The sequence below is a fragment of the Liolophura sinensis genome, chromosome 6, assembly GCF_032854445.1.
Source record: "Liolophura sinensis isolate JHLJ2023 chromosome 6, CUHK_Ljap_v2, whole genome shotgun sequence".
NCBI classification, from domain to species: Eukaryota; Metazoa; Mollusca; class Polyplacophora; order Chitonida; family Chitonidae; genus Liolophura; species Liolophura sinensis.
The window spans coordinates 74806193-74924236 of record NC_088300.1 but is presented as its reverse complement, the minus strand read 5'-3'; the positions used below and the strand labels follow the sequence as shown (position 1 = coordinate 74924236).

Here is a 118044-nt window from a genome sequence, read left to right as displayed (position 1 = left end):
TGTAGTCAAAGTGGATACTATTTTCATTTTTGGTGGAATAATAGTTTATGCTGAAAAAAACAAAAACGCGGTACTTGCCAAGGGCTTACCGGTTGACGTGGGATTGCACTGTCGTGTCCTCGAGTCCTACAATAACGAGAGCCGTTCCTCTTTTTAAATGAAATATACTCATGTTCTACTTTTAACAAAAATTCAGGATGTTTTCCCTACGATTTGTTCAAATTCATGCGATTATCTTCAAGACCGTTCCATTTGGCACGATATATTTATTATATCCAGTCCACATCTGAGCTGCTTAAATAGAACTTGACCAGGTATGTGGGTAATAGCTATTTATTTCAAAGATATGTCGAAGTTCATGTCGTAAAAGAGGCTTTGAACTGTGTCATCGGGGATGGTCGTATTGAGTCTGTACTACCATCGTAGTGCTTCTTTGTCCATCCTTGGCGGACTGGAAGTATTTTTGCAAGCTGGTGACAAAACGGTTGTATGTATCCATCGAAATGGTACCACCCAAGCGCGACTGGGTCGTCCCTAGAGACACCGAAGTGGAATCGGGATAACACTCGCTCACCGTGGTACGTGATCGCCACCGAGACGACCGTCGTCTACCGAACACAAAACCGCCGGGTGGGCGACTGTTGCAAACTGTGGTATGTGATCGTCACGGGGCGACTGTTGGGTTCTGGCCATTTACTGATCATGGCCGTGCGGACTGTGCTGTCCGTACGTACCTGTGTACAGGCTCCCTCCTGATCCAGCCCGTACGGGTGGCAGGCCATACAGCCAGATCTTGTGGTGCCCGTGCAATACTCCCATCAAATAAATGAACAAGTCTCGTGTCCATGATCTGCAGGTCACCGTTGGCGATCAGGCTGGCCAGAGCTCTTTACCCTGCCTACCTGAGGGTTGGGGGAATATCAAGGGACTCATCTTCTCTACATGAAATAAACTCCAGGACACAAACTTTCCCTAACTACACACTTCTCAGTAAGTCATCGTGGCAGTTACTCTATATGTATTGTATTTTAGTTGACAATAAGCGGTGGACCACCCTCCTGTGGGGGGTTGGGGGCGGGGAGCTTCTACCAATATGACTTACATAGCTGTACATCACATGTGGAAGGATGGTCATTAACTTGCCAAAGTGTCAGTGGTTTACGCCGGGTAGAAGAAACTACTGCTAGACAAAGGTTTGGTATGTAATTGGCGAACTTCCTCACGTATGACGAAAAGATTTGCACCAGTAGAACGAAGGTTTACGACCCCAAATCCTCAAAACCAGTCAACCCATCGGTACAACTAGTACAATAAAAGTTGTATTTGCTCATTATAGGTCTGCCCTTTTGTTTAAATTTGGATTTATCCACTACTGGTCTCCAGTCTAATGCCATATCATGAACAACGACTTCATTCTGCTGATGTTTTTTACATTTACATTTCTCTGTTGGTTTAGTTTACAGCCACAACGTTGGATGAACTAAACCCAGTTTGCCACACAGGCCAACGTAAGCCTGATATGTGGTCTAAAACAGCCTGTATCGTTCTGGAACAGCTTGGGATCCAGCAAATGCAATTGAACTAATGAAATACTCAGCTGACAAGGGCTACGTTCTGGACTTGGAGTTTATTTATTTTATTTGATTGGTGTTTTACGTCGTACTCAAGAATATTTCACTTAAACGACGGCGGCCAGCATTATGGTGGTGGAAACCGGGCAGAGCCCGGGGGAAACCACGACCATCCGCAGGTTGCTGACAGACCTTCCCACTTACGGCCGGAGAGGAAGCCAGCATGAGCTGGACTTGAACTCACAGCGACCGCATTGGTGAGAGGCTCCTGGGTCATTATGCTGCGCTAGCGCGCTAACCGACTGAGCCACGGAGGCCCCGACTTGGAGTTAGGCAATGGTAGGAAGGGATACACTATCGATTTTTCTTGTACCAACATAAGGCCATTGCTAGTTGGGCAGCCGAGTAGTTTTCTTTAGAGGGTTGGGTAATGTTTGATCATTGGTAGAAGTCGCTGGTTCAGCTTCAGCATATAATCCTGGTGTGGATGGTATCTGCTAAGTGCTGTACACCTGTTAAAATTATAATGTTGCATTAACGCTGAAAGAGTTAGAGCAATGGAAACACCTTGACAATGTGCTATGTAAAAAGTCTTACCAGAGCCACGTCTATCGACGAAGAGATCTTTGGATCGTAGAGTCAGTTACGGCCCATTTACCCCGACTGAAACCCAATAAATTGTTTGCAGTCATACCTAACCTGTTTTTGAACTCTTGCAGGACTCTTATTTATCTACTCTAATGACGTGATTGCATGAAACGAAAAGCACTGTGTGGCAAATATTTCCCTAGGATTCATGAAGATAACTTGATCTGTGATCAGGGAATGTCTCAGTGATTAGAATTTGATAAAAATGGATTCTCCGTCAAAGCCTGCGCTTAAATTTGTCATAAGCTTTGACACTGGCTGAGAGAACCACACCCGTAGGATTGGTGGAGTAGAATAGACCAAATGGTGATTTACATACAATCTCTGCTTTTAATTAGAGTAAATTAAATACATTTGAAGTAAACCCCACTTATTTCTTTAGTTTGAACTAGCTGTCTGAGATAAGGATATTTTAAGTTCTCTTCCAGTTATTGTATGAATGGACACGAAGCCAAAGCCGCGGACTTTATAGACGCGTCTAGACTGGACAGTTTCATCCCAGATATGACAGAAGCGCAGGAAATTCTTCGTAACCTGTCTCACGGTACACAGAATTCTGGGTGGGAGAAACTAGTTCAGCCTACGGGGGTTGTGTTCCAGGAGTGTCCGACACATTCATCGCAGGATTCATGTAAGGAATTTCAGTTGATATGACCACAGAATGCTTTGACATTAACCGAGCAAGCTTTCAGTATTTATAGTTTTATGTGTATGAAAGGTGTTTTGTGTTAGACTAAAGTATTTCTGCCGATGGTCAGGTGTATTGATTGAGGAAACAGGGACAGAAGCTTGATAAAAGATAGATAACTTAGGTAAGTGTACGGTACATGAAATTGTTATATAAACCATGCATCTATATGCACTTGCACAAACCTATGCAGAAAGTCTTATTTTAATCATTAAAAGATAAAGATATTAGGCTAGTCATTATCTGGTTCTGTTATAACACTGTCATGTGGATGGACAAGTCAGGGCTAGTCATTATCTGGTTCTGTTATAACACTGTTATGTGGCTGGACAAGTTAGGGCTAGTCATTATCTGGCTCTGTTATAACACTGCTATGTGGCTAGACAAGCCAGGGCTAGTAGTTATTGTTTGTTTTTGTTATAACACTGCTATATGGATAGACAAGCCAGGGCTAGTCATTATCTGGTTCTGTTATAACACTACTACGTGGATGGGCAAGCTAAGCCTAGTCATTATCTGGTTCTGTTATAACACTGTCATGTGGCTGAACAAGTCAGGGCTAGTCATTATCTGGCTCTGTTATAACACTGCTATGTGGCTAGACAAGCCAGGGCTAGTAGTTATTGTCTGATTTTTTTATAACACTGCTATGTGGATGGACAAGCCAAGGCTAGTCATTATCTGGTTCTGTTATAACACTGCTATGTGGATGGGCAAGCCAGGACTAGTAGTTATTGTCTGATTTTGTTATAACACTACTATGTGGATGGACAAGCCAAGGCTAGTCATTATCTGGTTCTGTTATAACACTGTCATGTGGATGGGCAAGCTAAGTCTAGTCATTATCTGGTTCTGTTATAACACTGTCATGTGGCTGGACAAGTCAGGGCTAGTCATTATCTGGTTCTGTTATAACACTGTCATGTGGCTGGACAAGTCAGGGCTAATCATTATCTGGTTCTGTTATAACACTGCTATGTGGATGGACAAGCCAGGGCTAGTCATTGTCTGGTTCTGTTATAACACTGCTATGTGGCTAGACAAGTCAGGGCTAGTCATTATCTGGTTCTGTTATAACACTGTCATGTGGCTTGACAAGTCAGGGTAAGTCATTATCTGGCTCTGTTATAACACTGCTATGTGGCTAGACAAGTCAGGGCTAGTCATTATCTGGCTCTGTTATAACACTGCTATGTGGCTAGACAAGTCAGGGCTAGAAGTTATTGTCTGATTCTGTTATAACACTGCTATGTGGATGGACAAGCCAAGGCTATTCATTATCTGGCTCTGTTATAACACTGTTAGGTGGATGGACCAGCTAAGTCTAGTCATTACCTGGCTCTGTTATAACACAGTTATGTGGCTGGATAAGCTAAGGCTAGTCATTATCTGGCTCTGTTGTAACGCTGTTAGATGGGTGGACAAGCTAACCAGTTGTAGGTGAGTTGTTCTGGGTTGAGGGCAAAAGTATAGGAAAAACACATGAGTAAAACACAGGACGAGTCACCGCACCAGCACTAGGTGAGTTGTAGTGAGCACAGGACATGGACAAGCAGACCTATACCTGTTTTCATATGAATACGACTATATGCAGAAATTACTTAAAAGTAATATCTTTAAAGCTCGATCCTTTTCATTTACCAAGCGGTATATTGATGATCTACTGGCGTTAAATAATCCCCATATTGCTGAAGCGGTGAAGGAAATCTATACGCCTTCATTGGATTTAAAGGAGACAACAGATAGTCCTGATGGTACATCTTATTTGGATCTATATCTGTACAAAGACGGACAAGGTCTCATTTCACGCCGCCTTTACGACAAAAGGGATAATTTCAATTCTGATATTGTAAATTATCCTTATTTAGATAGCAATATACCAAAGGGTCCTGCATATGGCGTATACATATCTCGCCTTGTAGCATTTGTCAGATCTTGCGTTAATTGTGATGACTTTAATCTGCGTCACAAGTTGCTAGTTCAAAAACTAGTTTGTCAAGGATACTCCATCAAACGCCTTCATTCTAAGTTTCTCAAATTTTACAATGAATATAACACTCTCGTTGGCAGGTATGGACAGAGCGTTCAGAATCTCTGACGATCTGCATTGTGATCAACCACACAGACGGCGCTGTTATCCCTATGTACATATCTATCACGCACATGGTATTTAACAACATAGATGGCGCTGGTTGCCCAGTGTAACCGTCTATCTTGTATGTCATGTGTAACATCATAGATGGCGCCTCTTGTAGCATGAGATCTTTAGGCCTACATATAAACGGGAAAGACGTAATCGTCCGTTACTTTCGAATCATAATCTGATCGGTTAGGGTCTGTAACGCTCGTCATTTTCAAACTGTATCTAATACCGCTTAACCTGGGGCTAGGGGCCGTAAAGGTAGCCATGCTAATTACATCAGCATGGTGCCTTTATGAACAGTTTGCAATGAAAGCGCGACTGAGATACTTGTTTAGCTGTTATTTGACATGGAACTCATTCACGGACTACGAATTTGAACTTTGATATGGAATTCATCCCTGGAATATTCATTGTCTGCCGGCATCATTGAAAACTGATGACCGCTTCTCTCTTGTGTGTTACCGCTTTATTTCTTATTTGTATAATTTCTTACATACCTTTGTTTTCGGGAGTTAGTGTTAAACGTTGTTGTGGAAATGGATCTTGCGATTATCGGCTTGGAACGCCCTTTACGGACTACGAATGGTATAGGAATGTCGGACTTGACGCTTATATCACAGGCAGAAACTCAGGGTTTACAGTCACTGTATCACTTCTAAGTGAGTTGTACTTAGTATAGGACAAAAACATAAGAAAGCCATAGTCTACAGTCACTGTGCGAGTAGTTGAAGGGTTGTTCTGAATGCAAAACAAACACAGGAGAAACTCAGGGTTTATAGTCACTGCATCAGCAGTAGGTGAGTTGTTGTGGCACAGGACATCACAGGAGAAACTCAGGGTCTACAGTCACTGTACTAGCAGGAGGTGAGTTTTTCTTAGTACATTAGAAACTCGCAGTCTAACCGTCACTGTAACAGCAGTAGATGAGTTTTTCTGACCACAGGACATCACAGAAAAACAGGGATTTACAGTCACCGTATTAGCAGTAGGTGAGTTGATGTGAGTACAGGGCGAACACCTGAGAAAATCAGGATAGTCACCGCATCAGCAGCAGGTGTTTGTAGGTACAGGGCAAAGGATTGACAATCACTCTAATAGCAGCAAGTAAGTTGTTCTGATCACAGGACATCACAGAAGAAACTAAGGGTCTACAGTCACTGTATTACCAGTAGGTGAGTTTTTATTAGCAAAGGACATCACAGGAGAAACTCAGGGTCTACAGTTACTGAGCCAATAATGGATACATTGTTCTGAGTACAGAACAAACACAGGAGAAGCTCAGGGCAGCAATCACCGTAACAGCAGTAAGAGAGTTGTTCTGATCACAGGGCATCACAGGAGAAATTCAGGGTGTATATTCACTGTACTAGCAGTAGGTGAGTTTTTGTTAGTACAGGACATCACAGGAGAAACTCAGGGTCTACCATCACTGTACCAGCAGCAGGTGAGTTGTTCTGAGTTGAGGGCAAACTCAGCAGATTCCCAAGGTCTACAGTCAGTGAACCAGTAGTAGGTGAGTTTTTTCTTAGTACATTCGGAACTCACGGTCTACGGTCTTTGTAACAGCAGCTGACCAGTTGTTCTGAGCGCAGGACATCACAGGAGAAACTTAGGGTTTACACTCACTGTACAAGGAGGAGGTGAATTGATCTGAGTACAAGGCAAAAACAGGAGAAACTTAGGGTTTAAACTCACTGTGCCAGCAGTAGGTGAGTTGTTCTAAGCACAGGATATCACAGGAGAAATTCAGGGTTTAGAGTCACTGTACCAGCAGTGGGTGAGTTGTTCTGAGGACAGGACATCACAGGAGAAATGCGGATTTTTTTTACAGTCACCGTATCAGCAGTGGGTGAGTTGTTGTGAGTACAGGGCACACACAGGAGAAACCCAGGGTCTACAGTCACTATGCCAGCAGTTAGGTGAGATATTCTGACATCATAAAACTCAGGGTTTTACGGTCACCGTATCAGCAGTAGGTGAGTTGATCTGAGTACGGGCAAACACCTGAGAAAATCGGATTAATAATCACCCTATGCCAGCAGTAGGTGAGTTGTTCTGAGCACAGAACATCACAGGAGAAACTCAGGGTCTACAGTTACTGTACCAGTAGTTGGTGAGTTGTTCTGAGTACAGAACAGACACAGGGGAAACTCAGGGTCTACAGTTACTGTACCAGTAGTTGGTGAGTTGTTCTGATACAGGATATCACAGGAGAAACTCAGGGTTTACAGTCACTCAACACGCAGTAGGTGAATTGATGTGAATGCAGGGGAAACTCAGGGTTTATAGTCACTGTACCAGCAGTACAGTGAGTTGTTCTGAGTACAGGACATCACAGGAGAAACTCGGGTTTTACAGTCACCGTATCAGCTGGAGGTGAGTTCTTGTGAATACAGGGCAGACACAGGAGAAACTCAGGGTCTACAGCCACTGTACCAGAAAATAGGTGAGTTGTGAGCACAGGACATCACAGAAGAAACTCAGGATGTACAGTCACTTTACCAGCAGTATATGAGTTGTTCTGAGCATGGGAAACCACAGGAGAAACTCAGGGTTTATATTCTCTGTACTAGGAGTAGGTGCGTTGTTCTGTGTACAGTGCAAACACAGGAGAAACATAGGGTTTACATTCACTGTGCTAGTTTGACAACTTCCTAAGGTTGCAAAAGGACACATGAAACGTTCTGTTTTATGTTTAATTAAAATGTAATTTAGAATGTGTTCTAACTAATGAAAGTTCAAGAGGATTCTAAGTGTTCTTCTTCGTAGTTACTCTGTAAAACATGTAGTTTGTAACCTTGGCGTCAGTGGTAATAGCTGTCAAAACAGCTCCGCGGGTTTAGTCCAGCTGAGAGCCGAGAAGGTTAAATTTTCACCATGGGAACAGGGTATTGGTGTCGTATATGTATACAAACATTTTTGATGTTGGGAAAAGTATGCGATGAAAGAATAACATTGGTGAACTTTGTCACAGAGACACAAATGGTGAGAGAAGCAGCGTCACATTGAGAAAAGATATGCAGATGATACAAACGAGCAATGTAGCGAATACATTAGCTGACCACAAAACTGCTTCTCAGTGAATGGTGATGGCTTAATACCAATACTGATGTATGTTCATTTTATAGATACTTTCAAACTGGAACACTGCGATATTTTCTGAGGAAAACAGGGTAGACGGTTTCATATGCTTGGCTGGTTTTCTATATAGTTTGAAATATTTTGGAATGATGTAAGGTATGTAGTACATGTATTAAAAAACAGTGTGATAGTTGGCAAAGTCACACATAACGTAAAACCCTTGTTAGTAGACCTCAGTTACGGTTTTATTCCAACTGTCCCTGTAAATGCTGGGACAGTAGTAACATCCCTACCACCAATGCTTAAGCAGAGGACGTATTTTTACATGTGTATGTTGTGTATTTCACCAACGAATACTTTGTACAATACTGTAAGTGTTTCATTTGTCTCTAGGTCTGGTTATGGCCCCGGGGCAATCACATTCTACGCGATGAATCTATACAACACATCCATGAGTATGTCCTTCCCCCAGTTTAGGGGTATTGACTTGCATGTTTTCGAGCTGACGTCTGGTGACGATACATCCTTGGTGACAAGGTAAGGCTTGTTGACAACCAAAATGAAAGGGTTATATGTTTAACATTAAATAAACAGTGTGTCTAAAATATATTATTAAGTGATTGTAAATGTATTATGTATAATAATATCAGTTCAACATTGTTACCTAGTCTTATGCAACAAAATAAACAATTCAACATTAAAACTTCGGCTGACCTGATAAAAGCAAGATCAATTCCTTGAAAGTCTTTTCGACTTGTCGACTTGTACTGTGTTTCAGGGAGCTGAATCTGAGTGGTAAACTGCTGGTGCTGATATCTGGACCTTCCTTGCCGCCGAAAATTCTCCCATCTCAAGCCCCTCTTCTGCTATTCTCGTTTGCATTTATTGTTGTCCCTAATTCTGAGGCAGCCGCGTGTATGGGTACCTGATGCTAAGTGCACTTCATCATCCAGTTATACCATATTTTTGATGCGAAATAAAAATATCCACACACCCTTAAAGCCCATTTTGTGTTGTTCGTTCTTTTGGAATAATAAACACCATCTCTATTTTATGCATGAATATTTTCGATTCAGGCTTATATGTATGATATCGGTTAACCTTCTTTACTTTAAAGCCCTGGCTCGCTGCAACTAGCAGATTCTTGACCAATGCGGCTGTGTGTTCGAATCCAGCTCTGGAAATTTTGCTGTGGCACACCTGGCGAAGGTCGGCGGTTTACTCCTTTATTGCCGGTTTCCCTCAGCTATGAATCTGATAACTGTAATAAAAGTGTACAATTCTTCAGTACGGCTGTAAAATACCAGAACCAGTTGCTCCAGTTTAATGTTCATAAAAGTTACCTTTATAGGCACCCCCAAAGACATTACACTTTGGGCAGGTACTTTTTTCTTTTTTAGTTCGTTTGCAATATTGTGAGTTGTACATACAACTTGTTTTATAGACATTATCGTGAAATTGTGCCAAGCCATGTGCAAGTTACTATCATCCATAATGATGTCAACTTATAGGTCTTAACCCTGAGTGAAGACAACTGTACATATATGAAACTGAAACAATGTACTGCAGATAAGCCGTACAGCATTCACACCTCGTGATATCTCACAAACAAATAGATCAAACTTGACATGAATATAAAGGCATACCGAGGATCTAGGGCTGTGTCAGTGTTGAGTCCTGTTAGGTAAGCCATGGTGTCACCAGCTATGTGGTTGTTGGTTCTCTCATTTCTGCTGACTCAACAGTCCGTGTGGCCGGCCGTTTTGGAAGTGACGGCCCAGCCAGACCGTGTCGTGTCTGTGACCAGTGACAAGTTTATAAGCGTTGCCATGGATCCTGCAATTATCATAGACAAATGGGAGGCGTTCAACCCCAGGTAATACCAACAGTGCGTGTACTGAAATTAGGGAAGATTAAAATCAACGCTGAACTTTACACGTGCGCATGTGGACATTCATTAACAGAAAATTAATTGATAGAAATTTTAACTTTGGCCAATCCAACTTTGAAAGATGAAATGTGTATGAAAGGAATCGTGGATCTATTTCACTACAGCTTGCAATCCATATGTTTGCATTAAAGGGTCTGTTCCACAAAGTTCTCCGGTCATGTATGATGTAGACAACATATCACATTCAGTTTCTTATAAGCTAGCATGTATAAAAATGTGGCACGGAATATCAGTATACAAGTAACATCGATATGGCTGCAGTAGTGCCAAATTAGCGTTAATCCATAATCATTCAGTCATTCAGTCAGCACATGCAATGAGGCTAGCACCAATGTTTTATTAACGCGTATTATATATGGCTCCTGGTCTTATCCCCAGGTCCCCTGTAGCTGTCACCTTGGCTAAGGCTCTGTACCCAGCCTACCTGAGGGTGGGAGGCACTACGGCCGACTCCCTCATATATCAGGTGGGGAATTCTACGACAGCCATTGCAAATTCTACAATAACATGTGAGTTTTAGCCTACATTTTACTCATGTGACCGAGATTGTCGATCTTACTCGCTGTATTTTAAACTTTGTCCTTGGCTGGAGTAATTATAAAGTGGGTTTTTCAGTGGTCACGTATACATATACATCAGCCTGAGCCTATTTGTCATTCATCGTACAACTCTGTGTAACGGCTACCTCTGCATACATGACACATCACAGTGTGTCATGAAATATACTATTTGTGATATACCATAATGTACTGCGGATGGTCGTGAGTTCCCCCTCTGCCGGTTTCCTCCCACCATAATGCTGGCCGCCGTCGTTTAAGTGAAGTATTATTGAGTACGGCATAAAATACCAATCAAATAAATAAATAAATAGCACAATGTCATAAAATATAGTTTATATATGCATGATACACATCACATCGTGCTATAAAATACACTGTATATACACACGGTACATAACAGCACTGTGCTATAAAATATACTGTATAAATGCGTGATATATATATTGATATACTGAATAACATTGATACTTGCACACATTATGTTCATGCCCTATTCTCTATGATGTTGTTATTGAGGCAGTAGACCATTATCATATTTGGAATCATCTGCTGGCAGTGTAACGTGGGGAAATACATGTATGATAGGGAAATGACATATGCGGCTCCTTTTGTGGTTATAGCTGCAGATTGGGATGAGCTGAATCTATTTGTCAAAGAGGCCAACCTGAGCTTTATATTTGGTCTGAACAGCCTATATCGTCCTGGCACAGCCTGGGATCCGGCAAATGCTATTGAACTGATGAAATACTCAGCTGACAGAGGGTACGGTATGGATCTTGAGTTAGGCAATGGTAACTTTTCGCTACATCTCACCTCACACCTATTCCATAGAATTCAGTACTCTCTTTTGCTCATTGTACATGCCATCTGTTTGGTTTTCTGTCTCACCAACCTTCTTGGGCGAGTAACCTCATTACAGAATACACTTATTCTATTTGCTACTCATCCTCCCTTTCAAACTACACTAATTCTCCCCGGCCCTCGACCTTCTAACTGTACATTTACTCCCCTAGCTACTTACAGTACTTATCCAGCTACGCCAGTTCCCCCCACTTTTCGCCCATCTACTCTAACCACACCAATTCTCCCTACTCATCGACCTTTTTTACCAGTAAACTAATTCTTTTTCCTCTACCTTCTTCTCACAGCTGTACTAATTCTCCTGACTTATTAACCCTCTCCTTGGAGTACACTAATTCTCCCTACTTCTCGACGCTACACTAATTCTCCTTACTCTCTCCTCCGAGAACACTAGCTCTCCTTGCTCTTCATCTTACCTCTCACCATACACTCATTTTCCACAATTTTCTGCTCTTACTATTACATTACTCTAAATCTCTTCCTTATCCGACTTCTAGTAATAACCTTGTTATTATCGTAAGATGATTCTTTCTACTTCTTGGTATTCTTGTCAGAGTACACTATCATGATGTTTTATTTTTTGGAGATGTAACACAGTCCGGTAATTACAGTTCAGTTAATGATTCGCATGTCATTCAGAATAACCTATATGTTGCCAATGTCTGCAACAGAGCCCGATATATACTGGAAGGAGTACAGTCGGAAAGTGGATCCCCAACAGCTGGGTCGGGATTTCGGCACTCTCCGCCAGCTGATGGACTCCATGCCGGCCTTCAGATCACGACGTCTGGTCGGACCTGACACTACCGGCGACAGCAACTCCTTCACTCAGTCATACCTGCAGAAGTAAGGCCGATTAAAGTCATATATGTTGTATTTCATAACCATTCAGGTTTGGAATGAAAACATTTTTTTGAAAAATAAAAAAAAACAGTTTTGAAATAAATTTCTTAAATAAATTGGAAATAAGTTGAATAATTTGCTTTATCCATGCCCTAAAGCATAGGACTAAGGCAAGACCCTCCTGCAACACTGCTACATAAAATGTACTGGACACATATATGTCAGCTGATATCATGCATCTTTCGTTAAAGACTACACAGGATGCCAACACCTTATCTATCGGCCAACTGGCCACAGGGAGCATATTTCCGCCTATGTTGTGAGGCTACCCAGTGGAGAGCATTAATATATCACCTGACCGATAAAACTGAACTATCACAATACTGTACAGCTTGGACCAGAATTCCTGGAATGTAGGAAAGGGAAAATGGTGACAAGTAATAAGTTTCCAGTTTTCAAACGTCACTTCTTCAGTGGTATTAATATTTTATGCTCTATTTTTGTTTTCAGCTTCATGAAAACTGGAGCAGAGCATATCAATGCCATGACTTTCCACCAGTAAGTAACCAAGGTTCTGTGGCGGTTATTATTTGTACCTCCCTTGTCTGTGTTACAACGTGTTGAGTACAATCAGAATCAGTCAGTTCAGACGGCCAAGAATCTATAGAAAGCTTCCCGATAATTATACATGTACATCTACATTTTGCATTCGTTATATGAAGCTATATATAAATCAATGAAAAATCTAGTACGCTTGATTAATTGTACCTAGAGGTTTGTTTATTTCTTTATTTATTTCATTTCTGTTTATGGCTATACATAAGAGTTTTTCATTCATAAGACGGCTGTCAGTTTTTATGGTCTGCTGAGAGTAAGTCACTGGTGACTAAAAGTATTTGGGCAATTTTATTTGCTAAGTATACATACTTTCAAGTGTGGGCTTTGTTCAGCTCTATTGGAAATGCTAGTAGCTCTCCTAGAAACATATGAACCACATTCTTGCTTTGACGTCATACATGTCACAAGCTTGACACACTAAATGATTCTGCATGCGCCAGAAATCTCAACAATCGGTCCACTGTGTCAGCTTTATTCTAATTCGAGGATCTTTTGACTGAAAAGGACACAAACGGACAAACAGGCGGTCAAACGATATATTCAAGAAGGTGGAAGTTACTTACAGGTAACAAGAAGGCTTCGTGCAAATGGCCATTTCCCAAAATATTGGATTTGGCAAAGATTTAGATTTATTCAGTTGCTTCTCTATCTGTAGTATTCCATTCCAGCTATTACATGAACGGTCACACTGCCCAACCGCAGGACTTTGTGGATCCTGCCAAGTTGGACAGTTTTATCTACGATATGGTGTCAGCTCAGAAAATCCTACGCAATGCCTCTTACGGCACTCAAAGCTTATGGGTGGGGGAGACCAGCACGGCTTACAACGGGGGTGCACCTGGAATCTCAAACACGTTCGTCGCTGGATTCATGTAAGGATTAAATTTTTTTAAAAGATCTGGTATCATAATGTAACCATTGCTGCTCCCCATCCCCTTTTCTTCCTAGGATCTGATATAATGTAGCCATGGCTGCTCGCCCGATTACTTTTCTTCTTTGGAACTGAGACCAGAATGTAGCCATTTCTGCTCGCCCGATTACTTTTCTTCCTGGGAACTGATATCATAATGTAGACATCGCTTATACTATATAACTTTTCTTCTTATGAACTAATATCGTAATGCAGCCATCGTCCCCCACCCTACATTACTTTTTCCCCCCTAAAAACTGATATCCTAATGTAGCTATCGCTGCTCCCTTTCCATTACTTTTCTTGCTACAAGGTGGAGTCATAATGTGTCCATCGCTGCCCCCCCCCCCCCCTTTACTTTTCTTTCTAGGAACCGATATCAGAATGTAGTCATTACTTTTCTCGATATTAAATGATATCATAATGTAGCAGTGGCTACCCCCAGTGCTTTTCTTCCTAGGACCTAATATCATAATGTAGCCATCGCTTATACCACATAACTTTTCTTCTTATGAACTAATATCATGATGCAGTTATCGTTACTCTCCCCATTACTCTTCTTCCTAGGACCTGATATCAAAATGAAACCATCGTTACTCTCACCATTACTTATCCGTCAAGGATCTAATATCAAAATGAAACCATCGTTACTCTCACCATTACTTTTCCTCCAAGGACCTAATATCAAAATGAAACCATCGTTACTCTCACCATTACTTTTGCGTCAACTACCTAATATCATAAGGAATCGATCGTTACTCTCCTCATTACTTTTCTTCCTAGGACCTAATATCAAAAATGAATCGATCGTTACTCTCACCATTACTTTTCTTCTAAGGACCTAATATCAAAATGAATCCAACGTTACTCTACCCATTACCTTTCTTCTTAGGACATGTTATCAAAATGAATCCATCGTTACTCTTCCCATAACTTTTCTTCCTATGACGTGATATCATAATGAATCCTTCGTTACTCTCCCCGTTAGTTTTCTTCCTAGGACCTGATATCAAAATAAATCCATCGTTACTCTCATTGCTTTTCTTCCTAGGAACTGATATCAAAATGAATCCATCGTTACTCTCCTCATTATTTTTTACCCTATGACCTGATATCATAACGAATCCATTGTTACTCTACCCATTACTTTCTTCCTAGCGACTGATATCATAATGAATCCATCGCTGTTAGTGCTGACATCTTATATGTCTACTGATTTTCGCTAACGGCATAGCTACATAGTTTTCCTCTTTAAAGGCCACATTTTCGTAGTTGTTTATTTTGTTATAAATACCTTAAATGTTTCTGAAGAATTATTCGGCATGGTAAAACATGAAGTTTGAATCAAGTATGCTACATTCTAACATACCATATTGGTGGATTATCTGTATGTAAATGGTTTTAACTGATAGGTGGTTGGACAAACTCGGATTGGCGGCGTATTACGGGGCTGAGGTAGTGATACGGCAGGAGTTTGTGGGTGGAAATTACGGCCTGGTGGATTACTCTGATGGCGTCTACAGTCCTAACCCAGTACGTTGGGGGTATTCTCGATGTACATGTAGATGTGGAAACAGGTCATTGTCGCATTGGAAGTGTCAATATTCATCTTCATCGGGATTATTTATATGCTGCAGCGTCAGTAAAAAAAAGCTGAAATTTCTGAAATGTGTCACAAAGTACTTAAATCAAAGTACAAACCTCAACGGAAATTTACTGGTCCTTGATGAATACAAGACAAATATTACAGCACTAAATGTACCCAAAGCCCATGCATCATTTATATTTATTTATTTATTTGATTGGTGTTTATCCCGTACTAAAGAATATTTCAATTATACGATGGCGGCAAGCATTATGGTTAGAGCTGGAGATAACCCACGACCATCCATCATTTATAGTGAATGAGTGAGTGAGTGATTGGTGTATAACGTCGCTTAACAATTTTTCAGTCATATGACGACGAAGCAGTTCCTAGAGTATGTAATGCGCCTTCTTGTTGCAGGACTGATTCCCACCGCTCTTCATCTCGTGCTGTTTCACTGAGACGCCTTACTAAAGGGAAGTACGGCTCCCCGTCCTAGCCATTATACTGATACGGCTCAACCAGTCGTTGTACTATCCCCTTCATGCTGAACATCAAGCGAGGAAGTTACAACTTCCTCTTTTAAGGCCTTAGGTGTGACTCGACCCAGGATTGACCCTGCACTAACCGCTCCAGAAGCGGACGCTCTACCAACTGTGCTATCATCATTTATAGCAAGAGGAGGTTATTTGTAGGCTCTCATTATAATTCCATATTGCCAAAGTGTCCATTTCCTATCTCACTTGCTATCTATCAACTTGCAGTCAATGTTTGTTTTTCAATATATATTGTAATTTGCTATTTTTATGCGATCTTTCTTTTTTCATTTTTGTTTTCAGTTACTCCACAGACAAGGTCGCTACCGAAAAACCGAAATGTGATATTGTAGGCAGCAAAGATTTATCTAACAAATACTTGCACCACATTTGTCAGAAATAGCTAATCTCTACATTTACCCTGCAGGATTACTGGTTGACAGTTCTGTACAAGAAACTGGTGGGGGAGACTGTTTTGAGTACAGGACAAACACAGGAGAAACTCAGGGTCTACAGTCACTGCACCAGTAGTAGGTGAGTTGTTATGAGTACAGGAGAAACTCAGGGTCTACAGTCACTGTGCTAGTAGTAGGTGAGTTGTTCTGAGTACAGGGCGAACAAAAGAGAAACTCTGGGTCTACAGTCACTGTGCTAGTAGTAGGTGAGTTGTTCTGAGTACAGGGCGAACAAAAGAGAAACTCAGGGTCTACAGTCACTGTGCTAGTAGTAGGTGAGTTGTTCTGAGTACAGGGCGAACAAAAGACAAACTCTGGGTCTACAGTCACTGTACTAGTAGTAGGTGAGTTGTTCTGAGTACAGGAGAAACTCTGGGTCTACAGTCACTGTACTAGTGGCATGTGACTGTTCTGAGCACAGGACAAACTAATGAGTAAGAATGTATGTAAGTCAGTTAATGAGTAAGTGGGTAACAAAACATTAGATGACTCTTAATAGCGGTGGGTATTGAGCAAAGCATTTATTGAGTGAGGGAAAGTATGAATAGATCTGTGAAAGATAGAGTTTTCAATTGAGTGCAGCCATAAGAAAAAAAAGGAATGAAATCGGTAAAACATAAAAAGTGGACAAGTCCATGAAACAGTGGATGACGAAGAGAATGAGTGGACAGTTTTCCACTGAAGAGAATGAATGGACAATTTTTCACTGATAATGAGAAAGAATGGAATAATCCGTAACTAAAATGTGCGACAAGAGAAAAGCTGGGAAAATTGGTTAAAAGATGGAGTAAGAGAAACAATGAACAGATCAGAGAAACATTGAGCGAGTCAGAAAAAGAGTAAAACAAAGATTCAGTGAGTAACAGTGGACAAATCAGTAAAATATTGTGCCCGAGAAAGATTGGGAATATTTGTGCAACAGAAGGACAAAAATTAGCAAAGATACAAAGGGTGAGCAAGTCAGTGAAACATTTGAATCTGGGAATCATTAGGGTGTGGGCGAAACAGAGTGGATGGATGCATAAAGCATTGATGAAGAGTGGTGAAATTAGTAAAACGTTAAGTTAGAGCAAGTGTGAATGACTTTGTGAAACATTGGGTAAAAGTAAAGTGTGGAAAACATCTGGAAAGTCACAAATAGTGAACTAAACAGAGAAATACTGAATAAGACAAAGGGTGGATAAATTGGTGAAACATGGATTGAGTGAGGCAGAGAATGAAAAAATCAGTGGAACATCGGGTAGGAGAAAGATTGGGAAACTCAGTAAAACATTAGGTAGGAGAAAGATTGGATAAATAAGTGGAATATTGGGAAGGAAAAAGATTGGGAAACTCAGTAAAACATTAGGTAGGAGAAAGATTGGATAAATAAGTGGAATATTGGGAAAGAAAAAGATTGGGAAACTCAGTAAAACATTAGGTAGGAGAAAGATTGGATAAATAAGTAGAATATTGGGAAGGAAAAAGATTGGGAAACTCAGTAAAACATTAGGTAGGAGAAACATTGGATAAATAAGTGGAACATTGGGAAAGAAAAAGATTGGGAAACTCAGTAAAACATTAGGTAGGAGAAACATTGGATAAATAAGTGGAATATTGGGAAAGAAAAAGATTGGGAAACTCAGTAAAACATTAGGTAGGAGAAAGATTGGATAAATAAGTAGAATATTGGGAAGGAAAAAGATTGGGAAACTCAGTAAAACATTAGGTAGGAGAAACATTGGATAAATAAGTGGAATATTGGGAAGGAAAAAGATTGGGAAACTCAGTAAAACATTAGGTAGGAGAAAGATTGGATAAATAAGTGGAATATTGGGAAGGAAAAAGATTGGGAAACTCAGTAAAACATTAGGTAGGAGAAAGATTGGATAAATAAGTGGAATATTGGGAAGGAAAAAGATTGGGAAACTCAGTAAAACATTAAGTAGGAGAAAGATTGGATAAATAAGTGGAATATTGGGAAAGAAAAAGATTGGGAGACTCAGTAAAACATTAAGCAGGAGAAAGATTGGATAAATAAGTGGAATATTTGGAAAGAAAAAGATTGGGAAACTCAGTAAAACTTTAGGTAGGAGAAAGATTGGATAAATAAGTGGAACATTGGGAAGGAAAAAGATTGGGAAACTCAGTAAAACATTAGGTAGGAGAAACATTGGATAAACAAGTGGAATATTTGGAAAAAAAAAGATTGGGAAACTCAGTAAAACATTAGGTAGGAGAAAGATTGGATAAATAAGTGGAATATTTGGAAAGAAAAAGATTGGGAAACTCAGTAAAACATTAGGTAGGAGAAACATTGGATAAATAAGTGGAATAGTGGGAAGGAAAAAGATTGGGAAACTCAGTAAAACATTAGGTATGAGAAACATTGGACAAGTAGGTGAAACATCGGACAAGAAAAAGATTGCAAAAATTAGTGAAACATTGGGTAAGAGAAAGATTGGGGAAGTCAGTGAAACATTGGATAATAGAAAGAGTGGGCAAATGAATGAAACATTGAATAAGAGAAAGATTGGGGAAGTCAGCGAAACATTGGATAATAGAAAGAGTGGACAAATGAATGAAACATTGAATAAGAGAAAGATTGGGGAAGTCAGCGAAACATTGGATAATAGAAAGAGTGGACAAATGAATGAAACATTGAATAAGAGAAAGATTGGGAGAAGTCAGTGAAACATTGAATAATAGAAAGAGTGGACAAATCAATGACACGTGGATTGAGTAATAGAAAGAGTGGACAAATTAATTAGAGTGGACATTGGATTAGACTGGATTAGATTGCGGAAATACAGTAGCTGATTACAAAATATTCTCAATGAATGATAATGGTTTAACACCACTTCGGCAATATTGCAGCCATTTCATGGCGTAAAATAGGTATGAGGCACTGTTTAGATTATGTACTTGAAAAGAGAAACACTGTTAGGTTTTATGAACAAAACATATGATGTACTGAATGTAGGTTAAGGATAGGCGAACATATGTGGGTTGAAAATGACAAATATCGCCAACAATTGCGTTGTTTGTTTTCATTTCATTGTTATACAAAATATATATGAATACATACATTTGAAATGCCATGCAAAATTGAATTGGTGTCGAATGTAGTGCAGTGGACTTTTTCTATCCCACAAAAGAAAAGCTATATTAATATTAATATATTTATATAAATATATTTACTTTCTGGGTTTGCAGGTCTAGTTATGGTCCTGGGGCAATAACGTTCTATGCGATGAATCTATACAACACATCCATGAATGTGTCCTTCCCCCAGTTTAGAGGTATTGACCTGCATGTTTACGAGCTGACGTCTGGTGACGATACAACCTTGGTGACCAGGTAAGATGGGTCGACATTGAAGAGAGCCATACCCTACCTAATATCAGAATTGATTGAATTGACTGTTTATCTGATTTATCTGATTCTCCATCTACGTAGTTCAGGGGCCAGTTGTTCAAAAGTGTATTAAAGTTAAGCTAGGCTGAAATCTTAGTACCAGTCTAAACCTAATACAAAGTAAATGACACTTTAGTCTGGACTAGAGCTAATACCGGGCTTAATTCTTAATACATTTTTAACACAACTGGGCCCAGTGCACTTTGATTGATGCATACTATCACAGTGACAGCGGTAACAGGCCATCTTCTGTAAATCTATTGTTATAGATGGTTTGCAATGGCAGCCATCTTTGAGGTAAGTTTGTGTATTGCCCACTGGGTGTCTATTGTTAGAGGTGTCATAAGCTGGACAGAGGCCCGTGCCTGGTAAGGACACACAATGGGCAATATATACAAACTTACCTCAAATATAGCTGCCATTTAAACCATCTATACTGAGGCAAAGTTATGCATCCTGGTAAAATTGACGGTGCCGGTAATATTCGCGACCTATAGATGACAAGTTACTCCTCAATATTCCTCATTATGACATTGCCTACTTGTAGTACTCTAAATGTACGGTTAGATCTGAAAACATCGCCCCAGTGGCCTGTCAGGCCTGGGATTAAGACAGACGTCTACCCTAATTCCAGGTTAGACTGGGCATGCTGAGTACAGACCTGTGAACCATCATATAATTCTTTGGCATACACTTAGTTCCAGACTGTCATATGTACTTCACTGAACCTATGTAGGCATCAAATTCAATCTGTTTTCTAAACGGATATAACTTATATTTTGCTGTTTCAGGAAGGTGAATCTGAATGGTAAACCCTTGGAGCTGATATCTGGACAGTTACCTCCCTTGCCACCGAAAATTTTCTCATCCCAAGTCCCTCTTCCGCCATTCTCGTTTGCATTTATCGTTGTACCCAATTCTGGGGCAGCTGCGTGTATGGGAACCTGAGTTTATGTGCTCTTCATCACTCAGTTTTGACATATTTTGTGTATGAAAAAAATCAGTTTTTGAAAAATCATTCTTGTACGAGTATTTGCACCTGTATACATCATTTCGAGTTAATTTTTTTCATGATGATATATTTCCTTGCATGAGATACGCACAGTTGTACATTAGTATATGTGTTGTTGATTATTATAAAATTGATGTAATGGGACATTTAACCTTTATTATTTATTAATATATATGTAATTAATCTTAATATTAGTTGTTTTGATGGTCTCTAAAATTGTTTGAGATTTACACAAGTAAATACATTTCTTTCATAAATTATAGAGGTGTAAATATGCTATCAGCTGTTACCTTCTTAAAAAGCCCTGCTAATGTTGTTACCTATGTCACTGTTATAACGGAACGGTGGATTTGTGCGTTAGTCTCAACTCATGCATGACGGCTTCATCCGTGGCTGTACGTGGAAAGGTCTGTCAGTAACTTTCGGATGGCGGTGGACTTCCTTCATCCTTCCGCGATAATGGAGGCTAATGCCCTGTAAATGAAATATTCTTTGGTATGGCATAAACACCAATTATCAGATAAATAAATAAATAAATAAAAAAATTAAAAGTGCTAGTATTAACTTATTGGTAATGTACGAGTGTTTCAGTTCTAAGTATCATTCTTCACTGATGTCTGGCATCAATCTGTGGAAATGCCTGCTAGCATTGAGGATCATTGGGTTTCTCACACAATGGCGTTAAATGGATGGTTTACAGTGATTCAGCATTATCACGCTTTTCAGACCACCATGTGCAAACCGATACTTAAGTTATCAAAACCAAAAGTTAATGGCGTCTAAAGATGCGCTCTCCATGGATATGTTTCAATAGATTGACGAAAGCATCGATTGGCGATAGGCATGGAGTAGAGGTTGGGATTATCTGATTTCAAAGTACATGTTCTCTTTCTGTCTTTGGCTGTTGGAACATCGTACTAAATCATTCACACAATTCAAACAGTTTTCAGTGTAAAGATGTTAACAAAATATAAACCAAAATTCAGTTTACTCATATATATATAATTTCCAAAAAACTCATTGAGTAAACTATTAACTCCCTTTTGGTTAGAGTTACACCCCATGCAGATGGCTATACAGTCAAACCTGTTGTATGCGGCCAGTGAAGGGACACGTAAAAAGTGGCCGCATATGACAGTTGGCCACACAAGACAGGTTGTGAAGACCAAGCCAAATCACAACTGAATTAAGTTTCAGGAAATCTACACATGTTGGCCTACATAATAATGTTATACATAATTGTTACAGCACTAATCTGTTCTGGTACATAAATTTCATAGAAATATAACAATTGTAGTAAAATAATAACTTAATAATTTCAAGTTGTGTCGGGTAAACCTATGGACTTCACGCATTTAACAGGCGATTACAGAAAGAGTTTCAGGTGAGGGCACGCATGACAGGAGAACTTTCTTCCCATCATTGTCAAGACCTAGACAGCCATATCCTAGTTTGGCCTACGTAGGTATAAATGACTATTCTAACAAAGTTTTGGACTGTAAATGGCAGACTGCTGAGATGTTCAATCATATTTGCTATTATCGGTGAAACAACAACAACAACATGTACGAGGAAAATCAGTTTCTCCATGTGTCCGGTACCGGTACATGCAATATTTTGGCCACGCGAAATGAAAACACAACATCATTTGCCTGCAAAGATAATGGCCAAGCAAGCCAGATAATTTGTCAAAGACACCATTCATGGGAGGAACCACAGGAGGTCAGATTATATCCGATTATATCGGAGTTTTTCTGGCATTCGTAGCGGGGACCTCAGCAGGGAGCTAATCCACTGCCACAGTGCAGGACATCCCGACAATATCCAGCTAGGCCTGATTAAAGAACAATAGACTTCAGTCCTATTGACCAATAATGTTCCCACTCCACTTGTCTTCACAAGGTGGCAGGTTGTAACTTTTAATCACTACAAAACCTATTGAAGTCAGGTGGTCGCCATTTTGAAATTCTTGAATGTCCGATGCGGCAGTCACCATTACTGTTGAAAGTCTCGGCCGCTCAGGACAGGCTGATATAGAATTTGGTGGCAAAATATATTGGCCGCTGGACGCATTGGACAGGTGCTCGCATATTACAGGTCGTTTAACATGGAAAATTGTTTGGTCGCGGCAGAGAGTGGCCGCTTATGGCAAATGGACGCTGATTACAGGTGGCCGTAGGTACATTTTTGACTGTAATTGCTTACCAATCTTCGTCCTATAGGGAATTGGCTAGCTTCGTCCGGCTTGCTGGCCGACTGCATTGAGATCACAATGGAGATTCCTGACATGCAGCCATTCCTGGATTTGGTTTCCAAGTCGCCTTACATATCTATTTAGGGGACTTTTATACACTGTTTTGTGGTCGTACACGGTCGTCGCACACTGTGGTATGTGATCGCCACCGGGGCGACTGTCGCTCACCGTGGTAAGTGACCGCCACCAAGGCGATCATTGTACGTGACCACCACCGTGACAAGCGCAGCTCACCTTGGTACGTGACCGCCACCAGGACGACCGTCGCCTACCGTAACACAAAACCACCACGTGTGCGACTGTTGCCGACAGTCTAGAAGATTTAGAAAATTTATTTTATATCCGTTCCACTTGCATGAACTATTAAACCTGGTTCATATGCACCCGATGAACGACCACCGGTGGCCAGCGTTTGAATCGGTCGGGACCGGCGACTCAACTCAATGACTGTTCTCAACGAAAAATCCAACCGAGAAAGCTGAACTTGTGTCCGTGTTCTCATACCACCGATGCACGTGTTCTTACATTGAGCGTGGAGTAGAGAGAGTGTGTAGATTAGGAGCGGGAGAGGGTGTCGATTTCTCACCGGCTATATGGGAACCAGATTTGAATACATAACACTACAGATTCATGAACGGTACATATTATTAAAATAACTGAATGTGCAATGGATTCGCACAGAAACTATGTCAATTCCATGTTATCTTGTGATACATACAAACGTCATTTCTGTGGGTCTCAAACTAGCACAGGCTGACCTTAATCAGATGCGGAGTTACTCATGTATAGTATGTTTTAGAGACAGTGAGTTCGGGCCATTGACTGATCATGGCCGTGCGGGATGTTTATACGTGCCTGTGTCTAGGCTCTCTGCTGATCCAGTCCGTACAAGTGGCGGGCTTGGAAGTGACCGTGCAGACGGACCGTGTGGTGTCCGTAACCAGTGAGAGGTTTGTCAGTATCACGCTGGATGCAGGCAATCTTGTGAACCATTGGAAGGGTTTCGACCCTAGGTAAACAAATGTTATGCATTGCACGCCCGATAGTTGAACGACTTGCCCTCATATAAGGGATATGGTCACTCCATGATACCTATATTGATATGATCTGTCATTCATGCTAGTTTATGGAAAGTATCCCAAATACCAAAAAAAGTTCTTGTAAATTATATACGTGCAACTCTTAAGGTAATATAAGGGTGCTAGCACAGCGCAATGGCCCAAGAACCTTTCGCCATGAAATGTGAATCAAGTTCAACTCATGCTGGGGATTCCTCTTCGGAACCTATGGATGGTCGTGAACTTCTCCGTTTCCTCCCACCATCACATAAATGAATTATTCTTGAGGATGGCGCAATACTCCCATCAAATAAATAAATAAGTCTCGTGTCCATGATTTGCAGATCATCGTTGGCGATCAGGCTGGCCAGAGCTCTTTACCCTGCCTACCTGAGGGTTGGGGGAACACCAGGGGATTCCCTCATCTTCTCTACAGGAAATAAACACCAGGACACAAACTTTCCTAACTGCACACTTTCCAGTAAGTCATCGTGGAAGTTACTCTATATGTATTGTACTTTAGTTGAGAAAAAGAGGCGGACCACTCTCCAGTGTGGGTTTGCACCGTCAGATTCGTAGAAGACTACTTGCCTTCTACCAAAATGACTTGCACAGATGTACATCACATGTGGGAAGCTTTCTCAGAAACTTGCAAAAGGTCAGTGGTTTACGCCGGGCAATCCGATTTCCTCTATCCATAAAACCAACCACCGTCGTATAAAAGGAAAATTGTTGAGCATGGTGTTAAGCAACACTCAAAAAGACTGTAAAACCTATTTTTGACAGACATTTGTACTTGTTCAACTAATGACCACCTGTTGATCTTAAATGAGCTGAAGGTTAACGGTCAAGGTCACCACTGGAAAATGACTCGCATGAACCAGATTTCACCCCCTGCTTTGTCAAGCATAGCTGTATGAAAAGGTCGTTTAATAGCAAGACAAACATAAGAAACTGTTCCTATTCTTGTATTGTGCAATAGACTGTAGTTCTTCATGAATTTACTCTAAAAGGAGAAAGTTATTCATTGATTCCACAGGTATTTACCATCCTTAACGTTTCATGTAGGCTGTATATACATGACAGAGTACAGGTTCATGGGTAGAAGAAGCTGCTGCTAGAATAATACCGGTGAGCTTTGGTATGTAATTGGCGAACTTCCTTACGTATGACGTACAGATTTGCACCTAGAAAGCGAAGGTTTACGACCCCAAATCCTCAAAACCAGTCAACCCATCGGTACAACTAGTACCAATAAAAGTTGTATTTGCTCATTATAGGTCTGCTCTTTGTTTAAATTTGGATTTATCCACTACTGGTCTCCAGTCTAATGCCATATCATGAACAACGACTTTATTCTGTTGATGTTTTTTACATTTACATTTCTCTGTTGGTTTTGTTTACAGCCACAACGTGGGATGAACTGAACCAGTTTGCCACACAGGCCAACCTAAGCCTGATTTTTGGTCTAAACAGCCTGTATCGTTCTGGAACAGCTTGGGATCCAGCAAATGCAATTGAACTAATGAAATACTCAGCTGACAAGGGCTACGTTCTGGATTTGGAGTTAGGCAATGGTAGGAAGGGATACACTATCGATTCTTCTTGTACCAACATAAGGCCATTGCTAGTTGGGCAGCCGAGTAGTTTTCTTTAGAGGGTTGGGTAATGTTTGATCATTGGTAGAAGTCGCTGGTTCAGCTTCCGCATATATCCCGGTGTGGATGGTATCTGCTAAGTGCCGTACACTATTAAAATTATAGTGTTGTATTAACGCTGAAAGAGTTAGAGCAATGGAAACACCTTGACAATGTGCTATGTAAAAAAAAAGTGCTATACGTTGTAATGTTGTAATGGTTTTGGTCACCCAACGCACTGGTTATATGTTGGAGCAATTTACGTTTAAGAATGTAACAATAATTTAGTCAAATCTGTCAATCTACTAGCTGTGATAAATATCACAAAATCTAAGGAGTACTGATGACCATAAAGCCACAGGCTGAAAGTAATGGGTATTGCAGGATGTGGACAACTATAGTCACCATGAAACCACAGGCTGAAAGTAATGGGTATTGCAGGATGTGGACAACTATAGTCACCATGAAACCACAGGCTGAAAGTAATGGGTATTGCAGGATGTGGACAACTATAGTCACCATGAAACCACAGGCTGAAAGTAATGGGTATTGCAGGATGTGGACAACTATAGTCACCATGAAACCACAGGCTGAAAGTAATGGGTATCGCAGGATGTGAACAGCTATAGTCACCATGAAACCACAGACTGAAAGTAATGGGTATTGCAGGATGTGGACAACTATAGTCACCATGAAACCACAGGCTGAATGTAATGGATTTTGCAGGATGTGGAAACTATAGTCATCATAAAGCCACAAGCTGAAAGTCATGGGTATTGCAGGATGTGGACAACTATAGTCACCATGAAACCACAGGCTGAAAGTAATGGATATCATAGAATCAAGAGGGTAATGGTAATAATGAAACCACAGTCTAAGAGTAATGATTATTATAGAATCTACAGAGAGTAATGATCAGCCTGAAACCACAATCGGAGTGTAATTGATATTATGGAATTTAGAGATTATCTATCACCGTTTAACCACAGGCTGAGAGTAATGGATATCATGGAATCAGGAGGGTAATGATTATCATAAAACGACAGGCTGAGAGTAAAGGTTAATATAGAATCTATAAACACTAATGATCACCATGAAAACCAAAATCTGAGAGTAATTGATACCGCAGCATCTACAGAGAATCGATCACTGTGAAACGACAGGCTGAGAGTAATTAATATCGTAGGATCTAGAGAGTATCGATCACCGTGAAACGACAGGCTGAGAGTAATTGATACCGCAGCATCTACAGAGAATCGATCACTGTGAAACGACGGGCTGAGAGTAATTGATACCGCAGCATCTACAGAGAATCGATCACCGTGAAACGACAGGCTGAGAGTAATTGATACCGCAGCATCTACAGAGAATCGATCACTGTGAAACGACAGGCTGAGAGTAATTGATACCGCAGCATCTACAGAGAATCGATCACTGTGAAACGACAGGCTGAGAGTAATTGATACCGCAGCATCTACAGAGAATCGATCACTGTGAAACGACAGGCTGAGAGTAATTGATATCGTAGGATCTAGAGAGTATCGATCACCGTGAAACGACGGGCTGAGAGTAATTGATATTATGGAATCTAGAGAGTAATGACAACCATGAAACCACACATTGAGGATACTGAAAGCCTGTAACCAAGAATTATTTTTTGTCAAGGAGCAGCCAATAATGATGGTAAAGTATGATACCAAGAAGTAACATAAATTTAACTTCAACAAAAAGAGATCCTTTCCGTAAAGCTTATCATGTATTGCCATTAATGTTATGTTACTCTGTTATATACTTTTTTAAATTGGTAGAGCCTGATATTTACCCACACCAATATAACAGATCGGTGGATCCGCGGCAGTTAGGGCATGACTTTGGTAGACTGCGTGCGATCATGGACTCCATGCCCACCTTCTCCTCACGCCTTCTGTTAGGCCCAGACGAGACACGGGATGTAGGCTCCAGCGGCCCATACCTAAAGGAGTAAGCCATCCACGATAAACCCTGTCTTTAACAAAATGAGTTCATTGTAAAAGCTTTCAGAAGTATTTTAGATTGCACAGTCACATTAGACTGACACCTTACATCATGTATTACCTTGTCACAGTATGCTGACACCAGCTATGATGCTCCACACAATCAGAGTGTATAGACACGGGACATGACATCCAACCAGTCACAATATACTCACACCAGATTTTACAGCCAAGCACACTGAATACTGATATCTCACTCAATCACAAGATACTTACACACGACATGACATCCAACCCATGCAGTCACGGTATGATGACACCAAATATGACACTCCAACAAGCCACAATATACTGACACCAGTCATGATACCGGTTGCCCCACCCAGCTACAGGCTCATACCGCCAGATATATCCATTTAGAGTATTACTGACAAAAGACATGATATCCCACCCAGTCACAGTGTAATGACACCAGACATGACACCCTACCCAGTCACAGTGTAATGACACCAGATAACCCAGTCACAGTATAATGACACCAGATATGACACCCTACCCAGACACAGTGCTCTGACATCAGACATTACCCCCTACTCTGACTCAGTTTCCCGAAGCCACACATTGCCCCCTACCAAGACACAGTGTTCTGACATCAGACATTACCCTCTACCCAGACAATGTTCTGACACCAGACCAGATTTCCTACCCAGTCACAGGATACTGCTTATGTGGATGAAAATTTACAATGTACCTTTATTACATATTGTTTGTCGAGACGTCGCTCTGTTCACCGCAGAGTTGCTAGTAATCATTTGGTTTGAGTTTATAGAGCTATTGAAGAGATGTTAACTCCAGAACAAATGAACTTTGAACATAACGATTTGTCTGATTATCTGTGTATTAAATATCACAGCTTGTTATCTTCCCTAACAACTGTATCCAGGTTATGACACTTATATCTTCTCTCCCATGGGGTTAAATCTTGTGTTTTAATTGTTTCAGCTTCATGAAAACTGGGTCAGAGTATATCTCTGCCATGACCTTCCACCAGTAAGTGATAGCCCCATCAAAGTCCTGACATTTTCTTGTAGCAAGTTTATCAACCATTGACAGACCGATCTCATCCTGAATAATTCTATAATGTGCTTATTTTAATTATTTCCGTATATTGTTTGATAACAGCCAGTACATTTAGGATTGATGACATCTGCATAACTTTCGTGTATAACTTTATATCGGCAACGAATCAATTTTAGTCCATCAATCACTATAAATGCAGTCAATGGGTAACTTGTAAATTTCGCTCCTGCCTTTAAGAAAGTGATCCAAAGGTATTTTATTCCTTCGTGTATAGGACGTCAAAGTTCTGGTGTATTTGTAGTCCACAAACGCTGCAGCGTTACAACAGTATAAACTATGACCTGTACTTTCAGTTTTAGGGACAAATAAATGTCAAAAAATATAACTTTTGACGCTGAAATTTACATGTTTCTAGTAGTAACAGGCAAATACAAAAATGTACAGCTGAGTCATGGGCGAAATTTTAGGTCATTGACTTTAATTTGAATCGCTTTCTGTATCCTGTCAAAACTCCCACAGCAAAATTATCTAGATAGGATGACTATGTTGAATTTGTTCAGATTATTGTATTTTTATTAATTCGGAAATGCATATGAATTTTGACCACAACGCTATATAATAATCACTCATCAAAATTCAGTTCAGCTGAAAGAAAAGACAAAAAATAATACATGTAAGATGAGGGTTGTGACCGACCAAAACGGCCACCGACATTCCTTGGTAACTATGAATCAACTTATAACCAGGCATTCTTACCTAAGAGCAACATGAAACATGATGTCACGTCTGTCGTACCACATGTTTACCCCGACTCAAACCCAATAAATTGTTTGCAGTTATACCTAACCTGTTTTTTGGACTCTTGCAGGACTCTTATTTATCTACTCTAATCACGTGATTGCATGAAATGAAAAGCCCTGTGTGGCAAATATTTCCCTAGGATTCATGAAGATAATTTGATCTGTGATCAGGGAATGTCTCAGTCATTAGAATTTGATAAAAACGGATTCTCCGTCAAAGCCTGCGCTTAAATTTGTCATAAGCTTTGATACTGGCTGAGAGAACCACACCCGTAGGATTGGTGGAGAATAGACCAAATGGTGATTTACATACAATCTCTACTTTTAATTAGAGTAAATTAAATACATTTGAAGTAAACCCCACTTATTTCTTCAGTTTGAACTAGCTATCTGAGATAAGGATATTTTAATTTCTCTTCCAGTTATTATATGAATGGACACGAAGCCAAAGCCGCGGACTTTATAGACGCGTCTAGACTGGACAGTTTCATCCCAGATATGACAGAAGCGCAGGAAATTCTTCGTAACCTGTCTCACGGTACACAGAAATTCTGGGTGGGAGAAACTAGTTCAGCCTACGGGGGTGGTGTTTCAGGAGTGTCCGACACATTCATCGCAGGATTCATGTAAGGAATTTCAGTTGATCTGACCACAGAATGCTTTGACATTAACCGAGCAAGCTTTCAGTATTTATAGTTTTATGTGTATGAAAGGTGTTTTGTGTTAGACTAAAGTATTTCTGCCGATGGTCAGGTGTATTGATTGAGGAAACAGGGACAGAAGCTTGATAAAAGATAGATAACTTAGGTAAGTGTACGGTACATGAAATTGTTATATTAACCATGCATCTATATGCACTTGCACAAACCTATGCATAAAAGTCTTTTTTTAATCATTAGAAGATAAAGATATTAGGCTAGTCATTATCAGGTTCCTTTATAACACTTTTATGTGGCTGGAAAAGTCAGGGCTAGTCATTGTCTGGTTCTGTTATAACATTGTCATGTGGCTGGACAAGCCAGGGCTAGTCATTATCTGGTTCTGTTATAACATTGTCATGTGGCTGGACAAACCAAGGCTAGTCATTATCTGGTTCTTTTATAACACTGCTATGTGGCTGGACAAGCTAAGGCTAGTCATTATCTGGTTCTGTTATAGCACTGTTATGTGGTTGGACAAGCTAAGGCAAGCCATTGTCTGGTTCTGTTATAACACTGTTATGTGACTGGACAAGCGAAGACTAGACATTGTCTAACACTGTCTGGACAAACCAAGGTCAGTCTTTATCTGGCTCTGTTATGACACTGTTATGTGGCTGGACAAGCCAGGGCTAGTCATTATCTGGCTCTGTTATAACACTGTTATGTGGCTGGACAAGCCAGGGCTAGTCATTATCTGGTTCTGTTATAACACTGTTATGTGGATGGACAGGCTAACGCTAGTCATTATCTGGTTCTGTTATAACACTGTTATGTGGCTGGACAAGCCAGGTCTAGTCATTATCTGGTTCTGTTATAACACTGTTATGTGGCTGGACACGCTAGCGCTAGTCATTGTCTGGTTCTGTTATAACACTGTCATGTGGCTAGACAAGCCAGGGCTAGTCATTATCTGGTTGTGTTATAACATTGTTATGTGGCTGGACAAGCTAAGGCTAGTCATTATCTGGTTCTGTTACAACACTGTCATTTGGCTGGACAAGCTAAGGCAAGCCATTGTCTGGTTCTGTTATAACACTGTTATGTGACTGGACAAGCGAAGACTAGACATTGTCTAACACTGTCTGGACAAACCAAGGTCAGTCTTTATCTGGCTCTGTTATGACACTGTTATGTGGCTGGACAAGCCAGGGCTAGTCATTATCTGGCTCTGTTATAACACTGTTATGTGGCTGGACAAGCCAGGGCTAGTCATTATCTGGTTCTGTTATAACACTGTTATGTGGATGGACAGGCTAACGCTAGTCATTATCTGGTTCTGTTATAACACTGTTATGTGGCTGGACAAGCCAGGTCTAGTCATTATCTGGTTCTGTTATAACACTGTTATGTGGCTGGACACGCTAGCGCTAGTCATTATCTGGTTCTGTTATAACACTGTCATGTGGCTAGACAAGCCAGGGCTAGTCATTATCTGGTTGTGTTATAACATTGTTATGTGGCTGGACAAGCTAAGGCTAGTCATTATCTGGTTCTGTTACAACACTGTCATTTGGCTGGACAAGCTAAGGCTAGTCATTACCTGGTTCTGTTATAACACTGTTATGTGGCTGGACAAGCCAAGGCTAGTCATTATCTGGTTGTGTTATAACACTGTGATGTGGCTGGACAAGCCAGGGCTAGTCATTATCTGGTTGTGTTATAACATTGTTATGTGGCTGGACAAGCTAAGGCTAGTCATTATCTGGTTCTGTTACAACACTGTCATTTGGCTGGACAAGCTAAGTCTAGTCATTATCTGGTTCTGTTATAACACTGTCATTTGGCTGGACAAGCTAAGTCTAGTCATTATCTGGTTCTGTTACAACACTGTCATGTGGCTGGACAAGCAAAAGCTAGTGATTGCCTAACACTGTCTGGACAAGCTAAGGCTAGTCATTATCTGGTTCTGTTACAACACTGTCAGGTGGCTGGATAAACTTGGCCTGGCCGCGTATTACGGAACAGAAGTGGTGTTAAGACAAGCCTTTGTAGGAGGACACTATGGACTGCTAGATTATTCTAATGGGGTTTTTAGTGTGAATCCGGTAAGTTCCTTTATTCAGACAGACTTTACATGTGTTAAATATTTTAAATCCTGTGTCTCTAATTGAGATTGAACAAATATACACCGGTACATTTCATGCTTAATTAATGTAATGATGATTTATTGCTCTTACTAGGACAACATTGTACATTTACATGTAGCTGAACGACTGTCGGGTTCGAATAAAAAAAAACATTTTGCTTTGCAGGATTACTGGCTGACTGTATTATACAAAAACCTAGTTGGACAGATAGTTTTGAGCACAGGGATAAAAGATGAGAAACTCAGGATCTACAGTCACTGTACCAGTAGTAGGTGAGTTTTTCTCAGGACAGGAGAAACGCAGGGACTACAGTCACTGTACCAGTAGTAGGTGAGTTGTTCTGAATGCATGGCATCACAGGAGAAACTCGGGGTTTTTTACGGTCACTGTGTCAGCAGTGGGTGAGTTGTTGTGAGTACACGACATCACAGGAGATACTTGGGTTTTTGAGCACAGGGATAAAAGATGAGAAAGTCAGGTTCTACAGTCACTATGCCAGCAGTAGGTGAGTTTTTCGGAGCAGAGGACATTGCAGGAGAAATTCAGGTTTTACACTCAGTGTACCATCAGTAGGTGAGTGGTTCTGAGCACAGGACATCACAGGAGAAACTCAGGGTTTTAGAGTCACCGTATCAGCAGTAGGTGAGTTGATGTGAGTACAAGCAAACATCTAAGAAAATCACGGAAAATCATCCTATGCCAAAAGTAGGTAAGTTGTTCTTAGTACATGACATCACAGGAGATGTTGTGAGTACAGGGCACACACAGGAGAAACCCAGAGTCTACAGTCACTATGCCAGCTGTAGGTGAGTTTTTCGGAGCACAGGGCATCACAGGAGAAACTCAGGGTCTAGTGGTTGAGTGGGTCTATGGACAGGGCAGACACAGGAGAAACTCAGGGTCAACAGTCACTGTACCAGTAGTTGCTGAGTTGTTCTTAATACAGAATATCACAGGAGAAATTCAGGGTTTACAGTCATTCTACACGCAGTAGGTGAATTGATGTGAATACAGGGAAACTCAGGTTTTACAGTCGCCGTATCAGCAGCAGGTGAGTTTTTGTGAATATAGGGCAAACACATATAGGAGAAACTTAGGGTCTACAGCCACTGTACCAGGACATCACAGGAGAAATTTAGGATGTACAGTCTCCGTACCAGAAGTAGGGTGAGTTGTTCTGAGTAAAGGACATCACAGGAGAAACTAAGGGTCTGTAGTCACTGTACCAGCAGTACTGTATGTGAATTGTTCTGAACACAGGACATCACAGGAGAAACTCAGGTTTTACAGTCACCGTAGGTGAGTTGATGTGAGTACAGGCAAACACCTGAGAAAATCGGGGTTAATAATCACCCTATGCCATCAGTAGGTGAGTTGTTCTGAACACAGAACATCACAGGAGAAACTTGGTGTTTACAGTCCCTATACCAGTAGTAGGTGAGTTGTTCTGAGTACAGAACAGACACAGGAGAAACTCAGGGTCTACAGTCACTGTACCAGTAGTTGGTGAGTTGTTCTGAATACAGGATATCACAGGAGAAACTCAGGGTCTACTGTCACTCTACTCGCAGTAGGTGAGTTGATGTGAATACAGGGGAAATTCAGGGTTTATAGTCACTGTGCCAGCAGTACAGTGAGTTGTTCTGAGTACAGGACATCCCTGGAGAAGCTCGGGTTTTACAGTCCCTATACCAGCAGTAGGTGAGTTGTTCTGAGTACAGAACAGGCACAGGAGAAACTCAGGGTCTACAGCCACTGTACCAGCAGTAGGTGAGTTCCTGTGAGCACAGGACATCACAGGAGAAACTCAGGATGTACAGTCACTGTACCAGCAGTATATGAGTTGTTCTGTGCATGGGACACCATAGGAGAAACTCGGGGATTAAATTCACTGTACCAGTAGTAGGTGAGTTGTTCTGAGCACAGGACATCACAGGAAAAATTCAGGATGTACAGTCACTGTACCAGCAGTATATGAGTTGTTCTGTGCATGGGACACCATAGGAGAAACTCGGGGATTAAAGTCACTGTACCAGTAGTAGGTGAGTTGTTCTGAGCACAGGGCATCACAGGAGAAACTCAGGATGTACAGTCACTGTACCAGCAGTATATGAGTTGTTCTGAGCATGGGAAACCATAAGAGAAACTCAGGGTTTATATTCTCTCTACTAGGAGTAGGTGAGTTGTTCTGAGCACAGGACATCACAGGAGAAACTCAGGATGTACAGTAACTGTACCAGCAGTATATGAGTTGTTCTGAGCATGGGAAATCATAAGAGAAACTCAGGGTTTATATTCTCTGTACTAGGAGTAGGTGCGTTGTTCTGTGTACAGTGCAAACACAGGAGAAACATAGGGTTTACATTCACTGTGCTAGTTTGACAACCTCCTAAGGTAGCAAAAGGACACATGAAACGTTCTGTTTTATGTTTAATTAAAATGTAATTTAGAATGTGTTCTAACTAATGAAAGTTCAAGAGGATTCTAAGTGTTCTTCTTCGTAGTTACTCTGTAAAATATATAGTTTGTAACCTTTGCGTCAGTGGTAATAGCTGTCAAAACAGCTCCGCGGGTTTAATCCAGCTGAGAGCCGAGAAGGTGAAATTTTCACCATGGGAACAGGGTATTGGTGTCGTATATGTATAGAAACATTTTTGATGTTGGGAAAAGTATGTGATGAAAGAATAACATTGGTGAACTTTGTCACAAAGACACAAATGGTGAGAGAACCAGCGTCACATTGAGAAAAGATATGCAAATGATACAAACGAGCAATGTAGCGAATACATCAGCTGACCACAAAACTGCTTCTCAGTGAATGGTGATGGCTTAATACCAGTACTGATGTATGTTCATTTTATAGATACTTTCAAACTGGAACACTGCGATATTTTCTGAGGAAAACAGGGTAGACGGTTTCATATGCTTGACTGGTTTTCTATATAGTTTGAAATATTTTTTAATGATGTACGGTATGTAGTACATGTATTAAAAACAGTGTGATAGCTGGCAAAGTCACACATAACGTAAAACCCTTGTTAGTAGACCTCAGTTACGGTTTTATTCCAACTGTTCCTGTAAATGATTGGATAGTAGTAACACCCCTACCACCAATGCTTAAGCAGAGGATGTATTTTTACATATGTATGTTGTATATTTCACCACGGAATATTTTGTTCAATACTGTAAGTGTTTCATTTATTCCCAGGTCTGGTTATGGCCTCGGGGCAATCACATTCTACGCGATGAATCTATACAACACATCCATGAATATGTCCTTCCCCCAGTTTAGAGGTATTGACCTGCATGTTTACGAGCTGACGTCTGGTGACGATACAACCTTGGTGAGCAGGTAAGACCTGTGGACAGCCAAGATGAAGGTCTTCATGTTTAACACTAAGTAAACAGTGTGTCTCAAAGGTATAATTAAATTATTGTAAATGTATAATGTTATATTATCGCTCCAACTTTCTTGTCTAGCCTTATGCAACATCATAAACACTTCAACACTAAAACTTCGGCTGACCTGATAAAAGCAAGATCAATTCCGTGGATGTTTTTTCGACTTGTCGACTTGTGCTGTGTTTCAGGAAGGTGAATCTGAATGGTAAACCGCTGGAGCTGATATCTGGACAGTTACCTCCCTTGCCACCGAAAATTGTCTCATCTGAAGTCCCTCTCCCGCCATTCTCGTTTGCATTTATCGTTGTCCCTAATTCTGGGGCCGCCGCGTGTATGGGAACCTAATGTTATGTGCGCTTCAGCATTCAGTTATGCCATATTTTAGATACGAAATAAAAATATCTTCACACCCTTAAAACCCGTTTTGTGATGTTCGTTCTTTTGGAGTAACAAACACTATCCCTATTTCATGCATGAATATTTTCGATCCAGACTTATATGTATACTATTGGTTAACCTTTTTTACTTTAAAGCCCTGACTCGCTACAACTAACAGATTCTTGACCAATGCGGTTGTGTGTTCGAATCCAGCTCTGGAAATTTTGCTGTGGCTTTAAGTCGAGATTTCCTTCAGCTATAAATCTGACGATTGTAATAAAAGTGAAACATTCTACAGTACCGGTACGGCTTTAAATAACCAGAACCAGTTGCTCCAGTTTAATCTTCATAAAATGTTACCTTTGTAGGAACCCTCAAAAACATTACACTTTGAGCGGAGTAGTTTTTTTTTGTTTGTTTCTTTGCAATATTATGATTTATACATAAAACTTGTTTTATGGACATTATCGTGCAACTGGGCCAAGCCATGTGTAAGTTACTATCATCCATAGCCATGCAAACTTATAGGTCTCAACCCTGAGTGAAGACAACTGTACATATATGTATATAGAACTGAGACAATGTACTGCAGATAAGCCGTACAGTAGGCCTATTCACACCTCGTGATATCTCACAAACAAATAGATCGAACTTGACATGAATATAAAGGCATACCGAGGATCTAGGGCTGTGTCAGTGTTGAGTCCTGTTAGGTAAGCCATGGTGTCACCAGCTATGTGGTTGTTGGTTCTTCTCTCATTTCTGCTGACTCAGCAGTCCGTGTGGCCGGCCGTTTTGGAAGTGACCGTCCAGCCAGACCGTGTCGTGTCTGTGACCAGTGATAAGTTTGTAAGCGTTACCTTGGATACTGGGATCATCATAGGCAAATGGGAGGCGTTCAACCCCAGGTAATACCAACAGTGCGTGTACTGAAATTAGGGAAGAGTAAAAGCAACGCTTAACTTTACACGTGCACATGTGGACATTCATTAACAGAAAATTAATTGATAGAAATTTTAACTTTGGCAAATCCAACATGAAAGATGAAATTTGTAGGGAAGAAATCGTGGAGCTATTTTACTTGAGCTTGCAATCCATATGTTTGCATTAAATGCTCTGTTCCACAAAGTAATCGTTGGCTAAGTTGATTGTAACTACTAGGGTATTCACATCTTAAGGCTTGTGGTAGTTACAATCCTGAACGTAACTTAGCTTTATAATTTAAACCATTTATGCTTCTCCGGTCAAATGTAGACAATATACCGGTTTCACATTCAGTTTCCCCTTAGCTAGTATGTTTACAAATTTGGCATGGAATCTCAGTATACATCGATATGGCTGCAGTAGTGCCAAAGTAGCGTTAATCCATAACCATTCAGTCATTCAGTCAGCACGTGCAATGAGGCTAGCACATGTGTTTGATTAACGCAAATTATATATGGCTCCTGGTCTTATTCCCAGGTCTCCTGTGGCTGTCACCCTGGCTAAGGCTCTGTACCCAGCCTACCTGAGGGTGGGAGGTACTACGGCCGACTCCCTCATATATCAGGTGGGGAATTCCACGACAGCCATTGCAAATTCTACAATAACATGTGAGTTTTAGCCTACATTTTACTCATGTGACCGAGATTGTCGATCTTACTCGCTGTATTTTAAACTTTGTCCTTAGCTGGAGTAATTATATCGTGGTTTTTTCAGTGGTCACGTATACATATACATCAGCCTGAGCCTATTTGTCATTCATCGTACAACTCTGTGTAACGGCTACCTCTGCATACATAATACATCACAGTGTGTCATGAAATATACTGTATATATATTCGTGATATACATCGTTTTGTCATAAAATATGCTGTCTATATATTCGTGATATACCACAATGTCATAAAATATAGCTTATATATGCATAATAGGGTGATATACAAGTACATTATACTGTGTCATAAGTTTACTGTATCTAGGGCCTACGTCATACATCAAACTGTGTCATAAATATACTGTTTGCGCTTCCTATGTCTAAAATATGCATGTATTTGTACGCGTGAAACAGAATGTTTCAGAAATCATACTGTGTGATGACTGATTTCTTTAAATTTAAAATCCACATACGTATTTCAGTATTAAAAAGTGCCTAAGCTGAATAACATTGATACTTGCCCACATTATGTTCATGTCCTATTCTCTATGATGTTGTTATTGAGGCAGTAGACCATTATCATATTTGGAATCATCTGCTGGCAGTGTAACGTGGGGAAATACATGTATGATAGGGAAATGACATATGCGGCTCCTTTTGTGGTTATAGCTGCAGATTGGGATGAGCTGAATCTATTTGTCAAAGAGGCCAACCTGAGCTTTATATTTGGTCTGAACAGCCTATATCGTCCTGGCACAGCCTGGGATCCGGCAAATGCTATTGAACTGATGAAATACTCAGCTGACAGAGGGTACCGTATGGATCTCGAGTTAGGCAATGGTAACTTTTCGCTACATCTCACCTCACACCTATTCCATAGAATTCAGTACTCTCTTTTGCTCATTGTACATGCCATCTGTTTGGTTTTCTGTCTTGACCTTCTCCGACTGGGTTAGTTCTGCTTACTCACCAGCCTTCTTGGATGAGTACGTTAATTTTCCCTACTCATCAACCTTCTTCCCTGAATATGCTAATTCTCCTTATTCATCACATTCTTCTCTGAGTATGCTAATTCTCCTTATTCATCACATTCTTCTCTGAGTATGCTAATTCTCCTTATTCATCACATTCTTCTCTGAGTATGCTAATTCTCCTTATTCATCACAATCTTCCCTGAATATGCTAATTCTCCTTATTCATCACATTCTTCTCTGAATATGCTAATTCTCCTTATTCATCACATTCTTCTCTGAGTATGCTAATTCTCCTTATTCATCACATTCTTCTCTGAATATGCTAATTCTCCTTATTCATCACATTCTTCTCTGAGTACGCTAATTCTCGTTATTCATCACTTTCTTTCCTGAATATGCTAATTCTCCTTATTCATCACATTCTTCTCTGAGTACGCTAATTCTCCTTATTCATCACATTCTTCCCTGAATATGCTAATTCTCCTTATTCATCACATTCTTCTCTGAGTATGCTAATTCTCCTTATTCATCACATTCTTCTCTGAGTATGCTAATTCTCCTTATTCATCACATTCTTCCCTGAATATGCTAATTCTCCTTATTCATCACATTCTTCTCTGAATATGCTAATTCTCCTTATTCATCACATTCTTCTCTGAGTATGCTAATTCTCCTTATTCATCACATTCTTCTCTGAATATGCTAATTCTCCTTATTCATCACATTCTTCTCTGAGTACGCTAATTCTCGTTATTCATCACTTTCTTTCCTGAATATGCTAATTCTCCTTATTCATCACATTCTTCCCTGAATATGCTAATTCTCCTTATTCATCACATTCTTCTCTGAGTACGCTAATTCTCGTTTTTCATCACTTTCTTTCCTGAATATGCTAATTCTCCTTATTCATCACATTCTTCTCTGAGTACGCTAATTCTCGTTATTCATCACTTTCTTTCCTGAATATGCTAATTCTCCTTATTCATCACATTCTTCTCTGAGTACGCTAATTCTCCTTATTCATCACATTCTTCTCTGAGTACGCTAATTCTCCTTATTCATCACATTCTTCTCTGAGTACGCTAATTCTCCTTACTCCTAAACCTCATAACAGAATACATTAATTCTGTTTGCTCCTTATCCTCCTTCTCAAACTACACTAATTCTCCCTTCTACCTCTACACTAATTCTGCTAGCTCCTTACAGTACTTATCAAACCACGCCAATTCTCCCCACCTTTCGCCCATCTGCTCTACACTAATTCTCCCACTCCTCGATCTTCTTTTTAACAGTAAATTCAGAAGCAGTAACTAATTCTTTTTCCTCTACCTTCTTCACGCAGCTGTACTAATTTTCCTGACTTATTAACCCTCTCCTTGGAGTACACCAATTCTCCCTACTTCTCGACGCTACACTAATTCTCCTTACTCTCTCCTCCGAGAACACTAGCTCTCCTTGCTCTTCATCTTACCTCTCACCATACACTAATTTTCCATAATTTTCTGCTCTTACTATTACATCACTCTAAATCTCTTCCTTATCCGACTTCTAGTAATAACCTTGTTATTGTCGTAAGATGATTCTTTCTACTTCTTGGTATTCTTGTCAGAGTACACTATCATGATGTTTTATTTTTTGGAGATGTAACACAGTCCGGTAATTACAGTTCAGTTAATGATTCGCATGTCATTCAGAATAACTTATATGTTGCCAATGTCTGCAACAGAGCCCGATATATACTCGAGTCAGTACAATCGGAAAGTGGATCCCCAACAGCTGGGTCGGGATTTCGGCACTCTCCGCCAACTGATGGACTCCATGCCGGCCTTCAGATCACGACGTCTGGTCGGACCTGACACTACCGGCGACAGCAACTCCTTCACTCAGTCATACCTGCAGAAGTAAGGCCGATTAAAGTCATATATGTTGTATTTAAGAACCATTCAGCTTTGGAATGAAAACCTCTTTTGAAAAAGAAAAAAAAACAGTTTTGAAATAAATTCCTCAGTTGAATAACTTGCCTTTTTTCATGCACTGAAGTATAGGACTAAGGTAAGACCCACCTGCAGCATTGCTACGTAAAATCTACTGGACACATGTGTGACAGTTGATATCATGCATCTTTGGATAAAGGCTACACAGATTACATATACCTTTATCCATCGGCCAACTGACCACAGGGAGCATATTTCCGTCTATGTTGTGGGGCTACCCAGTGGAGAACATTTATTTAATATTTCACCTGACCTACAAAGCTGAACTATCACAATACTGTACAGCTTGGACCAGAATTCCTGGGATGTAGGAAAGGGAAAATGGTGACAAGTAATAAGTTTCCAGTTTTCAAACGTCACTTCTTCAGTGGTATTAATATTTTATGCTCTATTTTTGTTTTCAGCTTCATGAAAACTGGAGCGGAGCATATCAATGCCATGACTTTCCACCAGTAAGTAACCAAGGTTCTGTGGCAGTTATTATTTGTACCTCCTTTGTCTGTGTTACAACGTTGAGTACAATCAGAATCAGTCAGTTCAGACGTTCAGGTGGCCAAGAATCTATAGAAAGCTTCAAGATAATTATACATGTACATGTATATTTTGCATTCGTTATACAAAGTTAATGGTATATATTATATACCACATTAATCACGAATAAAAAATCTAGTACGCTTCATTGAATGTACGTAGAGGTTTTATTAATATTATTTTTATTTATTTAATTGCTGTTTAATGGTATACATAAGAGTTTTTCACTTTTACGATGGCTGTCCGTTTTAGTGGGGTGCTGACAGTAAGTCACAGACGTTTGGAGAGTTACTAGTGACTAAAGGTATTTAGAAAGTTTTTTTGCTTAGGTATACATACTTTCAAATATGGCACACTAAATGATTCTGCATGCGCCAGAAATCTTAATAATTGGTCCACTATGTTAAATTTATTCAAATTCGAGGATCTTTTGACTGAAAAGGACACAAACGTACAAACAGGCGGTCGAACGATATATTCAAGAAGGTGGAAGTTACTTACAGGTAACAAGAAGGCTTCGTACAAATGGCCATTTCCCAATATATTGGGTTTGGCAAAGATTTAGCTTCATTCAGTTGCCTCTCTATCTGTAGTATTCCATTCCAGCTATTACATGAACGGTCACACTGCCCAACCGCAGGACTTTGTGGATCCTGCCAAGTTGGACAGTTTTATCTACGATATGGTGTCAGCTCAGAAAATCCTACGCAATGTCTCTCACGGCACTCAAAGTTTCTGGGTAGGGGAGACCAGCACGGCTTACGGCGGGGGTGCACCTGGAATCTCAAACACGTTCGTCGCAGGATTCATGTAAGGGATTAAATTTTCTTTGCAGAATCTGACATGATGTAGCCATTGTTGCTCCCCATCCCATTACTTTTCCTCCTAGGAACTGATATCAGAATGTAGCCATGGCTGCTCCTCCATTACTTTTCTTCCTAGGAATTGATATCATCATACAGCCATCGCTTATACCACATAACTTTTCTTCTTATGAACTAATATCATAATGCAGCCATCGTTCCTCTCCCCATTACTTTTTTCCCAGGAGCTGATATCATAATGTAATTATCGCCCTTCCACCTTCATTAATTTTCTTCCTAGAATCTGATATCATAATGTACCCATCGCTACCCCCTATCCCCCCCCCCCGCCCAATGCACACAGACCTCCCCGCCTATTCCTTTTCTTCTTAAGACCTGATATCATAACGAATCCATCGTTACTGTACCCGTTACTTTTCTTCCTAGGCACTGATATCATAATGAATCCGTCGCTGTTAGTGCTGACACCTTATATGTCCTCTGAATTTATCTAACGGCGTAGCTACATAGTTTTCCCCTTTAAAGGCCACATTTTTGCCGTTGTTCATTTTGTTATAAATACTTTAAATGTTTCTGAAGAATTATTCGGTATGGTAAAACACGAAGTTTGAATCAAGTATGCTACATTCTAACATCCCATATTTGTGGTTTACCTGTAAAAAAATTGCTTTAACATGATAGGTGGTTGGACAAACTCGGATTGGCGGCGTATTACGGGGCTGAGGTAGTGATGCGGCAGGAGTTTGTGGGTGGAAATTACGGCCTGGTGGATTACTCTGATGGCGTCTACAGTCCTAACCCAGTACGTTACCTTTGGAGGTATTCTCGATGTACATGTAGATGTGGAAACAGGTCATTGTCGCATTAAAAGTGTCAATATTCAACTTCATCGGGATTATTTATATGCTGCAGTGTCAGTCAAATGAAAGCTGAAACTTTCTGAAATGTGTCACAAAGTACTTAAATCAAAGTACAAACCTCAACGGAAATTTACTGTGCCTTGATGAATACACGACAAATGTTACAGCATTAAATGTACCCAAAGCCAGTGCATCATTTATATTTATTTAAGTTTTCAGAGTTTACCCCGTACTCAGAAATACTTCAGTTATACGATAGCGGCGAGCATTATGTTGAGAGGAAGCCAGGCAGAGCCGGAGAAAACCCACGACCATCCATCATTTATAGCAAGAGGAGGTTATTTGTAGGCTCTCAATATAATGCCATATAGCTAAAGTGTCCATTTCCTATCTCACTTGTTATCTATCAACTTAAAGTCAGCGTTTGTGTTTCAACATATTTTTAGTTCGTTATTTTTTGCGATCTTTCTTTTTTTATTTTTGCTTTTAGTAACTCCACAGAAAAGGCCGCCACAGAAAAAACCGCCTTGCGTTCCTCGCAACACTGGGATATTGAAGGCAGGAAAGATTTATCCAATAAATACTAGCATCACATTTGTCAGAAGTGGCTAATCTCTACATTTACCCCGCAGGATTACTGGTTGACAGTTCTGTACAAGAACCTGGTGGGGGAGACTGTTTTGAGTACTGGACAAACACAGGAGAAGCTCAGGGTCTACTGTCACTGCACCAGTATTAGGTAAGTTGTTCTGAGTACAGAACGAACACAGGAGAAACTCAGGGTCTACAGTCACTGTACCATTAGTAGGTGAGTTGTTCTGAGTACAGGGCAAACGGAGGAGAAACTCACGGTCTACAGTCACTGTACCAGTAGTAGGTGAGTTGTTCTGAGTACAGGGCAAACGGAGGAGAAACTCACGGTCTACAGTCACTGTACCAGTAGTAGGTGAGTTGTTCTGAGTACAGAGCAAACGGAGGAGAAACTCAGGGTCTACAGTCACTGTACCAGTAGTAGGTGAGTTGTTCTGAGTACAGGGCAAATGGAGGAGAAACCCAGGGTCTACAGTCACTGTACCAGTAGTAGGTGAGTTGTTCTGAGTACAGGGCAAACGGAGGAGAAACTCACGGTCTACAGTCACTGTACCAGTAGTAGGTGAGTTGTTCTAAGTACAGGGCAAACGGAGGAGAAACCCAGGGTCTACACTCACTGTACCAGTAGTAGGTGAGTTGTTCTGAATACAGGGCAAACGGAAGAGAAACTCAAGGTCTACACTCACTGTACCAGTAGTAGGTGAGTTGCTCCGACAATGACACCCCCTTAGATAGTCGTAGACAACCACGACCTGATACTTGGAGACATGGATGACGACCTAATGTCAGATAGACGTAGACAATGATATCTGAATAGATAGCCGTTAAGAACGACATTCCGATAGACAGGTTTAGTAAACGACGTTCCCATACCCTGGAGAAGACATCCTTACGGCTTGTGTTACATGGCCTTGAACGAGGACCGTGGACAAATCAGTCTGAAAAGATGACAGTGGATAAGGAAACCCATAAGGATGAATGTGGACAACGAAGTCCGAAGAGATGACCGTAGATAAGGAAGTCCGAAGAGATGATGGGAGGAAACTCACGATCATCTGGAGGTCGCTTGCAGACCTTCCATGTTCGACCGGAGAGGAAGCCAGCTCGACTTGAACTCACAGCGACCGCATTAGTGAGAGGCTCCTGAGTCATTGCGCCTCGCTGGCGCGCTAACCACCGTGGACACCGTGGCCCCTTGATGACCGTGGATAACGAAGTCCGAATAGATGGCCGTGAACAAAGACCTTCGAATAGATGGCCGTGGTTAACGACCTCCGAATAGATGACCGTGAACAAAGACCTTCGAATAGATGGCCGTGGTTAACGACCTCCGAATAGATGACCGTGGACAACGACCTCCGAATAGGCCTACATGACCGTGGACAACAAAACTGGAATAGACGACTGTGGATAACGAAGTCCGAATAGGTGACCGTGGATAGATCACTCTGGCGGGCTAATCACCTCGGTCACGGAGGCCTCTTGATGACCGTGGAAAACGAAGTCGGAATACATGACCGATTAGATGACCGTAGACAACGAAGTCCGATCTGTATATATTGGTAACATACGAATTGTCCACCATACACAAACCTGGTATTTTTTTTCTGGTTATTGCAGGTCTGGATACGGTCCGGGATCAATCACCTTCTACATGATGAACCTGTACAACAACTCAGTGGGATTATCCTTCTCTCAGTTCACGGGTATTGACTTTCATGTGTATGTACTCACCTCCGGTGATAATTCGACACTAGTGACAAGGTTAGTAGTTCAATTTAAAGACGTTAACTGTCTTTGTTAGTTCATCTGAATTGATTCTTTCAGGTTGTGGCTTAGCTCTTAAATCATTGAAGCGAAATATCTCGTTCAATAGCAGCGCCAGTTTGAAACCACGGATAAGACACTGTGGTCAGATGGACAAATACTGGTCCATCACTTCGGGAAAGTACGAAAGTGTAGGCCTATTTGGCCAAATGGCTCTGACATTGGTTTTGTTATGTTCCAGAATGGTAAATCTGAACGGTAAACTGCTGGAGCTGATCTCGGGAGAGTTACCTCCCATGCCGCCGGCTATTCTTACCTCCACACTTGTCACTCTTCCACCATTCTCCTTAGCGTTTTTGATCGTCCCAGATGCTGGAGCAGCTGCATGTATGGAGAAGTGATGTAACATTCACGTGTATGTCATTCATGATTGCTTTGTTTTGAGGTATAAAAAAAAAGAGATACAACAATGCATTTAAAATAAAGCACATTATGTTCTGGATAACGTATACATTTTTTTTTATTTCTTCACACGCTCCCATCAAACTAGAGTGTTACTGAGCAATTACTCGCAAGTAGAAAATTTGCGGTATCTTGTAGGGTGAATTAACATATGGGCGGTAGGCATATGAAAGTGTTAGAGCGTATTTTACAGTCTTGGAATACAAACAGGACACGTGAAGTGCCGGAAGATGGCCCGGCCTCACACAGGGAATTGATATATCTCGCAGCTTCTTGACCACCCGTGGGACTTTGGTGACAACAAGCGGTCGGCGACATTCGTGGGTTCGTTTGCGAATGAAGACAGTTGGCGTATATCTAAGTTACACGTGGGAAATTACCTTACGAAAGGTCGGCCATCGTCGTATAGGTCGTCTTGAGAACGGTGTAAAACTCCAATGAAATAAATAACAAAGTGGGTGGTTTACCCCGGGCATGTAGGCTATGTAGGCATGAGATTTCGTCCACCCATAAAAACTGATTACCATCGTTTAGATGGAAAATTCTTGAGCCTGGCTTTATTTATCTATTTATGTATTTGGTTGATGTTTTACACCGTACTCGAGAATATTTCACTTATACGACGGCGCCCGCATTATGGTGGGAGGAAACCGGGCAGAGCCCGGGGGAAACCCACGACCATCCGTGGGTTGTTGACAGACCTAATTCCCACTTACGGAACCGGCCCGGATAGCACAGTTTGTAGAGCATCCGCTTCGGGAGCGGTAGATCCAGGATCAATCCTGGGTCGAGTCACACCTAAGATTCAAAAGAGGAAGTTGTAACTTCCTCGCTTGGTGTTCAGCATGAATGGGATAGTGCAACGCTGTAATGGCTCGGGCGGGGCAGCTTACTTGCCTTCGTAAGTCGTCTTAGTGAAGCAGCACTAGATAAAAAAGCGGTGGGAATCCGCCCAACAACAAGGAGGTACATTACGTACACCGTAAAGATTCCTTGGCCGTCATGTGACTGAAAAATTGTTTAGCACGACGTTAAAACCCCAAGGCCGGATAGGAAGCCAGCATGAACTGGAATTATACTCACAGCGACAGCATTGATGAGAGGCTTCTTGGCCTCCGAGGACCCCCGAGTATGGCTTTAAATAGATGAAGAGTGAGTGAGTGCTTGGGGTTTAACGTCGTTCTCAACAATTTTTCAGTCATATGACGACGAAGGAATCATTAGGGTGCATGTACGTGTAATGTGCCTCCTTGTTGCAGGACGGATTTCCACCGCTCTTTTATTTAGTGCTGCCTCACTGAGACGACTTACCGAAGTCAAGCAAGCCGCCCCAGCCATTATACTGATACGGGTCAACCAGTCGTTGCACTATCCCCTTCATGCTGAACGCCAAGCGAGGAAGTTACAACTTCCTCTTTTAAAGTCTTAGGTGTGACTCGATCAAGGATTGATCCTGGATCTACCGGTCCCGAAGCGGACGCTCTACCAACTGTGCTAACCGGGCCGGTAATAGATGAAGAAGTAAATTACAGTAAAGAGCAGGATCCAATGTTGCAGACTTGAGGCAAATCTGTTCCTTATCATACTGACTAAGTCTGGGTATCAACCGGGTGATAAAGACAAAAATTAAATACGTACAGGTGTGAAATTTCAAATGACAGGGTATTGTATGTTACCTTTAACATTTTTTTTCTACTTTTTTATGAAAAAAAAAACAGATTTGTCTCTTAAACCATATAATGGTCTGTTATTTTGAGTTTATTAGCAAAATTCCATTCACCATGCAGGACATATAACACTTAAGCCTTTGGCAAAGCTGACGTCTTCACCAAAAACATACGTTGAACGCCGTAGACCGCCACATTGGATATATGAACGCTTGCAACCAAAACGCAAATGAGATAAATATATTATTATTGACAGCCTATATACTAGCATGGTAAACGGTTTGAATACTGATTTTACTTATGTGGCCCTGTTGTTGCAGTTGATGTGACTGCACCAGGTGTGGCCAGAACTGTAAAAGGTATCAGTCATGTATGCACCTGTGTATCCACACGTGTTTTAACCTTTAAGCTGAAGAAATAAAGTGGCTTACTTTGCAGTTATTGTAGGGCAAACACAGGAGAAACTCAGCGTTTGAAGTCACAGTACCAATAGCAGGTGAGTTGTTCTGGGTGCAGGACAAACATAGGACAAACTTAGGGTCTACAGTCACTGTACCAGCAGTAGGCGAGTTGTTCTGAGTACATGACATCACAAGAGAAATTCAGCGTTTACAGTCACTGTACCAGCAGTAGGTGAGTTGTTCTGAGTACAGGACATCACAGGAGAAACTCAGGGTCTACAGTCACTGTACCAGCCGTAAGTGAGTTGTTCTGAGTATAGGACAAATATAGGAGAAACTCAGGGTCTACCTGCATTAGGTAAGCTGTTCTCAGTAAGCCCCAGAAGGACGTTATGTATATTTATCGAATCGGGCAAAGAAAGGTAAGGTAAGGTGACTAAACATTGCCACTTTTGTAACAATTAATATTAACCCATTGTTTTGAGTTTCACTGATGTTTAAGCAAGAATGCTCAGGTTGGGAAAGACCAGTGACTTTGTTTAGGTGGTTCTCCCATCGCCACACGTTCGTTTACAGCTATCGACAGTTCAGTTGCAGTGCAGGATCAGTTTAACACTTCATGTCTTGACAGCGCATATTTTCAGCTTATCAGTGCCTGTTTCTGGTCTACAAAGTTGCCATCAATCTTTTATGGGCTGCTTTAGGGGCGTATGTCGGTACTTCATTGTATCTTCTCCTGGCAATGGCAAATTTGAATAAAAGCCTTAAACACTGGTGGGAAAGAAGCTATGTAACCTTGATTACCTCCAAAAATGGTGTTTCCTTAGTGCTGAATGAACTGGTATGTTTCTGGAAAGTAAATCTGTATGGCACATTAGCGGAGATGACCTCCGGCGAGTTACCTCCCTTGTCCCAGGCTATCCAACCCGCCCCAGAAGTCATTCTTCCTCCGCTCTCCTTTGTGTTTATCTTCGTCCCTGACTCAGAGGTAGCAGCCTGTACGAGAGACTTGTCTGTGTAACAGGCTGTCAAAGTTATAAAACTTAAATTATTTTAAAAGCAATATGTTCATCCCAATACTTTGTTATTGTTTTATTTAAATACAGCCAAATTAGTTATAATTATTACACATCATAGTAATAATAATAATATTTGAAAAAACATCCTAATATTTGGTGTAAATATAAATACTTTCACATACCTACAAACAGTATGTATACATAAATAAAATATCACAGATTTTTATGATATACATGTGCTAATGTGGACGATCAGTGATATTAAGAGACAACAACAATCTAGCACATCAGGTAGATCATATTGCAGGATAAGAAACATTGCAAACATTTGTTTTGACTACAGTGGTTTTGACAAATTGGAACATAATTGAACCATTACCATTTTTTGTATTTTCACAATTATCAAACACATTATTTTTATATTACACAGCAGCATTTGTAAGTAATAAGACACTTCATACATTATACATTTAGCTCAGCTGTAAATTTTACATCATTTTGACAGGAAATGTAAACATGGATAGAGCAATGAGTTGAATATTTTGGCAGAAATCAACACATCAGCTTAAATACATAACTTAAAGCGTCCATAACAAACAATCAAACAGTATATAATAACATAATATTTATATTCCATATAAAATTCATCATTCTGTGCCTTCTGTGATAAAATATTTGGGACATATCTGCACAAGCATGCTTTAATCTTTTAAAAACATAAGAGTTCATCAGCAGTTTGCATGGTATCCATATGTTCATAAAAAAACATACTATAAAATGTATCACAAAAAATACATACATTTACCCTGATGTGTAACTAACACCATTGTATGCTGTTCTAGAGATTATATGACTTCCACCTGCGCAAATCCAGTCAGGTTTATACCTGACCTTGACTGACCCAGAGAGCAAGACAGAATCTACTGTACCCCAACACATGGTCGACACTTCCTAATGCACATGTACATATAAGCGTGGAATACTAAAAGCACACATTTAACTGGTAGGTTGTGGGATATATACATATACATGTAAGCAATGAACAATCCACACGCTCAAATGCAGCAATCATACATAGAAATTGATCACAATTCACCAGTTCAAAATACTGGGAGTACCTCATGATATCAGTAAATATCACAATACTGAGAGGACAATCAAGCAGAAGTGGTGTATACTCAGTGGTTCACACTCAGCAATGTTTCTAAGCAGCATAACTACAAGTATAATGTTTAATGCCCTCTAAAACCCCATCATTGTGAAGCATGGATTGCACTGCTGCAATCTCACCTAAACTGTACTTGTAGGCGTCAAGCTTGTTACTGTTGTCCATGTTACTGCATGTGTTTTACTGGTAATGGTACACTTCTTTCTTGGGTGCAGTGATGGTTATATCTGTCCTCCATTCCTCAGCTGGAAGCCTCTGTGGGTCATGTACATGAGGTGGATTTTGGCAGACACACATTTCCATATGTTAATGGCTAACATTCAGACCAGGCTCAAATTAATTTGTTACCAGACTGACTCACATTGTATTTCAGTTTTCTTTACCCCTCACCTATACACTTCAGGGGAGGTAGGTGTGTTCCAGGTGCTGCAGGCAGAGACCAGATGGCGCTTTTTGTTGAGGATGGGAGAGGGAGTGCTGTGGTTTTGGGACCCAGGTCTCTGTGCCAACCTATGGCCTGCTGGGAGCTTCCCGCTGAACTAGAAGTGCTTGCTTTATCCCACACAGTGTTCCTCTGTCCACGTCGCTCACTGCCCTTCACTTTCTTTGTTATAGCACGGATGAGATCCCGAGCATGCTTCAGGCTGTAAGCTACATGTAGTAAAGGCAGAAAGCATTTGGTTAAGCATCAGGGAACGGTCAAACAATCGCAAACATAATACAAAACATATACATGTATAAGTAGTACAATACTATTTATGGAACGATAAAGGCTTATTCTTATTTTGACAACCCATAGCCAAAAGATGCCAAGATCAGAGCACAGAAACAGCTGAATTTCTGAACAACATTTTCATGTGAACAATTTTCAGAATTCCAATGAAAACCTGCTCAATCCACATTTATACTCATGGCAACATGTGAGTCTATTGCTTTAAGTGGAAATGTTTAAAATAAGATGGGTTTATGCTGTATGTCCACACTGGCCTGATAATAAACAGTGACCTATTTGTAGACGTCCTTTGGAGATAACTCTGTGTTACCTTTGAGTCTAGCCTTGACCTCATCAGTGAAGTACCCAGAGTCCACCCACTCTTCAAAGTCTGCGATGTGATCAAATGCTGTGACACCTTCACAGGTAAAACACAAAGCATGTTACATATAGTATAGCAGAAAGCATATGTAATCTAAAATCATTTTTTGCTAAATCTGTGACATATACACAGTCAATATGTGACATTAGAAATTACATTACCGTACTCTAGCTTATACAGAACTGTTGCATTACTACACAGTGGTCTGTGTAATATTACACGGAAAATAACACGTGTACATGTAGTAACAAATGATTTAATTTTCTGTAAGACGATACCCAGGTAAACAATATAATTCTGGATCATTCTTAATGAAACTGTAGGATTAGACATGAATTAAGGCTTACCACTGCCATTTTTGAACTTCATGTTTGCCCCATGAGCCAGTAATATGCATGCAGCTAACTGATTGTTGGACTTAGTGGCAAAGAACAAAGGGGTGCAGCCTTCGTTATTGGGGGTGTCAATCTCTGCTCCATAAGATAGCAATAACTCCAGGATCTCTGTCCCCCCACTCATACTGGATGCATAATGTAAACAACTGAAACAGTCAACAGAATTTCATGTAACATGACACTGTTTTGTATTTTTTTGACACCCCCCTCCCCATAACCAGGCAGTCGTATGGTGCAACCCGCTCCCCTTAACCAGGCAGTCATATGGTGCAACCCCCTCCCCTTAACCAGGCAGTCGTATGGTGCAACCCGCTCCCCTTAACCAGGCAGTCATATGGTGCAACCCCCTCCCCTTAACCAGGCAGTCGTATGGTGCAACCCCTACTCCTATACCAGGCAGTCGTATGGTGCAACCTCCTCCCCTTAACCAGGCAGTCATATGGTGCAATCCCCTCCCCTTAACCAGGCAGTCGTATGGTGCAAACCCCTTCCCCTTAACCAGGCAGTCGTACGGTGCAACCCCCTCCCCTTAACCAGGCAGTTGTATGGTGCAACCACCTCCCCTTAACCAGGCAGTCGTATGGTGCACCCCACCCCCTTAACCAGGAAGTCGTATGGTGCACCCCACCCCCTTAACCAGGCAGTCATATGGTGCAATCCCCTCCCCTTAACCAGGCAGTCGTATGGTGCAACCCCCTCCCCTTAACCAGGCAGCCGTACGGTGCAACCCACTCCCCTTAACCAGGCAGTCGAATGGTGCAACCCTCCCCCCTTAACCAGGCAGTCGTATGGTGCAACCCCCTCCCCTTAACCAGGCAGTCATATGGTGCCCCCACCCCACCCCCACCTCCACCCCCTTAACCAGGCAGATGTATGGTGCATTTGTAATGTATGTATTTTTCATTCACTTAATATATGATTAACTTACAAAGTTCCAATTAACAATGAAAATTAACTGATATCTTTAATATTGGTCATGTCATATTGAAATTATTGATAATATATAATACGGTATCTTTTCATTCTGCATTGCTAAGGCAGGCAGTAACAAAAACAACTTAATCATTTTTGGATGTAAATCATAAAACACATTTACAAACACATGTGGGCATTAAATGGAAACTGTCACTTGAACTGCCATTAGTGTAACAAAATGTGAAAATCACAGAAACCTTGCAGTATAATACAAGTAGTTTAAATATTTGAAAATAAGTGTACGTGTTGCCTCCAGGGTAGCGTGGGTTTGGATCAGCTCCATTCGTCAACAGAAAGTTAATGACATCTACTCTGTGAGAGCTGGAATGAACAGGTAGGAAAATCACAATGACAAAATCATGCCACCCATACAGGTACAACTGGTCAATGTCAAATTTCATAAAGTAAAACCCAAGACAAGTACTATCTATATAACCTGAAAATACTATTATAAAACCATAATATTTTGTGAGAGGAAAATAAAAGATATAAGGATAGGTGGCAGTGTTTCCTTTAAAACATATTCAAAATTTCATGTGTGAATTATTAAATGTATGATTTAAAACAAGCATCAATAATTGTTCTCGATCCATTCTGTAAATTAAGTGTGTATATATTAAACAAATGATTTAATTACATGGTGTAATATTCTTGAGAGTCTTGCACTTTCACAACCACAGGCATCAAGATTTATCCGGGCTGAAGCTAGGACACCACTGAATTTTCTCATAACAACAAATAACTGATGAAACTCCCATCAGGTCATCAAGAGATGGATTTGAACACCCCACCTCATTGGTCCTTGACTATCTTTGATCTAATGACCTCCTGGGAGCTACTGTTGGAAGCTCATTATTACACCTATCAGGCTGTACATATGTATCCATGCAGGTACTCACACTGTAATCTGTTCTGTGAGAATCCTCCTCAGCAGGTGATCTGGTTCCCCTTCCTTAAAACAGAAGCCACTGTCTATCAACCTGGAACAAACAACAGATGTCAGCAGCAAATAACACCACATGTAACTCCACTGGATCTGCTAACATCATCCTGAATAAAAATGTCTTCAGATTAAAGATGTGAAAAATTGATTAAAATTCATTATAAGTACACATTTGGTACCATAGACCCAAAACTACATCCACATTCTTTGCCTTCTTGGGTATGATTAATACTGATTATTAAATCCATATTGTTCCCAAATAAACCTGGTTTAAAACTTTGCAGTTTAATACTCTGTGGCATACATTTGCACATGTAAAGTATAAATCTGAAGTTCTGATTTGTAGTTTTCTATTTACAATGTGGGCAGACAGCTCTGTCATTTACCACTGAGCACAGATGGTGTAGTCATTTGCCAGGGCGAGGTGGAGGACGCTGGGGGGCTGTTTGTTGTCCTCCGTGTTCAGAGAGTGGATGATCTCATTGCAGTCATCATACTGCAGCAGGAGCTGTATACCGTCCACACGGCCTTGCATAGCACAGCAGTGGATCGCCATCAGGCCCTGGCAACAGGCAGTGCACAGTCAGCACAGCAAAAAACATACAGTACATAATCAGCACAGCAGATAACATTCAGCACACAATCAGCACAGCAGAAAACATACAGCCCACAATCAGCAGAGCAGTTCACAATCAGCACAGCAGACAACACGCAGCACACAATCAGCACAGCAGATAACACGAAGTTCACAATCAGCACAGCAGACAACACGAAGTTCACCATCAGCACAGCAGACAACACGCAGCTCGCAATCAGCATAGCAGACAACACGCAGCACACAATCAGCACAGCAGACAGCACACAGTTCACAATCACCACAGCGGACAACATGCAGCGCACAATCAGCATAGCAGACAACACACAGCACACAATCACCACAGCAGACAACACGCAGCACACAATCAGCACAGCGGACAACATGCAGCACACAATCAGCACAGCAGACAAGACACAGCACACAATCAGCACAGCAGACAACATACAGCACACAATCAGCACAGCAGACAACATGCAGTTCACAATCAGCACAGCAGACAACACGCATTTCACAATCAGCACAGCAGACAACACACATTTCACAATCAGCACAGCAGACAACACGCATTTCACAATCAGCACAGCAGACAACACGCAGCACACAATCAGCATAGTAGACAACATGCAGCACACAATCAGCACAGCAGACAACACGCAGTTCACAATCAGCACAGCAGACAACACGCATTTCACAATCAGCACAGCGAACAACATACAGCACACAATCAGCACAGCAGACAACACGCAGCACACAATCAGCACAGCAGACAACACGCAGTTAACAATCACCACAGCAGACAACACGCAGCTCGCAATCAGCACAGCGGACAACACGCAGCACACAATCACCACAGCAGACAACACGCAGTTCACAATCACCACAGCAGACAACACCCAGCACACAATCAGCACAGCAGACAACACGCAGCACACAATCAGCACAGCAGCCAACATGCAGTTCACAATCAGCATAGCAGACAGCACGCAGTTCACAATCAGCACAGCAGACAACATGCAGTTCACAATCAGTACAGCAGACAACACGCAGCACACAATCAGCACAGCAAACAACACGCATTTCACAATCACCACAGCAGACAACACGCAGTTCACAATCAGCACAGCAAACACGCAGTTCACAATCAGCACAGCAGACAACACGCAGCACACAATCAGCACAGCAGACAACACGCAGTTCACAATCAGCACAGCGGACAACATGCAGTTCACAATTAGCACAGCAGACAACACGCAGCACACAATCAGCACACAATCAGCACAGCAGACAACATGCAGTTCACAATCAGCACAGCGGACAACATGCAGTTCACAATCAGCACAGCAGACAACATAAAGTTCACAATCAGCACAGCAGACAACACGCAGCACACAATCAGCACAGCAGACAACACGCAGCACACAATCAGCACAGCAAACAACATACAGTTCACAATCAGCACAGCAGACAACACGCAGCACACAATCAGCACAGCAAACAACACGCAGTTAACAATCAGCACAGCAGACAACACGCAGTTCACAATCAGCACAGCAGACAACACACAGCACACAATCAGCACAGCAGCCAACACGCAGTTCACAATCAGCATAGCAGACAACACGCAGTTCACCATCAGCACAGCAGACAACACGCAGCACACAATCAGCACAGCAGCCAACACGCAGTTCACAATCAGCATAGCAGACAACACGCAGTTCACCATCAGCACAGCAGACAACACACAGTTCACAATCAGCACAGCAGACAACACGCAGCACACAATCAGCACAGCAGACAACATGCAGCACACAATCAGCACAGCAGACAACATGCAGTTCACAATCAGCACAGCAGACAACACGCAGCACACAATCAGCACAGCAGACAACATGCAGCACACAATCAGCACAGCAGACAACACGCAGTTCACAATCAGCACAGCGGACAACACGCAGTTCACAATCAGCACAGCGGACAACACACAGCATACAATCAGCACAGCAGACAACATTCTACCCAAAGGTAATAACACAAACCCACATCTTGTGTAAAGGCATATTGACACTGGGATCAAGCTAATTAATAAACTATAAACAGCACTTAACAAGCCTCCTAGAAGTCTTAGTCTTGATGATAATAATAATTTTAAAAGTAATGATATTTTAAAGTCTAATATTTTTATTACAAAATGTAATTTATTTATTTATTTGATTGGTGCTTTATGCCATACTCAAGAATATTTCACTTATATGACGGCAGCCAGTATTATGGCAGAGGGAAACAGAGCAGAGCCTGGGGGAAACCCATGACCATCTGCAAGTTGCTGCCAACCTTCCCATGTACATCTGCCAACAGAGGAAGCCAGCATGTATTAACTTTTCAATGAAATACAACACAACAGAAATCAAACAGAAGAGACATTATATCTTTCACATCCTCTTTCAAATAGCCTCAAAATACTTCAGCTTAAAAATCCCTTCTGTATTTGATAAGATCAGTGCTAAAAATTATTAGACAAAATCAGTTGGACTTGACATTTTGACTTGTCAACTGACCCGTTTGTTCCTGTGGGTGAGGGAAGCCCCACGGTCGAGCAGCAGTTCTATACATTCCACCGCTGTGTCCTCTCCAGTCTCCCCATAACACTTCACGTGAAGCGGGGTATTACCCTCAGAGTCCTCAGTGTCAACACGACCTCCGCTGTCCAGCAATGCCTACAACAACAACAGTCATCCATACATAGGCATCCCTACAACTTCACAGTCAACAATACCCAGGCCTCTTCCAGGTAATTTTTATATGCATGATTAAATTAAAAACATTTTATTGTATTTTGGTTTGCTCAACATTTTGTCTACAATTAAACTGTTACTTCCTTCCAGCACATATCATTATCATCAATTCACAAAGCATGATGAAGTTATCACAATACTGTTGTAGTGAATCTCATATATGAATGGTTTATATACAGGCTGATGCTTGCTGCTTTACACAAAACAAGTTGCTTTTAATACACACACTTATACATGAAAGTGGTTAGGTCAAAGTGACCATAAAAATCCAATTAGGTAGATCCTGTGCAATTTATTAGCAAATACACCTGCACAGTAAACCACAGTTTTCATTAGGTACGTGTTCTGTAAATGTAGGTATAATGTGATGTATCTTCAGGCTGTACAGATCTCGGGGAAACCCCTGTAATCCAGTACCTTCAGGGTGTGGAGATCTCTGACATCCCCAGTAACCAGATACCTTCAGGGTGAGTGGATCTCTGGCATCCCCAGTAACTACATACCTTCAGAGTGTAGAGATCTCTGACATCCCCAGTAACCTGGTACCTTCAGGCTGTGTGGTTCTCTGACATCAGTTGTAATCATGTACCTTTAGAGTGTGGAGATCTCTGACATTCTCTGTAACCACATACCTGGAGGGTGTGGGGATCTCTGGCCTCCCTGATATCATGTACCTTGTGGGTGTGGGGATCCTTGGCTGTACGGATTTCTGGAAACCCCTGTAAGCATGTGACTTCAGGGTGTGGGGGTCTCTAGTCTCACCTGTGAGCACGTACCTTCAGGGTGTGGGGGTCGCTAGCCTCACCTGTGAGCCTGTACCCTCAGGGTGTGGGGAGCCTTAACCTTACCTCTGAGCACATACCTTCAGAGTGTGGGGATCTCTGGCCTCCCTGATATCATGTACCTTGTGGGTGTGGGGATCCTTGGCTGTACGGATTTCTGGAAACCCTTGTAAGCATGTGACTTCAGGGTGTGGGGATCTCTAGCCTCACCTGTGAGCACGTACCTTAAGGGTGTGGGGATCTCTAGTCTCACTTGTGAGCACGTACCTTCAGAGCGTGGGGATCTCTAGTCTCACCTGTAAGCACGTACCTTCAGAGCGTGGGGGTCGCTAGCCTCACCTGTAAGCACGTACCTTCAAGGTGTGGGGATCTCTAGTCTCACCTGTAAGCACGTACCTTCAAGGTGTGGGGATCTCTAGTCTCACCTGTAAGCACGTACCTTCAAGGTGTGGGGATCTCTAGTCTCACCTGTAAGCACGTACCTTCAAGGTGTGGGGATCTCTGGCTCTGTGTACAGGAGTAGACTGCTTATAGTCCAGCAGGTTGGGATCCACCCTCAGCTGCAGTAGATCCTTCACCACGTTCTCCTGACCAAAATAGGCTGCTGTGTGAAGCAGGGTACTGCCATTGATACATCTGAAACAGAACAGACACCGTTATAGGGTATAATTCAACATACAAAGACATGTAGCATACAAAAACAGAAACATTTGGAAATTATAACAATATTTAATAATGTGATTGCCAAACAGATGTAAAATAGCACATATCTTCTCCAATTAAGATTACCAGCATGTATCTTTTCCTCCTAGTCTGAACCTTTAATATGGATCTTAAAATTACTTTAAGCAAAAAGTATGCATTAAGTCTGCCATATCCTAAAATTATTTCGATCATTCCAAGTAAAAAGTGTAAAATAAACATAATGGAGAGTGAGTCAGAATTAACCACCTGATACCTGACGAAAAGGGAAAATAGAAGCTGCATTGAGTCAGCATCCCAAAGAGACAGAATCTTACTCATTTTGGCTAAACTCAGGTTTGTGGGCCAGATATCTTGTAATCATCTTCACTTAAAGCTACAACCAGACCAGTGAGAGCAAGATTGCAGCCACTGACTTCACTGAACCCAGTCTGATCGATTACCTGCTGTTGAGGCTGGCAAATCCCAGCAGTCCTGTCTTATGAGCAGTGACCAGATCCTCCAGCAGGCCAACATTACCCTCCATGATTTTAGGAACAGACAGAGTGTAATGGTTGTACAGCTCTGAAAGTAGGACATTACACAATACACATATCTGATATCCATACTGAGAGAGGGAGCACACCTGTAATGGATTAACCTCCGCTTGTAATAAATTCCACTGATTAAATATGCAAATTATACATAATTACACTGTTCAAGCTGTCAAAAGGCAATGGCAGACATGAATTGTATACTGGTACAATCACAAAAGACCTTTCTCAGAATAATGAAGTCACTATACATGTGCACAATAGATATACATACATGTATGCTTGTTCAGACTGTAGGACATATACAAGATTGATTACTATAAATGTAACTTTGATAAACTAAGATGATGCATAATTACTCTGGAAACATACACTTGTATATTTATTTTATACACTCAATGCAGCCATCACAAAGTTGCTCACCCACTAAGAACACTCTGAACTCATCATTCTTCACAGTTTCCACGGGCGTCTGGCCTTTGATATTCGTCACATGCATGTCACAGCCCCATTCCACCAACAACTGACAGCAGAAACATAACAATTATTCTCTGTATATTTAGTGTACATTTTTATTAATCCACATGATTACCCTGTTAAGCTGCTATGAAGAAAGAAAATGAGGTAACCAGGCTATTTTAGTTTCAGTTACTTTATTAACAATATGCAACATTAAACCTCAAGCATACATACACACATACATGTACCTTAACAATACTGTTAATGTCTGGCCAGCTCAGCTGACAAATGACACATTGTTGACACCACTGACATGGTTTGGTATAGAATGAAAACATACATGTAGCATAGCTGGTCTATCAGTAGTGTGGACATAATAACCTACACAGCAGTGAAACATTGCATTACAGTGCATTATGACATGTGAATGCAGACACTTACATGACAGATGTCTCTGTGAAGTCCCTCTACAGCACTGAATATTGGTGTACACTTGAAGGCATTCCTGGCCTCCATATCTGCCCCATTCTCCAGAAGGTAAGCAGCTACATCCTATAAAATCAAGTAAGAGTCCCCGTTTAATACACCAGCCTTATTACGTACCAACAATTACAACTTCTGACTCAAGGCTTATGATTTAACATTTATGACTTAAAACAGGCTGGTGAAATGATGCACAGGTGGGCTGGAACAAAGAATTACTCCTCAACTATGCTTACTCAGATATTCTGATGAAATGATGCACAGGCCCGGTGGAACAGAGGAATACGCCCCAAGTGTACTTACCCACATATTTTGGCACATATATTGTGATACTTCAAACTGATCATTCAGCGTTTACATGTAAATCACAGCTAGTACTTTCTAATTTATTAATACCCTTAATTATTTTCTCTAGCCTTGCTGAGATGAAAGTTTGGGGAGTTTTGGCTGTGCATCTCACTAAAATGCTCAGACCTAATGCTGAAAAAACATATGAAACACTGTTTTCTTTTTTTGATTAAGGCTTCCATTCATCAGCAGAAGTGAATAAGCAATAGTGGAGAATGTTGCACAAGATCACAGTCACACTGCTGAGTCCATGTCCAGTACAAAAGGCAACACTCTGACTTAACATGATGTACAACTACTGAGGTACAGGCTACTAAGGTCTTTCAGGAAAAACACTACCCATTCATGTTGAGAATATCTGTACATGTACTTCACACAATTACTGTTAAGAGAGTACAGTCGTGCTGGCCAAGCCAGCCCATCACAAGACTATCATCATCATCCATTGACTTGCCACCCTAAGTCACAACATCAGCACTTCTAGCTATCATGTTTGGTCTCAACACGAAAAATTCCTAAAAATCTCACTGACTGTAAACCAGAATTTATGCAACTGTGAAGTTAGGGAGAATTACCCAATATGTACATGTACATTTAGCATTGAAACCTACCTTGTTACCATGGCGACAGGCCCAGTGTAAAGCAGTGAACAGAGTCTTGGGCTCACGGCAGTTGATAAACCTTTTCTGGTCCTTAAAGAAAGTTACCATCTTCTCTATCATGTCAAAGTCATTCTCTTTAGCAGCTCTTAGGAACATTCTCTGCCAGGTGAGAGTGTTCCCTGGGAAGACTTGATAAAGAATCAACGTCCCGGCCTTTACTTGTCTGTTACGACTTGGGCATTCAAAGTAAAACTGAAAATAAATTTATCATTTACAACACTTGAGGTATGACACACACGGTACACCCGAAAACTTACATGTAAATTATGTTGTGGATATATTTGGTCTTGATTTACCCATCAAAGAAAAAGCTGTCAGATTTTGAACAAAAGCTCAAGTAAAAATAAATAAAAAGTACACAAATCCACTGTCCATAACCTGTAGAGTTAACATATGATTGTATTTTGCTGACTAGCCTTTACACACGTTCATTACCATCAAGAACTTACCTCATACTGAGGATACTTTTCAGGGATGATTTCACAAAAACCACTTTCTGGTAGGCGTAATACTTTCTTGATAGAAACTTCAGAAAAACAAGAGAAAAATAAACTGAAGGTAAACATTCTAATTGATGCACAAAAAGGCAAAGTTTTTCAACATTAAGCAGATAAGCAATAAATCACAAAGCGGTGTCATGTGAATGCGGTGTCCAAGTCCAAATGACCTGACAGTCATTTTGGACTGTGCGCTGGGGCATTTTGGATGAAATACCGTAGGTGGCATATTGTGCTTGCCTTGATTATCGTTTTCTTTTGTATTTTGGCAATATAGATAAACCTTTCAACTAGAGGGTCAAGGGTGATTAGAAATATCCCTGAGAAATATGAAGTCAACTTTTTGTAGCTTTCATAACATCAGCTTGGCTCACCTTAATTATTTGTAAAGGTTGAAAATCTCCTTTATGCAAATTCAGAAAAATGACTTTCCTACCATTCAGAAAACCTGTATTATTCTCCGTGTACATACACTGCATATTCCATTCAGCCATATATTTATCATGTATATACATGCCCAGGGACAGTGTGCTATTCAAAATAAAACACAGTGGCGCTGAATATCACATACCCTACAAGTACAGCAGCTCTACACAATCCAGGTAATATGAATGTGGTGTACTAGTGAAAGTACTCCTCTTACAGCTCTGGAATGACTGACCGATTATAGCTTAACACCACTGACCTTTAGACTTGGTGGTGAAGTCTTCTTTAAACTCCCCCGTGGCCCGCTCCAGCAGTACCAGCCTCTTCCCATCTGTCATCGTCTCCTTGGATCCATCGGACTGGATGAAGGGCGAGCCGTTTGTCAAGTGCTACAGAGAAAACCTTACAGTCAGAACATCATCCATGTGTATGTAAAAGTTCACTTTCAGTAATGACAAAAATCATTTTCACTCAAACTGTATCCAGTGTGATCCAGCGTGGTAGCTAAGCTTTAGTCAGGCAGCAAAATTAGGCAATCCACTAAAAGCACTAACAGTTTTTAATAGACTGACTGGTGGTTATATGTATACCATGCTCGAGAATGTTTTCATTTATTTGATTGGTGCTTTACACAATACCCAAGAATATATCACTTACATGATGGCAGCCATATAATGGTGGGAGAAAACCAGGGGAAACCCACCATGATCTGCCGGCTGCTGGCAGGCTATCCTACATGAGTGCATACGACTGACGAGGAAGCCAATATGAGCTCGACTTGAACTCACAAGTGTTTTTCAGTTCTATGATGGCAGTATTACTGGTTGATGGTTACAGGAAGCCAGAGTGAACCACCAACCTTCATCAGTACAAATACCCGACAGTGTTATCTGCTAACATTCCTTAGGTCTTAAACACAAACTTCACCACACACAGCTCTCCAACAGTACCTGTAAAGGTCTGCCACCAACCTGACGATGGCCATGGGCATCTCCCTGCCCCTGCCCTGTTTTCTCACGCGATTATGCTTGTCCTCATCGTATAAGTGACATATTCATGAGTACATCATATAACACCAATCAATCAACCAATCACCATACACAACTATAATAGGATCAACCTTTCCCGACCTGCACAGGCCATCCCCCAACAATCCACAAACCATTAACCGATGACCTCCTCTTACCAGGTTGATGAGCATAGACAGACAGATGTCTGTGATGGTCATATTACGTGGAACTGCCACTGTCTCAAACTTCTTCTTTATCTTCTCCTGTATCTGAATACGGACCTGAAGACCAAAGGTCAATGAATATCTTGATCAGCTTTCAATTAATGACCGTGAGAAAAGCATATTACATGCATGTATATGTACATTCTAATACTGTCAAAGTTTTTTATCTGAATAAGTGGGAGGTTTCAAAAAATCCAGTATTCAGCCTTATTAATCCTAAACATGTTTTTTTTTTCTTGTAATTGTTTTTTACTTTCTTTTAATGGAAAGAAAATGAAACCGCCATGACAAGGATGGTACATGTATGGTCATTTTATAACTTTCATTATTTATATTACACTCTCTCACATTAAAGGCTTATAAATTTTTTTTCCTAGATGTGCTTGATAAATTTTCCAGATATCCACATTCTTCAAAAAAAGTTAACAAGTTTGTCTTCTATAGGTTTTATACCATTTCTGATTTATCTACAGCTCCAAGGGTCTTCATATTAACCTGACACTGTTCCAGCATCATACCTGTTTCTGAACCTGTTCTACCCAAGTTATCCATTCTCTGCAGAAGTCAATGTCAAATCGATTCTCCAGCTTTGATATAGCTGTCAAACAAACAATTAACTATGTACATGTACATATGCATGTGAAAATATACAACTGGACACTATATGATTTCAAAAAAAGAATCTATAATTTAATTTTTAACTTGACTGCATCTAATCAAGTATTTGACAAACTTTTTCTATAAAGGAGACAGCTTTACCACCTGTATATTTGATGATGACCTACTTCTCATATACGTGTACATGTATGAGCCCAGAAGTGGGATAATGGAAAGAAAACTACACAGACTGTATCAGCATAAAACCTACTTTCTCTGTGCGTGTCAATGTTCAGCTTGAGCCTTTGTCTGGCCTCCATATCCTCTCTGGTGGACACCACAGCTGGTAACTGATCCAGGTTATGAGTGGACTCTCTCACCAAGCGATACAACCAGTCCTGACAAAACAGAACACGGCTAACGTAACTCACCTCAGTAAACATCACACAGCATCCATATACATGTGCATGTATATAACATAGCACTCAGACTTAGTCTTCTCATCGTATAAAAGTTAGATAAAACCTACAGATTTCATATCCAACATTTGTTTCCACAATATTGATACTTGATTTGGTTACATTCATTACAAAAGACCTTTACATGAATCTATTCAGGATGAAATGTTTAACATCTACTTATATCCTTAGTCATTCATGAATACATACACTATAAATTGTATTTATTTATTCATTTGATTTGGGTTTTAAGAATATTTCTCTGGTACAAGGGCAGGTTTATTGGTGAAGCTATTGAGGGCAATTGCCACCCTTTATCAGATGCCTGACAATTCCCATGACATGCAGTCACAGAAATAATTCTGCTTATAGAAAACTTGTAATTGACATAAGTATCTAAGCAGTTAAAACCTGAAGAAAACATGTCAGTGAAGACAGTAAGCCACTCACTATCCTCCTCACTACAGCACTACACTGTCGGAACTTGAATGCAACCATGAAGAAGTAGCAGAAATAAGAACACACTGACATTGGGTCTGCCTGAAAAGTTAATCAAGACACAAAAGTGAAAATGTATATCACCCACTAATAATGAAACAGAAGTATATGAAATTGTATTATTTAGAGATCAAGCAACCAATTAATAACTTTTCATTTCCAATGCCTTTGTACCTGACACAAGTAGGAAACCTTACACTGAAAGACAAAATTAATATCAGCGAAAAGATTAACTGAATGGTTAATTAATCATTTTTCTTTCTCAATACCTTCTCAATACCGTAAAAACAGCCCAAAGAAACTACACATATTATGCTTTATAATTAATATACACTGTATGTTTTATTTTCTTTTATGACTACATGACTTGTCTCCCTTTTTATGACCTACCTACCAACACCTACCTCAACCAGATCTTCAGAATCAAAAGGAGACTCTTGGTGAAACATCTTGTCTACAGTCCTTAATACCAGGTTTATTGTCCACCTGTTCAAAAGATGTACATAGGTATTCTGTTACTGGAATATTTTGTAACAGATAATTTGACAGATATATCTTGAATTTTATATATCTTGTGCCATTCCATTTATTTATTTATTTGATTGGTGGTTAATGCTGTACTCAGGAATATTTCACTTATATGACCCCGGCCAGCATTGTGGTAGCAGGAAACTGGGCATAGCCCGGAGGAATCCCATGACCATCCATGTGCTATTTCATATTATAATTTATTTGATTTATTTGATTGCCATACTCAAGGATATTTCACTCACACGACGGCTGCCATCATTATGGTGGGAGGAAAGTGAGCAAAGCCCAGAGAAACCCATGACTATCCACAGGTTGCTGGCAGACCTTCCCACTTACAGCCTGAGATGAAGCCAACATGAGCTGGACTTGATCTCACAGCGACTACATTGGTGAGAGGCACCTGGGTCATTGCACCGTGCTGACGTGCTAACCCCCTCAGCCACAGAGGCCCCTCATATTATAAAGGTGCATATATTATCACTATTCAGAGAAATTTCAGTTGGTTTAAAGACTTCAATTGTTTTGCTATATGAAAGGTGATTGGAAAAGAACTATGCAGATCCCCATAAGTGGAACCTAAAACACTTATTATATCACATGTCAATAAGTTTTCTGTTGACTGTCTCATGACAATGTTGCTAATGATTCTGTTCTTGCTGAAAGCAATATGAAAGCAATAACATCAAAGAAATATTGAATACTAGTATATCGTCATAATAAAGTTGCATCAGTATATATAACTGTGATCTGATGTAGACTATGTGCATTTAAGACAAGTAACTCACCTGCACATTTTTTTTACCAGCCTTATAGCTGATGCAGACTGTCAATTAAATAAAATTCAATTTAATAGAAACGATGCATAAAATAGAATTTACCTGTCATTGAGTAACATCTCAGTGTTGAAAGTGTTTGGGACAAATGAATTAATAAGGCCACATAACACCCTGCTGTCAGCCAAGTCATCAATAGACTACAAATACGAAAAACATTTGACTCATTAATGATGATATGTTTTATTCTGAATTCACAATTGGTTGAAATCAATCTATCTATTCAGTGAATAGGTATTATTATTACTGTTATTATGGATAAAAAACATTTCTCAAATTTAATTTAAAAATTTACACACACCATTATATGTTTAATATTATGGGTTTTAAAATGAATATTTTCTATAAATACAGATACAACTTACCTCAACACTCAATCTTTTTCCTTCTTTTGTTTTCTGAGGATGTAAACAGATGAAAATGATTTAATTCCATCAGTCTGGACTCTCATTTTAAAACAATAATGATAAACCACTACCATTCCTTCATTTAAGACAAGGGACACTATACAGATAGTCAGACTGATATGTCAAGACAAGACCCTGTTAACAAGGACATGCATAATCCCTTTCAACATGTGGGAATATTATTTTATGTGTACATGTATGATCAACAAACATTTTATATGAACGTACCTTGAGCTGTGTTTTAACAAACTCAATGATACATTCTTCTGGAGTTGGCATGGAGTCAATTTCACGGAATTTTGTCTTGAACTTCTTCACAAAGTCTTCTCCTGGGAATTTATCCCACTGATCAGCAAATCCAATTTCCACCTAGAGATCATAAGAATTGATGTCTTAATAACAAGTCGGGCATCTACCACTTATTAAACTACCGTAAATCAGCCAGAATTTACCTGAACACAAAATTTCTGTCTCTGTATTAAAGTTCGAGCATTAATGTCTTGATAATATCGGCACTTCCTTATATCTAGTTTCACAAGCATAGAAGTAATATCTCTGAGTTAAATGGTTTACGCCCCTAATAAAATCATGCGATTTTTTCAAACAATTATAAGCATTCCGGAAGTATTGAAGCTGTAAAACAAGTACACACCTATCTGGTCCTTAGGTACATTCCAATACCAAATATAATTTGGTACAGCGATGAGGTACCAAAATGTATTATTGTATACATATTATTATTTCATTTTCAAAAACTGATACAATGATTCGATGCAACATAAACTTTTGAAATGAAATCAACAATAAGAAGCCATGAGCCAACTGTTAGCTCAGTGGTGTCCTTCACTAGGCTTGTAATACAGCCCTTGACGTGCAGTTATATATGTTAAGTATTCAGAAGTCCAAAACACAGCATAAATGTGACATGTACATGTAGTTATAACTACACAAAGTGTGAGTGAAACTGCTGCATGAAACATGAAACATGAAAACATGAACATATATTATTTTGCTAAAAGGAAACTGAACTTTGGTCTCTTTCTTATTATAGATAAGGCATTTACAAATTGTGAAAGAAATGTCTAATAGTGTAAAGAAATATCTTTACCAAAAAAAGAATCACAGACTACAAGTGTGACTGAGGAAGACTGACAGATAAGTAAGGTTCAGCCGACTGTTAGGTGAACCGACAACAGACTGTCTATTCGTAGCCTGGTGTGTCTGTTAAACACCTAGCTCTCTACATACTGTGCCTACCTTCACTGGTTCTTCTTCCACCATGGCTGATGAGCCAAAGCCTGCCAGTAAGGAGGTTTTAGCTTTGGCTTTCTTCTTTTTGACTGGAGGGGGATCTGGAGTCCACTGAAACACAGAGAACAAAAATCCTATCAACCAGGAAACTAACAGCCAAATCAACAGCAATCCCTTCAGTCCTATAGTCTATAAGCCTGAAAGTATTCAAAAAACCTCTTTATCTCATATATACACTAGTATATACCTTTTTCATTGGTGTCATATTTTAATATTTGTGCTGTTTCACCTTACATCAAAAAAAAGGGCCATATTGCTGAAAGAAATTCAAAATTTTTGAGATGGTTCATCTAAATATAAATTTCAATTGCATTTGATTCTTAATTAATTGTCCTAGGCCTAAACATGTATTTTCCACGATCTCTCAGTTAAGAGAAATAAAATGTCCTCTAACAAGATAATTAACAAACAAATGAGGCAGACAGAGATTCAAACAATGCAACGTTTGCTTGTGGACTGCACATGTGCATGTAAACAATATGCCAGATTGATATTGAATTATAAGTCTACTAATCCAAATTAAATATGATCTTTCTTTCTATCCACCATGTGTTATAAAGTATTTGTAATTCCCAATGATCTGTATGGCACAGCTGAAGTTGCATGGTAGGCTGCAAAATAACAACTCAATATTATGTCTGCTATTTGAAGCTCACTAAACATGTCCCATCATCTACACTTCAAGGGGAGGTAACCTTTTCAAAAAAGGTCTTCAGCCATGATTGTCTACTCAAAGTCAGATACATGTCAGTGGACATCAGGAAGTCTTATCTTACGCAGATGAAATTTAAAATACATCTAGCAGCATAATTTTTTTGCCATCCGCAATAAGCACATAAGTCTCTTTAAAAACTTAATGAAATGCAATTATTTCTTAGGATTCTATAAACTGTGAATATGCAGCACTAAACATCTACTATGTAGCGATATAACATGGATATTAGTTCCACTAAATCTACAAGTACCTGGTGAAAAAACTGACCTTAAAGATGACCTGTGTGAGGATCTCATCATCATTGTGCTGTAAGTATTCCAACCTCTCCCACACAAACCAGATATCATAACAGATGAGCCGCCATAGCAAGTGGAAGACCTGTGTAAAGTATACATCATGTGAGATTAAAGGCCTCATAGTCATTATTACCATGTTAAACACCAAGCATTCATTCATTACAGCCACTATTATATAGGGATACCTTTAGTGAAAGGGGACCCGGAAAACAACCAGCAGGGCTATAACATCATTTTATTGATGTCTAACATCTTTTTTCCTAACTCATCATATAAAAGATAGCACAATGTTACTGTACAAACTGATACACTGTGACAATGTACATGTTGCACTATGATCAGCTGTTTAATGTTACTATGATCGTACTTCACACTAGTGCCCCAACACAGAAATTAAAAAATATGTTGCCTTGTTATTATTATTATTAAGCTTAGTGTAAAGGCTCCATGCTGATAAAGCAACTGTGTAATTATACCCACACAACCGCTGCCTGAAGTATTTGTTGAAGAAAATAGCTGAGGTACTGCTTGGAAACATGTAGGATTCAGTACCAAGACATATCAGTGTACTCATGGATGTACTTTACATGTCTAATTCTTCATTCAGAAAGCAGTAGGAAAAGGAATGGAAATTTCTCTTCTTTTCTACATCTAATAAAATCACAGAGCTGTCAACTCAGACAGGACTAAAGAAGTGAGAAACACAAACAACCAGGGTCCATGGCCAATTTCTGGTGATGGGTCTAGGGAAAAAATGGTTTCATGTATTTTTAACTGTACTTCGTAAGTTTCTGCTGGCAAGTATACATACCATCATTCATCACTATGGGAGCTGAGATCACCATATAACATTATGAAACATTTTCGTGCCAAAAAAAAAAAAAAAAAATTTTAATACTCTGACTGTGAGAATATGATTTTTAATTAAAAAACACAAGGGTTGACAGGTATGAAATCAGTGGGATGTGTTGATTATGAAAATACATGTATAATGGTTTTCAGAACATGGGTCAACAAAAGCTTACATAATAGAATTGTACAGTGAAGCCAGAGTAAAGCAATCATAGCCACAGTTTTTCTCACCTGGTCAGCGTTTCTATTAGCGCACAGCCTGCTGTCCACATTCACATCTTTAGGGATCACTTTACATTTCTTCAGCTCATCTACAATCCAGTCAAACCTGGTTAGTCTCTGCTGTTTTGTCAACCTGCAAACACAGAATAGCATTAAGCAGACGGCCTGGGGTAGATTTTCTCTTTATACAAAATAAACATACCAGAGTATTTCACCTATACTCCTCACCAAATAACATCGTATTGACTTCATTATCCACATGTTGACCTCAGCAAACAAATTCAACCAAATAACAATGCTTTCACAAAACTGTTAAATCATAATATGAATCTGTCAATAGGCATGTTTAAAAGTAACTGGACTTGACATTTAGACAAAAAAAAAACAACAAAATAAATAAAGTTAAAAGCATAATTCTCATTAATAAAAAGGAAATGCACTTATACGACAGTATTTCTAGCAAGATTATTTTACCCATCAAAGCTCTGCAGGTGTTGTAACTCTCGTCCAGTAATGCTCTCTATCAGCACCTTCATGTTTGTCCCAGTCAGTATGTCCATCAGCACATTATTCAGTAGCTGACTGTATGGAAGCAACCTCATGTTTACCCAGGCTGTGAAGCCACGGATTCTCGTTCTCAAAGACATGACTGATGTCGGCTTTGATCTTTCCTCCTAGAACAGCAGGTTCAACGCACTTAACATCCTCTAACGTGCCAACTATATTTACAATTCTGCTCCTACAGCTGAAAGATTTCCATCCTCTCACGAGCTGAATCAAAAAGGCATGTATTTGGAATATTGGTACTGCATTTCACTTAAAGATTGACCACTACAAATGCACTTTCAAAACCACATAGAAGCCTTAAAATGATACCTTTGATGCCGACACTTAAGAGGAGAGATGCTGTCATTTTCTATCTGAAATCCACTGAGCAAATCACGGTACTATCTTCGACCACTAATTTCTTGTTCTTGTTTCGTATCCGACTAACATGCGCAAAAAGTTCAAAATCTAGCGTGTATTTGCCATAGAGGCATGTAATTCTTTGCTTACATATTCAACGCAAATCATTCAAATTCCTAACCATAATCGAAAACACTTTTCTGAGGTCGAATTGTTGTCACAAACAGCTAAGTCAACGTAGCATTACCTTGATCTACACACAGCAGCCATTTGTAAACAAACCACTTTGTCCCTGGATCCAAGCGATTTCTCAGCAAGGGAGATCACTCTCGAACTTTTGATTGCGTCGCATGTGGGTCAAAAACATGTGCGCAATATGAGAAATGCAAAAATTTTGAATCCAAACAAAATGTTCATAACAAAACAAATGCTGCTAGGAAGTATGAGCTGAATTTTCCGGTATTACCAATAGGAATGACCTAACTAAAGACATACTTTGAGACTTGCTCTATTAACATGTCTTTATTCAGTTTTTTGTGTCTTTTGGCACTCACAAATTTGATTATTTTTCTATACAGTTTCAGTATCTGTTGTTATGCGTCTGTATACTGTCATTTTTATTTCTAGTCATTCATATCTGTTGCCATTCATTTTGTTATCGTCTCTGTAAATGGGCTTTGCTGTCTGTATTAGCATAAGTAAATAAACTGAACATACTTTGAAATTAGATATTGTGACTTGAAAAAAAAATCAAGAAAATTGACTTTCTCCTATTTAACCTTAATTTCCCCTGAATTATGCTTTCGATATTAAGGAAGCAGTTGGTCAGTTTGAGCAGCCTTCCAACCCCAAATACTGTGTCCATAGAGGCTTCAAGGTTTACCTTGGGATGATATACTGTATGCTTACGCTGTATCGTGGCCGGTACTTACATGATGGCTATGATGCCAGTTATTGCATGCCAAGGAATATAAATAAAGTCTATCTGATCTCTTTACCTCAGTACCCCTTATTAAATCCGACCGATTCAATCATGCCCTTTTATGACAACTGACAAATATCCACATGGGCAGATATTACAGAACTATTTATGGCAGAAGTAAAAATTTGGAAAAGTTAACGTTATGTTGTATCAACAATCAACAACTAAATGGGGTTGTTAAATTAGAGCATTCAAAATATGTGTTTGAGGTACCCACAATTCAACAGTAAAAGCTGAAATATTCTGATGTGTTAAGAGTTGGTCCAATAAAGTTTAACAAGCCGTAGATGCTGTTGGGTGGTTCACCTTTACATTAACCGAGAGTTTGTGTAACGTACACGCATAAGCTCATACCTCGCATGTTAAGATTATACAAATATATAATACTCGAGAATATTTTACTCTAATGACTGTAGTCAGATTTACGCAAGTAGATAAAAAAAAACACCCAGAGTAAACCATAGCCCTACCGACAAATCCCAAGTGAATTTGTTGAAAATTTCTTCTTTTACCAGAAAAAAATAAAAAAATAAAGAACAAAAAATGAAGAAATTATATTTCGATGCTTCGTAGCCAATGAGAAATTATTATTATTTCATATATCTGCATTTTCATTGCTTTGCCGGGGTGAAGGGGGGGGATATTTTCAATGCGTTAGCAGAAAGTTTTTTTTTTAATTGTGTTTTTCAGGGGCAAAAATAAAGCTGTGTCCATGCATGCACCAAAAGGCAAAGAAAACACTCAAATGAAATACCGGTATATATCTGATGAAAGACCATTAAATACTGTCCAGAAAAATTCGATTTATTGTTTTATAATTTTGCCAAGCGAATGAAATGGGTTTAGAACAGGAGATTATACGGCGGTCTGTAGTGACCAAAAGGGTATAAGTGATCACATCAATATTTTTTTTCTTTGAAACAGTTCGTTTCAAGGTCCATTTGGCGAATGTACTCATAGATACATGTACATGCATTTATAATGAAAAAAAATTAAAACTAGCAGTGTGTGCTAAGTGGCGAAAACCTGATGTGACGTCACTGGCCTCAATATGATCAGAAAAGGTCACCGCAAAAATGCAAAGTTCCAAATGAATATCACTGAGTTGAAAATAAAAAATATATCCAACCATTTTTGTGCACAGTTTTAATGGGTTTCAATTGACATATACTTCACGTTAGTGCTTTATTTGCATTTATCCACGAATACTGAGTCTTGGCTTTGATTGTTATTTGTGTTGTCCAATCTGCCAATGGAAAACTATTCCCACCCAAGAGGGGCCTCCTTGGCTCAGCTGGATAGCGCGATAGCGCGTTAGCGCAGTCTAACACAGGAGCCTCTCACCAATGCGGTCGCTGTTAGTTTAAGTCCAGCTCATGATGACTGCCTCTCCGGGCGTAGGTGGGAAGGTCTGTCAACAACCTGCGGATGGTCGTGGGTTTCCCCCGAGCTGTGCCGGGTTTCCTCCCACCATAATGCTGACCGCCGTCGTATGAGTGAAATATTCTTGAGTACGGCGTAAAACAGCAATCAAATAAATAAATAAATAAAATCCCGCCCAAGGTAATTCGGGCCAAAGCTATAGGCCTACTGTTCATTCTCGTCTTGGGGTCACACGTTTACACATTATTGGTGTACTACTAAAGAACGATAATCAATCTGGCTTCGAACCTAGTCGCCATCGTGTGGGAAAACGCACCCCATATATCTCCTTTGTCTTGCTAAAACCTTTGCATGCAGATGTCCAAATTCTTAATACTTTCTTTGGAGCATTTTGCGCCGAAGCATGTCGGTTTCAATTTATGCTTATGAACGACCGTTTTGCTTTACGAGCACATGAGGCTTACAGAAACAGCGACGTAATAAAAGAAACAACCCAAGAGTACGCGGTTTGGGTCGACTAGTTTTATACTCGCATCGTTCCGCATGAACATATCTAGCATCAACAACGTTCTTCTTGGTGGCTCAACAGGTCAGTCTGATACAGTACCTATCATGCATGACGACCCGTTGTGAACTTTGACAAACACGTTCCCTATCTAGGCGTCAATACCGACATTCGTATACCAGCTGTCAACCAAACTGGACAGTTCCGGGTCAATAATCGCAATATATTTCGGTCACCACAAACCAATAAAGAACTAAGAAAGTGTATAAATAGGACGGCTAATTAGCAATTAGGACAGCTTCCTGCAAGAGAAAGATTCATCAGTTTTATGTGATGATGGAACTTATAAACGAAAAGAATTTTCTAGGTGAATGAATTAAATAGTACCATGCTAGTTGTCGATAATAAGATCATGTATCCATGTTGCGCTTTGACTGCAACAGTTCATATATCCAACGTGGATATTGTGTCATTCAACACGATGAATACACATCCTCTAGCCACGGATTGCGCGGAATTAAGCAGAGAGCCACAGATTCTGGACACTTCGTCCATATTTACTTACATGAGAACTTGTACTCGCTGTAAAATATGAGAAATTTAGAGTGAAATCGTTTCATGGGATAGTCTTGATACACTAGTTTTTATCTGTAATAACATGCGACGTTGATTGAAATCGTCACACAACACACGAAAAACAAACGCTACAAGGAGAAATATGTACACGTCGTATGCAGGATCCTTCAGTATATTGTTGTCCAAGCAAGAATAGTTCACAATATCCCCCTTGCCGTAAATTCAGCGTGACGGGAAAACGTTGTGGTTTTTATACGTCCATATAAGATGCACCATCTGGAGAGTCTGTAGTTTTCCTTAATTGATGAAGGCTCATTGGAACATCACACTACCGATGTCCTTCATTATCAAGCTCAAATAAGTAAAGTAAACGATAAAAATGTTTTACACACACCAAAAAATTAGCAAATTTAAAACCGGTATTTTACCACGTATTCCCTAAGTGTTTACTGTACAACTTAGGTCAGGGGCGAATCAGATTCAACGGTGCCTAAAACTGCCTTCTGTTACTGGACTACATAGAGGTTTACTCGAACAGAGATCAAGGTGTCCAAAGTGTCTTTCTCCAGAGATAATTTAGTAAAACAGTGATCAAATCAGCACAATCTCATTTCTTTCTCATGAAATAGCGAGTGAATAGTACACGCGTGGTAAATCACGTGTCTGACATGTATAAACACCTGAAGGAATCCCAGGGAAAGATGGATTTCAACAGACAGCTGAAGATTGTATTAATACTGGCATATATATTTAACTGACCATGTACAAACACCAACTCGTATATATATATGAAAGGAAATGGGTATATTTTCTATTCTAAAAAAAAAAAACATATATAAAACATCCACAAAACAATATTTATGTTAAAATATACACGGCGGGGACGATGCTATACTATAGTACATGACCGCATAGATCATATATTTATGTACGAGATGAGCCACTTCTGCAAACAGACAGAAGAAGTTACCAAGGTCACAGTGTAAAGCTGGTTTTCTACAGACTTTATGATACTACATATCACTTAGAAGCCAACCATGTCCAGAAAAAGACATTAGAAGCTACGTTTTACCAATGTCATGCAAGGACTATACAAAACGCGTTTAAGGGAACAATTGTATAACTACTGCAGTTTGGTGTGCTTAAATGTAAAGACGTACTTAATCAACAAGCTCAATACAGACAATACATTTTAACACAATAAGAGATACTTAATGAATGGTAAAACATTATAATTGCACTACACACTCCATGATATACAGGTATGAAGAACGATTCCTGCCTATGTTAGACGAGATTTCAAACTTAGACCTCTATCAACATGCGTTCAGAAGACAGCTAATTTATAGCATTTATAACACGTTTATGCACGTAAAGCACCAACTGTTTCAGTAAGCCATAATATCAAATGTGTATCAAAGCGAGATTCTGTAATCTATCATGACACGAAAATAGAAGGATTCATTTCCCATATTAAATTTCCGCTACAGATTGAGAAAGCAACTATTAAGCTACCTGTGCTCACTCCACTCCATGCTTAAGAACTTCTAGTAAAATGTCATATAACTCTTTCACGAACTGCATTTTTGAATACACCATGGATGGGTCTCCAGCATCTCCAGGAGTAAATAGTATTTGATAAGGCGCTGTTGTCGTGTGAACATTTACAGATGAAAGACATAGAATGCATCAGAAAGACATACATATACAGAAAAATACGATATTACAAACTATTAGTTAGTGGCAGTAAAATCTCCAAATGAATGTTCTCTCATAAACCCAGTGGCAGGACACTGGGAAACAGAGACCGCATGCACTCAGGAAAACTGAATGGTTTGAAACTGGGGTTCAATAGTGTGAATACCAGTGGTTGTGTCCATGTCTGAAGTGTCACTTTGGTGTGTTTCATCCAGTACAGGGAGGTAGCCAAGGTCACCAACTCCTTCTGGTTGAATTAAACTCTCTAGACTTTCATTTCCTATGATATTAACTTCCGGAAGGTTTATCAAGGATGTCACTTGGTCTATATACTCTACGGTTACTTTCTCAGTGCTCTGAAGGGAACAGCCATTTACTTCTTCCGCGGCTGTCGAGGACATATCGGACAGCTCCACTTTGGAGGATTCTATCGGCAAAGCATCTTGCACATAGTTTCCTAGGGAACAACTTGTACTTGAGGGTAGCAAAGCACCTGATGTGCAGAGATTTGTTGGTGAAAGTTGAGCTCGTGCCAGTGCTTTTCTGCTCACAGTGGTGCCTATATGACTAGAGGTAGAATGGCATGGTATGTCAACAAAACCAGTAACCATTGAGAGCGATACGCCAGACGGAATCTGCTTGACCGCGGTCTGATTGGCACCTTGTTTAGGAACTAGACAAAACATGCCGGTTTCACCGACTTCTCTGTCAAAGAGGTCTTCTTTAACCTTTTTCATGAAGAAAGGTTTCTCACGAGAGACTGACTTTGGTGGTGACTGTCCCATTTGTCGAGGGACACCTCGGCTTGCCAACAACGGAAAACGAATCTGCTTCACTGGTTTCTTCTCCTCACCATTTGTACAAAGAATTGGGGGCTTTGAGTTTTCGAGCATGGTTTCATGTTCAGAATGTGGAAACCTGTTTCTTCGAGCCAATTTTAACCGATTTGCTGGCAGTGATCTAGTTTGTTCAGTTTGTTTTGAGTTTTGCTTCTCAATGGATGATTTCCCCAAACCTATGTCTGAAACACCATTTTCACTCACTGATTTACATGGTGCAGTGCTTTCTCCTAAAGTCGGCTTATGTTTCCTCTTTCGGGTTTTTGACTTTGCGGGTTGAAATTTCACTGCTGAGACTGTATCTAAAGGAGTAGTTGCGCCTGCCTTCACGTTTACAGTGGGATTCTCTACCTTCTTTGACTTGACTGGAGAAAGAATTTTCCCAAGTCGAGACTTCGCAGCTGAAAAGTTTTCTAGCAGTTTGTTTTGATTTTCAATTGAAGGTGAGCAATTAGAGTCACTGATGGCGACACCAGGGTATTGAGAGATATCAGAGAGAGATTCAAATAAGCTTTTCCTAGGACTTGAGACTGGTGACCCCGTCTTACTACCACATCTACAGCTATCACGTGAAAGCTGACAACTGCACACCGCTTTCTGTTGACTAGATGCTATGTTTTCAATATGTCCTCCTTTTAGTCTTTCGTTATGGTGTACATGTTGTTGACACTTTCTTCGTTTTATATGTCCTTCATCCTCTTTTGCGTCTCTAAGGCCTTCCGACGACATATCTTCATCTCTAAGTTTATCCTGAGATACCTTCAGCAACGCCTTCTCCTTTAACCGCTGTGAAGCCCTGTGGCCGGGTTGCGCTGTTTTATTACCTTTCTTAATCTTGTTTTGCTTCTCAGCAGCCACGGCAATGGGGTGCAGTATGGAGTACCGATCCTTTCGGGCTCTTGATGTCACGTGTCCTCGTTTGGGTTTTCTTTTATGCCCTGTAGGCGTCCGACTAAAGACCGACTTGAGACACTTTTCCGCTGAGGGTGACACCATGTCCATAAAGTGCCGGTTGTTTGATGGGCTGATCATCTCAAGTTTTGGTGGCTCCAAGTCTTCAATAGCATCATCAATGGCTAGAGTTATTACACTATCGATCTTTTCTAGTTGGGGAGGAGGCACATGCTCGTCACTAAGAAAAAGATCCCCAACTTCTATTGGAGACAAGTCTTCTACCTCCTCATCTAGAGGAGGTGCACTATCATCTTTTAAGTCAGTCTTAACTATTGCACTATCAACAGGGATATTTAAGGCTTCTCTAGGTACCATGTTTAACACAAAGAAGAACTGTTCTTTCTCTGAAAGGTCATTAAAAACCAGTCTGTACTGAGGTAGCATTGGATTACCACGAAATGGTGGTGGACGCTTTTTAACACGTTTCTTTTGCCGTCGTTTAGGAATGATCTTTGGAGGAATCGGTTTTGATCTGGCACTATTCCTTCGCTGTAATATCATACCATTCTCAGAAGTCTGACTGTTAGATCGGAGAACCTTAGCACAAACATTTCTGGTAAGTTTAACTCTGCATGGCAAACGGTTATGCCGTTGCAGTTGTTCTAGAGATTTATAGAATCGCCCACAAATTTTACACTTTCGTGGTCTTGGTGGCTTTCTTGGTGTCAGTTTTTTAACACTCGAACACAAAATTTTAACAGTTTGTGCCAGTACATCTTTATCAGACCTGTTCTCTGCCTCTTCAATTGTAGAGATTTCTGCTGACTCAGCTGGTTTATCTAATTCACTTAAAATCGTGTTTGGCGCCATTTTTCCGCTGTCACTTTTAACCAACGACTCACACCGTTCCTCATTGCCCGGTGTAACTGAAACATTTTTGTTAACAGCTTTTTTTTTCTTCGCTTTCTTGAAAACTCTCTTGCGTTTGCTTTTCTTGATTGGTATGGCTTTGGCTGTCTCAGTTGTAATTTGCTTTTCCTCTTCTTTCATTGATTTAAGTGGAACAGGACAAACGTCACCTGATGACTTTCGTTTTAAACTCTTCTCTGGGGATAATGTGTGAGTTTCAGTTGTCTCTGGAGTGTTGTTTAATGTAACCTCTCTGAGGCTAGGTACATTCACTGGAGATAGCTGCAACGTTGGAATTTTCCCATCCAGTTTCACAAGACCTGCATGCACATCACTTGCACAGCTGACTGTGTTCTTGGCAGCTCTATCATCCAGCGCCATTTCTGTATTACCCATCTCTGGTACTTCTGTATCACTCATCTCTAACACTTCTGTATTAGCCATCTCTGTCACTTTTGCATTTCCCATCTGTGGCACTTCTGTATCACCTACCTCTGGCACTTCTGTATCACCTACCTCTGGCACTTCAGTATTACCCATCTGTGGTACTTCTGTATTACCCTTCTGTGGCACTTCTGTAGCACCTACCTCTGGCAAAGAAACCTCTTCGGGCTTATGACTGTCATCTAAAGGAAACACATCAAGTAAGGGCAATCCATCTGTTTCATCATACCTCTCCACCATTACAAGATCCTGATTCCAGATTGAAGTTTGAGGAGAACTTGCAAAGAGGTCAAATTTCTCTTTACTAGGCGACTGCGATATAAGCCTTGTTTTATTCTTTGTACTGGAAATACTTTCACCTGATACACATGTCTCCTTCTGAAGCAGAGGTGGTTTAGAAGGTATGACATTTGTAATTTCAGGAGGAAATCGATTCACATTTTGAACATCTGGAGGTTTGCTGCACGGTGTTTTCACATGAATTCTCATTTCATCTATACTCTGAAAAGGCTGTCTGCAAATGAAACACTGGAGGTCAAAGTTTTGTGGATTAACAGTTCCTCGATGACTGGCCACTTTCCCAGTTCCAGGCAGTCGTATTCCATACTGAGATGCGGACTTGGATTTTGGCCGTGATATAACAGGGTCAGTATCCCAAACACCAAACCTGAACAGGGTTCCCTCCTTCAGGGAGACTTGCTTGGACACACCACCTTCTTCACTGTTTTCAGCACCATCACGACATGTCTTACTGTGCCGCCATCGATCTATTGGGTGGGTGAAAATCTTCATGCAATGCCGACACCAGAAAATGTTCCTCAGGGGTTCACTGAGGTGGTGACAAGGATGAAGGGAGTCGGATCTCAGTCGAAATGCCATCTTCGTGGTTACAGCTCCTTAAACTGAAAAATAAATGCATTTTTTTGTAAGCGTATGTTTTCAAGCAACAATGACAAGGCACAGAAATTATAATGGTTTGGTTATTAACTGATGTGCAAAAAATGGGCAGCTGGATATTATTAAATAATAAATGAGTGAATGCTTTGGTATCAATGTACACTGGCAGTTATTCAGCCTGGTTTGGGGGAAATCTGGAATGCACAACAACCGCTTTGTCCTATGGATAGAGAGATATGAAATGCTGTTTTATATTCACAGGTGTCATGAAATGACAATCCTAATGCTTTTATCCCAGATTGTAGTGTATAACCCTAACTAGGATATCACATGTGTGATGCTGTCTGTTAATGGACAGGCAGTGGAAATTGTCATCTTGCCACTTCTTACAGGAGTGTACCTTTTCTGCCTCTTTCGATTTCAAGCTAAATGCAGACTGATATTTGTTCTCCAAAAAGTAAAAGCTTGTATGCTTGTTTGCATAGGATTTCACGACACATCATGACAAACGTTTTTAAAAATTTCAAATATCAAAGTAAACTGACTGTACAAAGATTTATAAGTACTTCTGACACTACATGTACATTAAGTTAAGGTTTCTTTATCTTAATGTCTAATTTTCTTAATTATCCTACAACAGCTTTGCACAAATTAATAAACTGTCTTTGGCTCTGACTACTATTTGACCCAGTGCCTAGGTGCTCATTGTGTTCAAGTTCCACACACTGGGCTAAACCTAGGTCTCCTCTGTACTGTTCTGTCAGTGTTGGGGCCAAGATCAGCAAGATGAATAAATTATGATGCATATACAGCTGAATGGGAGACAAAAAATGTCACCCAACTGTAAATGTGTTTTATGAGATGCTACAACTCTATGAAAAGATATATCTTTATAAGGAAATCTGATCATGAGTGCTTACAGCAATATAGTACATTTGTTCATAGAATCAGGTAAAGATGTGAATACGTTGGCATTAAAACTGGTATTGTACATGTTTCAGAAAAGAAAATGCATGCTGAGTGTAGAGCATCTTGTGTATAGTACAACACAGTACATGTGTATCATGTATGTACTTTAGTGTAAGAACAGGAGCAGCTCAATGAGTTAACTTTTTCTAATAAAATTGTTGAATAAATGTACTTCATAATGTATATAGTTAAGGTTCTTAGATATCATGTATACAATCAAAAAACATATATATATATTTAGCATTAGGACAATAACATGAACAAACAAATCAAATATTGAAATAAAGAAACACGTGACCTACTATTTCCACTGATTAATAGCAAAGGGTTACACTTAACTTAATGAATGTGGAAAGTATTATAGTACCTGCAGGAAACAAGTCACACCTAGAAAGTTCCTGACAATTACTGAACTGAGAAAGAAAAAAAAACAGATTAAAAATAAATCACAACAAACTGTGACACAATTCAATATTGGCAATGTATGTTAATTATGCTGGACAAGTGGTCTAAAACTGTCTCAGTTCTGACCACAGAGTCTTGTCCAATGATAAACTCTAGATCATGCTGGTTTGGTAGCTTCCAACATTAAACCACAATCATACCAGAGCTGGGTTTGATCCTGAGCCTCACAGGTCACAGTTGTTGGGTCGCAGTGAGACAACCAATATGCCAGCAAGTTCAGCTGCCAGATTTGACAAAAGATAAAACATGTCAGCCACACACTTATGCATTCTATATGCAGTTACAAAAATAATGTAATGTGAAAAAAAAACTTTCCCAGAGATGATATTGACAGTTGAAAGTACTTCTTATTTACTTATTTATATGATTGGAGTTATACATTGTACTCAAGAATATTTCACTTATACAACGGCAGGCAGATTATGGTGGGTGGAAAGTGGGCAGAGCTCAAGGGAAACTGTCGAGCATCCCACGAATGACCGAAGAGGAAGCCAGCAAGAGCTGGACTTGAACTCACAGTAATCACATTGTTGAGAGTCTCCTTGGTCATTGTACTGCACAAGCACTTTAAAAGCACTGGCTGTTTACAACGTACATCTAAGTTCATTTACATACATTTACACACAGAGGTTAATCTTTAGAAGTATATATTGTGAATTCAGTTACCTTTTGGCCAATGTATATCTCAACTATCATTCATGTTGTACTTTATCTTGATGCTGAAGTCCAGGCACCACTCATATATATGTATGACATGACTGTGAAAGAGAAAAAGGCTACACTGTAAATAACATCATAATAATGAGTCAAGTCAGTTAGTAAGTGTAGTTGTGAGTAAGAAATATCCTAAAGTGCCCCTTTACTATAAAACTGACCGACTAGTGTTTAAATAATGTTAAGGTCAAAAAGTTTTCAATAAGATGATGGCAGTCAGATTTACGGGTAGAGGAAACTGCAGTGGCCACTGTAAACCACCACCCTTCACCAGGTACTTGACAAACCTCATTGGTCAAAGGCCTATCAGCACCTGTCACTTGCACTATAGGAAGACACACATTGCTGTGTAACATATGATGCATATGATATCTCTTTAATACTAAAAATGTGGTACTCAACATTGTATTGGCTAACATGGCAGTCTGTCATTCACAAATGTGCATGTTGTTAATGAATGTAAGTATTTACAAATGTATTGAAAAATAAATTTATTTATGTATTTATTTAATAGTTGACACATATAATCAAATATTTTGCCTGGTTTACGGATGGAGGAAAATCAAGCGCCCTCCACCAGGCGCCTAATCAGTCTCCCAAGTTTAGGTTGAGACGGAACCATCGGAAGCTAGATATGAGTCTAGATTAGGGGCTGACAGGCTGTGGTGAGAAAGACGCATTAGACAAAAAAAAAAAAAAACTGATGTAGACTAAAACATGTGGTTAATGTAGTTGACAGGTTCCTGTGAACTACATTGTCATTAAACAAATATGAAGTAGGCTTACATTAATTTGGCTTTTCAGAACTTAACAGGCCATATGTTATAGTTTTAATCATGATAACATCACATGCATGGATACCGTACTGTTAAACAAACTATTGCTCAGTGGACTAGCGCACTAGCGCAGCGTAATGACCCGAGGGCCTCTCAACAATGCGGTCGCTGTGAGTTTAAGTCCAGCTCATGCTGGCTTCCTCTGCGTGGTAAGTTCTGCCAGCAACCTGCAGATGGTTGTGGGTTTCCCCCGGGCTCTACCCGGTTTCCTCCCACCATAATGCTGGTCGCCGTCATATTAGTGAAATATTCTTGAGTACGACGTAAAACACCAAACAAATAAATAAACAAATCAAAATACAAACTAACATAGTTCAGCAAGACAATATGACATGTCGCCACATCTAAGCTTAGGCTAGCTGCCCTGTCAAGATATGGCTTCATCTCACATTACACCTTTCTGGCAACTAACAAAGTCATGTATTAGATATAAAATTTGTTATTTTATCACTGGGTTGATTCTCATAAAATTGACCTACCATGACAAATTTTAGAGCACATAGAACAGATCAAGTAGACACTGTGGCGACCAGTAACGTACTGTGGTGTAATGAATTTCATTTTACATTTTTTGCTTGTAGTTTAACATCCCTTTTGGCATTATTTTTTTTACTATGATACGAACTTTATGGGGTCAAACAAGCATTTCATGTTGATTCAAATCTGCAGCTAAGTAGATGGTATTCTATCTGGAACCCAGTCTGTTCCAGTGTATTAGACTGGCAAGACAATCATAAATACTGTCATACCCATATCTATTTAGCACCACAGCACATCAAAATTTCCTAATTTCTTATTCTATTCTACAACACAACCCATGAATATAGATCATGCACATAGATGTAGGCCGTTGCTCAGAGCAATCATAAAACAAGGTGATCACATATTTAGATTGTCTCCTGGTTGCTTCTAGACGAAAGTAAGCACAAACACGAACGAACACCCACGTGTAGCTCTATACAGCTACCACTACTATATAGACTGCAAACAGGCTCACAGTAACTCGATCCATGAAGCCAACCGACCAGTCATACTGGTAGCCTGTAGAGCTAAATAAATGAACAGACAGATGCAAGATCAAACTGCAAACGTAATCACAATCCCATATGTTAAGGTCACCTTTAATCTACGCACAAAGACGCTAACTGTGTTTACTAATAAAACAGTGTCAATATGCTACATTTCCTAGAAATTCCCGGCCAGAGACAAAATGTAAACATACGACGTCCATGCAGCAAGGAGTTTTCCCCACACTGCTCACTGATGACTCAAAGATCTGCGCCTAGTATCATTATAACTCGAAATGGATTAAGGTGAGGTATCTACGACTCACCACAAAAATGTAATGTTTCGAAAAACCTTCGCAGAAACTAAATATTATAGCTTATAACCTGAAGTAAAGAGCGACGAACTCCCCGCTGGAAGCCAGCAGTTTTCCCCTCGGCTGGATAAAGTGCGTTCAGAGTTACCCCCCCTTGAGACGTTTCCACGAATCTCTTCTCTGCCGTAGAACAATATGCTTGAAACAAAAATGATACTATTTTATAAACCAACGGGCATAAAATTCCGTACTGTGATGTCTCAATCCTTCTTGAGTTCACGAAGCTTTTAAATTTATCCTCTCTTCCTAATCATTTTGTACGGCAGACAATGAGTTTTCTGTAAACCAGGGGGCGCTTTTTATGATGAATATGCATGAGCCATCAGTGTAACAAGAATGATTGGCGGGAGACAACCGGGCGTTTTCTAACTCACAGCCTATCTACACAGAAGTATTGATTAAACAAAGAAAGACTTTGTTCACAACTCCTTCACATTTTTAAATACAAAACAAGTGAAACATGTCCAGTAATTTGACTATTGTTTTAGGTCCAGAAGAAATCTGAAACATGATGAAAATACAGTATGAAATATAAGAGTAAATATTAGTATGGACGCATATATATTATACCTGCACCCCACATGTGTAATTACTAAAATGAAGCACCCAATTCAAGCGATGGACAGAATTGTGGTTTCAAAGCCATGAACTACAATTCTTACAACAATCATCATGTATTAGATAATGACAGATGCAGAACTGAAATGTACCGGGTATGCCTGTTATATAGATGTCATGTGTATGAGCCACAATGTAGCCTAGTAAGGTAAGGTAAGGCCTATACCAGATAAGCTGTTCAAGTTGGTTAAGAAAAATACTGTAAAATCACTCCATGGTTTCCACATCATATTCACTCTTCCCTCCTGTTAGTCGCCTTTGGCAATAATAATAATAATAATAATAATAATAATAATAATAAAAGCGAAGAGTTCATACACTTTACAACTTTTTTGCGATTAAATTGTTCTGGTCATGCTCGTAGGAACAGTTTCGTGAAAAACAACTTGTGACAAGTTGTTTACATATATAGGCTCCCTAGTAGCAGCCAAGTACGTATGCCTACCTGCACATGGCTCGAGTTCGGAAGCTGTTTATTTCAGACTGATTGAAAAATCGAATATTTTTTTTTGTTAGTGTGTAAATGTTAGTCATCACAATGAGAACAATATTTAGACGTCGTATCCAAACAACGTAATTTTAGATAATGTTACTTTCAGTCAATAGTTACAAAAGTAGTCTCCCTTGGCATACCTTGCCCAGTGACTTCATCCACGGCACAGATCTATGCCCGTATCATAGGATATATATTGATCGTCACTATTCACAGAGAATATGTCCCAGTTCTCTCGATCGATCATTTGTGTGTCTGTGCGAGCCACAGTAAATACAGAAAAATGGAGAAAATGGAATAAAGGATCTGACTGGAAAGTCAAGGTTTAGGGATGGAGGATGTGGAAAATTGCAGCTGAAAATTCCAGAAACTCAGTGATGGGGGTTGGGCATGGAATCGGATTACATGAGCTACAAATCAAACAATGACCATAATGAGAATTCTGAACAAATAGCTACATTAACGAGGGACACCTAACACTATCATTACCATGTTCCAGTGACGAATTAATGGGAAATTTGCCCAGCTTTCTGCAACACATCTCTTACGTGTTTGTGCATTGAACAATCTCTGTTATAGTGCATTCACACAGGAAGTGTGATTCAGTTTGGGTGTGCAGTTTAAAGCGATGCTGTACTGTGTTGATTAGATAGGCCTACAACGCATCGAGTATTAACTGTGAGGAGCGAAGCACTGGTGCAGAGAAGCACTGGTTGTCTCATCGTGACAAATTAACATTGCAGAGTACCATTCCTGTGACATATAGGTGTAATATGTCACAGCTAGTATGTTCGACAGATATGTTCAAGGACGACGTTTCCATAGGCAGAAAAAGAGATCCATTCGAAGAAATATTATCCCTTAAATATTATTAGACCAAATGTACATATCCATTAATAAAGTATCCCACATGACGGTTAAAATGCTTATCGCAGTGGAAGATCAACAAAATTCGAAAACAGTGGGGGAAATTGAAAGTGCCATCGTGCCATTCAGGCACTTGCTGTTTGTATAACTCCATGCAGAAGGCAGTTGTTTCTGCTGATGCGATCCCTTTTTTGCCTGTTCTAGCCATTTGTGCGTGGGAATAGTATAGTGGCACATTATCGGTTGATGTAATATGGCGTATCAAAAGAATTGCAAGCTAAAATCTGTTTTATAGAAGTGCAAAGCACGTCAGGAAGAATGAATGTGGACCATTAGGTGTATTTTCCCATCTCTTCCTTCTGGCTACGGATAGCTAAGGTTATAATATTTGTTGTCTTTTCTTTTAAACTTGGTATACACGGCAAACTTGAACGAAGGACAACACAGGTTCATATGCATGTTTGTTGTTTATTTCTTAAGGCTTGCCGTGCATAGAACCTTGCTCACAGCTGAAAGAGGAACCGCAGTATCAGTTCACGCTTGTGTTACCAAACGTGACAACCATCCATGACAACCAACCGTGACATAGGTGGAGAGTTTGTTCACTGGCCCGTTTTAATGAATGTAATATAATGGAGAGTTGACATGTAAATCACAAACCTAAGTCCTTAAAGTGGTACTGGTTTAGTTGTGGGTTTATAACAGGGTTCTGATCTGATTTTCAGCAGACCAGAATGAGGATGATATACAGAGGCTTTATAAAGAAGCTGGGACTGTTTCTGGGGATGATTCAGACACGAATTGTGTGCCAAGGTTTGAACTGAACGTCTCTTTATAGGACACTGTCGTAAGTGTAACAGAACCACCTTTCCGTAGCACAACTCTTGTAGCATACCATGAGGTGAAAGATCTGACCTGAGGTGTGAGAATGAGTGAACCATGCAGAGAAATCCAGCCATATATTATGATCCAATGCAGTGTGCTGCAAAAAATAACCACTACGCTCTGATTATGTAGACTATCGAAAACCGAATCGCCTGTCGTCTTCAGATGAACAGAAAATTCCTCGCATCTATGGAGATTTTAAATAGTTTAGGAGGCGGGAAGTAGGTGGGGCGGATTGGAGTTTTGATCATTGTTAAAAGGTTTGCTTTAAGAAATTTGTTGCACGACTTTGTAGACACCTCGCTGCAAAGAAATGTAATTGGTTTAGCATTAACTGTGAGCTGTGTGTTAATTGTTGTGACTTATTTTTGCTTCATTGCAAGCGCTATTTTGTTGGATCTCGACTCAGTGTTGAGACAAACATGCATAGGGTTGGTTGTTACATAGGCTTGGGTGTTTATGAACCTGCACACCATATGTGCCAATAATGTTCGTTAAAAATTCACTAAAAGTTTACTATTTGAACCGTTTTTAATTTTGTACCAAACAACATAATATATGCTGTAGAATGTAATAAAATGTACTGTATGTGTTTTAATTAGATATGGCAGTTAAATATATACAGTTTAAATACAGGGTATTCGCCCTGAGAACCTATATTATTGTAAATTTAAAAACAATTCGAAGTAACTTTTTCTGTAACAACGTAAACAACATCATCTCCAAAAAGCCAATATAGAAGAAAGAAAAAAAAAACGCATTAGAATGAGGCCAGCGATCGTGGTCAACATGAAGTGATCTGTGACTTGCGTACAGTGTACTAGTCAGAAAAGCATAATACCGTGGCACAGATGCACAATGATATTATGATTGTCCCCTGAATGTGTAACATGGCTATTTGATAACCGTATTTGTAATGTGCTGCAAAGACCGTGAACTTAAGCTCACTAAACATGTCACAAAGAATACGTTAAGTTTCAATTTCGGTTATATCAGGCCCGTATAATGTCAACGAGGAAGGCCTGCAATAATGTAACTGTTGTGGATGCCCAACTTTCTGCATGAGATAGAAGATTAGCAAACAAATGACTACAGTACGGTCTTCTGTGGACAGGTTTGAATTCTTGCATATGGAAAAATTTATACTCATATTTGTAGGTTAAATTTTAGAAGTTCAACATTTAGAAATTCAACCACAGAATATTACTTCAAATGACAATCAATCAATCAATAAATCACTCCACCAATCAATTAATCAACATATCCACCTAACCGTCCAACCATCAATCAACATATCTATTCAACCGTCCCACCATTAATCAACATATCCATCCATCCATCTAACCACAAATCAACATATTCATCCACTCGTCTAACCACCTATCAACATCTCCTTCCACGCTTTTAACCATCAATCAGCATATCCATTCACACGTCTACCCATGAATCAACATATCCATCCATCCGTCCAACTATCAATCGACATATCCATCCACAGGTCCAGCCATCAATTAACATGTCCATCTCTCGTACAATTATCAATCAACATATCATCCATTTGTCCAATCATCAATCAACATATTCATCCATCCGTCCAACCATCAATCGATATCCATCCACCCGTCTAACCATCAATCAACATGTCTATCTATCAACATGCCCATTCACTGGTCCAGCCATAAATCTAAATATCCTTTCGCTCAATCATCACTCAACATATCCATCCACGTCTGCACCTGTCAATCATCATATAAATGCGCGCATTCAGCCGTCAATCGACATATCCATCCATCCGTTCTAGCATCAATCAACATGTCCATTCATCATTCAAGCATCAATCAATATATCCATCGATGCAACCATCAACCAACACATTCATCCGTCTGTTCACTCATCATTCAGCATGTCTATCCATCCGTCTCTTCATCAATCGACATGTCCACCCACCTGTCCAACCATCAATCAACATGTCCACCCACCTGTCCAACCATCAATCAACATATCCATCCACTTGTCCCACCTTCAATCAACATATCCATCCACCCACCCAGCCATCAATTAACATCCACCGCCCACACGTTCAAGCGACCAGACGAAGGGCTAATGGTGGACTCGTAAGGCCATTTACAGGTTCAGTTCCTCTCGCAGTATATCACTGGTTTCTTTGTACACCCTTCACTGTCTGGAGAAGCTAACGTGAAGTGTCACACCATCTGTGGCTGACAGATTTGCGATTTGCCCATGTCTGAGACCCTATGCGAACTCATAACCAGACAGCGGTAGAGCTTGGTCGGGAATTGATCACATATCAGTAGTAAAGCAATAATATACAGGGGTCCTACGCTACCAAATCTCTCACTTAACCCCAGAAAATTAGGGTTAAGTGGTGGTTTAGGAAAGTGTTACCTGAGGGAGTGATGGTCACGTGACTACCAATTCTGCTGCGTGACTTGCAGCATGGACGGCTTCATGTATGACGGTTATCCCATAAAATGACACTGTAAGTGTTGGGAAATTGACCATAATCTAAACTAAATGATGATGGCCGTTTTTCTAGGACTGGCTGACGGCGGAACAATCTGGAAAGTACCAGATTAAAAGTGGGTGTTAAGTTGTGCGTCTGTTTTGAACGAAATTACATGGAGTTTACTCAAATAAATCAAGTAGAAAAGCATTTGTGTATGAAGAAGTTGCTGTAATGAATAACTACAAATATACGGCTCTGGTTAGTCTTTTATTTCCTCCGTTATGAAAACATGATTTATGAATGCTATCTTATTATTACTTTATTAATATCGACTACTCTGAAAAGTCAAATGAGTATATATACTGTCTTATATAGGTCCTTATGTAAGCAGGTAGATAACAAATATCGTACAGAATATACACGATGAGAAAAAATGTGTTCAGGGTCGTCAGGTGACCATTTTCCACATTTAATGGCAAAAAGAGCAGATCACTCGAAGAAAGAATGAAACAGTAACAGTAAATTATTGATTGGCTTTGACTTTGCATATGGTTAACCCTAAAACAATGGAAAATAACTATTGAATTAAGAGTCGTCTTCTCCAGACATTCAATATGTTCCAATATGACATGATCATCCTATAATTTCATCTTATGATGACTTGAATATAATATTCATTGTGATAAAACGTATAGCACGTTTATCTATTCACGCTGACATTTCTAGATTAAATGTGAACACAGCTAGGGACTCAAAATGTCGTCCCTCACTGCACTGAAATCCGAAAAAACAACCAGTGGTTTCACATCCGATGTTAGCGACACGGACATCACAGCCATCTTCACGTCAGTGAAAAATTGCTGAGGGCAGCGTAGAACATCAATCAAATTACAGCAGACATAAGCAGTGCTGGACTTGGAATCTTGAGACTGCTGTGCGTCTCTTGTGTATCTATACCATTACCGTACAATAAACTGAGCCTGCGATGATATAACCTTCCACAATAAATCTAATCTTTCTCTCTCGTATGTATTCTCGGATGACTTCTTTAATAATGCGATAACATTATAAAAGCTGTCTTTTCAGAGATGTGGCTTGAATATCGTGTTCACCTTATAAATATTTTTGGCAGGCATCGCACGCATACAAACGAATCGTTTTATAGATATGAACTAAGCAAGCACACAGAGGTAAAAGCCAATCCTGAAGATCAAAAAAAAAATTCCAATATCTCAAATGGGGCCTTTGTATACAATCCTAAGTGAGCGAACAACGAACAAATCTGTAGGTCGTTTTGATTTGACTTTGAGTAAAATGTATGGTGAAAGTCTACTTAAGAATTTCCCAGATTCAATTAGTGCGGTTGTCCCAGTGGTTAAGATGACTGTGTTCCACTGGCTCAGGACAACGAGATGTTGGTTCTGTCCTTGAATAGACTGAATGTTCTCTCACAATGGAACTACACTTTATCTTACTCTTTAGTTATAAAAGTCCACGTGGCGACTGGCTTTACTTAACGCCTGAATCCCACTGTGTCTGTACTTAAATTGCAAGAAGCCTATTCATAACAGTTTCTTCAAAAAAATTGTAAAATATTTCGTGGTCCTGAGGATTTGTAATACAGCTTTATACTACCCTTCGTCAATAGTGTCGTTGTCTTTAGGTCTTTGCTACATCGTTGTGTGAATAAGAAATCAGTGACGGGATACCTGCTTTCCAACGCTTTGCGTTTGGTAACTGTTTGGCTTGAATGCTGGCCTTCCATTTATGTCACCATCATTTAGTGGAACATGTACCACCTGAAAACCGTCCGTTTACAACCACTCACACCGAGTTAAGGCCGGAAAACCACCCATATCAAATAGGTGATATTTGACACACAATAGTATAACAAAGCCAAGTCACAAATGGTGGGAATCACGCTCGAAAGCCGTGTGTACTCAGCCTTGCTTTGTGAATGGCGAAAGTCCATTTCAATCGTAAGAAATGATCTTGGATCTTGTTAGTCTTTAACCTGGCCAGTGCATACCCTGTGGTAGAGACTTTGGGCCCATTTGGGAGAAGTCATAGGAGATAATTGATTTGTCAAATTGGCAATTCAGACCAAGATAACCTCCTTTCGCCGCGTACAGAAAGACCACTGGCGGGATCAGGCATCATGCAAACATCGACAGTTTCCGTGCCAATTCGAGATTTGACCTTTTCTTCAGGCTATATCCAAACTAAGTGTCGAGATATAGGGCGTGAAAGAACATCAAAAGGGTGCAGACAAATCGTGTGTCAGTTCTAGCATCGAAAGCAAGCCTAGGCTTCGGTCGAAGGACAGGCGTAGAAGGTAGTAGAGCCGTCGAAGGGATATCATCGAACACACTGTTTCCCGGAACTCCGCGTCTGAAACACTATTGACAGTATTTTGAGGTATGTCTAAACCTTTCTACTGTAAACTATTAACGTCTTTTATTAACTACTATGCGTTTCTTAAGCGATGTTTAATTTAAACACATGAAAGTATTTCACAGACAAAGCCTAAATAAATGTCTCCAGAACTATTACACCTTACCGTGATCCATGTTTGATGCCAATCATTGAGTTTGTGACGACGTTATATAACATGTACGTAATCTAGTGTTTAGCATTTGTCAGCTATGTTCAATGGTTTAGCGGTACTTTAGCTAGGTTTATGTTTTAGCGTCAGTTAGCTATGTTCAATGTTTTAGGCGTTAGTTGGCTATGTTTTGTTTTATCGATAAGTAATTGTCATGCTATAAGCTCTAAGTTTTCTCGTTTTGTATTTGTGTTATTATTGTCACAGATTCATATATAATTAAAGATTTTGAGCATAGAGAGTAAAACCAGAGCAGCGACGACAGTGTGAAAGCAGGCAAATAGTCACAAGTAACCAATGAAATAAGGCATCTTGTCAGTTTACTTCAGCCATGGTTTAGTCTAACTGTTCATGTAAATGCATAAATATAATAGTAGCAATCCCCCCGTGCTTACATATTATTTAGCAAGTCTCATCATAGTTTTATAGCACGCTTTCGCAAATGGAGAGGTATTTATTTGAGTTTGTCGGCCCGTCTTTCAGCCTACCCGTCTTTTATCCTTAAGTTTCCCAGCAATGGTCTCTCAAAATAATGTCATATTTTGATGAAACGTTGCGCGCAGGTTCACTTGTATAACTTCAAATTCAGTTCGAAAACCAGTCCGCGCAGTGCATGGTTTTCCTTCTGAGGAATTACTTGATTCTGATTGGGCGTTGGTTTCCGTCCAGTAACTGTGTCCGATTTAGATAAAAATGTGTTGAATGATTTTTTTGCAGCCCCTGACAAAGAATTAAATATATAAGTTTTGTTAATTTAACTATTTCATTGAATGGTCGTTTGTTTGTGATCAGCAATGGCTTCACATATTGTGTGGAGACTTAGTTCGTGTAACCTCAGATCAAGTTCGAAAACCACCTTGGTCTGTACATAAATTTTGCAAATTTACGGTAGATAATAAATCCTTTAACTGAGTTTCTTGTGAGTTTTACACACCATGTTCATCGTTAATTATTGTTTCAGGTTTCAGTATACAGTTTATCTGCCTAATGCGCGGGATGTCTGCTGAGAAGTTTGTCTGTGTGATGACGATTGTCCTCGTGGCAATCATATCCACCAATATGTCACATCCACGTAAGTAGTGATATAGGAAATGTATTGGCCGAGGCTCTTAACCTTGTTTTGGTATTAACATCCAGCGAGCAGCCTATAATTACTCTGCGTGAAATAGTTAATTAACCATGTAGGGAATATAAAACTACAAACAAGCCACAGCTGCAAATCAGCTGTTTAATTCCCGTCATATTTCCATAAACAGACATAAGATTTCCTACAAACGGGAGTAATTAGGTGTTGAATTTTTCAAGGAGTTTCCGGAACAATTCTTATTCCATTACACAAGTACAACATTTCCAAATCGTTTGTTTATCACTCCTGAAAGTACTAATATACTTGGAGTTCCTGTCGGCATCCTGACAAATATAGCAGCTACAAGGACAATTTCAGTTTCCATTAAACTCCTCGTCCAAATATATGATTAAGGATCAGTTCTTATTTTTAAAGTTTTTCCCAACTCTCAAAAATCAGAATATGTTAGTTTCTGAATTTCCCCTGGTGTGTTCATCATACGATCAGCTGAAACTAGATCGCCAAGTGCGCGATGTCAGACACGCCACGGTAACAAAATTTACATATTGACATATTTAGACGAGTTTATTGAGAAAAGCTGGCATCTGCATCAAATGTTGAAGTTTTACCATAAACTGTAGTAAGATTTCTTTCTATAATGCTTTTAGAAGACCGCTTGTTGTTAGATTCTTGAAACTGAAGCGAAATTTCTCGGATTGAAGACATACATGTATTGCCTGCACACATCTGCTGAAGGCTTGTGTCACGGGAAGGTGGGCGGGAAATCAGACCACAAGGTATAAACAGGCGGTAAATGTCATAGTCTATTTGATGTTTTCGTGTGGTTAGTCAAATGATCTTGACATTTATTAGTGGCCAACAAGAATCCAAGCAGAGTATGTATAGACCTCCTCTATTAATCCATCAATACTCCTGTTCGTCAATTTGCCACGAAATAGTATTCCTGCCTTTTGTGGACAAGTTACAGATCCGCTTCGTGTTTCGGACTGTATTGTCCACTTTCAACAAAATTTTGGTCGTTTACGTTCTGTTATGGGCACATTTTTGGAAAACAATAAAATAGTTATAACTAAAAAGAAAATCAACCAATTGTTCTTGAATGCTTGCAGATTTAGTCAAGCATTGTAAAGCAAACGGATTTATTCAGCGGTTTCTTATGCCGTTTACACTCTCAGAAGTCTTGGTTCTTCATGGTTCTTTACTCTCATAATTGGTTCTGTATGGAACCTGTTGTTATATATGTAATATAATCCAAAATAAATATTTCATTGCTACTGCGTAGGTAAGTAATAACCTAAATTTCTCTGGAAAGGGTGTAAAATCTAACCGTTAGTGTTGGCTATAGGTACTCTCGCCCTCGTTAATGAGCTCTGGTTCAACCTTAACGGCGCTCTGGTGGTGTGGGTTGAGAAGAATCAAGAGTGCAGAAAGTACAGTGCAGGCCAGTGACGATCCGCTTTAGTGGTAGAGACTGTGTTTGCGCGTAGCTGCAGTTCGAAGAACTCGGTGCAGCGAAAACAGATTTACATTTGGTTCTTTGCCCTAACTTTGGTTCCACCTGTGTACATGCCAAAGGACTTAGTCGGGTACCTTGAAGAACCAACCTTTCTGTGGAGAGTGTAGCACCTCTTAACCCACCATCATATATCCCAAACCTCTACTACTCCCTCCAATTTTCATTTCCACCGGGACCTAATATATTATATATGTTATATTAGTCCCAGTTTTCACCAAGTCTATGAAACGCCTATCGTCCACTTTTGGATAACTTTTCTCGTCAGTATCGTCGTCAGTATCGTTGCCCTGTATGACGTTATAACACTGAGAATGTCATTTCCGGCAGCAGAAATAAACTTTATGAAGTTTTGCAAAAGTAGTCCAGATTATTCGTCGATTTGTCATGGCGTGTTCCTTTGTGTCGCGTTAATAGTCGTACAGCGTAAAACACCAATCAAATACACAAATAAATCAATGGTTTACGGATTTATGTGAAGTTATAATGGGGCTTATTGTGGAGTTACTTCTCTAGTTTACAGTCATTTGATTCCACGGTTTCTCATATAATGATGGTCAAATTTAAACCCCAATTGCGTTCACATCTAACATTGTTTTCTGTATTGTATGTCATGAATTATGTTAGAACACAATGCTATTTAATGCAGGGATATAGCCAGTTATCACGAGCAGTATTTTCAACACTACCTATCAGCAAGGGTGTGAAACAAAATAAAACAAATAAACCGTCTCTGATTTTACTTTATGGTATTAATGGGCACATTCCCTGTATTGTTTGGTACCAGGCACATACTTCACCGTGCGCTATATACGAATCAACACCGCCTACAGTCCTTATACAACAACACAGTATCGTCAGTATGCACATACCACTTACAGGAAATTTTGATGACAGTGATCACTCACATTCATTTCGTATATATAGGCTAAAATGATTTTGTTTATCGACAATGAGGCTTAAGAATAACATTATCTTTGTAACAAAAAATATTTTCCCTTCGAAATACATGTAACCTGAATAGATTAAATGACCTTCGTTGAATAAATTATCTTTTTACGGCCAAAGAGGAATAAAATGAGCTAAAATAGTTCTCTGTTTGCGTCAGACTGTTAATCCAGAGACAAACGCTACTGATGAGTTGAATAAATCGCTCTTGTGAGGGGATTTTGGCATGGGAAATGGAAAATTTACTTCAACAATTCATAAACAATCTTCTGAGAGTAGGCGTTTCTTCATTAATGGAGACAGAACGGTTGCCCAATACAGATGACTCCGATGGGGATTCCTTCTGTGATTTAAGTGCATCGATCTGAAGAGGCACGGCATAATGACCAGCCGCTTTAGAGAGCACAGGAACAGCATAATCAACAGATTCATCAATAACTTCCTGTTACCGGACAAATCCCATGGCTTGATTGTAGTTTAAGGAAGTTTGTATTCATCCAAAATTGGACCTTTCTTGTAACCAAGCCTAGATGAATCGGCTGTTGGTAGACAACGGGCCAGTTGTTTAATCAGTCCAAGTAGTTGGAACGAAAGCAATGGATTTCCACTCCAGACACCAATTCAACAATTCAGTTTGCTCGCGAGAAACAGAAAATACTTACTGTATTACAGCATGATCCATTCTTGTGGTCATGTCTTAGGGGAAAACCAAAGCCATAGTCTGCGGGGTATACTAAGACATGTTTAATTTGTAATGTGATGACAATACGCAAGCGTTTCTGAGAGACTCTCTCACGCACATTTTTGATCCTAATTCTCAGGAAACAATGTAATATCATATTTATTCAGGCTCCAAAATAAGCTAATGGTGGGTAAAATTTTAAATATTATGATTCCATTTGCTCACGGACACTTGCACTAAATGTACAAAGTTTTGCTCATTGTCTATGTGCATCCAGGTCTAATTCGCTTTAAGTTTAGGCAGTTATTGTGAGCATCAATCGCTGCGATAATTCGCTAAGGCGTACCAGGGTCCTGTATCTGTTACATCATGGACAGAATGATTCCATGATTCTTTCTAACACATAAAGGTCACTTAGTGACATTCGGCCAAGCTGCGATAAAGGACATTAGCATACTAGGACTTATAGGACTGGATCAATGTAGTAAGAACGATTCAGCTGGATAACATGACAACATTTATATGAATAAACGTCGTTTAGCTTCTCGGGCAATTCCCGGCACGAGATGCAGGTTTTAAACTCATCCATCATGGTTCTTTTAGGTATATAAATGTTCAGTTTGTTCCGCATGATTTGAAGAATCAAAATGCTCATCCAGGATTTCTCTGCTTTCTTTGCTTGTGTTTTACGCCGTTCTCAAGAATATTTCACTTATACGACGGCGGCCAGCATTATGGTGGGAGGAAACCGGGCAGAGACCGGGGGAAACCCACGGCCATCCGCAGGTTACTGGCAGACCTTCCCACGTATGGCCGGAGAGGAAGCCAGCATGAGCTGGACTTGAACTCACAGCGACCGCATTGGTGAGGGGCTTCTCGGTCATTACGCTGCGCTCATCCAGGAACTATCAAAACTACAATAGTAGTAAAGTGTTGAAGTGTTGTGTATAGATTCTAAATATTTACTAGAAATATCCTAAATATTACTTGTAGACCGTATAATAACACATATTGTGCATCCCCACCATGTTAAAGCTAATTTCTCACCTCACAAGTATCAAACGTGTTTTCCTAAATAGTCTATAACAGTGATATAAGTAAGATATCAGTGGGTAACATGTTACATGAAAAAAAATGTTCATGTTATAAATGAGTGGTTCACTGTAAACCACCACATTTTACTGACCTGTGAGGGTAGATACACAGACTATGGCAATACTAATTCCTCCTAACGAAAACAAGCTCCTCTGACAAAGAAAATAAACTCACCCTATTTCAATTGATTTCATTAATAAATTTATGTGCCAGCATGATTCCATCAATATGCTCTACAGTTTCTTTTTGTCCGCCATGTTTGACTGTCCTCTTTCTGCTTTGAACTCGAATCTTCCTGTGGATAGGCGATCCCAGGCTCTGCGTGCTTCCTACAAGAGAATCGCTTCCGCCCGGACTGGCCATCCAGATGGACAGATGGGGTTTCCTGTCCGGACATGGAGAATTTGCATTGTCCTCAACATTTCATTCAGATTTGATGAAAAATCGAGCCAGATACGTTGTCCATCGTCGAAACTGCATTAAAATATCAGAAAACGGGAAATGCTGCATTCTATAGGAACGGTATGGACAGTTCAGATCAGACTGCTTTAGAACCTTTACCGGTCTGTAATAGCTTCTGTCGGATGTTTGCCCATCTCTAGGCCAGTGAAGCAATGCAGTTCCAGTTGGTGTAGGCGCCACCTGAAGTGAAGAGGTTTGTCAAGTACAGAGCGAAGGTGGCGGTTTTCCCCATTCTCTGTCAGGTTTTCTTCATCCACTAGCCTGACAACCATCATATGGGTGAAAAATCACGAGTACAGCGTGAAACCCTTATGTCAAAAAATAAATAAATAGGCTTAAATAGAGGTGCCCCAGGCAGAAAGTTTCCTATGTAGTATCATGATTTCCGATAACATAAAGAAGATCCCATCTTGGTAAAAGGGTGTAACTTTATGATACATGTAGCTATTTGGTCATATGACAATTACGTAATATACAGTCATAAGACTTACACATATATAGTTAAATAAAAACTGTAAAAGCAGCAGGTTGAGAACATGTCTGTGTCGAGTGGAATGTGAGGGGTTATTAGGATTTTAGACGGAGTGATAACTCTCTTTCTCTCTTGAAATTGTAATTCCGTAGAGATTTAGCTTCAGGCATTGTTAAGCAATGTGTAGGACGGTATAACAGTTGTGCAACTGATTATATCTCAAGCTAAACTGAAGGTTATAGATGATCATTTATGAATTGGGCAATCTAGAACTGAAAATGACCATAAAGGTCAAAAGCGTTGGGATGAAAAGGCAGTTAACATGCGCTGTGATCCTCAATGCTGAGCTGAACAAGGTAGTATTACCTAGGTACATTGCATGGCATTGTATGCTGTGATGGTGCGACATTTCGGGCTGAGTGAGCAGACGATACTGTCAGACGTTGAAAGCAGTCAAAAACAAATATGGTATGACATTTCATGGCGAGCGTTGGGCAGAAGATATTGTCAGGCATTGGTAATAGTAGGGAAAACAAGTGACAAAAGATTTGTATTTTTTTTACTGAGGTATCAAAGACAAACCATTTCCATCATGACAGGGGTAGCTGATGTGTTCAACGCAGAACACTTAAAATCATGGCGATAAGTCTTTAACAAATAACCTTATTCTAATCAGCTTAATTAAGCCATTCCATTGATAGAACGTATATCACGAGAGCATGCCGTACAGCAAGTGTACGGATAATAGGTGTGATAGAATGTACATCACGATAGCATGCTGTACAGCAAGGTACCTGTGCGGATAATGGGTGTGATAGAATGTACATCACGATAGCATATCGTAAAGCAAGTGTATGGATAAAAGGTGTGATAGAATGTATATCACGACAGCATACCGTGCGGTAAGACGCGTAGGCCTGTAATGCAGGAAGTACAGTGGATGAAAAACATTTGACATCGGTGAATGTGAAGACGAAATCTTGTTATTATGTTGTACATGTTGTTTCTTATATACCGCTCTTGTGATCCTGTGATAAAAGTAGTTACAAGATATTACACATTTATTTAATCCTAAAAACAGAAAGCACGATGCTCTGCACTTATAAGAGCTGTCGATTCCAACTCTTTTTGGTGGAAGGTTTTTGGGTGGTGTTTTTTTTTTGTTTGTTTGTTTTTTTTTTTTCGTTTTTTTTTCTTTTACGCTCCTCTCTGGGTAATTGTCCCACATTATTTAAAGCAGTGCTACCTTTTAAACTCTACATATAGTAAAGTAGGTGTGCTAGAATGTACGGATAATAGGTGTGTTAGAGTGTGCAGATAATAGGTTGTTAGAGTGTGCGAATAATAGGTGTGTTAGAGTGTGCGGATAATATGTTAGAGTGTGCAGATAATAGGTGTTAGAATGAACTATATAACAGTATTCCTTAAATAAGTTGTTTGGCCAAACTCAATGGTTTAACTTTTCAGTTTCCAAAGAGCTGTCTGACAGGTTATACGACAGACTGATGGTAGAAGGTGCGTTAATTGTGGATGGACAAGACATCAAACGGACAGGCCGAATGGGCTGGAGGTAAGGAGTGGGCATTTAGCGGAGCGGAGGCAGTTTCGAGGGTGTGGGGTAAAGGCGAGCGCGATTTACTTAAAGGAGAATAAATGATGCCAAAATTAGAGGCGTGAAATTCTACTTGCAAATATGGCTGTTAATATTTTTTTCCATTTTTTTTCAGCAGATAAGAATAATTTTAAAATATTTTTGTATGGTGGATAGATGAAACCATATATATAAGTATATGTCGTCGTTGGATGATAATGTTCCAAATAAGGATATCTTGTATGTCTAATAAATTTATTTGATTGTAAATTTATTGTTTGTTTCCAAACACATACATTTAAGGTGAAATATGAAAATATTTGTCATGTACAACTATGGATAGAGTACACATACTCTTTATAACATGGACAGAGGACACATACTGATTAGGACATTGTCACAGTACAAATCCTGGTTATGACAATGACAGAGTACACATACTGGTTATGATATTGACAGAATCGACACACTGGTTATGACACTAACAGAGTACACATACTGATTAGGACATTGTCACAGTACAAATCCTGGTTATGACATTGACAGAGTACACATACTGGTTATGATATTGACAGAATCGACACACTGGTTATGACACTAACAGAGTGCACATACTCTTTATAACATGGACCGAGTACATATACTGGTTATGACATGAACAGAGTACACATCCTGATTTGTACATTGTCAGAGTACACATACTGATTAGGACATTGGCAGAGTACACATACTGGTTACGACACCGACAGAGTACACACAGTGGTTATGACACTGACAGAGTATACATACTGGTTATGACATGGACAGAGTACCGGTACACACACTGATTATGACAATGGAAGAGTACACATATTGGTTATGATATTGACAGAGTACACGCACTGGCTATGACAATGACAGACTACACATACTGGTTATGGTATTGACAGAGTACACATACTGGATATCACTTTGACAGGGTACACATACTTGTTATGGCTTCCTCCCCGGCCCTACGTGGGAAGGTCTGCAAGCAACCTGTGGATGGTCGTGGGTTTCCCTCGGGTTCTGCCCGGTTTCCTCCCACTATAATACTGGCCGCCGTCGTATAAGTGAATTATTCTTGAGTACGGCGTAAAGCACCAATGAAATAAATAAATAAATATTGGTTATGACACTGACAGCGTACGCAATGGTTATGACACTAACAGAGCCCACATGTTGGTGATGACTTTTAGAAGAGATTGTTAGATGTCTTTTGGGAAGTGGATTTACGGAAAAAGCTAGGCACGGATTCGGGTGTAATTTTGTACATAAACTGGCCTTTGAGTAACTTCCAATCCATTTATTTTGTTGTTGTTGTTGTTGTTGTTGTTGTTGATGATTGATTCTTTACAATTGACAGATATGATAGGAATGCAGATTCATTAAACTGTAGTAGGAGAGGGACATTTCGTTCACCTGTTCTCAAATTTTCCCTCTCGGAGTGCCTTTCACTGAAGTAAATAAATTAATTGTTATGAAATCAGCTGACTGTTGCTCTGTGACCACAATGTGTCTATGCAAGCATATTTTTTTTGTTACAGGAAGTGTAACCCGCTGTTCAATTTCCGCTGTGGCAAGAAAACAGTTTTCAGCTACCAAGGCTGACAGTTCCGTCATGCCTTGATCGGGTCACGTGATCTAACCTTTCGTCGACTTTTCCCCGTGTTTTGATTGCCTGCAACACATTTGTTTACTGACGCAAAAAGCGCCTTTTTCACGCACAGTTGTCTAAGTTGAATGAGCTGAGTGTTTTTAGTTTAACTCTAAAATAATCTCTATTAACAAAATGTCTTAATCAACAAGGTTGAGATTAAACTTACATTTTGGATATGTAGCCTACTGACCATCTCTAATTTGGCACATGCTGTTCCATATTGGTTTATTACAATGTTTACGTGACAGTTATTTCGCGCTTGTTATATTTTTACTCATGAACATAAATGGTTATACATTGTCCCCAGATACACGCCTTCCTTTTTATTCTGACAATGAAAATATTCGCCAACCATTCTGTAAAGGGTCATTGCAGTTTCTTCCCTGAGTGGATATTATGTGTGGAAGTCAGAGTGGTGAGATCCTTGGGTTCTTCAATTCTCCCGTTGTTAAATCCTCCAATGTGGTCGCTGACTCCATTCCAGGTGTCATCAAGAAAATGAGCCCGGTACCAGTTTAGGTGAGGCCACCACCTTAGTATTAAATGAACAAGATAATTAGCCTGTTGGGAGATAATGTTCATATTACCCAAAGAAGACCATTAATGGCATGGCTGCGCAATACCCTAATGCACTGTACCATCAGTGACAGCCACTAGTTTGTATGCCAGAATATGCATATCTCATTTATACCTTCTACCCTACTAAAATATATTACACTTTTAAACATATATGTCATTAAGCCAAGAGACTCATTCTCATTTGGTATAAAGGTACTTCAGTTTTCAGTCTTTCAGTATTTTCAATGTAACTTAAGACTGCCAGTTAAGCACACAGCCTCTTCATGGGAGCAGTCAGTTTGTAAAGTAAGTGTAGGGAGAAGCGCGTTTCTGTATTAGCCTTATTTGAGAAAGCAACACAGCATAGACATATGGCAAGAATAGAAATGTGTGTCAGAAGAGTATTGATTTTACAATAATAAGGCAATAATGTGGGGCAGCATTCTGTCTGCTGACATCGGTGATAATTAAAGCATGGAGATATAAACACTGGCTCGTTTGCCATTTAACCTGCAAATTTTACATCAAAACGATGTCAACGTCGAGATGGATTCTAGTATACAAAAGCAAATATACTGCCCTATCAATTTACAACACTCACTTCAGTTTCTATTCACACACTCACTTCAGTTTCAGTTTCTATTCACACACTCACTTCAGTTTCTGTTCACACACTCCCTTCTGTTTCAGTTTTCAGACCATAAATTATATGCTTTTTCAGGCATTTACAATCGCACTGGCAATGCGGACGGGTAAGATATAGATTTGTGCTGTCTTATAAAACGTCTGTCCCTGTTGTACAGAACTACCAAACACGACATATGATACTTTAACCCATGTGACCACCTCCGTCTCTAAGTTTGGCTATAAGATTTCTATCCTTTAAGTCATTGTCATGGCTTGTCAGAGATTGTCGGCAAGAGACTCCCCATCGCTTAAGAAACACACTTGACTTCCAATACCTGCCATTGTCGTTTTACTGTATCCCTCATGTGCATCATCACATGGAAGCTTAAGAGCTGTTCTTTTCTTGACCCACTCTGGTGAACAGGCGTCTTCAAGTATTATATTTTGCATCGTACTCTCCTGTTCCTAAGTGCATCTTCTGTATCACTACCGTCATCTAATCGAGTGGAGTCCAAAATTGTTGGAAGTTGGTGGATAGTGAGAGAAAAGGAACAATGGTTGCAATAAGGCGAATCATTTAGTAATTAAGACTTAACGCCATTCTGGCAGTATTGCAGTCATATCTCGTGTTATTCTGTTCATTGTGGCAAGAGTTGCGGTGGATATACTCTTTATTACTCTTATCAATGAGATATGCAGCATTTTACGTCAACGAAAGACATCTCCACGCCAGGTTCACTAAAAACACGATCTAGATCAAAAGTATTGTAAACCACCATATAAAACCAAGGGGATATCCAGTTTAGCAAACTGGATCATAGAATTTGACGAAAAGCACTTTCTACGGATTACCATATATTTAAGGCCCCGCTATGCTTGGCTGTGTTCTCGCACGCTGGCTAGTTCTGTCAGTTACGCCTAAGTATATGATATATTCCACTTGCGGCTTAAGTTATATAAAATTTGGAAAACTAACAAATGTAGAATTAGTACACAACTCTAATAAGCCTACACTGAACCCTAGAGTAGTGGTGTCACCTGTACGGCCTGGCTATGCGTTGATACTCACCCTTTTATCATCAAAAAAAAAACACAAAAAAACAAGCAAAAGACTTTGAAGGGTATGTACTTTGAACAAACTATCTGCACAGTCAGCTCCGCCTTAAAGAAATCTATTTGTTTGACACAGGCATTAATTAAATCTGTCTACCCAATGAAGCTGATAGGCAAGAAATGATTTTTTTCAAGTGAAAATGTTGACCATCTTTGAAAAATGGACGCCATTGAAAACTTATTTGGCAAACAGTTTTTTTTCTGAATGAGGAAGAGCATGTATAGCAAATTAGGTGCTTGTATCACCGAGTGAACGATTCTCATGGAATCCTTATGATTCTACCGAACTATCGGTGATTATTTCACAATGGGATTGGTTTCTTTCAGTTTTACATTAATATTACTGTCCTCAGTAGGCTTACTCATAAAAACTCTTTGTAATATTAGAAAAAATATATATTTCTCAATAATTTTCCTAGAGTGACAGTGAATGACACATCTTCAGCAGCATGCAATTTATGTAAATACATGGAATAACAATGCCTAAAAATAGCCTAATATCGACATCAATATTTGGCACAAAATTACATGTTGTCTTGCATTTCCGGTTATGATCTGCCGTAGTTTTCAACATGTCATCCACTGTTCATTTTCCTACACCTTCCCGTATTATTTTTCAGCCCGTCGTATGCTTGCTGCTGCGATATGCAAATGAAGTGCCCGAATGTGCGCGGTCAGGATTGAAATAACTAAACAACCTGCTCCCTTAAAGGACCACAGAGCCACCCGCGGGCACCCTTTCGGTATCTGTGCTCCAAATTACCTCTGTGTCAAATCTGGTGCTTTATTCCCTTGGGTACTGTTGAAATTTGGCCGTAAGCTACCAGACTAAAAACAAAATCCTAAGTACTGCATTGTGACACTCGACAGTTATCCTTTCTATCTGTTCTGCCTTGGTGCACATATGCGTACATTTGGTGCATATATTCATGTTTAATTACCAATCCAAATACATTGCACCCTAAAACCAAAAATCACGCATTTATGGAGATATTGTCAAGGAATGTCGGAATAAACAGACTTTTTTAAGTCCTCCAGTTATTTACAACTATCGACATGGTCCTACTAAAGTAAACCATGACTGAACCCCAGAGTGCACAAGAATATTATCTTCAAGGTCGTGATTACGCCGCGTGTAATGGACATTGTATATCATCGCAACTCTTATCCATCCTTCTGTGAACTGTAAACTAGAATCTGCAGCATATATATTATATTTCTATAAATTTTTCTCTATGCTAATTAGGCAATCTTTGTGGATTACTTATAGCGCACGTTTTTATCGCACTTTACAGTGGAACCTACGGCAATTTTTCTTTCACTTTGTAGTTCTGTAAATTAGACCTGTAAATTGCTGGTTTTTTCTGTGGGTTTTTTTTTAGAGAATTTGTTATTTCCATTTAAAAAAGTAGAGCAAAAGATTTTTTTTGTTTTATAAATGGGGCTACACTATATATATAGCATAAGCCTGTTACAGTGGGTGGAGTTAGAAGTATAGGTAGCTCATCGCAAACAGCCACGGAGTTTCGATTTATAGGGTAAGTCCTCGTTCATTTCTATCCTGACCTTACGCATTCACATTCTTCATAAACACCGTGCACAGCTGATATTGTATATATTGTATTACTGTGCAAACCAGGATTCTGCTGGTGGACTAAGCTTCCTCAACGCGCGGTCCCTTTGCATCGTATTTATGTGAATGAAGGTTAAATGTGATGACAACGCAGCATTGTGAGTAATTCTGGACCAGTGATGTTTAATAAATTGCAATTAACATCACTGCATTTGTTTTTATCTAATTCTGCTTAAGCCATTTTGTAAATTATCACTTGTAACACTTTTCAGTCACATTTGCCGATTTTAAAATAAAAATATAGCTGCAAAGCAGTGATAAACGGCCGGTGGACCAGCCCATGACGTCATGGACAATCCCATGGAGTCACATAAACTTTAACTACTATCATTCTGTTTGAAGTTATTATAGGCACTTTCCATGTAAATATTACAAATGTATGTTATTGTACATAATATAACACGGAAAGTTACGGTACCATTCCTATGAGGGCACACACGATCATGCTGGTCAGAACCAAACTACTATAAGTCCACATGTAAATACATTTACATACACGTGCAGACTTATAGTAGTTTGGTTCTGACCAGCATGATCGTGTGTGTATGTAATGCAGGTCTTTTTCACATGTAGGGGCATCCGTGGCTCATTTGGTTAGTGCGCTATCGCAGCGTAATGACCCACGAGCCTCTCACCAATGCGGTCGCTGTGAGTTCAAGTCCAGGTCATGCTGGATTTCTCTCCGGGCGTACGTGAGAAGGTCTGCCAGCAACCTGCGGATGGACGTGGGTTTCCTCCGGGCTCTGCCCGGTTTCCACCCACTATAATGCTGGCCGCCGTCGTATAAGTGAAATATTCTTGAGTAAGGCGTAAAACACCAATCAAATAAATAAATAAATAAATAACTTTTTCACATGTGCATACTGTAACACGAATGTTTTCGGTACCAAACCCAAATGACGTCACATCAAAGACATCACATTAACGTTCACCATCTTATTCATCCCTAACTACTATCATGCTGCATAAGCAGGTAATAGTTACATTGTGTATATATGTGTATGTTGTGTGTACATCTTATAACATGACAATTTACGGTGCCAAACGGATGACGTCATAAAAAGCTCAATAAATCCACCTAACCTGTAGACATGCTGGTCAGTACGTAACTTTTACAAGTCTAAAACATACAGGTACATTCTGGACTCGTCTAATAAGTGTGTGTTATATGTACATCCTATAACTTGAACGTTTACAGTATCAACACATTGAGTTCACACACAACAACAAACACTAAGTACTATAGATCTGCCCGCAAGAACATTATATATACATGTATATAAACATACATGTGCGTTATATGTACACACTATTAACATTACAGCATAAAGAAGCAATATTTAAATGCCCATATCTTGAAAAACTATTGGTCGCAGCTCAAATTCGTCAACACGCACCAGAAAGAGGAAGCTTTGGTCTACAATTTGGTACAAATCCCAGCTTTCTAGCATCAGAAGTATTTTTGTTATAGTTTACTGATGTTACGTTTTTCAAAAATGGCTATATCTAATTAAAATTTTGCAATTGATGCAAATGGGACATTGGTCAGTCACCTTTATGTATTAGACAACATATAAATCGATGTTTTATTTGCTGTTCATTTAATTTTATAGACGTAAATATGAAATTTGTGATGTTCCCTAATTGTAATTTGATACCCCCTAAAACTATCAACTTTTCGGTCAATTTTGATTACATATTTGGATTCCTCTTGCAAAAGTACCTGTGAAAAGTGCCATTTAAAATCTCGCCCGACTGTTATCTAAGCTTCAAAATTGACAAAACGCCAAAATTTGGTCACGTGACATAGTTAAACCCTGCCAAATTCTACTAATTTGTATACAATCAGAACGCCTTACTTCATGGATTGTGTCCCCCGCGTATACATAATTTGAATAAAATGGCTTGCATAGTTTCAGAGAAAAAGTTTCTGAAAGGTTTGCAGAAATTCCAATATGGCCGTCATATTACGTGACCTAGAATTTTTTTTAAACATTTGCCATCAACTACATGACCTAGGGATTATTCCTGTATATATATATATTCCTGTATTGCATTCCTTTTAAAGTTCTTTTCAAAACCCTGTTAACAAAATTCGTGGAAGAAAAATAATAATAAATAAAATAATAAATCCGAATAAAATCAATGGGTGCTCCAGCAGACACCTAACAACAACAACAATAATAATAATAATAATAATAATAATTATAATAATCCGGATAAATCAATGGGTATTTCAGCGAGTCTGCTGGTCCACCTAATAATAATAAAAATCCGAATAAAATCAATAGGTCTTCCAGGAAGTCTGCTGACCCACTTAGAAAACATTATTACTTTTTCCGCATGGACGATGGTCGAAGGGTTAGGGCGCTCACCTTGTCAGCGGGAGATCTGTGTTCAAGTCATAGTCAAGTTTCTTTAATGGCTTGCGATCGGAAGAAATATAGATGCATTGGTCACTGTTACACGTGCGTTATACCCTGACACATATAAGACCCTGTCTTTGGAAAATCTTTGACAAGTAAAGAAGTGAGCCAAGACATAAACCTGACCGCTTCAACACGCGTTAAACATTCTTTAGTTAGGCGTTAAACACCAATCAAAATAAGTAAATGTGAATGTCCCTACGACTATACAATGAATATATTACTGATAAATTGTCAAACTCGCCTCACATATAAGCTCACATGTACACGAGCATAATAGCTATCTTCCTCTTATGCTGAGGTTCATTTCCACAGAGCGACTCTTCAGACAATGGCCATCCCAGAAAACCTGATCCAAAAATGGACGAAGATATTCAACTACAGAGACACGGACAATGACGGTGTCGTGCGAGAGACTGACTTCGAGGGCTACACCAGACACTTCATTCAGATCTACGGCCCGAAAGCTGAGCCGGTGCTGGAAATAAACAAGATCTTGTGGGGGACGATGACCGCCAAGGAGTACAAACCGGAAATTACCCTTCCCGAGTTCTTAGACAACTACACTTATCTGTGGACACAGGACCGCTGTGGACTGGAGGAGAAACTTAAACGGTACACTAACCTATGTTTTGACGCCATAGACACAAACGGGGACGGTGGCATTTCTCTAGCAGAGTACAGCGTCTACCAGAACAGTTTCGGGATAACGAACCATGACTACATCGAGCATATTTTCAAGCAGATCGACGTGGATGACAACGGCGTAATCAGCAGAGAGGAGTTTGTCGGCGAAGTTCTCGAGTTCGTCCTGTCTGAAGACAAAGAAGCGATACCAGATATGTACGATCATCACAAGGCCAAAACGTTTCGCAAATGAAGATAGTAAGGTACCAGTTGTCCTCACACTGTCACTCCTTTAACATAGAATCTATTCTGCTGATTCAATTAGCTGACTTTCACTTCCTTTCTACTAGTAAGGTTTGTTTTTTTTTTTGGTGTACCTGTCCTGCCAGATTATGAAAATATAATTAGATGTATGGTAAGCCAATAAGGAGGCAGCTCCAGCAATCAGTTGCGTAATTGGTTTTGTTGTGTGCATAAAAATAACACGGCGCGTCCTTTGGTAGCTGATTGGTGGCAATAAACAGAGAGAGCGAGTTGTACACGGAGACCAAATGAAAGCTAAATTAATATTACCTCCACGCACTGAAGAGCTCACGGTCCATTTACACGACTACTTTAGTCCAATATGGTTGACATCTCGTGTACGAATGTCTGTTTACATTTTTAGATTAGTGGTTCAGTCGGAATACTTGGGCTTTACTCTTATACTGCTACCTGAGACATTCTCGTATGAGATGCCATAACTGCAAAGCGGTAAACTGAGAGACCCACTGCTCGACCAACAGATAAACCGAAAGACCGATAGACGGACAAACCGACTGTCTGACCGACCGACACATCGACCGAAATATAGACCTACTGGCCGATCGACAGACCGACCGACTCTAAGGGTTGATTCTCGCAGCTAAAACAATGGAAAATTCGCACATCCTGCATGCGATAGCCCATATATAGTATTTGGTGATGTCCTGCGCTGATGTATACTCTCAATTAGTGATTGACCCATGTTAAGATAGGATGCTAATGGTTGAAAAATAAGATGTCAAACATTTAACCGACAGAACGGCCGTACTATAGAGCAGCAAAATATCCAGGATTTTGCATGTAGACCCAATGGGTGTGTGTTTTTATTTAATAATAGGCCTATATGTACACATGTAGGTATCATGATTCGCTGCGACAATATATAGTGCTTATCTCCCGTGTTATCCCAAATCTGCTTGGAAGCGTAAAGGCTTATCTGTAAATATTTGTCTTTAATGACTTCTGTATTAATTTAAGATAAGCGGGGTGAATAGCAAGCCACAGCTCAGGGTGTATAGAACTGAGCCGTGTTATAACATATCACACACTCTCATTAAAATCTTAAGGACAAATTTTATATCTGTAAAGCCATTTGCGTTTTATCTTCATTTGAAAAACATTTTGTTTGTCTGTGATAGAACAAATAAAATAAAACAAAAATATTTAAATTTGTTCTTAATTTGTTCTTGAACTGTTTTCCCATATATATACAATTTGTGTGAACATGTAGGTGGAATTGACGATATTCTCATGTCATTTATAAGGCCATTCATAGACATAATTAGAATTTCACTTTGTTAACTACAGTGTTCAAAATGTTAGTACCCACTTCAGTAGATACCCCTGTGGACGATTTCAGTATGTTCATTTGAACGGCGCGGCGTCGGATCTGAATCCAATTTCTTATGGTGTGCCCCAGGATTAAATACTCGATCCTCTTTTGATCTTAATCTATTAACGGTCTGTGTGAATGCGTGTTCTTAACTACTAAAAATAGTCTGTATTTATCAGCCTTTCTTCAGTCTACAAGAAGACACTTTGTTCACTCTCGAATGAGTTTGGTTTACTGCACTGTTCTGACGCACTGTTACTATGTTATATAGCCCTTAAATACTGTAAAGGTAATATCTACCCGACAGTTACTTAATCAACGGGTCTTGACGTCACCAAAGAAAGTAAACAAACCTACTGATACATAACATTGTTCATTACTATAGAAGGACATACCGGTAAGTCATCCTGTTGGAGATACAGGTGTAATGCGCTCGGAGAGGTGTAAAAAATCAAATGCCACAGTCTAGAAAAGCCTGAATAGTTTTACTATCAAGGTACTGTTACGACAGATATCCGGCTTATGGTCGAGAAGGGTCACCGGTCTAAAACCCTGATATACACGTAGATCTGAGACTTACTTCAGCTTAGCTCAGGAATACAGATTTGGACTCATACATATACCAAACCTGGAATACGGGAGTTTCGAGTTGGAACTCTTTTGTCGCCAAAGGTAAAAACAGTCCTTCCGTGCCATGTGAATGGTGAAAAATGTCAGGGAACCTTATTGAAACTGATTTACTGATCACCTGTCTCACCCTTTTCCAGAGATACAAATGATACATCTTTCCGTTAGGATCTTCTACAGTTCACAAAACGTTCAGATTCTCAATCTTTCATTCGTGTACTCGAAATTACTTTTTATGACGCTTTTCACGGACGCCCATGTAATACTGAATGTTATCAAAAATAGTTGTTTAACATTTTTTACAGGTCACATGATACAGTTGGACTGATAAAAGAGTTCCAACTCGAAACTCCCCTATCCTGTCCTGTTGCATACGCTGTCCTCAATGTTCCAAAGCTGCACGCCATGGAAACAGATATTCATTGATTTTGGAGTATATAACTGTGAATTCACATCAACTCAGTATCTGTAGATAACAACGATCATACCGTCGGAATCAAAACATGCAATCAACAAATTCCCTTTTAATCGCTGAGCACTTTTTCAACTGTACATTTGTGTCTTTGAACCACTGCTGAGTTACAGTGTATTTTGACACTTCAGCCGTGGATTAGTTCTACCTGGGATTGTCCGTTCATCTTAATCCCAGGTTCTACCAGCCGTTTATAGTCAGTTTATTCATATACATTTCGGAATAGTGCCATGATGTCAACATTAAGATATTCCAATACTGTCCCACACAGAAACGAAATCTTTTTCTGATACCGGCACCAAACGCATCATTCATTTTGCAGGCACGCTGGTACTATATGGTTACATTTTAAACTTGTACTCACAACTTTTTATATCTGTATAGGCTCATGGGCTTGATAGTTCTTACCACCAAATGCTTGCCGATACTCTCGTCAAGGTGCCTACTAAAACAGCACAAGTCTAACGATACGTCTAACGTCAGCACCATCTAACCCGAAGCTAGGCACAGGGCTAACACATGGCTCCAACAGACCGATTATTACTACTATACCTTCCAAAGCTCGTAGTTATCTCCTCTTATATCGTGCATGATCATTTGTCTAAAACACAAAACGATCTTTTTTAGCAAATGGATGGTATGTGATTTCACCAGCTTTTTCGAAAGAAGCTGTGAACTCCCACAATCCCATTTCTCGGCGTTGCTACAATGAAGGCCCATTGGTCCAGTGTAGCAGATTGTTCCTAAACAAGGTTCCAGTTGTGCGGGAAGAAGGTTGATATTCTTTTGAGTCAGATACACCAACGAGCAGAAGAATCTGGAGTTTCAGGAGTAAAAAGCGCCCTTGGCCATGAGAATATTCCTAACTTAAATCCTCAGCTGCACCAACGATACTGGAGTTCGAACCTGCGACATATGTGGCCAAGAACAACTCAGTTGCTGTGGGATGATCACTTCGAAGGACTGAATGCAGCAATGTATTATTTTCGCTAACAGCACGGAGAAAGTTATAAGCACCGTATTATCTTCGAGAATGTGTATCAATTTTGTGTAGTATTTCAGGTAATCAACCCTGATAAGGTAGTAAATATGTGTGGGCGTGGTTTGTGTCTCGCCAGAGGAACTTAAGACTGAGTCATCCGTGGCGACCGTGATTATGAATAAAAGATGTAATTCGGGAGGGAAATGTTGCTGCATGTGTCACATATTTGCTACCTACAGAAAGCAATATTATTAATGGACAAGATGACCAAAGACTGAGTGAATTTGGCTAACATTTAACAAAACATGAGACCGGGAATAGCGGGTGGTGTCGACACATGGGCAGTCCTCGCCCCTCCCACTGTTGCCCCCTCTTGTATATATATATTCCCTACATCCATGTATATTACGCATCTGATATAGCTAAAGCATGAAATCACAGTCTCTACCAGAAAAGTCGCTTGGAAACAAGGGTGGTAAATCAACATGAACAGTAGAGAAGAGTTCGTTCATTGCAAGCAAAAAACCTTTCGTGAAGGTTGGCAGCATAGCACTTGTTTTAAGCCGTTACTGCTTGAACACAAAAACTCACCCACACGTATTTCAAATTAATAATTTGGCGTTCGTAAAAATATGAAATTTTGGAAAAGATTTTTAATATGGTGTATTGCCGAGTTTCGTAAAACATCAGTATGGTATGTTCATAATCGATAAGCTTCGAAGGACATATGCTGTCATGCCTGAGGTACACTTTTCTAAATGGGTTGGGGTAAAAAATAGCTACGGTACATTGATGCAATGTATGGTTTTGTCATGGAAATAAGAATTACATGTATATATGAAAAGCGTATTGTTTTTCCATAATTTCCAAGCTGCTATGCTGTTTCTATGCTGTTTTTTGTGTAGGAGGTGGTTTTCTTTTTTTGCTGATTAGCGGGCATGCAAATGATATGCACAACAACCTTTAATAGCAAAAATATTTTTAAAAAAAGTATAAAGCAAAACACTAATAGTAATGTACCAACAAAAACAACCTGTAAGGTAAAAAATGTCTACTCGTTACTGCATGCCGAGACAGCGTAACTTAACAAAATTATCGAATAACTCGACTTGAGAAACACTTGATACAGAAAAACCGGATCAGTTTCAAACATCAAACTTTTATTCAATTAGTGCAAAAAAATTACTGCGTGGTGACACTGAAAATCTTTTGAAAAACAAAAGACACGCAATTATAGGGGTAGCCTTTAAGGAACTTGGGAGTAAAACAGACATTTCTAGCCCTCCAGTTATGTAAAACTGTCGTCATGGAGTAGGCGTTAAGTTATTGATTATAAGTGTCTCATGGGTCCGATGAAAATAAACCGTGACTAAATCCCGCGGGGTATGAAGGGGCTACCTACAAGGTCGTGCTTATGTGACGTGTAATGAGCATGGGGATTCATCGCGAATTTTACCCATCCTTCTGTGAACTTAAACATTGAATCTGCAGCATTTTTTTTTCTCTCATTGCACACTTGCAATGAACCACCAGCATTTTATGAATATATTTAATAATTGCTTTTTCATATATACATCGCTTGAGTTTCTGTATGTTAATTAGGCAATGTTTGCTTCTCTTTCATAATTCTCCCTAACATGAGTCACATGTTATGTAGAAATGTAGAGCAAAATACGTTTTTTATCGATAGTTTTAATCTGTTACATTATATGTATAGCACGAAGCAGTGGGTGGAGTTAGAAGTATATGTAGCTTATCGCAAGCAATCACGGAGTTTCGATTTACAGGGTAAGTCCTCGTTCACTTCTATCCTGGCTTCACGCATATGTAAATCTTTAAAGTATGAGATTATTTACATTCTCCATAAACACCGTGCACAGCTGACATTTCGGATATAAATGGACTTCAAACACCCGACATATTTCAGTCGCGTCTGTCAAACTTATAAAGGGGAAAATGGATATCATAATCTAGGCATTATTACTTTTTCGGTGTAAACGATAGTCAAAAGGTTAGGGCGTCTGCCTTGAAAGTGGGAGATATGTGTTCAAGTCCGAGTCGAGAATAGGCTTGATTCTTTCCCGCACAGACGTGCTAGGCTTGCGATAAGCTGTGGATTCATTTATCACGACCACACGTGTCTTACACGCTGACAGGTGAATATTAACGACAAATCTTTGGCCAGTGAAGTGGCAGGTTTGAATCCAGTTGTGGTTGGTTCGTTTGCGCCTTCGAGTCTTAAACCCTTACAGCGGGTCTACGCATAAAGCTGACCGCTTCAACACACGTGAGACATTCTTTAGGCGTAAGGCGTTAAACACCAATCAAAATAAGTAAATGTGAATGTCCCTACGACTATACAACGAATATATTACTGATAAATTGTCAAACTCGCCTCACATATAAGCTCACATGTACACGAGCATAATAGCTATCTTCCTTTTATCTTCCTCTTATGCTGAGGCGTGCTAGGGCAGCGCAATGACCCAGGAGCCTCTCACCAATGCGGTCGCTGTGAGTTCAAGTCCAGCTCATGTTGTCTTCCTCTCCGGCCGTATGTGGGAAGGTCTTCCAGCAACTTGCGGATGGTGGTGGGTTTCCACCGGGCTTTGCCGGGTTTCCTCCCACCATAATGCTGGACGCCGTCGTATAAGTGAAATATTCTTGAGTATGGTAAAAACACCAATCAAATAAATAAATAAATCTTATGCTGAGGTTCATTTCCACAGAGCGACTCTTCAGACAATGGCCATCCCAGAAAACCTGATCCAAAAATGGACGAAGATATTCAATGATGGTGTCGTGCGAGAGACTGACTTCGAGGGCTACACCACACACTTCATTCAGATCTACGGCCCGAAAGCTGAGCCGGTGCTGGAAGTAAGCGAGATCTTGTGGGGGGCGATGACCGCCAAGGAGTACAAACCGGAAATTACCCTTCCCGAGTTCTTGGACAACTACACTTATCTGTGGAATCAGTACCGCTGTGGACTGGAGGAGAAACATAAACGGTACACTAACCTCTGTTTTGACGCCATAGACACAAACGGGGACGGTGGCATTTCTCTAGCAGAGTACAGCGTCTACCAGAACAGTTTCGGGATAACGAACCATGACTACATCGAGCATATTTTCAAGCAGATCGACGTGGGTGACAACGGCGTAATCAGCTGAGAGGAGTTTGTCGACGAAGTTCTCGAGTTCGTCCTGTCTGAAGGCAAAGAAACGATACCAGATATGTACGGTCATCGCAAGGCCAAAAAGTTTCGCAAATGGTGATAGTAAGGTATCAGTTGTCTTCACGCTATCATTCCCTTAACACTTAACACAGAATCTATTCTGCTGACTCAATGAGCTAGGTCTTTGATTTGCTGGTGAGTAAAAAAAAAACCACAAAAGACCCGATGATGCAAAAAAAATATATGTATAAGAATATGAAAATAAAAGATAGCAAAAACGCTGTACGTACATGTACCTATCTATTGTGAAAATATGATTAGATGTGTTTTTTTTTAAGGTTGGCCAATGACGGGGTTGATCCAGCAATAAATTGCGTAATTGATTTGGTTGTGCGCACAAAAATAACACAGCGCGCCCTCTGTCAGCTGACTGTGGTAAGCAGTAAGAGCCTGTTGTACACAGATATCAAACGAAAGCTAAATCAATTTTACTTCCACGTACTGAAGAACCCTGGGTCCAATTACAGGACTAGTTTGTGTGATTTAGTCCATTAAATCGTTGATGGCTTGTTTACGTCTGATTGGAAGCCTAGATTATTCCAGTAGGTCTATCTTGCCACGCATAACTTTACTGCTATACTGTTTCACTGTTTAAATGAGGCAGTACTTCAAAGTAGTAAGGTGAGAGACCGAAAGGCCGACGGACAGATAGTCGGGCAGACCGACCGATCGACACATAGACGGACAGACCAACCGATCGACACATAGATGGACAGACCGACCGACAAATAGACAGACAGACCAACCGATCGACACGTAGATGGACAGACTGACCGAAAAAGTCAAAGTCAACATCTGGCTGCAGGCAAGTGAACATTGTCACGGACAAGTTACAGTTCAGGGTGTAAGGGACCATAGGCTTTCATCCGGATTGATATTCTAATTACAGATTACATTACCCCCTGAAGCATTTTCTTTGCTTGTCATAGAACAAATAAAATAACATAGAAATGTTTAAATGTTACGTTTACATTTGAACTGGCTTAGCTGATATTTTCAATTGTGGTTTGAAATCAGTGCGCATCAAAGCGAATTTGTCACGGAATTTGTGTTCACAACTTGCCGTATTCAGTTAAAATCGATTCGCTTTGGTGTGTCAGCGATATTAATAATTAAGAAATAATACCTCTACTATGAGTGTCTTTAGCGGAATTTTTATAATGAACAAGGACAAATTTATTATTTTAGGCCGAAGCAGTAGCCTGAGATCTGTACTAACCACTGCCTTGCAGACGATATGTAAACACTTGACAGCAGAGTTCATTTCAACGTGAGAAAAGTGTCATAGTCGAATATTACACGCAGATCGGTACCTACGAACGTTTCACCGTTCAAAACACTTCACAAGTTATGTTCTACAGCTGCACTTGCCATCAGTTTGATACTCGTTCGAACTAAAATGAGTGTCCATGTACACTTGTACCTCTTTCGTTTAGAATCTATGGTTTTGCTTGGTGTGTGCAACTTTGCAGGTCGCGTGCTATGTAGAGTAACTATGTTAGGATCTTCCAACGCTACTTCTTATACGTCTGAAAGTGTTTACGTCTTGGTCAGGTCTGGCGTGAGAGAGCAGTGGACAGCATGCTGGTTGTTCAGGTTGTTAGTGTGGGAGCAGTGCTTGTGCGCTGGTTGATCGGATTGGGCGTGAAGAGCAGTTAACAGGATTCTGGTTTGTCAGATAGGGCGTCTTAGAGCAGTGAACAGCATGATGGTTGGTCGGGTTGGGCGTCTGAGAGCAGCGAACAGCATGCTGATCCATCAGGTGCGGCGTGTGGGAGCCATGTTTGTGCGCTGGTTGATCGGGCTGGGCTTGTGAGAGCAGTGCACAGCATGCTTTTTGGTCAGGTTGGGCGTGTGGAAGCAGTGAACAGCATGCTGCTTGGCCACGTTCGGCTTGTGGGATCAGTGAACAGCATGTAGGTGGGTCAGAGGCGTTTGAGAGCAGTGCACAGCCTGCTGGTTGGACGGGTTGGGAATGTAGGAGCAATGTGCTGGTTGGTCAGTTTGGGCGTAGGGGAGGAGTGCATGGCACATTGGCTGGTCAAGTTGAACTTTTGGCAGCAGTGCACAGCATGCTGGTTGGTCAGCTTGGCCGTTTGAGTAAACAACATGGTTATTCGTAAGGTTGGGCGTTTGGGAGGAGTGAACAGCATACTGGTTGGTCAGGTTGGGCGTTTGGGAGGAGTGAACAGCATGCTGGCTGGTCAGGTTGTGCATGTGGGAGCAGTGAACAGCATACTGGTTGGTCATGTTGGGCGTTTGAGAGCAGTAAACAGCATGCCGGTTGGTCAGATTAGGCGTGTTTGAGCACTGAACAGCACGCTGATTGGTCGGGTTGGGCGTGTGAGAGCAGTGCCTATACGTTGGCTGATCTGCTTAGGCATGTGAGAGCAATCCACAGTGTGCTGGTTGGTCAGGTTGGGCGTGTGAGAGCAGTGCACAGCATGCTTGTGGTTAGGTTGCCGTGCACTGGTCAGT

General features: G+C 40.0%; 6 protein-coding genes across 8 annotated transcripts; 4 read left to right on the top strand and 2 right to left on the bottom strand.

The window, feature by feature from the left end:
- The first annotated feature begins 9822 nt into the window (after nt 1–9822).
- On the top strand, nt 9823–30216 carry LOC135467558 (heparanase-like). The gene is made up of 11 exons (XM_064745330.1): nt 9823–10007; nt 10461–10591; nt 11263–11433; nt 12175–12349; nt 12857–12904; nt 13633–13836; nt 15287–15407; nt 16423–16529; nt 19646–19789; nt 20638–20834; nt 30083–30216. Exons 1-10 carry the CDS (start codon nt 9823–9825, stop codon nt 20792–20794), a joined length of 1443 nt encoding a protein of 480 aa, XP_064601400.1. The 3' UTR covers nt 20795–20834; nt 30083–30216.
- On the top strand, nt 23941–36195 carry LOC135467557 (heparanase-like). The gene is made up of 8 exons (XM_064745329.1): nt 23941–24125; nt 24515–24651; nt 25577–25747; nt 30061–30286; nt 32286–32406; nt 32614–32720; nt 35657–35800; nt 36039–36195. Exons 1-8 carry the CDS (start codon nt 23941–23943, stop codon nt 36193–36195), a joined length of 1248 nt encoding a protein of 415 aa, XP_064601399.1.
- Nucleotides 36196–36948: 753 nt separating this feature from the next.
- Nucleotides 36949–45806, top strand: LOC135467556 (heparanase-like). Its single transcript, XM_064745328.1, has 10 exons — nt 36949–37136; nt 37690–37820; nt 38534–38704; nt 40565–40739; nt 41237–41284; nt 41970–42173; nt 42869–42989; nt 43680–43786; nt 45259–45402; nt 45647–45806. Exons 1-10 carry the CDS (start codon nt 36949–36951, stop codon nt 45804–45806), a joined length of 1449 nt encoding a protein of 482 aa, XP_064601398.1.
- Nucleotides 45807–49116: 3310 nt separating this feature from the next.
- On the bottom strand, nt 49117–70515 carry LOC135468305 (uncharacterized). The gene is made up of 26 exons (XM_064746486.1): nt 70240–70515; nt 69775–69898; nt 68663–68773; nt 67627–67731; nt 66598–66738; nt 66328–66360; nt 66008–66102; nt 65003–65084; nt 64551–64640; nt 63914–64040; nt 63564–63643; nt 62998–63102; nt 62071–62200; nt 61338–61414; nt 60838–61080; nt 59837–59947; nt 59360–59459; nt 58847–58967; nt 58184–58337; nt 56683–56841; nt 53916–54091; nt 53486–53566; nt 52830–52907; nt 51564–51757; nt 51166–51252; nt 49117–50773 (listed from the first exon to the last, which is right to left on the bottom strand). Exons 1-26 carry the CDS (start codon nt 70410–70412, stop codon nt 50502–50504), a joined length of 3249 nt encoding a protein of 1082 aa, XP_064602556.1. The 5' UTR covers nt 70413–70515; the 3' UTR covers nt 49117–50501.
- Nucleotides 70516–74921: 4406 nt separating this feature from the next.
- LOC135468038 (uncharacterized) lies at nt 74922–84220 on the bottom strand. Of its 3 annotated transcripts, none has more exons than XM_064746046.1 (4): nt 84174–84220; nt 81899–81990; nt 81135–81180; nt 74922–79803 (listed from the first exon to the last, which is right to left on the bottom strand). In XM_064746046.1, the coding sequence occupies exon 4, from the start codon at nt 79778–79780 to the stop codon at nt 75935–75937; it is 3846 nt and encodes a 1281-aa protein (XP_064602116.1). In that variant the 5' UTR covers nt 79781–79803; nt 81135–81180; nt 81899–81990; nt 84174–84220; the 3' UTR covers nt 74922–75934. The 3 variants fall into 3 exon arrangements, with proteins under 3 accessions (XP_064602116.1, XP_064602117.1, XP_064602118.1); XM_064746047.1 differs by having other exon boundaries at nt 81135–81175; nt 84174–84219; XM_064746048.1 differs by lacking the exon at nt 81135–81180 and having other exon boundaries at nt 84174–84219.
- Nucleotides 84221–108314: 24094 nt separating this feature from the next.
- Nucleotides 108315–108863, top strand: LOC135467555 (sarcoplasmic calcium-binding protein-like). Its single transcript, XM_064745326.1, has one exon. The coding sequence runs from the start codon at nt 108315–108317 to the stop codon at nt 108861–108863; it is 549 nt and encodes a 182-aa protein (XP_064601396.1).
- Nucleotides 108864–118044: the final 9181 nt, after the last annotated feature.

Bases quoted from the DNA above. Each gene is read 5' to 3' on its own strand.
- LOC135467558 (XM_064745330.1), top strand. From the start codon at position 9,823: ATGGTGTCACCAGCTATGTGGTTGTTGGTTCTCTCATTTCTGCTGACT. The intron at 10,008-10,460 runs GTAATACCAACA...TCTTATCCCCAG, and splicing joins TGGGAGGCGTTCAACCCCAG to GTCCCCTGTAGCTGTCACCT. The intron at 12,350-12,856 runs GTAAGGCCGATT...TTTTGTTTTCAG, and splicing joins ACTCAGTCATACCTGCAGAA to CTTCATGAAAACTGGAGCAG.
- LOC135467557 (XM_064745329.1), top strand. From the start codon at position 23,941: ATGGCCGTGCGGGATGTTTATACGTGCCTGTGTCTAGGCTCTCTGCTG. The intron at 32,721-35,656 runs GTGAGTTTTTCT...ATTTATTCCCAG, and splicing joins AGTCACTGTACCAGTAGTAG to GTCTGGTTATGGCCTCGGGG. The intron at 35,801-36,038 runs GTAAGACCTGTG...GCTGTGTTTCAG, and splicing joins GATACAACCTTGGTGAGCAG to GAAGGTGAATCTGAATGGTA.
- LOC135468038 (XM_064746046.1), bottom strand. From the start codon at position 79,780: ATGGCATTTCGACTGAGATCCGACTCCCTTCATCCTTGTCACCACCTC.
- LOC135467555 (XM_064745326.1), top strand. From the start codon at position 108,315: ATGGCCATCCCAGAAAACCTGATCCAAAAATGGACGAAGATATTCAAC.
- LOC135467556 (XM_064745328.1), top strand. From the start codon at position 36,949: ATGGTGTCACCAGCTATGTGGTTGTTGGTTCTTCTCTCATTTCTGCTG. The intron at 38,705-40,564 runs GTAACTTTTCGC...TGTCTGCAACAG, and splicing joins GGATCTCGAGTTAGGCAATG to AGCCCGATATATACTCGAGT. The intron at 42,990-43,679 runs GTACGTTACCTT...TTTACCCCGCAG, and splicing joins GCGTCTACAGTCCTAACCCA to GATTACTGGTTGACAGTTCT.
- LOC135468305 (XM_064746486.1), bottom strand. From the start codon at position 70,412: ATGTCTTTGAGAACGAGAATCCGTGGCTTCACAGCCTGGGTAAACATG. The intron at 61,415-62,070 runs GTCAGTGGTGTT...GTTTTTCTGAAG, and splicing joins CTTCACCACCAAGTCTAAAG to TTTCTATCAAGAAAGTATTA. The intron at 58,338-58,846 runs GTAATCGATCAG...GTTCTGTTTCAG, and splicing joins TTTGCCAGCCTCAACAGCAG to ATGTATCAATGGCAGTACCC.